This window comes from Phalacrocorax carbo, chromosome 7, assembly GCF_963921805.1.
Source record: "Phalacrocorax carbo chromosome 7, bPhaCar2.1, whole genome shotgun sequence".
NCBI classification, from domain to species: domain Eukaryota; kingdom Metazoa; phylum Chordata; class Aves; order Suliformes; family Phalacrocoracidae; genus Phalacrocorax; species Phalacrocorax carbo.
In genome coordinates, this window is record NC_087519.1 from 20,235,348 (window position 1) to 20,371,812 (window position 136,465).

General features: G+C 37.8%; 1 protein-coding gene across 10 annotated transcripts; it reads right to left on the minus strand.

Moving 5' to 3' along the window:
• Positions 1 to 786: 786 nt before the first annotated feature.
• On the minus strand, positions 787 to 119,056 carry HERC1 (HECT and RLD domain containing E3 ubiquitin protein ligase family member 1). Of its 10 annotated transcripts, none has more exons than XM_064456679.1 (78): positions 118,980 to 119,056; positions 90,424 to 91,379; positions 89,070 to 89,165; positions 88,562 to 88,756; positions 86,661 to 86,972; positions 85,875 to 85,971; positions 84,136 to 84,279; positions 82,550 to 82,677; positions 81,546 to 81,690; positions 81,284 to 81,455; positions 80,025 to 80,159; positions 78,099 to 78,264; positions 77,418 to 77,543; positions 75,805 to 76,026; positions 74,424 to 74,576; positions 74,112 to 74,244; positions 73,505 to 73,696; positions 72,086 to 72,307; positions 71,038 to 71,211; positions 69,060 to 69,174; positions 68,845 to 68,965; positions 66,871 to 67,042; positions 63,163 to 63,469; positions 61,682 to 61,802; positions 61,348 to 61,399; positions 54,480 to 54,751; positions 53,925 to 54,140; positions 53,717 to 53,837; positions 52,507 to 52,744; positions 51,306 to 51,499; positions 48,824 to 48,979; positions 48,491 to 48,597; positions 48,142 to 48,252; positions 47,884 to 48,060; positions 46,664 to 46,903; positions 46,371 to 46,454; positions 44,769 to 45,289; positions 41,880 to 42,655; positions 40,653 to 40,851; positions 38,853 to 39,013; positions 37,147 to 37,263; positions 36,738 to 36,969; positions 35,461 to 35,585; positions 34,995 to 35,215; positions 33,531 to 33,799; positions 32,965 to 33,017; positions 31,523 to 31,723; positions 30,751 to 30,925; positions 29,823 to 30,093; positions 28,799 to 29,012; positions 27,779 to 28,035; positions 27,103 to 27,230; positions 25,203 to 25,330; positions 23,800 to 24,000; positions 22,820 to 22,950; positions 21,624 to 21,823; positions 21,025 to 21,139; positions 20,370 to 20,516; positions 19,742 to 19,843; positions 18,537 to 18,710; positions 17,927 to 18,220; positions 17,091 to 17,156; positions 16,844 to 16,969; positions 12,743 to 12,881; positions 12,106 to 12,287; positions 11,201 to 11,356; positions 10,567 to 10,689; positions 9,887 to 9,989; positions 9,026 to 9,195; positions 7,504 to 7,642; positions 7,048 to 7,217; positions 6,463 to 6,632; positions 6,125 to 6,290; positions 4,738 to 4,814; positions 4,058 to 4,310; positions 3,674 to 3,826; positions 2,367 to 2,672; positions 787 to 1,456 (listed from the first exon to the last, which is right to left on the minus strand). In XM_064456679.1, exons 2-78 carry the CDS (start codon positions 91,351 to 91,353, stop codon positions 1,271 to 1,273), a joined length of 14,643 nt encoding a protein of 4,880 aa, XP_064312749.1. In that variant the 5' UTR covers positions 91,354 to 91,379; positions 118,980 to 119,056; the 3' UTR covers positions 787 to 1,270. The 10 variants fall into 10 exon arrangements, with proteins under 10 accessions (XP_064312749.1, XP_064312748.1, XP_064312755.1 ...); XM_064456678.1 differs by lacking the exon at positions 118,980 to 119,056 and adding an exon at positions 118,719 to 118,736; XM_064456685.1 differs by lacking the exon at positions 118,980 to 119,056 and adding an exon at positions 112,370 to 112,496 and having other exon boundaries at positions 63,163 to 63,445.
• Between the last annotated feature and the right edge of the window lie 17,409 nt (positions 119,057 to 136,465).

The window sequence follows — 136,465 nt, forward strand, 5'->3', positions numbered from 1 at the left end:
AAATGTTCTCACTAGCCCTTTGGCCCCACAGCATCCTTACCAAGGAGTTCAGTGAGAATGAAGTTGGGGGAAAAATCAGGGCAGAGTAGCAGTGCCTCACCTAGGGACAGACTCCACCCTTTTCCTCAGCCCAGTTAAATCCTGGTCCTGAACACCAAGCAGTATTTGTGGTTTGACACAAATCATGTTTTGGATAGAGACACTGGGGAATTACCTGTTCTTCAGCACTTCCCTAAGACACAAACCAAAAAATTCTTTCTAGGGTACATTACTGTCCTAACCAAATATGAACATTACAGTGTAAGCCACACCCTGCTGCTCATAATACAGTCACAGCTATAAAATCTATGGCCTTGACTACCACCCTCTCACTTTCATTTTAATTTTTTTTGTACTCTGACCAGGAATCAACTACATCAACCTGTATATGCAAAAGGATTTATTTTTTTAATAAAAGACATAAAGGTTTCTGAGTCAAGGTGGAAGTATATTATTATTGTCAACCACTACTACTCTGGAGAAGAAAAATGTTTAAATAAAAATCAAGAAGGAATGAAGTACAATGTTAACTCGTATTGAAGTACGAGGAATAAGTAGTCATATACCTGAAAAAACAAATACCTCAAAGATATTAAGAATGCAGAGTATAGTACTACACATTAGTTTTGTTGAAGATAAACATTTAAAGATGCTTCAAATGTCTTGTCCTGTCTAAACACTATAATTTCCTGAGACAAAATATAAAAGTATGAAGACTGAGTAAACAAATCACAGTTCACAAATGCATACAAGCAACTGATTCTTGAATTTGCTTTATTTTTCTCTGCATAAGGAACCCTGCACAGGCAATTCAAATTAAAACAAAATAAATATGTGAATATTCATGTAAAACTGTCCTCGCTAATGAACAATTATACACAATGTACAACTCTTCATGTTCACTGGGAGGGCTTACAAATGTACTATTCCCAACAAAAATGCACCAAAATGTCTCCATGCAAACTTATCAAAAGTAACCAAAAAAGGAGAAAAAAAACTTAATGACAATACTTTTTTTGTTTTCTTTTTCCTTTTTTCTTTTTTACAATCACAAAAAAATAAAAACATCTAATTTTTATTACATTTAGAGTAACTAAAATGTGGCCACTGTCTATTAACATCTGGTTTTATGCTCCTAAAACATCTATGGTTACTGTAAAATTATGTCAATGATTAATTGGACTTAGGGCACTATTTGTAGTAAAAGGAAGATGATTTTGTTCACAGAATATTAATAATCTGTGTCTGAGCCCTCTGCATTGTCCACATTCCGTGAGAGCATGTAATTGTCCATATCTATAGACCTGCAATTATTGATTGCATAGCGCAAACGCTCTGCCATGATTAGTTGACTGGAGTAAGGTGGGAGCCTCAGTTGAAAGAAACAAGTCTGTGAGGTAGGCAAGCTGTCGTAAGGCTGTGGAAATGGATAAAAGGTGGGACACTGTTAAGTTGTGAATGAAGGAAAAACCGCAACATATCCATATTTCATTGCTCCCTCTGCTCCTTGCCTCTATCATTCAGCATGTTCACATTCTAGCTCAAAATTCATTTTAAGAAGCAGACTAGCCTCCCTTGTTTACATCACTTGTTTCACCCTTAAGTACGTGCAAAACTGCTGCTGTATCACCTGCTCTGTAAATAATTCGACCCACTAACAAAATTCAACTATGTGAAAAGTTGATTGCACTACTACTTAGCAGCCCGCTGGAAGACACCAAGCAACATCCAAATTACGTATCACAGTCTGCCTTAACATAAGGCAATTTGAGAGACACCTAACTAAAGATGACAGTCAAGCCACTCTTATCTTAGATTTTGCCAACTTTTTGATTCATGTAGTTGACAGAGAATGTGGCTTTCACTGCACAAAAACCAGAAGTAATGCCAAGTGAATGCATTCTGTATGTAAAGTAAGATACCGTAAACTCATTACAGTGGTTTTAAGATGTCTGAGTTCACTGCCGGTCACATGTTGCCACCTTCACAGATTTAAAACTTAAAAGAGTGAAAATTGTCAAATGAAAAAGGGATTGGAACAGAAAATGACTGTGGAAAAGTTACAATATAAGAAGGTTTGCTTCTTGTGCAAGAACTTGTCATGATCCTCAATCATATAACTGTAGTAAATGCACCAAATGAATTAAGATGCAATTCATGCAGTGTATGTACTTCTACACAATTAAAATGTTTGCTTTTAATGGCTCAGAGTGTATCCCATCCCATACTCTCTCTATAAATTTACAATTACAGGAACCTGTCTCCGATAGTCAAGGGACAGATTATAGGAATAAAAAAAAACCCAAAAACTGAAAACAGCATCTTACCCTATCAACCTTCATTATTTGGAATCGCTGAGAGATATCAGCTGTGTTGGCTGGCAATCGAGATCTTCCTGACACAAACCTCATGAAAAGGACTCTCTCTTCATTTGAAAATTCTTCAAGAGTATGCCAGAACCACTGTACTAGCTGATGCTGCTCATCAACTTCTCTGTATCGCACAACTTTCTTCAGAACTTCAACTGATATTTCTGGCATTCCACAGACCATTTGCTCCAACTGCTTGGCAGTCAGAAGGGACAACAAAGGAACTGGAACAATCCAAGACATTCCTTCTCTTACAGCAGCCACCTATCGCACAAAAAAGAGGACACTTGAAGTGCAATTGTCTTACCTCTGCCAGTTACCGTACCATCCAAATGCACGAGTAATATATCAGCTGAGAAATGGGATTAAAAGACAGAATTATAGAACTCATCTGCCAAATACAGCATCCCACACACACACACCCTGTAAAGGCTGTATCCTCTCTCAAAATCCTGGGGAATACCACAGGTATTTTTAATTGTAATTGCATATTAAAGAACATGTTTTGATACAGAACAGAAGAACTTCAGTAATTACAAGTTAGCAGCACAAATGATGATGGCTAAACCAAAAAACTGTGTATATACACTATATCTGAGCTGTAACAAAGTCATATTTGTAAGAAGTCCGTAGTTGTTCTAGAAGACCTAGGATTTGGTACCTCTGATCAGAGAGTTGCTTTTCTAATGCAGGTAATATCATGCATGCATCTGTATCTTGAGATAAAAGAATTCTTCTAGCATGTAATTAGTATACCACTTTCAAAACCTGCACTATACAAATGACAAAATAGACAAAAGTATGCAAATGGGTAAGTTACACTTCTCAAAACATATAATGAAACATTTGTAGCTTCTGTGCTAAAGCAGAAAAGAAATAGTTTTTAAGTTAAAAAACTATCAATAATATTTACTTCAGCTAGTCTCTGTGTTGCTATAATGTCTAATTACAGTACACAGCATGCACAATTGCAGGTTATTTTCTCAAGTGGGGCTGACTGCTGCAGTGGGGCTACTCTAATGAAAGAGAAGTTCTAATTTCTAATGCTCTTTTGCCGACTGAGGAATTACTAAGAAAAATAGGACTAATATAAAATAAAACCCCCAAACAGTTTGTGTGGGTGTGTGGGGGAAGCCACGGGGATCCAGGTGAGATGTAGAAAGCCAAGCTTTTCTTACACCCTAATAAACTGTAATAGAAATTTGTATGAATTAAAACCACTGCTTGCATTAACAACGGGGGTAGGGTCACAACGAGATTCTTACCTGACGGTCCATTTCATGGAGTCTGTACTCAATTGCCCTCTCCACATATTCTTTCCTGTTTGAAAAGGTAAGTGGGATACTGTTCCCTCCTGGGATTATGGGAACCATTTTACCATCAGCACTTTGGCCAACAAAAGAATCTAAAGGAATCATCTGTTATGCAAAACAGAAAAAGAATGTTCAGAGTAAATAACTCTCATGATTTAATATTTTACTATCACTCACCTAGAACCGTAATAAGATCACAAACTATTCCAAATGCATATGAAGTGCTTGCTACCCAATAATGGAGACACTCAGTTATATAAATACTGAAGTTAAGGTCAATCAGATTAAGTAACTGCTTCCCAAATAAACCTAAAAGCTTCACCTTTTATACCTTACCTCATGGAAATTTTCTTCAGTAATCCCACTGTCTTCAATGTGAAGAATGCTGTTGAGGGTCTGCACATAGAGCAGATCTACCTCCTCCAAATCCTCCAAGATGAGTGGGATACAACAAAGTTGCTTCCAGACCATTGGAGCCAAATGAAGATCTAATGGCTTTTTTGTACGAATAGCTACACCCATGAGAATGCCCAAGAACTTAAACTGCATCAGATGTTCATCTAAACATGCTGAAGGGTTAAAGAGAAACCTGAAAGAACAAAGACTCAGTGAAAATACTCTAGTATCGTTTCTATGCTACTTCATTAGAAGTAAAATACAAAACAGTTCTAATCACAGCACAGTAACTGCCAACACAATTGTCAGCAAGGGGAGTCCAAATGAGAAGACTACTGTTATCTTTAGCTGTTAAAATAATGGAGGCCAAGATAGGCAGAACTAATCCTGACCTAAAAGGTGGGCACTCTTGATATTGCTCAGAATTCTGCAATAAGCAATCCAGGCAGTTCATGTTAAAACCATGCCCTCTCCTCCACAATAAAGTAACATCACAACCTGATGGAAACAATGTACTAGAGACAATTATGAAGTCTCCTCATTGGTATAAAACAGTTAATAGAAAATTTTACTTTTCACCCACTAACATCTGCAATAAAAGCAAATCCTGGATAACTTACCTATCCCTATTGTATCCTACTTCCGCTGTAGCATTTGGGGAAGGAATAAGCAGGTCTACTATTCCAGTTTCCAGTTCCTTAAAAATCAACAATGAAAAAGCCTTCTTAGACACAGGGATAAGACACCTATTACTGAAATCTTATGACATTATAGCATTACAAGACAGAATATTCCATTATAGTGATGATTACTTCTTACAAATTAATGGATAGCATTCAAGAGAAAGTAAACATGGTAGGGATGATTTTTAGTAATAAAAACACGTTCATTTCAAGACCTGCCCTTATGTCAGACTGTAATTGTTTTTTTTACTGTGACTGCTCTGTGATACATTCCCCGTACCTGTTTCAGAAATACTCAGAAGCCATAAGCTAAACACCCTACTGCTGCAGCTTTTTCAAGAACTGAAAATGAAGTAATTATTTCTGTTCTGTACCCTCATCACACCTCATATTTAATGTAAACTGTCTAGGAAAGAACCCAAAAATTACTCCTGAAGTCCTTACCTGAAATCAACCCTTCTCTAGTCTTACAGACTTCAGAAACTCCAATAATAAATGGAGTTCTTCAGTTTCTTCCATCCTGTATCCTAACTCTAACTCCAATGCCAGCTCCAGCACTATCCATAGCTGTTGCCCTGCCCCAGACTAAGCAGATACACTACTTATCCTTACTGATCCTCATTCTTTGGGTTTTGAGGCTCCTGGAAGATTAGGAAACAACCAAACTTCTCCAGCCAGCATTGTCTTGAATTCTTCTCCTGGCTACAATCATAGTTGTATCACAGGGCTGAGACACACCTTTAAAATTGTAAGCAGTACACATTAGCATTGCCCAGCTTTATCTTAGTCCTGGGAGCCTGAAGCCTTCACTTTCCAAGTGAATTTGAAAAGACAGCTATGTTGACAATACCAACAATATCCTGGTTACAGACAGGCAAAAACGTGCACTATATCCTACTGATCTCCTTTCCAGCACTGAACCTGAGTATGTATGTATGAGAAACACCTGCCTGAGGTGTTTCTGTATTGTATGCACAGAATGCACTGTAACCACGGAATACAGTACAACTTCTTTTATAGAAGGTATTGGCTGGACAGAATGGGGGGCTGCAAAATGTTCTCATAATGTGTAGAGGCCATCTCAGAATTCCAAGGGGCCTACTGTAATACTAGTTATAGTGCGGCCTTATGGCATCTCCTTGTCCCTGAGGATAAAGAAGTCTTGCTAGATTGCACCATCCCTAAGTAGGCAGCAATAGTGAGTGGCTCATGACTGAAGAACAAGTATTTGCTAAGCTGCAAAAAGGAAATTTGAAAGATAATAAAAGACACCAGAGAGAACAAAAGCTCTACTTGGACATTTTGAACTAACAGAATTTCATACCTGACACATTTCTGTAATAGTGTCATCAAACACTCCACCTGCATCATCAGCTCCTTCTCCAACCAGTTTCACTTTCCAGGCACGGGAAGGTAGGCGAAGGTCTGATGCATTCAGCTTTACCACTTGTCTTGCTATCTGTACAAAAATGGGCTTGCATTTCCTACCTCTTTTTAAAAAAAAAAAAAAAAAAAAGCCAATGTAACTTATAAACACGTAAAGGCTACTGAAGTTACTAACAAAGTTGTACAGAGAGCTCAGTTTGCCAAAATATATGGAAAATGTGTGAATGTCAGTATTTGTTTAAGGTCTAATACAATGCCTGTGAAAACAATACTGACCTGGTTGATATTCTCTTCACAGTAATCTGTGGCCCATAGTTTTTTCCCTGAACCATAGTTTTTCCTATAGATCGTACCATGGGGAGCGTGTATACTCGTGGTGCTAGCAGGGGCCTTAGCTGTCCTTGAACTATTCCCCATGTTCCAGCATTGTAATGAGATGTACTGTTCTGCAGTAAAGCGGTATGAGAATAAACGTATTAATAAAAGATGTTAATTCCATTCTTTACAGAATAAAAGCCTTCATAATAATCACTAGCATTTCAATGTTTCAGGAAATAGACAGGTTAGTTTTTAGCTTTGAGGCTAGTAAGCTTTTGGAAACTGAAACACAGACATGTCAATGTTAGCATAGGCAAAGATATAGATATCTTAGCATATATATCTTAGCATAGGCAAAGATATATAACAATACTTTGACAAAGTTTGGTTTAATCCAGAGTTATATATTTTTAAAAAATTTATTATAAAAAAACCCTATAGAACCTATTACTAAGTTCCATATTGATCTGGTCAGAAACTCTCTAGTGACACGGCATAACACAACATAGCTAAGCTAGTTTTTTTTTTAAAATGGAATTTTACCTGGTTATTGGGACTGAGGTTAAGTAATCTCCATGAAGAATACATGAGGTCAGAAAAATGGTACAGCAGTCTGAGCCTTGCTCGTACTGTATGAATGCTCACTTCTTTCAGTGCCCCATACTGTGGTGGAATGGCATCAGGTAAACCAAGCTGTAAAGGCACTGAAACACCTACCAGAGAAAAAGAAAAAAAAGCATTCTTTCATAAAGGGTATCTGTACTGCTTTGGCTGGGAGGGAGTTAATTTTCTTTGCAGCAGCTTATGCGGTGCTTAGCTGCCTACTGGAGTTAAACCATGACAGTGGCAAAATTAAGAGACGAAGAGCATTTGAAAACCTGCATCGATATAAAACAAAACATGTTTTGTCCCAAATGTTCAAAAGTTCTTGTTGCACTCATCCCCCAGGAAACACAAAGACTAAATCAAACGTCTGTACAAACTATCTCAGGTCTTTACCTGGAGCTCTTGGTGGAACAGGGGGAGCTGTCCAGGCAGCACTGTGGCAACGTCCTGCTGAAATCTGTCGAACATTCTTTCCTTGCAGGACTGTTATTAGGGTTGGTTCTCTGACATGGTTGGTATGGCCCAGTCCAAGCTGACAATTTGTAACAGATGTGAAAGGGACAAATAAGAATCAACAACTGATGATACTTCTAGAACTCTCTAAGCAAAAACTCAGAGTGAATGGTAAAAAATGGTATTAATCTACAGCTTATACTGGGATAAAAAGTATTTACAGTATGTATCTTTTATTATGTTAGCATTTACCTTTTATTTTCAATAGAATATTGCATCCATATTTAATGGGAGTAGCAGATCTAGGTGTCAAAATGACCTTAAAATATTTAGAAATTTTTTGCCAGCTCTTTTGCAGATGGAGGAACTAATCTATGCTGCTAAATCATCTATGTCGCACAGTCTCTCTCATGCATAATCAACATAGCTCATATGTCTCTTCTGTGCCATTTAAATACCATTTTTCTTCTTACACGCAAATTCCTACAATATTTTATGAAAACACAATTTGTGTAAAGAGAAAGTTTACTGAAGCTGTTCTGACTTTTTACTGACAGTTTCATGTCCTATTCTAAAAGTGAAAATTTCATATTATAAGAGTATAAATTTTTTTTATCACTTCATATAAAATGAAGTTTTTCCACGGCAAGGAAAATCATATAAAACAGGCCATCGGAATGAAGTTTCTCTGAATTTTTTCCCCTGACAACTTTTTCTCCTTGAGAAACACAAAGCAAGTACCCTATTTAAAAAACCCAAAAAACCAAAGAGGTTTCTCTCAGAAATTATTCTAAACAGCTTGCTCAACAGCCCTTCTCAAAAACTTAATTCTGAAATACCAGAGGACTAACTTTGCCCAAACTTCCTGAAACATCAACAGCCAATATCAAGAGGCTCTTATACTTGTAGCATGCGAAATTGTCAAAGCTGGAGTCCTTTCAAAAATTTGAGTTATACATGGGGTGAGGGAGAAAATGGACTTTTAAGGGCAGGGATAAGTAAGATTAGGGTGCCAAAGAAAAGGGAGAATTTATAATTTACTAATTTTTTTCCTGACTTAAAAAAATTACTCTAAAAAAATCAATTTATATTTTCTTTATGAGAAGCACCTAAATGGGTTCACAAATCTGATTAATATCAACCATAAATGTTGTGCTGTTGATAAAATTGATGAATGCTCAAGAATTAGGTAAAAATTTGTAATTTTTTTAAAAACAAAAGCTTCAATGAGAATATTTTGGGTAGAATGTTTTCAGTGCTTTCCCAAACTACTACCATATAAACGCATAGGAAATAAAAAAAGAAAATAATGGAAATGCTTAAAATGTTATTATGGCTGAGGGGCAGAAGGAGAACAAAAAGAAAAGCTTCTTTCCCACCAAAATAAAGATATTCCAACCACATCTATAAAGGGCTATTGTAGCCTTATAAAGGTTAGACATAAACAGGGAATAGTACATACCTGCCCTTCAGAGTTGCTACCCCAAGCATATACGTCCCCTGTAGATGACAAAGCTAGTGTATGCTCTGCTCCTACAGCTATGTCTTCGATGAAGATTCCTGACAGGACTGGAACTTGTTGGGGTCTGTTGTGATTTCGAGCTCGACCTTCTGGCAAACCTATCAGGCGATCTAAAATTGCAAATACATGTCAATGTAAAGAACATTAAAAAGTTAATTTTACTTGCAGGCAGAAGTCAGGGAGGGACAAAAAGCAATTCTACATACTTTTGGAACTGGGACACAAGTGCAGCTGGTTAGAGAGAAATCTAGTGTACATTTCCTACAAAACAGTGCTTCCTACAGTGCTCATTAATATTACTAAAGCTGTTATTTTCACTTTAAGTCAGAAACAAGATCAAATTCTATTAAAACAAGACTTCTAGATCTATCATTTTGTAATACATATGAATTAATTGACTTGGTAAGTTTAAACACATTTAATTCAGAGCACTTGGAAGTTCTCCTGTCCAGATTTTTAAACAACTTGTGTAGGCATTTGCTTTATTGGACAAAGTAAACTTTTAAGTAACCCCATGTTTTCGGATACGTGAAATTCAATTAAATTTTAGGAAAACACTCTTCAAAAAGTAGATTAGTAAACTGAAAGGCTATCCTGAGATCAAACTAAATAGAGCTACAAATCTGGATTTTAGGCCTATGTTAAAATTGCATTGTTGATATTCCAAAATTCAGATTTGGTTAGCACAAAACTAAAAGTCAGCATTAGGTCAACCTTACAAATGTGTCTGAATAGTCTTCCTTTCACTTGCAATACACACAAACCTATAGATGGAAAGGTCCAAACAGAAGATTGTCATACCTTGTCCAAAAGTATACACATGACCATCTTTTGTCAGTGCAACAGAGAATTGGGTTCCACAGGCAACTTTTTTAATTCCAATTCCACAAAGAATATCCACTTTCTAAGGGGTAAGTGAAAGGAAAAAGAGCTATGGTATTATGATGATATAAATAGAAAGCAAACATTACTTCAATCTGTAACTCCTGCTTCCAAAAAGAAATCTTATAATTCCCACTATGCAATGCATACATTGTAGAATTACTCTAATTAATGCTTGTAAATCAACACAGGAAACTGAGACACAGTTTTTAATGGAACTAACAACTTATTCTACGTACGAGGATTCTAAATACCTTTTATTTACTAGGAGTGAGTGGGGAGTGGTATGGGAAGCAGGTGAGTGTGTGAACAACCCTCCCCCCAGATTCCAATATAAGAAAGTTATATTCTTTAAGTTAATCCTAAGATTTTCACTATTAGTATCGCCACTGAGATGAAGTCACTATTATTTACGTGAAATCCTTCAAAGTATCAGGCCCAGCATAAGGTATCATCAGAATTATTTATGGTAGATGGTATTAAAAGAGGATAGTGGGTGGAATTAATCTAACTTCTGCAAATCACATTCTGAACACAGTTTAACACGTTTAATACCACTGAAAATTTATGCAAAGAACAATTTCTCTATGAATTCTAACCTGCGGTGAGGATTTTGCAGTAGAATTTCCCAAACCAAGTTTACCATAATCTCCATCTCCAAAAGCCCAAACCATTGAGCCATCTGTTGACACAGCTACAGTATGATTGAGTCCACAGGCCACCTGGTTGAGAGAAGTATGTTCATACTACAGTTTTTACTAACTCACTACTAACTCACTAACCCCAACTACCTTTAAGAAAAAAAAATGTTTTAAAAAATAAGTATCTTTTTAAAACCATTAAAACCTCCATTGCTTAGCATAGTGCTTTAAAGACATTTAGGACCACAGCAGTATTTTTTAGGTATTTGCTTCCTCTCAGCTCCTAGAACCAAAGGATAGTATTATGCTACACATGCTCATTGTTTAAGAATACAAAATAGCTCATGAATTCATGCTTTAAAAAGCCCAAATCTCGAAATGTTAAAATGTTAAAAAACATGGGTAGTTTTGCAGAAAGAGGATCAAGAGAGTCAGGAAAGTAATTATTTAAAAAATTATGCACAGTCAAATTCTGACATCAGCTATCATAATAAAAATAAAAGCCAAGGTTAAAAAAACCCCAGAACACTCAAATATGTTGAAAATATCAGCTTTAAACAAAGATATGTTGCTAGTTTTAGATAAACCATGCCTGTCCAATCTGGTAACCTTCCAGCGCCGTCACTCTTTCTGGAAGTTTCTTATTGGAAGTATTTCCAAGTCCTAATCGACCGTAATCACCATTGCCAAATGTAAAAAGTTTGCCATCTGCTGTCACGACAGCTGAGTGTTTGAAGCCACATGACATCTGGAAGCAAAACAAATGTAATTGTTACATACATTTTAAATTTTCGGGGAAAATATGTATTAGCTATTACACATAAATATGTGACAACTTTGCCTCCCCTAAACTATATTCATTTCTTAAAGAGCTACAATACAGGTATTTTAGTATTAATGATTTCTCCAACAATCAATCTCTTATTCTTCTCATCATAATACTGAGGAGGAGGACGGGCAGGTATTTGCATAAAGAAAGCTTTCAGGTGCTTTATTTATTTATTTTTACCGACTACTGTTTTCTGCAAACAGATTGCTTTTGTTGTATGAATATTCTACATTTTTATAAAGAAACCTCCAGTCAAAGCCAAGTATGTTTTTATATATTGTTATCATGCACACTTAGTACTTAGGAGGAGGTCTCGGTGACTAGTTTTGTAGGTCATAGACACCTGACAAGGACCAATGGAAACTTCTAAATTGTGTCTGTATTTTGACAATCTTTTGATCATCCCTCTCTTCCATGGTCTTTCTAATTTTTAGTCTTCTCCATTAACAACTGTCAATTAACATCACACACCAACAATGTGCTCTGTTATAATAATATCCTTCAACTGGAAATAAACAACTTGGTTCATAAGCTCAGAGAAGTAAAAAGTTGCCTGTTTTCATTCCATATATGATTTCAAACTGTCAGGACTGACAACAGTTGTGGAACATTCCTAGCACTAGGTTACCATGCCTGCAGTTTGTAGGAGACAAAAAGTATTTTGGAACCTGCACTACTTCTTCTCCTTGCAGAGCCTCTATTTGTCTAGGCCTGCGCTGTCTGTCACTGTTCCCATGTCCCAGTTTGCCATAATCTCCATCTCCCCAGCTGAAGACTTCCCCACTTTCTGTTAAAGCCATGGAATGTCCATCAGAACCACAAGAGGTCACCAGTTGTGTTACAACAAAACCTGTTGAAGAAAAATGAGAAAACAGAATTCAGAATAAATTATAATAAACCCTTAATATACATTTATCCAAGTGCCCGTAGTGGTAGTCAATTAAGTCTGGGGAACAGAACCAACCACAGTGGCAGTCTTCTTGTTATAGCAATTTATTTATTTTTATTTTGAACAAAACCTTTGTCTTCTCATGTAAAACCTATGCTTCTGGCCTGCCAATAGTTTTGAAATTAAATGTTCTTATCTTGAGCAAACACTTTTTCGTGAAGCCTTCTTAAAATTAAGGAATTGTAACGTATTACTAATTAGAAATAAACATCTAATTTATTTGTTCAATTTTTTAATGAAAGACTATGATATTTTAAGGTGTAAATCTGCAAAAATACCATCAAGACAAATCATTAACTACCAAAATGCTTACGTGTGCTTTATCAATTGACTTATTACAAATGCAACAATCTTACCTTGCAGTGCTGAAATGACCGTTAATACATGTAGATCATCAGAATTTCCTTGTCCCAGTCGTCCATAGCTCCCTTCTCCGCAAGCCAAAACTGTGCCATTAGCTTGAATGACGAAAGTACAATTCTGACCACAAACAACCTAGTTTAGAAAGACATAAAGGAGTTTTAATTATTTTTGTGTTAGATGCAGCAATGCTGTAATATCTGTATTACAATGTACAATCTTCCTTTTAAATTTTTCTTTGTAATTATATCAAGAAAACAGACCCTTTTGTCACACTGCAAATCCCTGTGTGACAACCCACATCAGACTTCACTCATCCCATGTCTGACAAAGTTTTGTTACCCAATCACATCATAATAAAGATTACTTCACTGAAACTTGCTACTAGTTTTGGCAAACCTTTTTCCAGTGAGAGAAATCACAATATACTCCTACCTGAGATTTAGTTTTGATGTTTCCATACTGAGTATCAGTTATTTTGGAAAACAAAATTGGCACATGTATTACATTAAACTGTGCAGGTATTTTCAAATCATGCTCATATCAACCAATTTTTTTGGTCAGATTTCAGTGGCTTCTTGGCTTGAATTTGTCAAGTCATTAAAGACTTCCTCTTTAGTAAAAATACTTGGTTTTGGGGTACTTTATAGTAAATTCAAACAACAAACTGAAAAGTCATTTAGAGAGAAATTTGGTTTTCTTGGGAAAGCAAGTGAAAAATATTGGTGCCCAAGTTATCTTCTCCTCCATATTACCTATTGGAGAAAAATGGACAACTAGAAATAGGTGAATACTGCAAATCAACTCTTGGTTACGTGGCTGATGCTGAAGCGAGGGTTTTAGCTTTTATGACAATGGGACTTTCTTCAACAACCATAGGCTGCTAGGGAGGGATGGAATCCACCTGTCTGGAAGGGGCAAGGGAATCTTTGGCAGCAGGCTGGCCAACCTGGTGAGGAGGGCTTTAAACTGAAGGACTTGGAGGCAGGGGCCAAAGTGGCAATGCTAATGCTATCACATACAATGGGGGAATAAGACAGGCCAACCAGAGCAATGATAAAGGTGCCTTACCTGCCCCACGAGATGACAATCAGAAAACCAACCACCTCAAGGTTGTGCGTGGCTATAGTGGGTCCATGTGCACCCCTCCGGGAAAACCTGTATGTTCAGTTACCTCTCCAAAATGCCTGTACACGAACGCATACAGCATGGGGAATAAACAGGAGGAACCAGATATCTGTGTGCGGTCACAGGGCCATCATCTCATTGCAATCACAGAGATGGTGGGATAGCTCACATGGCTGGAATGCTGTCATGGATGACTACAGGCTTTTCAGGAAAGACAGACCAGCAAGGCGAGGTGGGGGAGTTGCTCTTCATGTGAGGGAGCAACTGGAATGCGTCAAGCTCTGCCTAGGGGTAGAGGAAGAATGAGCTGAGAGCTTATGGGTAAAAATTAAGGGACAGCCAAATATAGGTGACATTGTTGTGGGCATTTGTTACAGGGCATCTGATCAGGAAGAGGAAGTCAACAAGGCCTCCTACAGACAGCTGGAAGTAGCCTCACAATCACAGCCCCTGGTCCTCATGGGGGACTTCAACCACCCTGATATTTGCTGGAAAAGCAACACGGCAAGGTGTGCACAATCCAAGAGGTTCCTGTAGAGCATCGAGGACAACTTTATGATGCAAGTGGTGGAGGAGCCAACAAGGCGAGATGTGCTGCTGGACCTTATATTAACAAGCAAAAAAGGTCTGTGTGAGAATGCGAGGGTTGGGGGTAGCCTTGGCTGCAGTGACCATGAGACAGTGGAGTTCAGGATCCTGCATGGTAGAAGCAGTGTGACAAACAGGATTACAACCCTGAACTTCAGGAGAGCTAACTTCGGCCTCTTCAAAGACCTGCTTGGAGGAAACCCATGGGTTAGGGCTCTAGAAGGCAGCGGGATCCAAGAGAGTTTGAGTGGTATTCAAGGACCACTTCCTCCAAGCTCAAGATCGGTGCATCCCTGTGAGGAAGAAGTCAAGCAAAGGAGCCAGGAGACCCATGCGGATGAGCAAAGAGCTTCTAGAAAAACTCAAATGGAAGAAGGAGGTTCACAGTATGTGGCAAAAGGGACTGGCCACTTGGGACAAATATAGGGATGCTGTCAGGGTATGCAGTGATGCAACAAGGGAGGCGGAGGCCTGCTTGGAATTAAATCTGGCAAGAGATGTCAAAGATAACAAGAAGGGCTTCTTCAAATACGCCAGCAGTAAAAGAAAGACTGGGGATACAGTGGACCCACTGCTGAATGAGATGGGTGCCCTGGTGATGCAGGATGGAGAGAAGGCAGAGTTACTGAATGCATTCTTTGCTTCAGTCTTTACTGCTAAGGCTGGCCCTCAGACACCTCAGTCCCCAGAGGTGAGACAGAAAATCTGGAAAAAAGAAAACTTGCCCTTGGTTGAAGAGGATTGGGACAGAGATCTCCTATGCAAACTGCATCCTCACAAATCCACGGGCCCTGATGGGATGCACCCATGAGTGCTGAAGAAGCTGGTGGATGTTCTTGCTGAGCCACTCTCCATCATCTTTGAGAGGTCATAGAGGAGAGGAGAGGTGCCCAAGGGCTGGAGGGTAGCCAGTGTCGCTCCAGTCTTAAAAAGGGCAAGAAGGAGGACCTGGGAAACTATAGGACAGTCAGCCTTACCTCCATCCCCAGAAAGGTGATGGAGCAGTTCATCCTGGAGGTCATCTCTAGGCATGTACAGGAAAAGAAGGCTGTCAGAAGTAGGCAACATGGATTCACCAAGGGGAGATCATGCTTGACCAACCTGATAGCATTCTACGATGGCATGACTGGCTGGGTAGGTGAAGGGAGAGCAGTGGACATTGTTTACTTCAACTTCAGCAAGGCTTTTGACACTGTCTCCCATAACATCCTCATAGGAAGTTTAGAAAGTGTGGGCTGCATGAGTGGACAGTGAGGTGCACAGAAAACTGGCTGAAGTGCAGAGCTTAGTGGGTCGTGATCAACAGCACAGGGTCTGGTTACAGACCTGTAACGAGTGCTGCTCCCCAGGGGTCTGTGCTGGGTCCAGTCCTGTTCAGTATATTCATCAATGACCCAGACAATGGGAAGGAGTGTAACCGCAGCAAGTTCACTGACAATACCAAGCTGGGAGGAGTGGCTGATATGCCGGAAGCCTGTGCTGCCATCCAACGACACCTGGACAGGCTGGAAAGCTGGGCTGAGGGGAACATCATGAAATTCAACAAGAGCAAGCGCAAGGTCCTGCACCTGGGGAGGAGCGACCCCACTCACCAGTACAGGTTGGGGCCTGACCTGCTGGAAAGTGGCTCTGTTGAGAAGGACGTGGGAGTGCTGGTGGACAGCAAGGTGACCATAAGCCAGCAATGGGCCCTTGTGGCCAAAAAAGGCCAACGGTATTCTGGGCTGTATTAAAAGGAGTGTGGCCCGCACGTCGAGGAAGGTTATCCTCCCCCTCTGCTCTGCCCTAAATGTGGTCTCACTAGAGTATTGTGTCCAGTTTTGGGCCCCCCAGTTTAAGAAGGACAGGGAACTGCTTGAACAAGTCCAGCAGAGAGCTACCAAGATGATCAAGGGACTGGAGAGCATCTCCCTTATGAGGAAAGGCTGAGAGACTTGGGTTTGCTCAGCCTGGAGAAGAGGAGACTGAGGGGGGGTCTCATCAATACCTGTAAATATCTAAAGGGTGGGTGTCAGGATGATGTGACTGGACTCTTTTCAGTGGCGTCCAATGACAGGAGAAGGGGCAATGGGCACAAGTTGGAACACAGGAAGTTCCACCTCAATATGAGCAGAAACTTCTTTACTGTGAGGGTGACAGAGCAGTGGAACGGGCTGCCCAGGGAGGTTGTGGAGTCTCCTTCCCTGGAAACATTCACAATCCACCTGGAGATGGTCCTGTGCCCTCTGCTCTACGTGTCCCTGCACAAGCTGAGGGGTTGGATGAGATGATCTCTAGAGGTCCCTTCCAACCCCTACCATTCTGTAAATCTGACAAACTGTATAAACAATACATGCTAAATTGTTAAAAACAGAAGCACATGACTGTTTTTGTATGTTCACCTGCTGAGCCTGAGAGAATGAAGGTGCTGCTACTGGTATCATGACATTTCTACCAGCTTCTGCTAACTGTCCATGTCTTCCTGCTCCCCACAGATACACGTCACATTTGCCTCCCAAGTGCCAATCCTATTGAATAGCATGAAAGAAAGCTTCAGAACAAGAATACTTCCAATAGCTTACAATGTTTTAAAAAAAAGATTAAAAATTTTAAAAAACCACAAACCACCAAACCATCAAGTTTACTAACCTCTGGCCTTGACGTTGCCCAAGACATTATCTGCTCATCCATACCATTGATCCATTTACTGTTATCCTACAGAACAAAAGCCAGTCACCACATTCAGTTCAAGACATGCACATTATTTTGCTGTTACATATATATATTTTCCTTTCTAAGAACAATATTGACATTCAAATTATTCTAAACAGTATAGCAGCAGCAATGAATGTGTGCAGACTCAAATACTTTATTGTCATCCATAGGCCAAGTTTATTTCGTTACTACAACTATCTACCAATGGCACTGCTATCCATGGCCTGCAATGAAAATAAAAAAAAACACCAAACAAAATTAATGATGAAATAATCTTTTCCTGTTTACTGATGCTTAAGGCTTTTTGAAGTTTTAATTGCAAACATTGGCTTAAAATGTTATAAGCTTGCTGATAAGGAAATCTCAATCTGAAATTTCTATTTTGGTTTAAGCATCATAACAAGTCATAAAGACAACTGACACTAGCAAAATAATACGGTGTAGAAATGTGCCAAAATGTTACTCTAAAAATAGCACTGTAAAGCTCTACATTTCTTGCTTCTATCCCATATGAAAATTACTGTCATAGTTTTGGGTTGTTTTTTGTTTTGTTTTGTTTTTTAATAGGCAACTGACTTGTGCTCAGGAGTACACACACAGGAGCAATCTTTAGAGTGTATTCCAACAGTTAATTAAAAAATAACCTTACGTTTATTGCTGGTGCTTATGTTCATGCATATAATTTTTCATAGTTCAGAGATGTTAACTGCATCATACCATATGCTCAATAACAACATGCTTCACTGTTGACACAGTATAGCACATTTTACCATTAGGAGAGTAAGCTCATCCTCTGGAACAGGCTCCAGGTCTGGAACAGTAAAGGATTCTGGGAACTGTGCTCCCTTGGCCAGGGCTTCAGCAGCTTTTATGGTAGCAGAGAAACACTCCAGCCAGGCCCATTCAGTGGGATTCCAGGCTGAAGGATCAGGGAGGCAGTTCTGGTGATGAGGTGGTACTGGTGGATTGCACAAGAGCTGATCTAGGTGAAGACCCACAGCGAGCGATGCCAAGCACTGCATATAAGGACTATGAACAAGCTGGTCTCCACAAACAACATGGGGCTAAAGGTGAGGGGAGTGGGAGAAAGAAATTGAATATGCAAAGTTAGAAATCTATATTAATCAACTCAGAAATGCCTTCCTTCAAAGCTAGTCCTGTAGAAAAACACCTTCCTCCATGCTTAATCAAAGTTTTTCCGATATTTTAAATATTCTCAAATTAGAAGACTACTAGCTTTGATAATACTGAAAGACAGTCACAAACAGGATGTAGGAAAGTCCTCTGGGTCTGTGTGGTGAAAGGCTGGAACCAGCTGAGATTCAAACAGCGACCTCACGTCAGACATTGATTTTAAATGTTTGCATTAGCTCTTCTTACCTTTTCGTAAGCATACTGTTCCTGAAGCATTATTGGCAAACGTTCCAAGAAAGCTCGCATGCAAGGAGCCATATTTAATCCCAGAACTCCTTGCTGTTTCAATGCAGTCCTACATGTTGCAAGGACGTGATTGGAAGATATCCATTCTGATGTACAGTTCACTACCAACACATCCTGTTTAATAGCAGTCACAAGACACATTAAAAATTAAAAATTCATAAAGCAGGATTATTCAGCTCCATTGATTTATCACCAATTATCTTAGTTTCCATAGGGGCCAGAAAACACACAAGCTTGAACATTTTTGTCTCTGTTGGTGAATAACCTGCTGACAATCCTATGGAGTAGCCATCTCCTTTTGCCACTTCCTCACATTTCCGCAGCAATACTGCAATTATCACTCCAGGAAAGAATACAAATACAACAATAAGCAGAGTTCATTTCAGTGAATGCTGTAACCTTAGCTTAGTATTTAGTGTAAGATTAACCTTAGTTAAGGATTTGCCTTGTAATATAACCTTTGATATTAGGTCTGAATTCAGAAGAGACTTTCAAAGAATCACAGACTACTTAGAACCACATGCAGCATGACTCCACTAACAGGAGTCATTACTTGCGCCACATGTATCTTCATTCACAAAAAATACCATCTTTTGGAATAATCAACTGTTACGAAACTTCTGTTCAGATGCCAGCAGTTCCTGGCTGGAAACATCGAAATAAATTCTGCTGCTCCTTAAAAATTTCTGAGGTTGAGGCTGCTTTAGATTAAGTTATATCACTGAAGTATCTTCTTTGCTGAGGGAAATGAAACATTTCTTTATGCTGCATAATGGGAAAAAAAAAAATCTGTCTTCTGCCTATTTTTGTTGTCCATTTATGGCTGCTGCCATTAAACATGTAAGCTGATGTAACTAGTGTGCAGCATCCTTTATAACCACCAGCTCAGAAGGATTTCACCCTCCCCCTGCAAATTAAACATGGGATACTATTAAAAAAACCTAGTCTTTTTAGGGTCAAGTGATAGTTGAAAGCCAAAACAATGTGTCTTGAAAATATAACACAGTTAGATAGAATTTTCTATCTGCGTATTTCTAAAAAAAATTGAAATAAATTAAAAAAAAAAAAGAAAAACAAAGACAGACAAGTGGCATTTTCTTTTAGTAAAAAATTTGAAAGAATATTACTTTAGCACATAGTGTCACCTTTGATCTGTTAGAGCAAGCAGCTACTCCAACTTCAGGTATCCATACTGCAGTCTGAATAGCTCCAGAACCTATCACAACACTCTGTAACACTGAGCCATCCTAAGGAAAGAAGTGTTTTGAGTCAGTGTGTATACAAAGCTACTTTTCTGTTTAAATGCATACAATCACATTCCTAAGGGACAATATTCTCCCAAACTGTTCAATAACTATATAAAAACTGAAATGTTCATACTAAAAGCAAGAAAACATCTAGCGTTTTTATCATACTAAGGAGATAACTAAGGAGATAATCCACATAATCTGATTCTTGGAAAAGGTCTCAAAGTAAAAGAATCTTGCTCCCAACTATGAAGATAGAGTGGCTAGTCTGCAAAGCCTAACTAACATGACCAAGCTGACAGCATTAATCAATAGAACCATAAAATATAAAATACTTCCATGTTAAGTACAATTGCATTTTATATTTTATTATTTATAATTTTATTCTGTTATTTTACACGATGCTTTCTCTAATGTTTCTAACATACTGGGAGGGGGGGGAAGAAAGCTAGTTCGATGCCTTGTCCATTTTAGATACTCATACTAAAAAAAAAAAACAAACATGCCACATCAGAGATGATCTTACCCGTAAAGACCAAATATTCATGAGACCACCAAGTCCACCAGACACTAATGCGAGTCCATCAGGACTGAATGCAACAGTCCGAACAGGAGTAATATGTCCTCTTAGTTGAAATACATACTTGACTTCTACTGCTTTTCTGTATCCATCCTGCAAATTATTTCATGATGGAACATTGTGAACTATTTTCAGAAAACAGAATAGCATAATGGCTTCTATATTCTGCAATAAATACTGATCATCTGCAGAGACGGGGTAATTTCCATAAGATATGGAAAAAGACCAATACTGTGATCATATTTTGTAAATATCTTTATCACATTATCTCTTCTCCTGTTACAAAATGCCACCAACATTAAAGGCCACATTACGATTTACGTAGGTGAAATGAATCTTAATTTTATCTACAAACAGTTTTAAAGTCTTATTAAATTCTAGTAGAAATTTAACGCCAAATAGAATTCATCTAAACCTGTGGTTTTTCATTTCCTGTTCTGAAAATTCCTACACATATACAAACACAGTATAAACTTTTTAGCAAATGTCTTCTCTCAGGAAATATTGAGATTCAAGTAACTTGCTCACACTCTCCTCCTCCCTCTATTTCGGAACGAGCAAAGAGAATTAATTTCTTAGACACCAAGTTTACTCCTTTTACCTTAGCACTTGCTTCTTGGTCCCACCATCCTTCTGAGCAAGTTGAGGTGGACTGCAGTGTGACTACTACGTCCTGGGGAACAGTCCAGACACACACCAAACCATTGTGGCATCCTCTAAAGGAAGGCAGGATAAATCAGAAAAACAAAGTAAAGGTATTAACTAACAAAGTATCAGTGGCCTGGTATTAAAATATCAGTAGTCTTCACCACCTTCCCATAAAACTATATTGTATCAATTAATCTGAAGTGGAAAGGCAAGTTCCCAATGGATAAATGCATTTTTTCCCTATTCCCCTACCCCTTAGCTTTTCAATTTCTACTAACATCATATTGTCAGCAAAAAAAAATTTGGATGCAACAAAAACATTTCAAGCAAGACCACCACACACAGGTGTCATGGCATCGAAAACACAGCTGGTATCATGACTAGAGCCACTCTTTCCATTTGAATTCTGAAGCCTTATGGATCTCATGACAACTGGCTTACTGAATTTATGTTATTTAAAATAAGGACAAAACTCATCTTTGCTCTGGACACTGAAGACTGGTAGAAAAGACTGCAAAAGAGCTATAAAAACATTTTAAAAATATTACATACGTAGCTAGTAAGAGCTGCAACTTGGGTCCTTTCCCCGGAAGAGCACACCAGGCAATGGCATTCACGAGAGCTGGATGGGACAGTGAATGCAGATGTCTCCAACATCCTCCCATATATCCCCAGAGTTTCACTGTTTCTTCTTTGGCACACGTGAGGAGAATCTTACCAGTTGGATCCCACTTCATACTAATAATCATATCCTATTGGTTTAAAAAAATTAAAAGTTGGTATGAAGTAACACAGTAAGAATAGAGAAAATTTAATTCTCAGAGCTAATGTAATGTTTAATTATTAGTAACAAAGAACATTTTGTTCTCAAATAAATCATTACAGAGATAGTTGCAATTACGAAATCATAACAAATACTTTTCAGAACTGTCAAATTAAAATAAAATCCTGAGAGGAACTAAAGGGAAAGCATAGAGAAAAAAATGTTCTCCTCTCATTGCACACCTTTCTTGATTCCCTCCCCCCAAGATGATGATTATTTTTCCTTCTTTTTTATATTATGAAATTGTAGTATGAATTACCTTAATGGTACGTGGTTCATAAACATATCAGGCAATGAGCCAGGTGTACGATTGAGTCTAACTGAGGTAGGAAAGGAGAACAGCCCATAGTGGAAAAGGCAAGTATAGTTTTATTGTCACAGCACGCTCACTGCTGTGACTACCACGCTTTAAATACCAAGACCAGTTCGTGGAAGCACTCAAGATGCTTTTACTACACCTACACTTGAGGAATTCTCCTCTTAGCCTAACAAACCATTTATGGACTATTAGTGACTTACATTTGCGGATGCATATTTAGAAAAACATCCTCTACTTTGCACAGGAACTTCAGCTTCACACAAACATGTGACATAACCAAAATTAAAATTTATTATAAGCACTTTTACAAAATAAAAGAACTACAGTCTTTTAAATCTAGACATTCATACCTGTGTCCTTACTACACTTCTGTCACTATATGTACATACATTTCACAATCTCTCATAGCAAAAAAAAAATCTATACTTTTTTTTTAATTTGGTAGACTGTTCCTTTAAAATATATTGTGTTTATTATGCGTATCAGAAATAGGTATGTGTTCTTAGAATAATCTGCTCTTGACTTTATAAATAGCTTTCAAATACAGAAAACAGCTTAAACAGATCATCACCTACAAAAATTATACATTAGTTTTAAAAAGACTACCTTATGTGCATCAACTAGAACGATGCCTCCTTTTTCAAGTGGTTCCTTTGTTCCTATTAGCAATTTTCCATCTGAATAGCCTACTGCAAATGGTCTGTCTTCGCTGAACCAGGCAAGGCATGTGACATACACTATGTAAACAGACAACACAAAAATTGATTAAACTAAACTGAACTTCACTCCTGCCAATGAGGTTTCTGCAGTGCAATTGGCTAAAATATGAAGAGCATAACAACTTTCCCCCCACACCTTTGGTCTGAAATTTTTCCCGAATTTGTACGGTAAAGTTAAAACTGAGTACAACTGCTGTTGAGATTATTTTTTAATAGTTTTTTAATTCTTCTTTTTCTTAGAATAACTGAATTTATATTCCTGACATGGTAAAAAGAACTATGCTAGGGCAAAGAAAAAAAGCTGACTGAATCCTATACACGTATCTGAAATAGGGACGCCTCTAGGAAAAGCACTGAAAACAACCGAAGCCTTTCTTAGTACACAGATATTGCCTCACTTGATTCTACCAAAAAATCTGCAAATTTCCTGAAGAAGTAATATGTAAAACCACACATTGCTACCAAAGATGTGCTTATGTCCCCATGGACTAGAACTACAAAGGAAAAATGGCAACAATTCAGAAACTCAAATGACACTGACTACATGCTATAGACAGAGCAGACACTGCAGAGAATCTATATTGATTTTATATGATGGTAAGGAATGTCAGGATTTGACTAGGGTGCAACAAACTGTTTGCCTCTGCTGTAGGGAAATCAGGGTGCAGATGGAGATCCCACAGACTTTTTTCCTCCCATGAATGCAAGTGAATTATGCCTGCAGTTAAAGTACCAGAAGTCATATCCCGTGAACAATACTACTACTACTACTACTAAAAAAGAGATTATATACTTGCTTAATAAAAAAAAAGGGGGGTATGTGTTAATTATTTTAATTCCTACTTAAATACTGATACAGTCACCTACCATCCTTTCTGTAGCAGTGTTCCAGTTCTAGCCGGTGCATGGTTGAAACATCTACAACTTCAATAAGACCAAGAGATCCATCCATACGACCAATTAACAACAACTCTGGAGCATCTCCTGTCCATACTGCAGCTGGCCCTTCTTCTGGCCAAGCTAGAGCAGATACCCAGTGAGGCTGAAGATCTAATAATCCTTTTCCTCCTAGGAGCCCAAAAAGTCTTTTAAAACTTTGTCTTCATAAAGAAAACAACAAAAATACTTCCCATGGGAAAATATCAAGAGATTCTATTCAGAGCTAAGATATACTACAAATTCATATAAGTCACAAGCCTACGAAGCAATGGTCCACTAATCTATGCAGACACAAAACCTAGCTAACAAATCTCAATTATCAGTCAAGTTACATCTTTTTGTTGAGGAAGGAAGCTAAATTCTTCAGTACTCAGTAAATTTATACTTTTCCTGTGGACTGTCGGTTAACATGGGCAGAGTAACTGGTGATTTTCATGAGTGCAAAACAACAGAACAAAGTTTCGGAGATTACAAATGACAAAGGGATAAATAGTTTTCCTCTCATAGAAGTGCCAAAGGTGTTACGCTAGATTAGTCAATTACAGCTCAAACGACAGCAAAAATGTAAAAGAATCCACTTAGATGCTCACAAACTGAACCAAGGAATTGCAAAGTGCCTTCCCTGGATCAGGTTCAGTCCTCTCTGTCATAATGCAATCTCATAAAGTTAGCTAATTCATTTTACAGTATTTCTTCCCCAGGTGTCATACTTCCTTATAAAATATGAGATCACAATCCTTTGAACATTAGAAAGTTTGGGAAGTTATTCATGGCCAATTTATTTACATTTCTTCTTGTGCCAACACTATCCATTTGCTTACATAGCTGCTTTTTCTCCCTGGGCTTCTCCCAGAGTTTATCCTTCTAATGTATTTATTTATAAGCTTCCTCCTCCAAGACTCTTTTGTTCAAATAAATAAACCAAGCTCACTCATTCTACTCTTGTTAGAAGACAATTGCCTAGCAATCCTTCCCTCAGTCAATTTTCACATTCCCCCTGTTGCATGTAGAAAGGTAATTCTTGCAGACTATAAGAAGATAGTATTTACAGACAAAAATTGCTAAGAGTGATCAAGACTCACACCTAAACGCTTCTGACAAAATAAGGACTCATGCTGCTGAGTTTGCCACTGAATTAATTGTAAATCATAGGTCCACTTATGGTTAGTGCCTTCCTCTAAATAGGTTTACAAGATACTATGGAAGATGGTAGGCATTTAAAATGGAGAGCACACACAGTTAAGTACTTGGGTAAACAAATATTCAATAACTTAGCAGCTTCCCTAGAAATTTGTTGTATCATAAAGTGTCACTGGAAGCTAAGAGCATACCATTGACTTGCCATATGTTCACCATCTTTTCTGTAGCTCCAGCCAGATACTTGCCACTGATGCTCCAACAGACAAGAGACAAACTGAGGTCACTGGGTGATCCCAGACTTTCTTCAGAATCACCTTCCCTAGAAGAGAATAAAATAATGCAATTAAAAGAGGGCATTTTCTTTAAGCAGGCAGGAAAACATGAAATTTTTAATTATTATAGTACATTTCATTATCTGAGTTAAAATATACCATCACTGCAGATCTACATAATAAATTTATTTAAAACCACTTCAAATTACAGAATGAGACACCAGTTATATCCACAGTAAGACATCTGAAGTTACATTTCAACTAGAAAAGTAAGTTTAATTATCTTTAACTGTACCTATTCTTATCTCAAATTTAATATCTTTGGTGAGGGAAAAACTTTCTAGGAAGTCATGAAATGAAACAGAATAGCTTGGACAAAAGAAATTAAAGAGGTACATCTTGCTCTTAATTCTAGCTTAAACTCTTCCTCTTGTTACAATCTTGTTAAACTGTTCTAAAATTCTATTTTAAAGGTTTTTTTGCTAAGTATACCAGGACCAGTGGTATGTTTTATTGCCCTTAAAGTCACGCGCTTCAGAGTTTTTACTGATTTTAGTAACAGGAAAACGAAGGCTATAATATTGCCAGGATGCATATTGTAGGCCAAATATTGTATCACCCCTGTATTTTTGACGATTCAGCAGGCATACCTTTGGTGTGTTCTTATCTAAGCAGGAGACGTTTGTGAATACAGCAGCTAATGGGATGTTGTAACTATTATTAACAACATTAACTAACATAACACATATAATAATATTAACATAAAAAGCTAACATAACAGGTAGTAATACTGTATCAGGGAACAGTAATCTGGTAGTATTTAAATAATGTTCTTCTGAACTCAGAAAAACAAAAAGTATTCTCTCAGAAAGAGGAGATAAGTCTATCAGAAAGAAGGGATAATGCATTTTCACCTGCTCATCTCTAAGGGTTAAAAAAATTAATTCTACCTTTAAAGATGAATTGGCACTTACCCACAGCAATAAAGAATACAAATAGAATTGTGTTGCATTTTTATTTGAAGTCATTATTGAGATTGTTATCAATGAAGCCTATTATAGTGCTGAATTCTGAATCTACTGTACAGGAAGCACACTCTTCTGCCACATGAAAAATACGTCTCTGTTAAAGTATGATGCTGCTCATTCACAACCCACCTGGAGATGGTCCTGTGCCCTCTGCTCTACATGTACCTGCTCAAGCGGGGGGTGGATGAGATCATCTCCAGACCTCTCTTCCAACCCCTATCAGTCTGTGATTCTTCATTCTCCTGAGTTAAACTCACCTAAGCTGTACTAAAGATTTTTTTCTTTATTAGATTTTATTCTTTTCTTTTTCTTTTTTGGACACATCCAAACGATACAAAAGTACTTCCCAGACACTCTCATGGAGGATAATTACACTCAGTGCCTGAATCCCAGAAGGTACAATTTCTTTTTTCACACTTGACTTAAACCACCACACTTGTAATTACCATGTTAGACGTTAGAACTGTCCACTGGAACCCACTGAAGGGATATTCACATTTTTTTTCACATGACAGTCCCTTACAGTTTTTATTTTACCCATTTCTTGTTATATGAATCTTTAAACAGCTGTAACACAGTCTCTTTGTATTGACTATTACCAGCTTGATACTTAAGTTCTGTTTTCAGTTTTAAGCTATTTAATTTACTCTGCATGCATAAAGACAGCAACAGTCCCAGAGAAAAAATGAGAGGAAGTCTGGGCAGGAGATATTGCAGGGCTGCCTCTTCTAATTACGTTGCACAGTTACAGCTTAAATTCAATATCTGACTATCATAAAGAATCAACTTACAGCTTGTTGAGCACACACGTTTGCTGCAATGAATACTGCTTCTTTGTAACATTCCACACTCTTATGGTGCCATCATTTCCACTAGTTGCCAAAAGTCCCTTTTTATTGCACCAAACACATGTCATGACCTACAAATACCAAAGTAATCATGACAAAACTGAAATTTAGATCTGCATCTTAGATATGTTTGTTCACTAACATTAAGCAAACTTTAACCAATGGAACAGAGCATTAGCTAAAATATTGAAATACACTATAACAATCAAACAAGATATAATTTTCTACCTTTACGGTATTGCATACTGTAATTAAGCATGTTTATAAGGATGCTACACAAGCCACTATTACACAGAATATTTGACAAAGGCATTAACTACCATGATAGAAAAATTTATGCAAATTAAGATCTAGTCTAAGAAAAGATTTACAGTGTCTCTGCTGACTTCATGTACTGTGAGAACACTTCATGTCCCCTCTACTTGAAGCTGCAAAGAAGCTAAGCGTTTTTCTGCATCAGAGGTACCCTCAAGCAATACCTTACTTTATCACCAAAAGATTACTTCTTGTGGGAAACCATTTCAGTTAGTGTATTTGTAAAACAATAGTATTTTACTTTTTCTGTATTCTACAAAAGAGAGTATTAAAATTCATTCCATCTGGGAGAAATCATGCTTACCCTGTTTTGATGAGCTTCTAATTTTATGGAAGAACATTTTCGTAAGTCTCCCCCCATGTCAGCGAGGGTCTGAGGAATAGTTTGATTATCTCGATCATGTGCTGCAAGAGTTCGCACCAGCTGCTGAGCAGCCCACTGCCTATGTTGTGAAGATAACCTTGAAGAGAGGCAGCAAGCTGCTAGTGCATTAGCCAGCTCCAGAGGGCCTACAGCAGAAGGATCATAGGAAGGATGGGCATACAAATGGGCAATTAAACCTGCTTAAACAAAACAATGAGATGATGCCTATATGAGTACCAAACAGAATTACACAAATGGACACAGCATTAGCCATAATTTCCAGAAGAAAGAGATTAACAAACATAAGAACGTTGCAATCGTGTTAACTATTAGGAAAAAACCCACTCTTCTGATAATAAGCGAAAAATTATCCCCTTTAAAATTTCACAAAAAACCCTGAAGAATGTAATTACGAATAGTCTTATTCCCACCATATGGAAAATGGTTGTTCAAAGAGCTAGTGCTTTCTCAAGAGGAAAATGCCTCCTCTGACAGAGACAAGCTGCTGTCACTGCTATGTCCTTCCCTCCCTTTAACACAGCAATAGCCTGCTGCTGAGGCACAGCAGTTGCTTTTTGGCTCTCTGACCTCTCACAGCAGAGACAGCACAGCTTTTTGCATCAGAGGCAGAACAGTACTTCAGTGGCAGTAGTCAACTGTTACTCCCCTTAATTTCATTAGGTGGCACATCTGAAGCTGACTGTCTTAGCTGTATGGCTTTGAATACACACGCACATATTCAGATTTTTTTTCAAGTGGCAAAAGATACAACTATGTAATAAGATCATATTTCTAAGTAAAATTTGTTTAGTAAACTATAAGATTACTTCGATTAAAACAAGTTTTGCACATTTTTGAGATTATATTTATTTATACATTATTCTAGGAAGTCCCTCCTTAAATATAGATGAGGAATTGAAGATTTAATTATTAACATTTAAAACCAAAGCTACATCATACCTTTCTTTTCAATTTCTGCTTTATCATAATTTGGCCTCAGTTTGGCCCCTTTGTCTGCCAGCAATGCCACAAGTGCTTGAGTAACCACAAAATTCGGAGATGTGACAAGTTTGTTTTCTTCTGCAATTCCTCTTAAAAAGCTTGGCAAAAATTTTCGCTGAATTGGATCATCAACTGTTGTCAAGTTTACACCAGTTGCTGCAGAAATCAAATTCTAAAAATGAATAATTAAAGACAGTAAATAACCAGCACAAACAGAAAAATCCATTTTGGAACACATTTTTAGTTGAACAAATCATGCAGAGTTTTAAAGATCATGATTTTTTTTTTTTCCCCAGAAATTCTCAGTTCCCAACCACTTTTGTTTTAACAGGCAAAAATCATGTACAATATGGAATTTAAGTTTTCTGCCCTGGGTAATACCTGGGATTAAAGAAAAAAAAAAGTATCAAGTAACCAAGAATACCAGCAAGAAGTAAGGTGCTTATAGATCTCTTTATGAAGTTATTCACCTGATGATAGGATAAAAAGCAGTAACACATAATAAAATACATCATCCCATCCAACACTTATACTTCTCCACCGTTATATTTTCAGCTCAGAAGAACAAAAGAATTACTGATTGCTTAGAAGTCTCCTGATGCATATGAAATCCTGCTGCACGTCCACAGCTGTAGATCATCTCTCTCTAAATACAAACTATCTGTGCTCCACACAGATTCGTCTCAGTTAAAAAACCCAAAACTTTAACAGAAAAACCCCATCAATACAAAAAGCGCATCCATTTTTCTCCACTTGAAAACAGTAATCAGCAAAAAAATGTAAAGTTAGTTGATTTTTACCAACAATAAAAACACACCCTTGTGCAAAGACATAAACAAGAACTGTAAGGAGATCCTCAAACTGAGGGCAGTCTCATCACAGTTCAGATCATAAAAGCACAAATTATCAAGATGTACAAAATGGATTGCTTCATCTTGTAAGTAGTTTAATACAATAAATTAAGTTGAAATAACAGTCCTACCTGTGTACATAACTGTACCAGCAGTTTTGCAGCACTAGGAGTGTTTGATGCCAAACAGCCTACTGCTGTACTCAGATAGGCAAGACAAGATATAGGCTTGCTTGTTTTGCTGTGTATTCCTCTAGATCGCTCTGTTGAACTTGACACAGTGGATGGACTTGTGGACAGGCCTGCTCTCCCTGCTGCAGCGAGGCACATTAAACGAACCAAAGTTCTGATATCTGTTAATCCCAATGATTCAAGACCAGCTGCCAGGCTACAACTGGAACCACTGTCAAAAATTAATATAAATGCTCTTGGTTTTGTTAGGACATTTTAAAAGAAAGTTATGTTTAGATAAATCTGTGAACCATTAGTGAACACTGCCTGTTTGATTAGCTGGACATTGTTACCAGGGGGTGGGGCGGAGAAAGAGAACTAACTGAAGGTTCAGCCCTGAGTTTACCTGGAATCACTCATAAACAAAGTTACATACATAATTCATGTTTAGAGTTATGCTACAACAATATGCACATGTACATGTCATATCTCTGCGATGTCTTGATAGTTGCGTGGGTATCTTGTACAAAGCCAGTTTTTAAATCCTCATATCCCATCCACTCCTTCACTTCATCTTCTTTCCTCTGTTGCTTACCTCCACACTCTAATACTTGCCTTGAACAAAAACTCACTAACAAACACAGCATATTTATGTTCTGAATGGCTGATACTACTGAAGTCCACTTCCCATAAAAGATCTAGAAGTTTCTTTCATAAAGTTTGAAGATAGAGTTCAAAAGAACGAAGTCAACCAAACTTTTTCTCTTAATGTAAGTACACAAAATGAGAATCACTTTCCCAAATAGCTTAAAACTGCATCGCTATCAAAAATAGCTTGACAACTGGTTCCAAATGGAAAGGTGGAATTGTTGCCAAGGGTGCCACAAACCTGACAGACAAAAGCGAGAGTGCTCTCATAACCATAGTTCTTGCAAGGAGGACTTGGGCTGCCGCTGTCACTCTTCTTAGAGCCATAACACGGTCATGTGGATTTATTAGGGCAGCTGCTTGTTCTCCTAAGGTTATCCTGCCAGAAGAACTTTTTTCTATAGAGCCGTGGCAGCCTTGGAAATAATGATGATTTGTGTTAGTGTTTAAAGAAAAACAAAATATTAACACAGAAGATGCACAGAAGCAAATTTGGCCTAAGTTTACAAATTACTTATTAATTTTTCAACATTTCACACATACAGAACTATATGGATAACAACCGAGAGGAAAATACACTCCATAATTTAATTATTCTTATTTTCAAAGATAGATGAGCAGAACTCGACAATACTCAAATTGATGTTAATTCCTCTGTTTCCCTTTTCCATTAGAGGGGCCTACAAACTTACATATTGATCCTGCATTTCAGTAAGTCCCAACTGAAATCCATGAATCCATCTCTGAGTTCTGTAAAACATGCTACTGCCTCCCACTGTAGGACTACAGTCAGAGTTTTATTAGTAAATCAAAGTTTCAAGCCTCCTGCCAACATAAATGCCTCACACTCCTCTCCCTAACTCCCCTATAACAAAAGGACAATTTAGAACCCTGTCTTCACTTCCTTATGGTGGGAGGCAGGAAAGACTGTCAAAATATTTCTGCTTTGCACCTATAAAATCACACCAAAGGGGAGGTATTTGTTCTTAGAATGAAACTCATTTCAAATCTACCTATTTGCATCAATGTTTCTTCCATACTGTTGGTGGCTGTCACCATTGCAACTGAAGCACCCAGAGGGTCACTGTCAGGGAACTGTACGGGTTCAGGTACAATACGTCGATCGTTTAACCCAAGAGGTCCAGCCAGTAATTCAAACTCCTCTTCTCCTGTCAGCTTTTCATCTTCATCTACATCTAACATATCCCAGTCTTCTAGAATTGGAGAAATATAATTAGACTTGATTACAAAAGCTAAAATATTAAATAATTTCAATTAATTTAAAAACCAATGCAGGGTATAAAATGTAGATTGTAATCTGCAACATAGTAGTCTTTAAAACTCATCTTCTAATGTTGACATAGATACAACATAGTAAATCAGAAAAACAAAACCCTGCTCTTGCCCCTCTCTCCATTAAATTTATTTTTATTTCTACTGCAGAGACATTTCATGGAAGATTCTCTGAAGCATCAAACTAGCTGTTTTTTTTTTTAAACACAGTGATGAGAGATCATCACATCTAGCATAAGACAACTTGAAAACCCAGAATATAATGAAAAGTGTAGATACAGTTGTGCTGTAAGCCATGATAACAGGTGCACATTCTAAAGGACTCAATAGTAAAGAAAGATACTAGCAATTTCTGGTCTTGCTATTTATCAAAAAAGTATGTATGAGTTCTTAGATCATAATTGTACACCCAGGCCTTTGTTTTTGCTTCCCAGGGCCAGGGCAGGGGCGGGAGAAGCACCATAATTGCAATTCACTTCCCAACCATTTACACAGAAGTCAACTTACATTTACCAATCCTTCCCACTCTATCTCACTCCCCATACAGTATAATCTGAACACCACTTATCTACTGGAAGATGGATTTGCTGTTAAGATCTAGAGCACTCATTTACTCTTAAAATAGACAAATGTGGTAGATCTTACAATTGTGATCATACAAGCTACAGAAAGGCCCAGAATCAAAGAATCATCTGTGAAAGGTTTTCTACAATCACTAAAAATAACCTGTTCAGAGTGAAAGCCATCCTCAGGACACTCTCAGCTAGTACAAAGGTGGAAAAAGGAAGAATAAGCCTAGTGGCAGACTTTTGCGACTCTAACTTATGCTAATTAACTTCACACCTGAAGAAATGTATGTGAACATAAGGCTCTATGTGTGCTGTTCTGGATATAACATCTACCCACAGTATCTTATCCCCCGAAGTTAAATATTTGCCCTTTCAGCTACTTAGATGAAAGACACAGGAAAAAATGCCACTGATTTTTTTTCCCATTTGAACTAAAAAAAATATTAAAATACTACATCTAGTCTGAAGATTTTAAAATATACCTTCATGTACAGTTTCATGACAAGTTTATTTGCGTGTAAGTACCTTTATGAAAAAATAAAACACTGTGCAAGTGTAAAGTATTTAATGTATTCAGCAACTTAAAAACATACCTTCATAGACACTGTCTTGTTTACCTATTAAATCAGGAGCCTGGCCTTTGTACCTGTTTGAAAAAAAAAAAAAGAAAATAACTAAACAAATCTAATAATTTTCATATATGCATAATAATTTTAAACTTGTTTACTATTAAGTTACTTTACTGCTAGGTCAATGTATATATGATTTCTGGAAATGGCTCATAACAGAGAGATAAATAAAGGGGCTTCTGAAAGTGTCTGTGGAGGGGGGAAGCATTTTACAATAATGATACAAGAAAGGCCCATAAAAAAACCCACTGGAATTGTGAGACAAAACTGAAAATGGAAGTTTTCAAACGTCAACAACACCCCTAGAAATAATTATTTGTTTTTAATTTAAAAAATAGAAATATCAAGACCTTTTTTCTAAATATGCATTTGTTGAATACAGAGAATGATTTTTAAGCCTCAGTTAAAATAAAGACAAATTCTGCTGGGAATTTTAAATTCTTCATTCAAATTCTTAAAATGCTGATGCTAGTGAACATTTTAAAGTTCTTTCTTTACACAGAGTATTCCAACAACTTGCACTTCTGTACCTTTCAGAAGTTGACATTTTAGATTTACTCTTCAGGGCTAAGTATTTCTCTCTGCAGATGCCGCACAATAAATAGTAAGGATTTCCACTTCCACATTCGCCACCAAACCATCCATCTACATAAGAACCATTGCTACGATAGCCCTGGCGATTTGCACTACGACCACAGCCTGGGTGGTTTCTTTTCATGTGTTGATTGAAGCTGACAACACTGGATTCACACAGTTCACAAACCACTACTTCTTCTCTGTCTTCAGATTCACAAACATGCTGCACAGTAAGATTTTCATATGTTATTTGTACAGAATAAATATCTTCATATTAAGAAAACAAATAGGCAATATTCTTAGGTGGATGTTCCTGCCCATTTCTGTTACTCACACAGAGTAATATTTATATGGTTAACTTTCACAAAAGCAAAGCAGAAATAGACAATTTATGACATAACGAAAAGCAGAGCATCTCAGAACAGGAAAAATATTTGGAAGTAAGGTTTCAGAGGATAAGATTTTCCTATTTCATTCCACACCTGACTCAAAATTATTGACAGTATAACTTTTCACATATAACTCTGCTACTTCACATTCAGTGCTGTTTTAAGCTATCTGGTTCTCCTCAGAACTTCACTAGACTAGATCCAACAAAGAAAAAAGAATCCTTGTTTTTTTCAGACAATTGGACATTACATTTACTGAGCAACAATAATTATAATTTGTATCAATAAATTCCAAGGTTTTATCTGAATATAAAGTTCATTTTTCTATCATTACATTTCTGTCCTAAGTAAATTCATTGTGATGTTCCAGTGAAACAAGCTCACTGAGAAATTCAATATGTATTGAAACTTGCTTCCATATCAGAGTCAGTAACATTGTAATTAGGAGACAAAAGCTTAGCCTTGTGGGTTCATTGCCTAATTTGAAATGGATAATCCAAAGATTAACAAGCTGCTGTTATTATGCTTCTTTTCCACCTCAAATGTCTTTTTAGTAGGTTATACGATAATTTAGTGAGGACTGTCACCATATCAATTCTCAGAAAATGAAATGCATGACAGAGGAAAAACTGATTTAAGGGCAAATAATGTTGCTACAGATCAGAATTTTTTTTTTTTTAATAGAACAAACATTTACAACTGTGTTTGCTATCCCACATAGCTAAGCACCCCGGAACATCTGCCTGATTTCTAAGTGATATAATCAAAACAACAACTATACTAGTTCTGTTCTCACTTTTCAGGGAAGGGAGAAGAAAAACTATGTACACGTAGAAGTGCAGAGCAAGAAACACGAGAATGCACTATTCTTAATCTAAAAGTGAAGCTACAAGAAGATTTTAAGCATTGCTGGCATTTAGTGAGATACTTTCAAACAGGCTATAAGCATATGCATGTTACTTGAAATTTAAAAATATGAACATGCAAAAAGCAGTAAGTTAAAGCAGCCCCCGCTGCAGTCACACACACCCAGGTAGGCCAATCCAATACCTCTGGGATCCACATTCCCAGAATATCATTATCACTAGCCAGGTCTTGCCCAAACATAGCTTCCATTGCTTCATCATCAAGGTCAATTTCCAACTCCTCATCCAAGTTGAAGTCATAAAGTGCCCCTGGATCTTGCTGCAAAGATATCCCTTCTCTTCGACTCTGATTCCTGTGGGCTTGTACAGAGCGGTATAATCCCGCTCAAGTAAAGAAAAAAAAAAAAGAAAAAAAAAAGAAGAAAAAGGAAAAAAAAATTAGTACTTTTATTTTGCATGTAATAAAGATGACTGTACTTTCAACTTCTTTTTAACTCTTCTGTTAAACATAACCTACATATTACCACATAAAACATGTTCAATGTACACTGATACACATATGTGAAGACGACCTTTGTAACTTTCATGCTAGAGTACCAATCACCTTGGAAGCCTTTCAGTATACTTACCAGCACGTGCTAGCAGAGTTCGGGCAGCTAAATCAAATTTGTGTCTTCTCGTAACAGCTGACCGACTTCTAGAAGGAGGTCCACTTGCAGAAGCTGCATTATCCACATGATCCATATTATCAGGGCTACAAGAATTTGTAATTTACAGGTAAATCAAACCAAGTTTTAAACAGCCACATACAGTAAGTAAGGGAAAATACTACCATCATATTATTGGCATTTCTTTATTTCTTTCATGGAAGGGAAAAAAGGGAATTCAGAACTCAAGAATTTTCAGCTCCACTGCGGTACTGTGTTGTTGACTGTGATATTTACCTCAAATTAGATGCAGCAATGTCAACACCTATTCAATGCTTCCATAGTGTCTAAACATTGCAGAAATTTTCAGAGCGTGCTCATTTTACGCTGTCAATGTTAACTACAGCTCAAACTAGGTTTCTTCTCCTTTTTAGAAGAAACAAAAATAAACATTTCTGTTGTTGCTGCCTCAGTCATTCCCTCTTTTGCACAAAATCTTTTGCAAAACATGAATTTAAGTTACTTAGTAACACTTGTTGCTTAGTTAACTTCTCCCAACTGAAATCTCCCAGTTCTCCATGAAATGACAGTTAAGGTGGGACAAAGTAACTGAGGAGACTTAAAAACGCGTATCTCAGTAGGATCAAGGAATCTGAACAAAAGTGTTTTCAAAATACATCTTGTAATTGTCATCCTCCCTATTAACAAAAAAGCTGCTATGATTCCTAATAGGTGTCACAAAAATATAACCACTACTTTTGGGATTAAAGGCAAAAGAAGAACAACCACCCTTCCCCCTTGTTTAATAGATAGCTTAGATATAAGGTTGTGAAGGTGACTGTGACTGTAAACATCAATTCAGTTTCATCATCTCTGGACAAAGCAAGATTTCATTCAAAAAGAAAAAGGTAGAAAAATACCTCTTCATGAATACACTGAAGGAAAAAAAATTACTCCAATGAAATTTTGCTTTATTACTAGGCCTTTTAGGTAAAATGTAAATTATATAAACTTTTTTTTTTTTTTTTTTACTCCACCTTCCTGAAGGATGATCAGGTACATTCTTCCCCAGTTCTGTGCAGAAACAGTACTGGAAAAATAAATGCACCATGTACACCTAATTTAATTGCATCTTTGCTTTTACTTGTGTTGTAACAAAATTTAAAATACAGACTAATGTTGTGTCAGCAACAATGAACTGGTGAGATTTTCAGTTTCAGCAACAGATTACATGCAGTTAGAAGAAAACTACATTTTACCTTTCACTAAAGCCTTCCTCCATTTCAGTGGCATCAGCAGAAGGGATATCACCTGGTGACTGCAAATAACAATGATCACTAGATTTTCCACCACTTCCAGAGACTATTGTCCCATGTCGTGAATCTGCAGTCCCTTCTGACTGGGGCTCTTCATCATCTTCATTTCCAGGGTGCTCTATCATCCACATGGCCAGCACTGTGATATTCTGTGCATCTGCTTCTCCTCTGGCACCTGAAAGCAGGGAAATCACACTTTAGAATTTTATTATATCATTGACGGTGAAAAAAAAAAAATCTATTTTTTCCCATAAATGGTTACCAAACTTAAAAATTAAGTATTCCATTGGAAAAAAGTGTTTCGTACTGGTCTAATTTTTCAGTTTAAACTGGTGTTATAATTATATATTACCTGTAGCTTCCATAGCTTTTGCAATTTGCCTGAGGGAGAACCCCATTTCTAACAATGGAACAGCAATGGCAGGAGGAGGAGGTGATGTTGAAAGTCGGCTGCTTGGATCAGACAAAGCTTAGAAGACAGAAAATGTTAAATGTAAAATGCATAAATCTTTCTTTATTGTTACTTTACTAGACCTTACTTTGATATATTAGCTTCAAATAAGGGAATAATTGTCCTTAACAACTTTCCTCTCTATTAATTTCCACAAAGATAGATACTTTCTGTAATGAAACCAGATGGTGTTCATTCTTTCTCGCAACACATATATTATGTTAGTTTCTGTTTAATCTGGTATGATACTGATGATACGCAAAGAACTACTACTTTTAAGATATTTCTAAGAAGTTTACTTCCATTTAAAACTGTATCAAATTATTTATTTGATTTATATTTTGGTAGACTAGATAAAGTTATCCAATGTTATGAGATCACACCAATACATATTGCTCTTACAGTACAGAAAGAGACCTCAATTAAGCTGGGGACATATCTGAAAAATCTCTTTGCAGATGATGGCTATATTTCTGTGCAAAGACTCTTTCAAGGGACTATAAAAAGGTCAGTTACTCCCCAAAACGCAGAGCTTCCTTATCATTTGCCACAAAAGTGAGGTCTGATCAACAAAGGCATCAATAACGTACTAACAAACACTGTTGTAAAAACAGTACATGACTAAAAGCAAGTCATCCAGTGGGAGGAGGGCAGGGGTGACAGAGATGTGAAACTGAGCAGACAAGTTGCTATACCACAAATTAAATAGCTAAAAGACCCAAATGGTAACATGGGTGTAAGAGCAAGAATAAAAAGTTGTATCAGTCAGGAATTTTAAGGCATGGACTTTGTTTCTCAGCACTGAGTATGAAATCTGGATAATATACTTTAACTCCGTCTCTTAATTTAATACAAAACACGTACATAGGGACTTGTATTTTTCTTTTTAGTATTATCTCCTTTGCATCACAATACTCATTTGTTCTCTTTAGAAGTTCAAAATTCTCATGCTACGTTTTTCTCAGCCTCCTAGCTATTCCATTCTGTACATACACTGGAACAGAGCAAGTTTCTGTTTTCAGTAGTACAGCGCAGGCAGTAATAAAACCTCTATGAACAGAAGCCTCCCATTACCTTCACATATGTTGTGGTTTAGCCAGTGAAACATTTCCAGACAGCAGGATGAGGAGCCCATGAAGGCTGGACAGCCTTTTCTATCTCATTAAACAAGATTATTTGGAAGGAGCTACACTGGTATATGTATCATAAAATACACCAACACCTGTTTTCTGCATGGTATATGACCTAATAAAAGCTAGAAAATCAGTGCACTAAACAGTGGCATACAACCAAGGACACAAATCCAGATCAGGATTAACATTTTGAAGTAATTACCAATTATACTGCATTCTAGTTTTATACATGTACTTTGTAATCCATTCCAGAGCTTTTAAAAACTAATTTCATTTGCTTGATAAAATCTACAGCTAGACAATCTAGAGCTTTTTGTCCTAAGACAGTTGTTAAAAGGTTTTCAACAATGCTTTGCATGTTAGGTTGCATTAAAAGGAATCCCTCTTGGTTTTCAATGTCTTAGAAAACTACACTGAACTTCTGAGAATTTACTAACTTGTCCACGTTTCTATCTATATTGACTACAAGTTTACCTGTTCGATTGGCAGGCCTCGCAGACTGGGAATCAGGAGATGTCAAACTTTGTCTCCTTCCAACTTCATCTGAAGGAGATGTTGGTAAAGAAGATATTGGAGGAGTCTGAGCACGTCGTGCTGGAAGAACAGTTGTAGTAGGGTAACTGGAGAACATTTGCCTTTAAAAAAGAACAATATACATTTATATTAAAAACAGCTATGCTAAAAAAGGTCTGACACAAGAAAAACACCAAATTAGAATACACTTGACAAGTCATACTTTACAATAATTCAGTTTTGTATGGGTAAGGTGCAATACATACATTGAGGCAGGCAGAAGAACCTTGTTGGAACAGCTGATTCCCACTACCTTTGCCTGCAGAGTTAAATTCTAAGTATGCATCTAAAATAATCCCTCATAGACCAAGAGCTGCCCTAGAAGACAAGAGAGAAGTAAACACTCTTCCCATTTCTCCGTTTTGTTCAGAACTCAGCCTGACTAATAAATCAGGTGAGTATTTTACTTTCACTGTCCTGGTAATAGGACATTGTTCTGGCTTTTGTCAAATTATATCTGCAAAACCTCTAAGAACAGAGGTCAGATACATCAACAGAATTAATAAACTTAGAACAGGACTCTATTAAATTCAAAGCAGATTTCCTTCTACATCACAAATAGTCTTTGCAGATTAACTATCTTTACCTTATTTCCATTTCAGTGTGTGAGGGTAGCATCATAGAATCATAGAATCATTAAGGTTGGAAAAGACCTCTAGGATTGTCAAGTCCAAATGTCAAACCAACACTACCTTGACTCCTAAACCATGCCCTGAAGTGCTGCGTCTACACATCTTTTAAATACTTCCAAGGATGGTGACTACACCACCTCTCTGGGCAGCCTGTTCCAATGCCTCACCACTCTTTCAGTGAAGAAATTTTTCCTAATACCCAATCAAAATCTCCCCTGATGCAACTTGAGGCCATTTCTTCTCATCTTATCACTTGTCACCTGGGAGAAGAGACCAACACCCACCTCACTACAACCTCCTTTCAGGTAGTTGTAGGGAGTGATAAGGTCTCCCCTCAGCCTCCTCTTCTCCAGACTAAACAACTCCAGTTCCCTCAACCTCTCCTTATAAGACCTGCTCTCCAGACCCTTCACCAGATTCATTGCCCTTCTCTGGACATGCTCCAGCAACTCATGTCCCTCTTGAGTGAGAGGCCCAAAACTGAACACAATATTCAAAGTGTGGCTTCATCCACTAGGCGGGTCACTTGGTCATAGAAAGAAATCAGATTGGTCAGACAGGACCTGCCTTTCATGAACCCATGCTGGCTGGGCCTGATCCCCTTGTTGTCCTGCACTTGCCTAGTGAGCTCACTCAAGATGTACCGAGGATGAAACGAGGTCTTAGCTTCCAGGATGTTACCTACAAACTAAAATCTAGTGTAGTTTGAGAATTAGCAACTATTCATTAAAAATAAAGAATTTCAGAGATTTTTAATTTAAACTGTACCAAATAAACATGAGAACTGAAGGACGGTAAGGAAGGTATTTTCTCCTGTCTTGAAGAAGTCAGCTGTTACATATATATACAGTGTATATTAAAATCTTAACAGCTTTTTATTTCTAATAACACCCATCCTGCAAGGCAAATGAATTAAACTCTGTCCTCTGCAGGAGCAGTTCTTGACAGTAAATACAAACATTAACATTTTCAAATGCTCAGACAGATAAAGACATATATTGCATATAAACTGCACAGCTGGTTCTCTATATCCACGAAGTCTTATAAGCTGAAAATAAAGATATTATACCTAAGAAGACTGAGAGGCATAACACCAGGTGATTCTGAAGCTGGAACTGTTTCAGTATCAGTTACTGGAGTAGTCGCAGTGGTAGTATCCTCCAGAGAGCTGCTCATAAAAGATGTTGTGCTAGAAGCAGAAGGGCTGGTTGTAACTGGTGTTTGGGCTTGCTGAGATGGATCACCTTCTTCTACTTGTTGATCTACTTCTGCAACAGATAAAAGGACGTTAGAGGAAGATTTGTTGATATAACTGTGAAGAGCCCAACAATAACTGTGGCTAAACTTTCCAAAATAACTATCATTATTTAAAATTCCCCCAAAAGAAAAGGGTGTGCAGAAATGCACAGCATACAAACACTTCTGCCAATAACTCATGGACTTATGTAAAGGAATCAGTCTATTTGCTCTTGCTATTGTCATACCAATACAAGGTAAATAGCAAACAAGTCTTTCCAGATGATAACAGAAGCCATTTATTTGGTTAGATGTTCTGTTACCGAGATTTAGATTTAGGATTGTAACAGCTAAGATTATTCTCTTAGGCAAAGGGGAAAGAGGTAGACTAGAGCTGATTAACTATAAAGCTATTCTTAACTCAGCTGTGTAAGTCACAATTTTGAAGGGGCTTTTTGGTTCGTTTAGAAGAGGTCCTTAAGACAACAAAGAACCAGATAGTGCAGTAATTAGCTTTAATATTTTAGATTTTTTCTTCTCTTCAGCTTCTGCTAGTGCAGCGCCAAATATCTCGGGGAAAAAAAACAACTCAGAAAATAAAACCCCAAAACCCCACAACTGATTTAGGGATTTTCACAGACAGAAACACAGGTGAACATACACGTGTTCAACATCATCTGTTAACATGACTGCATACAATCACATTTAACAACAGTGAACTTCATTATATTTATGTCACATACAAATCCTTCTGACAAGTATATGCAGAACTGCTAATCTTTTAAAAGTATTAAAGACAAATTAGAAAGTCTTATATTTCTGGTTGACTGATATGCATTCACTTTTTATTAAAATAAGGAATTAGGGAAAAGGCCAAAAAGTCAGTATTGTATCTACAAAAGAGTAAAACATCTGTAAAATTTCTCTGTCCAATTAAGACTCCTCTGAAGTATAGCCACTACAAAATTACAATATTATGTTATTTGTATTATCATTACTATTAAATTTAATAGAAATAAAAAAAAATTAGCACTATCTGGCCATAATTTTGAAAATGTACCTTGTTTAAGTCTGCCACCAAACTGATCCTCCAGCAGTCCATGAACCACTAGCTTGTAGATCATGGCTTGTGCTCGTTCCAAATCTGCCAGTCCTAGAGCTCTTTTAATCGGTGAACGCATGACTGCCCGTTTCACCATGTGTCGCATCAGGAACTGCAAGGCAGCACGCATTTCAACATCTTCATGAACAACTGGAGAACTAGCACAATCAGAGTTGTGACCATTTTCTGCCAGGACTTTTGGTATTAACAGTAGTTCAGCATATTTACTACAACTAAGAAGAACACTAAGTGACTTCATCGCACCAAGATAAAGATAAGATAGCTGTACTGCTCTGGTTTCTGACTGCACTATATCGTGATTTCTTGGAGTATGCTCATGATTCTTTTTTCTTCCTTCAGCAGGTTGGTGTTGGGATTCCATACCTAGTGTTGATGCTTCTAAAGAAAAGGAAGCAATTTCATTTTCTGACTTAGAGCTTGTAGTACTATGTCCTTTGTTATCATCAGCACTTTGTCCTAATCGTGTATCTGATCCAACATCACCCTCCGTCTTCTGGTCCATTTCTCCTTTATCTTCAGATTCATGCCTATGTTTTTTCTCATGTCTCTTGGTGCTTTGCTTTCCCGTATCTTCATGAATACCAGTCAGATAGGTAAGGTCCAGCAACACAGTAGCTGTCAGCCCACGAAATCTTGCAACATCAAAAGGCAGTGGTTCGCAGGGCTCCAGATTATACAATGGAGTATCACTAGGCGACCAAAAAGTTGGGAAGCTTTAATAAAGATCAGAATGACACAGGAAAAAGCAAGTGAGGGAGAGACAGGAGGAAAGTACAGGAAATAATGTAGGCAAAGTAAGATGTAAAATGTATTTAATAAAATAAACCAATTCTAAAAATTAAATGTAAACAGGAAAATGAGGTTATGATCAGCAGAAAACAGGGAAATATGGTATCAGAGCAAAGTCAACAAAGCATGCACAGGTTTTCAACAATAAGCATTAAAACGCAGAAGCATCGCAGAAGCTATCAGTTCTGTGCTGACAGAGGTTTCTGCTATATTGTTTAGAAATATGTAACAGATTTCTACTAAGAAAAACCATCTTAGGCCAAATTTTATCATTTGTGAATAGATGTGTAAAAGCTTACAAACAAACACTCCTAAACCTTTTTCACATTAAGGAAAAGCTTTGATTGACCTCACATTCCCGTTCAACTATTCATCACAAGCACACTACTAACAGCTTATGATAATTCTGTCTCTGGTTATGTCAGGACAGATTGCCTAGAAAGGAGAGTTACTTCTTAAAACCACACGTCTGAAAACTCATCAGACACACATAATATATGTCTGTCTATCTGTCCATCTATATTCAGTGGTTTGGGTTTTTTTGGTAATATTTAGGACTACTACGCTTGATCAATTTTCACTCTAAGCAGGACAAAAATTCACCAGCCTGTATTTCCATACATCTAGTATTTTCCATACATCCAGCAGACAAAGGTCTTTTAAGTCTTCCTTTTATTATCCCAAAATGTTTTCCCATCTTATACTGTAAACTTCTACCTAAAAATGAAAGCAAGCTTTAGGCTGGTTTTAATTAAGAAGGTACATTCTAAACGTAATTCAATGCGTTACCAAGAGCTTGCCTATTTTCAAGCACTGTTCCACTTCACTCAAATAATGTTTCAAATTATTTTAAGGGCATGCTTACTTTAAGCTATACTGTCATATGGCCATACTTGAAAGAATTTATATCTGGAACGAAATTTGACAATCAATTGCACTTCAGTATATTTAGTTAAAGTCACAACAGCCTTTGCATTAAAGACAAAATAGGCTTAATGTTGCAACAGTTCCAAGAGGTGAACTGACCTCGGTTGTTTCAGAATGTAATTGTAACTGGTGGCAAAAAATAATAATTACTGCTCATTTTTTCCAGAAGATTATGGTTCAACTATAGCCAGAAGGAGTTTACGGAATTTAGTGAATCAAATCTTTTCCACACAAAAACACAGGCAATTCCTGTGAGAGCACCAGAGACCCCAGGGAAGCCACTAGCTTTGTTTCAGAGTTTCCTTCCAAGTGCCTTCCCTTTGACGGCATGTCTACAAGATAGGTGGAATCTACCTCCTTTCAGCCTCCTCCCTAGTTCTCACCATCATCTGCAGAACAGCAACTCTGGAGCATTAACATCTAATACAAGGGCCTTCCTTTAGCTCTCTAAGGCAGGTAGAGAATGAACAAACACAACTTTGAGGCAGCATGAACTTGAATGCCATCATCCAACCCACCATTAACAAGAGAGAATCCTCCCACCTCCTGACCTTAACCACCCCTCAAACCCCACAGAGCAGATTCCAGTCCCCTAAGAAGGGAATGACAATGCAGCAAAAACACCTGTTCCCAACTCTGATAAACTGAATCAGGTCTCTCTTCAGAACCAGGTTCATCATTTACAACAAAACTGTGCACTAACCCCCCGTAAAAATCTGTGTTCTTTACAGACATAACCAAGAAGCTGTAGTAAATTAAGACAGGAGTAACATTTTAGTTGGCCAATACATACAGATTCTAAAACAAGCAATGCTCATTTCCACTCTAGGAAAACTGGCAAGCCAACTCTGAAACCTAGAGACCAAATCTAAGAAGTCTAATGATGGTCATCAATTAAAAATTATCAAACTTGTCTTTGATATACAAGGCATTTTATTACTAGATAGCATAAAAAGTTAATTCATAATATTTGTTTTAAAAAGCCAAATTTTGAAGTCCAAGCTTAAAATAACTGATCAGCATGACTCTAATGTAAAATGTATGTTACTTCTGAAGATTTCCAAGTACAAAACACCACTAGACTGTGAAAAGTGCAGGAAATGAGCATACCTGATAGTAATCTCTGCTTCATCCCATTGGACTTTAGCAGATGTACTGCCTTCTTTCACTACTCCAAGCAAGGTGGCATGACGTCCCGTTTGCTTGTGTACACATCGACCTCCAACCCTAAGACCAGCATCAACTCCACCAATTACTGCTAGAACAGGCCACACTTCCACACAGAGCATCTTCAACTGCAGTTCTGAAAGGTCAGCCAGACCATGCCTACTATGTTTATTTTTCTCCTCCTCTTTATTTTCTTTCTCCTCTTTCATGTCATTCTCTTCTCGACTTTGAATTGAGCGACTTTTCTTCAGCTTTTGGCCTGCTTCTTTAAGACATGTTTTGATTTTATTCAGTCTTTCCACCATTTTTTTATTGATGCAGTGTGTCCAACGGTCTGTGCGATGAAGGATTCGAATGAGTTGGATAGTGGCTTCTGCCAGCACTGCAGCAACAGGACTACAGATGGGGTCACCAGGTAGCAAATCTCTTGGTGTACCACGCATCTGCATATCACAGATTTTCACCTAAGTGTTTAAAGAGAACAGTTTAAAAGTTATCTTCTCAACATACCTAACAAAGCTCATTTTATAAATACAGCAGTCTCCTGCTGAATAGGAAAAATTATTAGCACTGTCTTTTTTTTTCTTCGGAGATCCACCTTAACAGTGATCAAAACCTCCATCCCTTCAAAATCAAGGATGCTGAAATTACAACAGTTCATGGTTTCTTACAAAAGACTATCTGGAATTCCTAATACTATACTCTCCCTGGTTTCTGGGCAATGCAATTTTGTGTGTAGAACATTAAGTCTGTAAATCAATTCTAAGTACTAAAATACATTTTAAATTTACAATAGATTGCACAATATAGGAATTTACAAAGTCTAGCTACTGTGCAAGTAATGTATGTCATAAACCAAAACGAATAATCAGTGACATTCTCAGCACTTGCTAGCTACCACCCCCACCCCCCAATAAAACAACATCCATAACACTGACACAGAGGAGAACAGAAGGGGAAGGATAAACTTATGACCTGTTGTTGAGGGCTAACCCCAGTAAGGCAGCTAAGCCCCACCCAGCCACTCAATCACTCCCCCAGCAGGACAGGGAAGAGAATCAGAAGGGCAAAAGTGAGAAAATATAAGGAAAGTTTCATAAATGAAAGAGAAAGGAAAAAAAAAACCCACAATAAAACAATACAAAATGCCCTAAGTGATGCAAAATGCAATTGCTTCACCACCAGCTGGCCAATGCCCAGACAGTCCCTGAGCAACAGAAACCCCTGGCAAACTTCCCTGCAGTTTTATTGCTGCACATGATGTATCATACAGAATATCCGTTTAGCCACTTTAAGCGAGCTGACTGGCTGCACTCCTCCCCAGCCTCTTGCCTGCCCCAACACACTTGCTGTGAGGGACAGAGTGAGAAACCGAGAAAGCCTTGATGCTGTCTAAACACTGTTCAGCAATAGCTAAAACACTGCATTATCAACACTGTTTTGTTCATAAATCAAAACACATAGCACCATACGGGCTGTTATGAAGAATATTGACTTTATCGCAGCCAAAACCAGTACACCTATGCAGATGAACGTTTAAGTTACCTTTTCTCCTGGATTACTGCTATAGAACATAACACAAGGGTATAACTCTGCTGCATCGACATCTTCAAAAGCTAGTTTTGGCTCCTAGTTAAAAAACAAAAACAAAAACCCCAAACTTAGAACACCTTAACAAGCAAAAATATGAAATGTGACAAGGTTATACATGTATTACAATCCTTGTAAGTGTTGAAAGTGTCAAGCGTCTTAACTGTCATGCTTAGCTTTATATAAAATATCCATGCCAAATTACTGTTGCAAAAAAAACCACCAAAAAACCAACTAATGTTAAATACCTCTCCATTTTTACCAAAGGAAATAGTTCTTGCTTCCATGTCTAATACACATGTGATGAAATCTCCTTGGGTAAAGCTGGACAGGGTCAAAGTTTGTTCTCCATTGTGATAAAGGTTACCACTATAGGCTCTATAAAGCCACATATCTGAGGTAGTGCGATGGTTAAAGTCATGTACTGGCCAGCGAGAAACTCCTACACATGTGCCTTCATTGCCTCGGTTCTCCTTCACAATGTAGAACTAGCAGGCAAAACAAAACAAAACAAGACAAAATAGGGGAGAAAAAGTCAGGAACATACATTTTGACACAATAAAGCAAGGAAAATTTACCTTCTACATATATGCGCATACTTTTAACTGTTTTGCTCAGAACCTTTCAATAAATAAAAAATAATAAGCTAATAAGCTAAAATCATGCTCTACCTCTAAAATGACATGTTGGTGTATAAGGTCAGTCATTAACAAGTCATTTAAACGTAAGCTACTAGTAATTAAGAAAACTGTATGTAAATACAGAAAGAAGTTGGGTTTTTTTCCCAGACTTAAGACATACACCCAAAAGCCATGTTACAAGTGCTAAAAATAATATTACAGAAATAAATAAGCTTTACTATTCACGTTCACTGCAAGTGATTTACAGAGATTCAAGTAAAAAAAAGAAGTAGAGGTGTTGTCCTGAAGATGGTACTAACAAGGACCACAACTGTGTATGTATCTATATTCCTAAAAAAAATCACTCCAGATTAAATATTAAAATCTGGTCTTGCCAGTCAGACAGGCTGATGTGTCTTTTTGCAAGAAATCAAAATGTTTTGTGAAGTGTTTTTCTAAAGGAAAAATTCAACATCTACATAGTTCAGTACATAACTTTTGCAAGACAACGGATATTTGTGCTGACTATGGCTCTTGGGGACAAGCACCATCACCTCTACAAATACACAAAAGATTCACAGTCTTCAATCTGTGTACTGAAATATCCAAATGGCAGTGCTCAAAAGCATCCACAAACTCTTCACTTTGGATTGAAAATCACAGAATCATTTAGGTTGGAAAAGACCCTTAAGGTCATCAACTCAGACTGTAAACCTAACAGTGCCAAAATGTCATTTACTCAAGAACATTGTCATAAGGGGAAAAAACCATAGGTAGCTGTTGTTTATAAATCACAGTATATTTCCAAAACAAAGAGAATTTAAGAAATACATGTTTATGCAACCTACCTTCCACTGGTAACACCCAGAAGTAACTCCAGTGGATGCTAAACCATATCCTTTACCTCCACTTCCATGAGTTAGAACCTGCCCATTCTCCACTATGCAGCATTGAGCTTTCTCAGGGTCAAAGGACACTTCCTGTATGGGAAGATTCTCATCTTCATCTTCAGACTCTCCTTGCTTCTATCAGAAACAGGACAAAATATTTGTGGTTAATGTAACTCAGTTACATTCAGCCGAAGGAGAAAGTAACAGTGTCATTACCTGTAGCTTCATTTCTTGTTCTTTCTCCTTTATTTGAATTGCATGTTTAGCCTGAGCTATCGGACTCTCCCACATGCAGTCAGACAGAAGTGAGAATAATCGTTCAACAACCTGGTGTATTAGAATATATTTCAGATCATTTTATATCCAAGATGAGGGAAACAAAGAATATATATTGTTTATTTGCTTTGTAGGTATCAATGTCAAACTATTTAGTGCTCTTAGATAAGAAAATATCTACACAGAGCCCCACCTGATCTGGATTCTGAACAAACCTATGAAACATTTAAAAGTTAAATGAGACTTTTTGAAGAAACAGGTGTAAAAGCTTATAGCAAAATATAAAGACCTGAGCCATTTGATCATCTTCAACGCCAGATTCACAAGCAGGTAATACAGCTTCTAGTACATGAAGTGCAAGAAGTCTAGTCCTCAAATTGCCAACCAAGGGAACTCCTACAGACGGAACAATATGTTAATAATCTGAAAGTGACTTTGGCATCAGGCATGCACCTATGATGCCAGCTGCTTGCCACCAGTGGACAATTTTCTAGTGTAACTTGTGCACACCTACTGAACTTAGTTTTAGTTGTTCGCTACATAACACATGTTCTAACAGGACCTATTTTTAGGAACTGCACTCCAGAAATCCAAGTGACCATTGAGTACATTTTGACCATACCTGAGCAACACTTCTGAGAAGCAATGTTAAGAAGTACTTCTGTCCACTTTGGAGATGCCATTTTTGACTGAATTGCTTTTGAAGACACAACTCTACGTAGGAAAACAAGAAAGTCTCCCAAGTGCAATTCTGCTGCATGTTGCTTTCGGAGGGCAGCTAGGAAGTTAAATTAAAAGTTTTCATTTACAACCTTACTTCTACAGTATCTGCAAATAATATTTTTTTAAAGTCAAGGTCAAAGTAGAAAAAAAAATTAAGACATTCACAGTTGAGTTTTGGATGTTTCTGTTTTTGACACTAGTGTGTCCAGAACAGAATACAGCCAGTTGACATGGCTGGGCTACACTATGCGGACTATCATGCATCTGGAAAAACATGGCTACTCAACACACAGTGCATTATACACCACAGGTACTTCGGTATGCTAAGATCTATAAACAACTGTGCAGGAAATTACTGTATATATCTTACCAGAAGTGTGGCTATAGAATCACACTAGCGTTTGCAAGCTCTATGTATTTAATATAAATTATAGCCAAGCAACTCAGAAGTAACCATTTGAAGTCTATCATAGATTTGAATAGAAAATGACAGAAAATGTTAGCAGTCCTTGTTACTGGCAACAAGCTGTTCTGGAAGCAAAAATACAATGATCAGTTATTACATGATGGCTGGCTGACAGGTGCCCACCAAGCTGCTCTCTCATTCTGCTCCTCAGCAGGACAGGGAAAAAATAAGAGGAAAAACTCATGGGTCAAGATAAGGGCAGTGAGTTCACTCACCAATTACCATCGTGTGCAAACCAGACTCAGCTTGGGGAAGATTAATTTAATTTATTGCCCATGAAAAATAGATTACGATAGTGAGAAATAAAGACAAAATGAAACACCTTCCCCCCAACCACCCCTTCTTCCTAGGCTCAACTTCACTCCTAACTCTTCCACCTCCCACCCCAAGCAGAGCAGAGGGATCAGGAATGTGAGGCAGTTGTGGTCACTTCGTAACAGGTCTCTATCACTCTTGCTCCATAATGGGTCCTTCCCATGGGCTGCAGTTCTTCAAGAACTGTTCCACTGTGGATCCTTTTCCACATGATACAGTACTTCAGGAAGAGACTGGTTCAGCGTGGGCCCCCGCAAGCCAGTTTCTGCCAGAATCGTGCTCCTGTGTGGGCCCTCCACAAGCTGCAGCTTCCTTCAAGGCACATGCACTGGCTCTGGCAGGGGTCCTCAATGGGCTGCAGATGGACAACCTAACCTGCTTCACCGCAGACTTCACAGGCTGCAGGGGAACCCCTGCTGCATCGCCTATAGCACCTCCTCCTTGTCCCTTTCCTTCTTCACTGACCTTGGTGTTTACCAAAGTCATTTCTGTCACATTTTTCCCCTCTCGTCTCTCACACAGCTGCTGTGCAGCGTTTTTTACCCTTTCTTAAATATGTTATCACAGAGGTACCACCAGTGTTGCTGACTAGCTGAGCTTTGGACAGCGGTGGGTCTGTTTTGGAACTGGCTGAAATTGGTTCCATCTGACATGGGGGCAAGCTCCAGATTTCTTCTTACAGAGGCCACCCCTGCAGTCCCCTCTCACTACCAAAACCTTGCCACCTAAATCCAATATGTGTGATTATTTATAAACATCCCTGTAAAATGTATATCCTATCTAAAACGTCCCTATAAAATGTAACAATTGGTTTCTACGTATGGTTTTGTTTTATGGGATTTTTTCATGCAAAACACTATACTTCCTCACACCCCTGATTCCAAGGCAGTTTTAGCAACAAAATGTTTGTGGAAAAAGACAACCTTAAATCCTAATTTCTAATTAATTAATGATCTTATTAATTCATCAGCCATTGCATTATTTATAAGCTAAGAACAACTAAAAATATGTACACCTAAAACCAAGCTACGATTAAAAATGTCTTTAAACACACAATTTCCACAGAAATTCATAATGCTCATTAAGGGACTGCAAATTATGTGAAAACATTAATATTTCAGAAAATCGTTTGCTGCAGTTTTTTTAATATGACAGGGTAGGGTCAACCTCTTCCCATCCACTCAGACTGCAAAACTGCACAATACAAAGCAAATGCAACAATTTCCTGAATCAAGCTTTATTTATTTGCATTTTGAAACTTAGATAATTAAATTCCTATGATAGCATTTATGAAAAATACTACTACTAATAACTAATTTTTTAAGGAAAACAGTATCGTCCTCCTAATTCCAAACCAGATGGAGTAATTCTTATTCTCAACCTGCTCCTACCTTTAAATTGATTTATGTATCAAGTCTATATAAATCTAAACTGAACACAAAATTATTTCACTGCTTTATTTAATCTAATTCACAGAGTTAAGAATGACCCAACAATAATCAATACAGTAAAGTAGGTGAGGGCCTCAGCATTCAGTGGTTTGTTTTATTACAGTCTCTGATATCTCAAAATTGTAGCAGAAATAATACAAGATAATTACCTCTGAAATCTCTCTTCTCATTATCCCCATTTGAATCCGCCTTTTTTGACTCTACTTCATCTTCTTCACCTTCCCCTTCTCCAAAAGAAGCCATAAGCATCACACCAGCTTGTGATAACAAGTTCTTCAGCTGACTGCATAGTAAGTCCAGCAAAGATTGGACCACCTTTGGGCTCAGTTTGTCAGCATAGGTTCTATATGCACGCAAAAACAAGTAAATATAAGAGTATTTCAGAGCTGATCCAAGGAACAGTAACATAAAGATACAAATATAAACTCAGTGCAAGTGAAAACCGGGCCTAACAGAGCACAATTTCTAACTCATTCTATTGCAGCAGGTTACTTTTCCTTATCCTCCACCATATGCTTGGCAGATTATTCTTATTTGAATCCTATTTTTAAGATACTCTAAAACTGTCCAATCTGTGGAATCAAAGGCTACATTTCCAGTACTTCCTAGGGGAACAAGAACAACTTAGTCAATTGAACATAATCCTACTGCAACTTCAAAAGATGGGTATTCTTGTGGGTTGGGGTTGGCTTTTTTTTGTTGCTTTTGTTATTGTGGGGTTATTGTTGTTTTTTTTTTCCTACAAAATGGATTCGGCAGCTAAATGCAATGTGTTGTATGAACACTGAAATGAAGATACATGTACTGAATATTAAATATTGTTCTTGCTCTAAATAGAGAATACTTTCTCCATTGCTTTTTTCTTGAGTTAATTTATGTGTTGACAGAATTTTGGATGCTGTCCCCGGTCTAGCAGAGGCCAGTATTCCTCAAAAAATTGCTTTCTATTCTGAAATAAAGCACAATGTACTGCTCTGAAGAACCCCTACCCATTATTGGTATCACTTTTACACACGACTTTTACACAACAGAAAGCCTCATCATATCAACTGAACAGATCGAGATACAAAGCCAAACTAGAAAAATGGGGAGTAGTAGAATGGATTGTTTATAGACTATACAGTTCTAACTATTCTGGTCCAAACTCCTCAATTATATGTATCAGTCTCAAGTACATCTTTCTTATGAATAATGTGACTACTCTTTTCTTTCCCTCCCCTTCACTTATATGCTTCTGAATGACATTTCTTGTCCTAAAGAAAGCTCACACAAAAGAAAAGTTATTTTTAAAGGGTGCTGAAAAGCTTCACAATGAAGTTTGCTTAATGCAAGGGAGCATTCCATACGTACCCTGTGGTGATAGCGAGGATCTGAAGTAGTCTTGTACTGGCTACTTTCAAAGCTGTGCTGAGCTGAGAAATACCAGTTTTGGGCAGCAACTGCAGTGGTTGTCCTAACATGGTGTCTGTGCCACACAACTGTGATAGCACATTTAGCAGACCAGTGGAAATGGCCAAGGAGACATCAACAGGCTGATAGTGTACACTTAGAGCAAAGACTGTTACCAACAGAAGACGCTGTTGTGCTTCTACAATTAAAATGAAGTTGTTTTCAATTAATAAGCTGTTTAGAGTAAGAATACTAAGACAGAAGAACAGCAGATTATTTTTAAAATATAATGAATTAAGTTATCAAGTAAAGAGTAGAGCCTTCTTTGTCAGACACGTTGAGGTAGTCTTTCTGATGTACCATCGTAGCCCCCTTTAACTCAATGCAACCTCTATATCAAGGTTGTCAAAGGAAGAATATCATGTTTGTGATCTAGTTTGTGATGTAGATGTTCTGAGGCTAAATCTCAAACCAGAATCTTCTCTCTTGATAAGGATAACTGAGTGAAATACTTAATTTTCTACTGGTACTTCAAGTCAATTCTCAAGAAATGTCTTTCAATTCCATTTTAATTGTAAGTGAACAACAAAACAATTCAGGTAAGAATGCCCATCAGGCTCTACCAACAAACTAAATTATAGAACTCTCTTCTGTACTGAAGCTCTCAGTCAGTGCATGTACGAAGGCACAAGGAGGTGCAGAGTTCCAGCTGTCCCTTAAGGATAGAAGCACACAGCAATATCTGGGTATAGAAGGCCAGGAGAAAGGGCTTCCAAAACAGACACGATGCCCTGTTCTTTGGTTTTGGGTTTAAAGAAAGTTCATTTGAATGAAAGAAAAAAAGATTGGAAACTTTTCATCTCTTCAGAAAATTGCTTATCCCTGAAAAATCTGAAAACCACTTTGAAGCACAAAACACATGGGTGACTGTGGAAGATTGTGGTATGTGGAATAGAAAGGTTGACAATACCTAAAAGTCTTAAAATAAAAAGGGCTAACATTTGAAGAAAATTAAGACAGAAAAAGTTAAAAAGCTTCTCTCTCTCAGGAAAAGAAGTCAGACAGATACTTCAGTGAATTCTGGTCACTAATATCGAAGCCTGCTTTGTTAAACATATGAGCTATTGTATTGTTTACTAGAGGACATTTTGCAAATCTGGTTTTCACTTACCTATGTGATGCTTATTAGCTTGCAGAGCTCTTTCTAATGTAGCAGATAACTGCTGGTAAATTTTGTGCACAGCCACTTGGATTTCAATTTGAATACTTCTCTTGGCTGCTCTGATACCATCCTGGGTCAAATAAATAAATATTTTAAGGACTGATACATTTTTATCACCCAGTTATTGAAACGGCAGAAACCACTGAAGTACATATACCTGGTAGTGATGCAATCTTACACTCTCTCCCTTGGTCCCTGCATGTCCCACAGTGCCCAAACCAAAGCAGCCAGCAAGAAATTGTAGTCTAACAGAAGTAAGCAATGAAGATGATTGAAATCCTGGTACTTGACGACTTCCCATTAACGGCATGCTGCCTTTTTCCTCCATCCCTGATAGAAGCACTAAAATCTGATGAAGTGCTTCCAGACGAAGCTAAAAATAAAGGCAGACAAAAGACAGTATTAAGTAAGGAGCAAGTATCCTTAGAAATTAGAATTAGATCATCTTCAGCCGTAAGCGAGAAGAAATGAGGTAGCTGTTTTCTCACAGACACTTTTTTTTTTTTAAAAAAAAGGGGGAATTCTTTAAGTTTCGTTTCAGAGTTTATTTGCATAAAGTTCCCAGTTCCAGTTAAGATATTTTAACAGAAAAGAGAAGAAAAATGTCCTTCATAAACAGAATTTGGACAATGTTTTTAAAAATAAAAAAATCCACAAAATTACCAACCACAGTGTACAAAGAATAATAAAACTGAATAAAACTGAAACCTACCTCAGCCCTCAACTGCTGCTGCTCCATTGCTATTATTGACGCTTGTGGACTGGTGGACATACTTTCCTCTGGTTCTTTAAATCCTGGCGAGTTTCCCACATCTCCACTTACAAAGCTGACAACATTTTCAATCAAAGTATGAACTCCAAGGGATCTTGAGAGATCAAAATTGGACTCAACAAATGAGTAGGAGGAAGTGTATAGCCAATCTCTGCTGTGCTTTAGTCGAGCCCATGAGTCACTTAAAGGTTCCACTTGACTGTGTATTGCTCCTAAAGATATACAAAATGAAGTCTCATAAATTCCAATTCACCAGGTAACACATTTTGACAGTAGGTAAAGACTGAACTGCTGCTATTCATACAGGTGGAAAATGGATATTAATGTTAATTATACCATGCATTAAGCAACTTCAAGCAAAATTCTTGACTTAAATTTACAGCGATTTCCCTAAAGGAAAGGCTGTATTTCTTTTACTTATGTTAAGCAGTATTGCAACACGCTGCCAAGTGAAAAAACAAAAAAGATAGAAGCCACTCAAACTGCTCAGCTTTAAGCTAGAACACTGAATAAAAATGCTTTGCAGCTAAATGACAAAATAGTAAAGAAAAAATCTGCTACAACAGAAATTGTGCACTTTGGATATTTATTTTAAGGTCTAACCATAAGCCAAGAGTGTATTTTGGTTTTAATCAAGCCACTATGTATTTTATCATTTTGAAAAAGCACAATGTTATTTTGGATGAAATATTTACAGAATTGCAAAAGGGAACAGAAAATTTTTATTTTAGAACTAACAGAGATAATTTATTTTGTTATGATTCAAGACCAATAGACACCTGTATATTAAATACTATCTACAGCATGTATTAGATCTGTATGTTTATCACCTGGCAATTTCACAAGTCTATTTCCTATTACATCAGCATGTCATTGCACTACCTGAAACTTTACCATCAGTAACAAATGTACTCCTTCAAATGAGCATCAGTCATCAATCTGCAGTACTGGCACTTATGTATCACCATACATTTGATCTCATTTCCAGGAGAGTTTCATTAGACTCTATCCCTGGCACAAATGAGTGCAATGTCACTGGATTTATACCTTCATCAGCAGTTAACTGATACGCATCAGTTAAATATACATATCAACACAGAAGTTGGTATTTTATTGTTTTTGTAAATGCTGTTAGTTGACTTGGAGCTATGCAAGGTATTACAAGAAGGCAGACTCTGCACAAAAGAACTTCCCATCTGTATAGATAGGTAATGTCTGGAGACCTATGTGGAAACCTAACGTATGTTTAAATTCACTTTGAAATTCTAGTTTGAATTACCTTAAATAATCTACATAGACTTTTTAAATATTAATGTATGTTGTTCACCATGAGCTACATATATAATTTGGAGAATCACAACCCATTCACAGTACTTGTACAAATCTACATTAACATCTCATTTTTTCAAATCTGTCTGCAGGGTATTGGCTTCAAACATTATTAAGCATAGCCATTTTCAGGAAGAAGTCACACAAAATCATAGAAATTCACCTGTTGAAAACTTTCTTTCATCAGTGAGAGTGGGTTCCAATGGTAACAGCTGGATACTAGTTACCTTACCCTAATTTTAGTATTAATTCTTATAATACTTATTTTAAAGCTCTCTATTAAAAACTAAGTTATATGCTGAAGTGGCAGATGAGAAAGATAAGATAAATAGGACAGAGTAGAATAAAAGGGTGCTAAAATACTCAGTTTCATGTAGGAAGGAGTTTCCTAGTATATGCATGGTGAACAGAGCTCAAGGGAGAGGATAAATGAAGTCTCAGATTTCCTACAGGAACCGTAGCTGAACGACTACCAAGACCACAAAATGTTGCCAACATAGCGACAACTATTTCAAAAGCCTCCTTAATCCCTACAGTCTTTCAACAGCAGGAGAGCTTAAAGCATACCAAAGTGACATTAGTTTCCTATCCTCTACCTGTCCTACGCTACACTATGCCACTATGAAGCACAGCACAGAATCAAAGGATTTGTAAAGAAACAAAAAGCAATTCCAATGTCTTACATCATAAGCATTAGGAGACCTTTCAAGAATTAACAGAACATCAGATGAAAATTTAGTTTTGATAGTCAATAAATCTTATAAGAAAAGATGAGGTCTTAGCTAATCATTTTAGTATTAAATGCAGAAACATTTAAATGTAAGAACAATTTAAAATTTTTTCAAATTAGGAGAAAAGTCCAACAATTATGAGATACAGATTAAATGTAAAACAACAGAAGTTATAATTAGAAGTATAGAGCTTAAAAATAAAGATGTCGGAGGTCAAAGTAGTATACTTCAAAAGTAAACACGTTTAAGAATTAGGCCACACAAATCTGAAACAAAATAAATTTTTTTTTCCTTGAAGATGTTAAACATCAATAGAAGAATCAAAAGTATGATTGTATATTAGAGCTTAGCTTGATTCTGTGTAATATTAATTACACAGAATTGATTGCAGCTTAGCACTTCCATAAGCCTCTACAATCACATGAATAGAGTTGCACATAAGAATTAAGCTTACAGTGGGAAAAAAAAAGTTTACTTGTCCTTACAAGCCAGCTTGTAATAATGAGTTTTCTAAATGAATGTGGCACAGCTGCAATACATACTTGGTAAAACATAAAATATGTAGGGAAGCTATAGAGACAAAAAAAAATAAACATGCCATCAGTTACTTGCTTGAAGCTCTTCTTTTTTCTGGGGCTCAACTGGCCAAAAAGGAGTAAATACACTACACCACACAAGAATCAGAAGACAAAAGCAGACATTTGAAACAGAAGGTAACATATTCATAACATCTCTTCCTCATATTATTCTGACTTAGACTTAAATGACCAGTCTCATGTCAATCAATACAATAACATATCAAGCAGCAAAGTTTGGGGAAAAAAATACTTACTCTTGTTTTGAATTAGTATAGCCTAGGTAACAGACTTTCTAAATTCTCCACATTCTTTTCAGGGGAAAAAAATAATATACCCACTGTAACACAGTTACATGTATACACCAAGACACATTTACATCCCTTACTCAAACACGTTCTTTCAACTTCAAAATGCAGAACTCATAGTATTACAGGTACACAAAATTATTTCAATTTAATTTGGATTTCATTTAACTTGCTGCTTTTTTCAGTTGCTCAATTGCATTAGTAAAGTACTACAGAACAGACAAGCACACTGAAATTAATGGAATTAATATTTATGTAAAGTAAGAAAACCCAAGACTGAAGGGACACTCATTTACCTGTCTGCAACTATGTTTGTGATGGCACTGATAAATGCACATTCTTTACTGTTAAGTATTTCATGCAGTGTACAGCATCCCACAGGTACTGTACAGAATAGGTACGATATTTTGAGGCACACCCTCCAGATCTGCAAAATTGAAAATCTAAGCAACAACAAAATCCCAAAGAGCTCAGATATGAGAGGAAAAGAATCATATGCTCATCAACCCTTATGGCAAAAGTATTGAAAAAGACTTTTTCTGCAGGAATGGAAGGAAAAGTTTACTAATTAAGAAACAATTAAATAATACCAAGGAACAAGATACTCAGAGGATCCTCAGGCTGAAGTAGAAATACAACAGTCATATTTCTGAACCGATAAAATAAACGAAGGAAGAAGGCAATTAGATTAAAGATTGGACTGAGTGGCTAAGATGTTGAGTAAGGAGAGGATGCTTTCCTCCCGTACTCATCTGCAAGCCTGTAGGAACAACTTATAGTATTAGTAGTTTTTCTACTGCTAGTTTTCGATATTGCAGTTTATGAATAGGAACAGCTTTCATACCATAAAAATCAGATCATAACCAACAGTGAGATTCAATTATTACAGAAATGTGACCTGAATTTTCAATAATGAGTTGGTGCATTCAATAAAGAAAAGTTCTAAAAGAAGCCAGTCCACTCCAGAGGGAATTACCTTCTTGTCTATTACAAAAGAACCACTCACCGATGCCTTATACACACTACGTTATTTTGACAACTTTGCAAGGATCTAACACTCTGCATATAGTTGAGGATAAATTAACCCTACAAAACCTCAGCTGGAAATAACATATGTGGCCGTGGCCCTGTAACAAGTAGTATGGGTAAATTCTAGTAAACTTGTTAAAAAGAGATGGGAGGAACCTCATGCCCATATATTAAGGCAATTTTTTTAGTGAAAATTCCCTTTTAAGTCTCCAAAATTGCATAGCCTGCAGGGAAAAAACAACAGTAATAGAAGGAAATCTCTTCAGGAAATTGCAATTTGAGAAGTGTTTCCCATGTACACTTCTGTTGTAATGCATGATCATGCTCTGTACTCAAAATAGAGATCTTCCCTAGCATCTATAAAGTATACATGTTTCCTTCCTCTCCTCCTCGCTCAGAGGGACATAAAATCTTCCACATCTTCCACTCAAAAGCAGATCATATGTGGAAGGAGCACAAGGTACAAACACAAATTTGGAAAGAACATCTCAAAAAAACCCTAACAAATAAAAATACGCTGCTTGTTTCTCACTAAAATGTCTAATGGTTGCTTCAGGGGAATCTGACCTTGGTGGCACTTCAAAATCCAGCTGAAGAATATCTTGAGGAACAATGCTGGAGTCTTCTGTAGGTCATCTCTTCTACAGTGGTTTCCTTGCCATGAACAGGAAACCAGGCTTTTTCTAATGCTTCCATTTTAACAAATGTAGCCAATTCAAATGTAGATAGCTTATTCTGATGGAACTCCTTGATCTCTTTTGCCAGCCACTCAGGATGGAGCACAGCATAACACAAATATGCTGTAAGAATTCAGATTTCTCCTACGTTCAAGCTGAGGTAACAGTGAACATAAATGTTCCCCTTATTACTCACAGCATACCGCAAGAACAAAGATTAAACTGAAGGGCTTTTACCAGTCAAAACATCATTGATAGGTACTGCAATATTTCTAGCACTTCAGTGTGCTGGTTATGTTACAGGGGGTGGACAATCCAAAACGGCTGCAAGTTACATCTTCACCAAACACTGAGGCATGCTTCAGTTCTAGAAGATAACTAGGATTCACAAAACCAGGTATTTCATAAGAAATGAAAGCCCTTAAATAGCATGGAGCTGAACAGCTCATCCACTTGATCACACAGACCTTTGTAGATCTTTTCCTGACCTAGATCTAAGTATCAGGAATGTTTCCCTCTAAATGCACCCTGCATTCACTGGATGAGTCTAGTATTGGGTATCAACCAAAACTGTCATAAATATAATTCAGCACAAGTACAAAAGTTTTAATTATTGTATGCTAACTGACTTCCAGTTCTCAAAACCAGACAAAATAAGTACCTTGGGACAGCAAAATAAGTTCTCCAGTACCAGAAAACAGGTATCAGTACATGCTGTCAGTGTTCAATTTGCAAATGAGCTATTTGAGCTTCTTTAGGTTCTGGCTAAATTAACTGCATTTACCCCTGTTTCTCCTCAGTGTTACACACCTGGTGCAGAACATTCTTCTGTAATAAAAAGCTTCTATAGACTGGTTCGTTGATAAAGTCTGTTATTGCATTATTCCTTATTACCTGGAGCCCGTGACCAAAACCACCTCATCAGTATAACCAACAGTTCAAGAACCGTAATCCATAAGATACACTGTATCTCAGATCTAACCCAAGATGATTTCATGGATTACTTTTAGGCTATAAAGGAAAGTGAGTGCAGAGTTCAGTGTCAGATTCATGGCAAAGCTAAAAATGGTGGCTTCAAAGAATACGCTGCAGATAAGAATGCCGACAGAGGCTATCAGATCTTCTAACACTGAGAATGCCAACAAACATCCTGCTGTCACAGTATGAACAGCTCTAGTAAACTTCTTTACTTGCTCAACTGTTTCAATTGATTATCCATCTGCAGCTAATTCTTTTCCACCTTGTTTACAAATTGAAGTGTAATGAGCATTGCCACTGATAGTTTGCTTTATAATTCCAAAAGACTTCAAATCGCAAGCAACCTCCCAATTCTCTGCTTAATAACAAAGGCTATTGAAGTAGAAAACTCTTACATTACTTAACAATATTAAGGCTTCTGTAATTAAAGCATATCATAACCCAAGCTAATTCCTGTTAACCCTCTTCCCAAGGTTTTTACAGATACAACAGACATAGGTCATGATTCTAGCAGACACTCTGCATCATCCAGAGTGGTGGGATTTTTGGTCTCTCTATAAACAAACATTCTTCGCTCCCTCCGCTACCTTCTGTGAAGAAGCTCATTGAGGTTCCCCTGAATGAAGCAGCAAGAAAATGCAGTAAAAAGCTAAAAATCTGATTTATATTGGACTAACAAAAGAAGTGGTTGCTTGGTTCTGTAGGTGTGCTGGCATTGAAAGGATGCAAATATTGAAGCAGTATTTTCTGGATACGAGTTCTCCATGTTCAAGCACATTTTATGTTAAAAGTTCATTGTTAGTACATGAGTAATGTATTCCACTTAATACTGAACTTCTCTGCCAATTTTTCCTTCCTGAAGTTACTCGAGTGAAAACAGAAAGTTCCTAATTCACTTGACCTCTCAGAAATCCTCACTTGCTTCATAAGAACATTGCAATTCTAGAAACTAGAATAGTTATAACCTAGGAAATACTACAACCAAGCCACAAAGCAACAGAACTTAGCACAACAAACAACAGGTAAGAATTATTGTATATGTATTTAAACTCAGTATTTATACTCAGTTTTAACATCCTGATTTCCGTTATGTACTGTATTTAATTGCAAACACATTTTAACTTAAGAAAAACTAACATATTTTTCAGGTCAATATTCAGTAGGTAAACAATAAAACTTACCCCTCTTTCTGTGTGATGATGCCAAATCCAAATCAACATTTCGTCTTCCACTCTAGATTAAAAGATCAGTAAAAGCCTCATTTCTTTAGGTGAACTTGAACTTAGGTGGTGCATAATATTTGAGTATTTAAACTGCAGGCTTCACCCACAAAAGTTAGAAAATTAACAGCTATAATAATTTCAATTGATTTTGTACCACCATTACTTTCTCTTAACAATGGTGGTTATTAGAAGAGATCTCTACACTAAAACATAGTGCTAAACAAATGTTTAAGATGTACTTCCCACCTAAATATTTTTACAATTTCTAAATATATAATGCTAGTTTACTTACCAGTGAATAACCTTCCTCGTCTGATTCCGGCTGAGATAAATCAGATTCACTTCTTGACTTAATCAGTCTGTAGTTTGAGTTTGCATGGGTTGAGCGACTTTCTGCAGTAAGACTTTCACTCCTGCTTCAGGTGTACACACATGCATGCATGGACACACACAGAGAGTGAGAGAGAGAAACAAAATACTGGTATTAGGCAAAAGTAAGATTTGATAGTAAAATTTAGCAGGTACCACAGTTTTATTTGGGAGCAAACTCCCACAGAACATCACAAGACCACACCAAAGAGCAGAAAAGTAATCTGATGGCTTCAATTATTATGCTTACAAAGGGTATTAGTAAACTTTGCTACTTCTTAACACCCTTACTCATCAACTGAACAAATGGCAACCTCAAATGACTGATCATTCAAGTGCCTTGGTAAGTATTACATAAAGTATATAGAAATTCTGCTGAGCTAAGAGGACAAGAAAACAGAGACAGAGTAAGTAGGTGAAAAAGCACTGAACTTATTAAAAACCCACCCATAAAATGCATCCTAAAGTTGATATGCTAGAGATGAAAGCCACTTTGATAATGACAGAGGCAGCCACCCATGCTTTAGGGACTAGATTTCCAAAAAGAGGCAAAAAGAATAAAAGGGTACTGAATATATATAATCTCCTTTTGAACTCTCCATCAATATCTTCATTTAAAATATCAGGGCAGAGTTTCTGCACACTAGAAGCTTAAAGTAGACTCAGGAGTTCACTGGTAGCACCAGCTACCCAATTCCTGTGTTATATACTAATACACACACACACAAAGACCTCTAGAATAAAAGTTTAAATGGGTCAAGTTTAGAATAAAACTGTGTTACCAAGAACACCTCAGGTTATGAAAATTAAAATACATTATGTAGTACTTATACTATTTAAGTTACACACTTCTCCAATTCAGTGAGCTGTCTGGCTTTATTTTGTTATCCTATACCTAACAAAATAGTCTTACACATGCCAATAAAAATCAATCATGAATGACACCTTTTTCATAACAGGCTTTGAAACTTTTGCTTTTAAACATATCCTACAGACTTTTTTCGGACACTACTGTATAGGACATTGGAAAAGTTCAAGAAAATACAAACATGGTTATAAAACAATCCAAGCACATAAAGACATCTCAGGAAAAAGAATTAATTTTTCCAATTACCTCAGATTATTTGTACACCTGATGATCTGCGCTTCATTACTATCTATCACTAAGCCCAACTTTGGAAAGTAAATATGGTCCACATAGAATAAAATTCTTGTTACAGCTTAATTAATGTGGACAAGGAAAATTGAGAAAAATCACTATTCTCAACAAAAACATAACACTGCTCTGGGCAAAATCTTCTTCAAAATAAATTCTAAGAATCCTCAGAGGAAAACTGAGGTTATTTTATCAATTATCAAGGAAGAAGAGATGAGTTAACTATAGTAAGAGTCAGCAAACCCCACCTTGTCATGAGTCCAATCCCCTCAGGAGTAGTAGAGGGAAGTTGCTGTAACTGTCCATCCTCCCTTCGTTTCTGGAGCTCCTCGATAACAGGGCTTACTCCTAAGATCAACAAGGCACATCTGTGGATCACAGAGTTGCATGCAGCAGTATACACATCTTGACCTTCCGTAAGATCAGTACTGATTCTTCGTTCCTGCTGAGACTGAGGAGGTGGATCATCAAGTCTAGTCCCTGTCCCAGTGTTCATCCTATCTCGATCCCGACTGCGAGCTACTTCACGGGCTGATAGGAAACATTGAAATATTTCTGTAACGTGCAACACAAAAAGAAGGTCTTAACTCCTAGACAAAGCTACACATAATGAAATATTCATCTACATCTTGGGCCAAAAACTGCCCGCTACAAAGAACAATGAATATTTTTCCAACAGTAAAAGAATACATTAGTAATACAAAGCTATAAAAGAAGTAATGCAAACAGGTTAAACAAAGCATTTACACATTTCAAGTTTAAAATAAAGACGACAATACTAGTTGACAGAACACTACACATTCTTTCGATGTCTTACTGCAACCTAACTCCTGTTTGGATAGCATCGAAGAGAAAGAGATGATTTCATGTTTGCCTTTTAGCAGATATATATAAAGTAATGCTTCTATAAATCTGTATTCCAGACACCAGCATATCTGTAATTCAATACCAAAACAGTTTGAGGCTTTTATTAGCTTTGGTCAGTACAATAAAGATCCTATCAAAATTCTTCACCTTCACTTTGCTTAATTCTGATGTTGTCTTAGGTGCCAGATCCTTCTAAAGAAGCTGTGTGAGAGACCACATCATCTGTCCAAAGACCTAAAGCTCTCGACTTAATCATTTTAGTTTTAAAGATGCAGATCCCCTTTGGAACGGCAAAGGTAAACCCAAACACTTCCTTCATTGATAGTTAGAAGCAGCAAGGCATCAAGGATGCAAACTGAACTCTGCATGTCAGGATCAGCTTCCCTTAGGATCTCCAGTAAAAGAGTCATCATCTTCCTATATATTCACGCATGTAACACTACTGTCTGTCTGGATATTTCTGGATACATTTCCTTTATTGTACCTAGAATCCATGTCCAGGTAGAACTTGAGAACACTGGGCATTTGTCCAGAATAACTGCATATCAAGCAGTAAAAGTATATTCCACCTACTGAACAGGTAACACATGTACACCTTCTAGTATATAAATTACTACAGGAGCTTGACCCCTACAAATCAACGGGCCCTGACGACATCCACCCAAGGGTGATGAGAGAGCTGGCTGACATCATTGCAAGGCCACTCTCCATAAGCTTCGAGAAGTCATGGAGAACAGGGGATGTCCCAGAGGACTGGAGGAAGGCAAATGTTATCCCTATCTACAAGAAAGGCTCGAGGGAGGATCTGGGTAAATATAGGCCCATTAGCCTTACTTCAATCCCTGGGAAAGTTATGGAACGAATCCTCCTGGGGGCCCTCACAAGTCAAATGAAGCACGTGATTGGGAAAAGCCAGCATGGATTCACTAAAGGCAGATTGTGCTTGACAAACCTCGTGGCCTTCTACGACAAAGTGACTTGCCTGGTTGACATGGGGCGGGCAGTGGACGTTGTTTACCTGGACTTCTCCAAGGCCTTTGATACGGTCCCCCACAGCCTCCTCCTGGAGAAATTTATGTGTTATGGCCTGGACAAGTGGTCTGTGCAGTGGGTGGGGAACTGGCTGACAGGCCGCACCCAAAGGGTGGTGATAAATAGCTCCTTCTCCAAGTGGCAACCTGTCACTAGTGGAGTCCCCAGGGATCAATATTGGGCCCAATGTTATTCAGTGTCTTTATAAGTGATCTGGGTAACAGGATCAAGTGTAGCCTGATGAAGTGTGCTGATGACACCAAGTTGAGTGGGGAAGTAGACACTCCAGAAGGGAGAGCTGATCTGCAGGGAGATCTGGATAGGCTGGAGGAGTAGGCCAGCAAGAATGTTATGAGGTTTAGCAAGGAGACGTGTACAGTCATGCACCTGGGAAAACATAATCCGGGAGTGCAGCACAGACTGGGATCCACCTGGCTGGACAGCAGCTCTGTGGAAAGGCACCTGGTGGTCCTGGTGGACAGAAAGCTCAACATGAGCGAACAGTGTGCTGCTGCAGCCAAGACGGCCAACAGGATGCTGGCTTGCATCGAAAAGGGCATCACCAGCAGAGACAAAGAAGTCATTATCCCACTCTACTCGGTGCTTGCCAGGCCACACCTGGAGTACTGTGCACAGTTCTGGTCCCCGCTATACAAAAAGGATGTGGACAGGCTGGAAGGGGTCCAGAGAAGGGCCACCAAGATGATCAAAGGATTGAAAAGCCTGCCATATGAGGATAGGCTGGGAGAAATGGGTTTGTTCAGCCTTGAGAAAAGGAGGCTTAGAGGGAATCTCATCACCATGTACCAGTACTTAAGGGGTAGCTACAAAGAAGATGGAGACTCCCTTTTTACGCAGAGTCACATGGAGAGGACAAGGGGGAATGGGCACAAATTGCTCCTGGGGAGATTCCAATTGGACACGAGAGGAAAATTTTTCACAGTGAGGACAGTCAACCACTGGAAAAATCTCCCCAGGGGAGTGGTTGACTCGGCCACATTGCAGATCTTCAAGAGTCGTCTGGACAGGGTGCTGGGCCATCTTGTCTAGACTGTGCTGTTCCTAGAAAGGTTGGAGTAGTTGATCCCTGAGGTCCCTTCCAATCTGTCATTTTGTGATATAAACAACTGTGAGAAAAACAGTGATGACAGCAGAGGCTGGAAAAAGTTAAGCCTTCTAACAGTATCTGGAGGAACAATATTTGGAAAAGAAAAAAAACCATTATGTATCTATGAAAAATATTTCAAGTGAGCCAATTTCATTTTTAAAGCTACATACATTCTACAGTAACTTTCTATTATATTGTTAGGCTAATGACAGAAAAAAACAACTGAGTGTTGACTGTACGTTGCTTCACTAAAATGGGAAAAATTAAGTATCAGCTACCCCATTGAGCCTGATTACAGGACCAAGTCAATATATCAAGTCTTTGAAGTATACCTTTTTCAAGCTATCTTCTGAAGAAACAGGTTTTTTAGAAAACCTGTGACAAAGATTGCAAATAGTGTTACTAATGACAAACTTTGACTAAAACCTCCACATTTTCAATAGATTCAAGATGAAATATTAAAAGATAAAGTGAATTCCAACTCAGTCAGCCCACTGTTACAACAGCAGGTTTGTATCCAAACTTCAGAATAACATTACCCTTCAAAGCTTATTACATACAAGAAGAACACATACAAACACAGCAAAAATTCTATATATAAATACTGATGAAAACTCAGAGATCTATTGAACAGAAGTTTAGAGAAAACAATATGAAACCTATTAGTCTCGTAGACAGCACATATAAGACGTGTTGGTATATGCCAGATGCCCTGAGAATTGCCCATAAAGGCAGGCCACTTGCCCAGTATTCACACTCCCTTGTGTCAAAAGACTTTTCTGACCCAATAAAAACACTACACAATTTTATAAAAATACACTCCTCACAGTGTTTATCCAGGCAAATATTTCATAATCTTCTAAATATTTTCACCATTTTCTCTTCGAGAGAAAAATATATTGTCCTTCCAAAGCACATTACATTATTGACACATGTAACTAGTACTTACTACCAGCTGTCATAACTTCATGTTCTCTTTCCTCCTCTTCATCTTCTTGTTCTGGGTGTCCTTCTTCTCTGTCACGTTCTGCCTGCTCCTCCATTTCCGCTTCTTCATCAATCGTACGAGTAAAAGAATGTTCTTGAGTATCAACATCAGCAGATTCTTGGTTATCTAACATCTTGATTAAAAAAAACATATATACAGTTAAATTAATCCTCACTAAAATGAAAGATGAACATAAAGGACATAGGTATTTAATAAGTTATCTTCCTATCAAGAAGATACTTTTGATACTCTGTGAAATAAACAACAAAGACAGCTGTTTACATTCAAGGCTTTAAATACATAAGTTAGAAAATTTAATTTCCCTTTAATAACTATTACTCAGATTATTTGCAGAAAAACGTCTCCTTGTAATGCTTGCATAGACTCTACACTCAGGCTTTGACATTTTGGCATCAAAGCCTTTAGCAACCACATGCTATTGTCTCATAAAATTTTCTCCCTTTAAAAAGGACATGAATATGATAAAACATACTTGGCTGGATATGATTTTGTTAAAGTGACACCAAATATGCTCCCATTTTTATTATTAATGGTCCTGAATTTGCAGTTCTTTTCCTCCCTTTTATTTTGATGAAATTAAACAGATGCACACCCCAAGGTTAGCGTATGATATGCACAAGAATAGTAATAGTTTTAGGCTTTGAATTTAAAAAATTATTTTGATTGAGTTGATGTATTTGGGTTTATGCTTTCCTTCAATTTGAGGATAAAAGTGCTGATCACCACAGTACTTACAACCTAACAGACAATTTTTAATGTAGGAAACAGATGTAGACAATCTGAAGACAGCAAAGCTTTAAATATAAAACATACAGTTACATTAGTGGTTTTGGAATACATTAGAAGGTAATTAATCCTACAATTCTTAGGACATACACATCCCACTGGCACAAGTCATCTGCCCTCTCATGGCAGTCTTCCTTTCTGAAAAAACAGAAGGTCTTGGTAGCAGCAGACCACAGTCACCATTTTTCTGATGCCTCTTATTTGCTCTCCTCATTCTATCATTAAGCCTGTGCACACTATGCAAATGCAAACCAGCTATTTTTTTCCCCAAGAGTATTAAATCTGAGATCTCCCTGAAGCAACAAATCTACTGCATACATTTAATTTGCTGTATTGCATCTGCACAATAAGCTTGAGGATTTCTGGGAGTAGTTGAACTTACTGCACACACACAGTACACAGCACCTGATTGTGAGCATACACAACAGCTATAACATGAAGCAACACATTTATTATGCGTATGCTCAGTAAGCCAGAGAACCACCAAGATTAAGGTATGCATACTGTCCTGTGTACACACACCACATCCAATGCTTTCAGAAGCACTGAATCTCTTGTAAATATGTTAGGGCATGAGAAAGGAAGGGGCAAAGACACATATCCCCTTAATATTAATTAAAAGGAGGAAACAGTAGCTGTAAAATGATGTTAAGAGTGAAATGAGAATCTGGCCAGGGAAGAAGGAAAAAGGGTGGAGTAAGGCAGGGAAGGGGAAGAGAGACGTACAGAGAGGGACAGAGATCAGAGGCCCAGATAACCAAGTTGGTTTCAGGAATGGCAGCCAGACTAAGCTGTGGCCTATTCAACATAGCTAAGCAATCTGCAGCTAAGTTGAAAGCTTCTGTGGTATATCAAACTAGTGCTATGTTTACAGTTAAAAGCCGGCTTCAGGCTATGCTTGAGTCAAATATTGTCAATCACTCATTTGTTTCAATTGATTTAATACCGCATGTACTACAGTTTTATGGACTCCTAATTATACATTGCCCATTTTCATTTGAAAATTCCTGGAAGTTCTTCAACAAGGTAGAACAAAAATACAAGCAACATATATGAAACTAACATTATGTAATATTTTCTTAATACACAGTAAAGCCTGAAGAACTGAAGAGAGATTTACAATCTTACCCATCTGTCTCTTGAGGATGATCTAGTCTGAATAAGCTCCATGTTCTTGCAGGCAAGCAAGCGACTCCGAACTTTATATACACAACGGTACACTTCTGCCAAGGCTTTGCCAGGCTGGTACCTACAAAAAAAGAGACCCAAAAGAGAAAAACATCATACAAACTTTCTTTTAAAAACTGAAGTTGAACTTTTAAAAGCATCTTTAAGTTACTTGCCTGCTCTCACCACAAGCTTGACTAAGTAAACTTGTATGTTTCAGAAGAGCTGCCAGAACAAATCTGGACACAGCATCTAGGAGTGATTCATTACTTAAAGTTGCAGTATCCCAATCTGAAAATAGAAAGGATTCATCAAAATTGGCTGCTGTTTCCAACAAATATATTTTCAATGACATCATGAAAAAAAAATCTTCACCCATTTAAATCTTTCAATCTAGAAATAGTTTTAATGCTTAATAAGTTTAGCATCAATAACTTACAAATACATTGCTTCAGACAAATGTGTTTTGATCTGCTCAAGGTACTTGAGTCTAACAATTGGCCAAGGGCAAGCACACAAACTGCCACCAGAGACTCAAAGAGCTGTACTTTGGGTGCAACTCTCTTGCAATCAAGGATACTGAACTGAAGCTCTTCTCTTTACTGAGCCACTGATTTACATGGAACTTATTTAGAAACACACCATATTTGAGACTTTCTGCTCTTTTACATGTGATTGAGTCCACATTCAAGAATTATTTCACTTATGATTAAAAACCCTTATGTCCAGTCGGAAATCCAACTATTAACACAAGCACAAGCTTCACTGCTAATACTACCAAGAGACATTTTCAGGTCTCAAAATTAAGGTTCATCCAGCATTGTCAGAAACTGACTTTTTAATTTTGAAATTATTTTTCCCCACCTTAAAAAGAACCATTACGAAAATAACATTGTTCTACTATTTGAACAGGCTGCCCAGGGAAGTGGTTGAGTCACCATCCCTGGAGGTAGCTAAAAGATGTGTAGATGTGGTGTTTAGGGACATGGTCTAGTGGTGGACTTGGCAGTGCTAGGTTAACGGTTAGACTTCATGATCTTAAAAGGTCTTTTCCAACCTAAATGATTCCGTGATTCTGTGATTCCACTGTAAAATAACCTAACTGCCAAGCAAACCTCCACAAGGCACCATAATTTTTTATGGGGGTAAAAAATATTAGTGTCCCACTTTGTTACAGGTATCTTCATAGCTTTTTTCAATGAAATATTATCTATGAATACTTGCAAGCTGCTGGAGAAATCAGAAAAACTTACCTGGCCACATAAAGATTAGTCTAACATGCCTGCTCCTCAGCAAGTTCCGTTACACTGCATCTGACACTATGCTAACTGTCACCATACAACTTTTAGTCAGCTTGCATTGTGAACAGAGCAGAACAACATCAATTCCTAACACACCCAATTCCATAACCAAAATAATACATATTAGCCCATTGATCTCGGATTTTGCAAACAGACAACCAACATTTTTTAATGGAATTCCGCAACAGAATTCCCTATGTTGATCTCAACAGGCACACAGTACCATGTCCTGTCTTCCTCATCTGGCCTAGCTTGGCCAGAGCTACCAAAAATTATCTCTGGATCCAATAGAGAGTTACAGTACAGCCTCACTGTTTAGTGGATCTCATTAAAAGGAGACCTGGGGAAGAAGCCTGAGCAGGAACCCAGATTTTAGGCAGTAACCATGAAAAACCATTAATACTATAAGGCCAACCTCCCAAAGACTTGAAAAACAAGATATTTAGTCCCATTCCTAGCATATTTTGCAAGTTACTTTGCCTTCCCTGATCTCATCCCCATCATTTTTCTTTTTAACTCCGAGTTTCACCCTGCTCTAATAGGAAAACAGAAACACCAACCACTGAGTAAGCAAACAAGAGTCTCTTTTTTCCAGTTTGGAGGGAAAGAGAGTATTGAGCTACATGTTTGCCAAACACTGGAATCGATGTCAAAAATATGTAACAGAAAAAGCAAAAGACAGACCATGGAACATGGCAATGAATTAAGTTTATCATGTTGCTGAAAGAAAATATCCAAAATGTTGCCAAAGAAAATATCAGATTCTGCTAGGCATGTGAGTTGAAGCATGTGGTATGCTTTTAACACACACAAACGCACACACACATGTACACATATATTTTCAACATCTTACCTTTACTAACAGCATAGTCTTGCATACTGATCCAGAGGCTTCTTGCTGGCTCTTTTGTACAACCCAAGGCCAAATCAACATAGACAGAAATCTCAGGTCTCAGTTTATAATCAAATGGCTTCTGTTCCTCATTTCCAGATAGGGCCACTTCTAATAAGGAGCTCATGCATTTGTCTAATAGAAGGGAAATACTTAAGAAGTTAAACTCCACAAATTTTGAGGTTTACATGCATCTATCTAAAAGCATATAAAACAGCTTTCGCTCTCTACTTCATTAAAAAAAAAAAATTAAGACACCTCATTGCCCGACTACAAACTCACATTAGATAAGGAATAAAGTGACAATGTTACAATTTACGTAAAACATGAAGATTTAGAAGCAGTATCGAACTCTGCTTCAACCGCATAGTTCTGTATCATTAATTCTGCCTGAATTATATGGCCATACGCTTGCAACTGTTGTATCTTCAACGGACCCATTTCAAAATAATCCCTCTTGTAAATAAGTCAGTAGAAGGAGATGTGAACTAAGAGGAACAGTCCACAGAAAAGCAGAATCAAGTGCATTACTCAGATAGGAATCAGTGACTAGAGATACTAATGTTTAGTCCTGTTAACACTTCTGGTAGATCAGAAGGATTGAAGTTTGTTGTTAATAGTATTATTTCTAATTAATAAAAATTCCACTTTGTAAGTAGAATACAATTTAAGATAATCTTTTCCAGCAATAAATATGAACAATGAAGCCCCTGGTGTGTCTGTTAAAAGCTGAGCACCTAGAAGTAAAACATTTTAAATCAACTCAGTGAAGCCTGTGTTACTTCTTTCACCGAGAAAGTGGCAGATATTTTTCTTCTGTATGCATTTACAAAACACTTTGTAAACAACAGCGATTAAGTACCCATTTTCCAACTTTTTGTATTACTAAGTAAATAGCCAAAAATGCTGAAAGACAAATCCTAAGTACAAAGACTTATTCAAACATCATAAGAAATTTCAAAACTGAACACAAATATTTACAATTAGACACTTGCATTTAACAGCTTACCTAAATGAGGAATATCCATTTCCACTCCATCACTGAAAAGTGGAGTTTTCAACCAATAGGCTGTATCTTGTTCCTCAGGGGACACTGGAGGTCCTTGAAGCATGCCACCAAGACACCGCCCAATAAGCAAAGCTACAGTTCTCTCTAGATCAACAAGCCATACCCAAGACTGGGCAGGCTGTGGTAAGGGCACTCCAGCAGGATCAATTAATTCAGGTCCACCTAAACACATTAGCAATGAATTGTCAAGTTAGTCACTGTTGCCTAGATGCTAAGAACAATTCCAAAATTAGTAAAATTAATGGCAGATCTTGTTAATATTTCCCAGTTAACAGCAGATTTGCCCCTTAATCAACAACCTGCAAACGGACGAAACAGCCGTTCATGCAAATAGATAGCTTAACATTATATCTTCAGCAGCAGGAGAGGCTATCACCATTCACGGTACAACTGTTCATTCTTAATGAAGTAAAGGCCCTTTTAAACTCTGCCCAAGCACCTATTTTGTCCAATACATATTTCTTTGCATTCTGATAAATACATATAGATAAATGATACACTTACGAACTGGAACAGCCCTTAATAAAAACAGAAAACTTTGCCAAAAATATTAATAAAAAATTCAATGGATGGCAAACAAGTATAGCACCTCCTACCACAAATTTTGATTGCTTTACCTCTATTTTTATATTTCTATTTCATTGTCACCAAGACTATCTGGTGGCACTTGTTCAGGAATTTAGCAGGTAATTCACGATTCTACGTTAAAATACTATTACACCATGAAATGGAAAGCAAAAGTAAAATTTGGGCATGAAAGTAAACAGATCATGACAAAATTATCTATTAGCTGTGTCAGGGGAATCACAGGTTGGACATTAGGAAAAGCTTCTTCATTGAGAGGGTGGTCAGTCACTGGAACGGGCTTGCCAGGAATGTGGTCATGGCACCAAGCCTGCCAGAGTTCAAGGAGCGTCTGGACAATGCTCTTAGTGATATCGTTTTGTTTTAGGCAGTCCTGCGAGGTGCGGGGAGTTGGGACTCAACGATCCTTATGGGTTCCTTCCAACTTGAAGTTCTATGATTCTAAAATCAGTGTTTCTTTTACAAGTAAAGAATGGTATTTTAATGTATTACAAGCTTAGTATTTTCAGTTCAATATATATTTCCCATACTGCTCTTGGATTCCCACCCAAATCAGTATATATTCCTGGTTGACAGAATAAAGAAGTTTGCCTGCAGCTCAAAATATTCACAGCAAGGATGTTAATATATTTAAGAATTTGAAAAGGAGATATAGCAAGACACTTAGCTTAAAAAAAGCACACCATCTTTAAAGGGAAAGTTAAACTTCCACTACAAAAAGGTGACATGCCATTCTTTATTTTTCAGATTAAAAGTGTTATTTATTACACCTACCATGAAGTGGCCACTGTAATTCTTGATCTTCTAAAAGGGCTGCAGCAGGCAACAGTCTATTAAGACAATCTAAAGGTGGCAACAGATCCAGCAGGTAACTCAACAAAGGCCGAGCTACTGATACAGGCAGTAACAATAATGAGTTGACAATCTGAGAAAGCATACTACCGGCAGCCGATACATAAATTACATCTACAGAGGAAAAAAACAAAAAAACAAACAAAAAAAAACAAACCACCAAACTATAATTCAGAATACAATTATATTCCAAGCACAATTTAACAAGTCAGAAAGAACTGCGTATAAGTATCTCAGCTGTCTCAAAATGTTTCAACTGTACATGTTGAACTGGGGGGTTTGTTTAATAATTATTAATCCATTCATTATTTTACTTCTACACTTTCCTGTATACAAAATGTTATATCAAAAACATGAAACAGATGTTGTCCTGGGGTGGACTCTCAATCTCCTCCATTGGGGGAGACTTGGAATGTCTACTTTATGCAGATATAGGGAAAATAAGGTATTTTATTATTCAGATCTAAACAAACAAGAACTGCCTTAAGCTTATGGTGCGACCATTACTGATTTTTCAAGGAACATTTACCTCTCAGTTTTTCCCCAACACTACCATTCCAAGAGCTTTCCTTAAGCAGTGTCGCAGAACGGGAATAGATATCTGTAGCATGAGGCAATAAAAGCTGAAGGTGTTTGTGAAGCAGTGCCACACTGCTGGAATTCTAGAAGGAAACAAACAACGAAAAAGAAGAATAATTCTGTAAATGTATTTAAGGTGTTCATTATTTAAATCTCTCTAGCTTTCACCTACACAGAAGATCTCCTCAGCAATCTTACAACATTCTGGCGCTCATGCATACTGAATTAATTCCCCCCCAATGATAAAAATATGGACACGCACCTCACTAACACTGTTGATATGACAGTAAGCCAGCAACTGTTTCTGCAGTGAACATAAAAGCTCATGAAGATGAGCAGGCTGGCTGTTTTCTGATGATGATGTACCCAGTAAAAATTTATCACTGTTTTTTTCCAGTTCTCCAAAGGCTTGGTCCTAGTAAGACAAAAAGGGGGAAAAAAAGAGCAATTAACTCTGTCTTCAAATGCTATAACACTTCATTATCACCTTAAAAATAAGCTCTTTTACCTTTACCTTGCGCACCTGAGATTATCAGAGGAATTGGGTAATGTCAAGTGGATCACGGGATAACCAAACTTGAAACTACAATCGTTTAGAATGTCACTACAGCAATTGTGTTAGCTGTCAGGCGAACATTTCTATTATAAAAAGTGTATTTTCAGATGCAGAAATATTTTTCATTCAACTCACCAAGGATAACTGGATGAAAAAGCTCACTCCCCACCCTGACCCACAAATCACAACACGTTAAAGTAAGTAATAACCCTTCAGAATTTATTGCAGGCTGATACATAAAATGTTTCAGATTAGAATCCTTCGTTGCATTATCTAGCATGGCAATAAAAGGAGCAAATGGTAGATTGCTGCTTGACTTTCTTCTGAATTCTACCGAAAAAACTGAGTTAGTTTCAGGTAGAAAATTCAAAGTAGATAGCTCAATCTAGATGGCTGGTGGAGGTTTAGAGAAAAGAACAAAAAACTACCAGCCCTCACCCTCAGGAGACCGGGATACTATGCCAGAGAAGTAAAAGCATCTGATTTCTTTCCACTGTTACAATTAGGCTAGTTGAATAAAAAGGTGAGGGTATTACTTGCTTTTACATTCCCCTAAACTTTTCATCAGCCTCTACTGCTATGCAGCTAAGAACAACAATCTGTTTGACACACTATGTAGAGTAAGATGGCTGACCTGTACTTGCTGAACTATTATAAAGTAGTTATCCTAGTGAAGTTAATTAAACAGATTGACATTTCTGGTGTCTGCCTATGTTCCTCTGGTGGCTGAAATTATACCGACAAAAAGGGTTCTACACAATCTACTTACTTAATGTGTTACATTCTTCCAAAATATTTTGAAACCAAAGTAAGAGCAATAAAATACTTTAGTCTGATATGAAACCATCTACATTTACATAAGCCAAGTTAAACAATAAATACCACTATAACAACATTAGATCCATAATGTTAGAGATGATTTAACTTATTTTAGTCCACTTCAGGACAAATACAAAGGGCAATGGTACTTTAGATAAACAAAAAGCACCATTTTATGAAAGTGGGGAAAAACAACTAACCCTTCTATAGTATTCAAAAGTCATTACCATTTTGAAAATAAATAAATAAATCCAAGGCCTATACATACTGTATAAAATCCCAAATTTCTTAGAAGAGTCTTCATTAAGATTTCAGCTAGATGAGTATCCGGATGACTGCTCTGGACAGCATACGTTTGATCAGAGATATTTCCATAGCTGATACATAATGAGGAAGTTTCTGTGGCATCAGATGGTGAGCTATAGCCAAGCAGGGAAGCTACATGGGTGTGATCCTGCAAGCTTGTCAGAATAATATCCAGTTGCATTCTCTACGGAAAAATGTTTAGACATAAGGAACACTCTTTGTTAACGAAGATAAAATAATAAGCTAACAAGAAAAAAAAAGCATCAGGCATAGTTACACGATAAAAATACTCTAATGAAACGTGAAAATAAGCTGGAGGACTTTACCAAAAAAATCCATTTTTTTCTAAAGATTTGTAGAATTGGAGAACAGATAAATATACTGAATTATATGATCATACCTAGTAAAAGTCTGAGATTAAGAGAGAGATTAGACATTGGACCAAATCCTTTCTCCAGTTTGTTCTAGTTATCTGATTTTTTTTTGGGGGGTGTGGGGGGGTGTGGTTGGGGGCAAGAGCAATTATTCTAATCTACACATAGGAAAAAGGAATAGGGTAAAAAGCAGGGCAAGAATACGTTAGACCAAGGGAGGTGGCAGCCAGGGTAAAAAGCAGGGCAAACATATGTTAGACCAAGGGAGGTGGCAGATGCAGAGTAATGCCATCAGTTTCAGTATTGTTTCCCAGTGTTGCCTGTTAGGATTCCTGAAAATCCTAAACTTGCTCCACAGTAGCAATTGTCAGTGGTTTTAGTTTGAACTGATACTAGTGTTCAGAAATCTTTAGAAAATTAGAATCAGAAGATTCTTCTTCATAGTTTCAGTCAGTGTAAACCAGTCTATTCCACAGTTTATAAAAAGGATTTGACCAGGATCCTACATGTACAGAACTGAATAATAGTTTCTCTCATTTTTTAACCTAGGACTACTGCTGAAGCCTCAGTTCCTACTTCCCTCAAGGAGAGGAACAGATGTTCCTTGAACTTCTTTCCTTCCATTTGTAGGATACTGGGCAAGTGTCTTAACCTGCATTAATTCCTGTTCTTTACATCCAGGAAAGAAAAAGGCAAAAAGGAATATTCCAGTCATCTTTGCAAAGTAGGATAAAATGAGGAAAAGCATTATACAAGTATTCTTCCCAGAAAACAGTTAATCTTGTGTTACCAAGACTTGTTAAATCAGGCTAGTATTCAAAAATATCTAACTTTCAAACTTGTCTAGTTACTCTAACACAATTACTAACCTTTCTGTCATCAAGCTTCACTTGAGAAAACATGTAGTGCTCCTTACTTCACTAGATTCTCATTTAGCCAGGCTACCAGTTTTTTTTAAGTTGGGTTTTGCACTGGATCTCACCAATAACATGCCTACACTCCGCAAACGAGGCTCACCTTACTGTGCCAAATGTTCTAGCAAATAAAAAAAACAACCGGCCCACAAAAACAAAACAAACAAAACAAAAAAAACCCCACAAAAACAGAAACAAAAAAAAACAAACATAAAAACACAAACAAAATCAAACAAACCCAGCCTACAACTGCTTTCAAAGCACATCATATTTTTACTTGCCCTTACCTGTCCTTTTGATAAACTTTCCCATCTATCAGGACCTTGGGGTAGAAGAGAATGTAGCAACTCCATTCTCTCTCGCAATGGAGGAAGTAGCATAGTTGCTCCTACTGACAGAGTTTCGATTACGACCTAAAATTAGAGTACAGAAAATACTTTTTTCAGTGGCAGGGGGAAGCACATGATAGATCCAAAACATCCACTTAATTTTATTTAACATCAGAATTCTATCACACAATAGCACATTAATCTTTTATCCTGTGATTCAAAGATATGCTGTCCACTGAAGGAGTGAAACGAGACCAACATATTGCCAAAATAACAAAAAAATTTTTTTAAGTTGTTATTTCCTGTAAGACTGCCATCTTAGGAGAAGTTACTCAAGTAAGTTAGTTACTCAATCACCACCATTTCAGGCTCATTATTACAAGCAATAATAATTAAAACGTCACAAAATAAAAGCAGCTTTTTGAAATTCTCATGCAAACACCCTCTCCCTGTTTCACACTGTAAAACAGCGATGGTGATTAAATATTTTAACTTTAATAAGTAAAACTGGTAAATCAGAATCATGTTCATCAGATTGCCAAGTTCAGGAAGTCAGAGAAATCTCTAACTACAACATCACAGAAGGAAAGAAGAGAGGGTAGTAGAATTTTCACATGTAAACAAAAAAGCATTACTTACTTCCTGAATTTCGTCAGGGACAGAAGAGTCCATCAGTCTAAACAACAAATTTCGAAGAGGACCAGCTTGCTGGCCAAGAATACTAGTAGCTACACCTCCAGCCAGTGCAAGTGCCAGATGATTAGAAAGCAGCTTCAAACACAATTTGAGAAAATTGTGGTGCTCCCTGTAAAAAAAAAAATCCCTGTTAGTCTCTCCGATTATTAGCCTTACTCCCTTTCAACTTATTTGTGCACAAGGCTTTTAACTCTCATTTGATTTTGTATACAAGAAAGATAAGTAAATTAACTGGCACTTTAAAGAAACTCCTCTTAAAACCTACTGCCAATCTGCTTCAAAGAACAAACACCAAAATCAGAACAGAGAAAAGTGTCTATGTGGGCAATGGTTCCAAGAGGCATTTAGCCTAGAAAATTAGTCCCATGAACTAGGAGGCAAAATCATCCCAAAATACACTAATAGACAGACAAATATATTCCTCAAGTAAAGGAAAAAATAAACCTTTTGAGAAGTAATAAATGTAATCTTCTCTTACAAGATTTAGCAGTACAACAATCAGATTAAAAATGAAAGGTCAGGATGTTAATTTCTAGTCTGAAAAAAAAAACTTTTGAAAAACTTTGTAGCAAGGAAAAAAGATTCATAAGGATCTTTGATATTTATAGTGGTTTTCGCAAATGTCAGTGAGGAAACATTCATGCTTTCTTATTTTATAGCAATACATTTAAAACATCACCTTTGGTGAAAAGACTCATATCTGGAAGCTGTAATAACAATTACTTATTATTGATTATTTGTCAAGAGGCTGTTTTAGTCAACGCGGCACTATCAAGATAGGCTTAGTTTTGTTGCATTTCATTTTCTGAAGCACCTTCCAGAAAAGACAAATTTGTGGAAGTGCATAAAGGCTCCCCAAATCTGAAGCAACGAAAATGCTTCTTGAACACATATTTCAAACCTAAGTGACATTTCATACCTATGAATCTCACGTTTGTGAGACACAGCTTGCATTTTCAAAACTAATGGAATATCCTTAAATAAATAAATACATACATACATAAATAAAACAACCCACATGGAACTGATCATTAAATACCCCAAATTGCCTACTACTAACCTCTGTCTATATCACAAGCAACCTGATGTAACTGTAATGCTACACCTCATTATGAAGTCTCATAAACAAATCGTTTCCTAAAAAATTAAACTGCCTTTCTCCATTTTTTTCACTCAGATGGAAAACAGTTGTACTACTTGACATAACCTGAACAATAGAGTCATACAAGACCTTTAAAGAAGTTTTTCATGCACTCTGAATGATTTCTATTTCCCCAGAGGCGATCAGAGACCTTGAGCTGCCATAGCCCACACTGACATGCTAAAAACACTTGTAGAAAAATAACCTGTTTCCTTAGATAGAAACAGGGTTTTATCAGAGCACTGATCCCAACACAAAATACAATGGCAACTATACCTCTCCTGGTCTGAGCATCATACATGTGTTAGTCAATAACTGAAAGTATGGATTGATGGATTATCACTCAAAGAGGGTTTTTTGCCTAAGTTTATCAGCAGATTAGAGTCAGTAAGCATCCACTCAAACTGGTTACAGGAGGAAGAACTTGCAAAGCAGAACTAACATACAGAAATAGTAAATGCATTTCAACTATATAGAAAAATGTGTTTTAAAGGATAACACTGAAAATATTTAATTCAGTGCATTATTAAAATAAATTCCAGACAAAATATCCTGCTACATTTGAGGCACTGAAAAGCTCATGTGTTATACAAACAAATGGCACCTGAAAGAGTAAACAAACCAGACTTATGCTTGTTAAAGAAAAGACTAAGCAGGACTAAGCCATGTATCACTGCTATAAAGAAAAATATTTATAAAAACCTAAAACATGCATATGTTGTATATACCTTGATGAAGGAAAAGGAAGAGGGGGAATTTCACTGTTAATTTTGTCACAGTAGTGCTCAAGAAAACAACGAAGATGCGAAAAGGTACTTTCTTCAAGATCTACGCAATAGGGTCTGTGCCATGCCACAACTTGCCTGGAATCAAACATCAAAATAAGTTAACTACTGAAAATATTCCAACTGCTTTAATAAATTAACAGTGTAAGTAGGCTGAGTAGACACTTGACCAAACCAATTTTTTTGTTTGTTTGTTTTTACAACAAACTAATATACTAACAAACTAACTTCCTGAACCTTAAAGGTATTTTCTGCTCTCTTTTCTGTAAACGTCTTTATAAATGAAACACTCTTCATTTATGAACACAAATACCTACAATGCTATAAAGCCATATGTATTTAAACTTATTCATACAAAAGTAGTACTCACAAAGCTGGTTGTAGTACAAATGCCAGATTATAAAGAGACTTTGGTACAACAAAGGCAGAATTCAAAAGGGGTAGTACCACTTAGTACTATTAGAGTCTCACTATTTTCTTAATTAATTTTTCTAAGATAGCTCCCTTAAAAACAGGGCATTTGAAACTCTTCCTGAATTATTTTCCAAATATTAAATTTTTCTACTCCTTTGTGTTAGTCCACATATAAATCCAAAGTTTACCAGTTCACTTCAATCACTTGCTCATGTCTTTGGTGTAACAACTTATTATTTCTGTTATTGAATATTAATAACCAAGCCATTCACTTAGGTACCTGTTTTTACTTTAGGTTAACATGAAATTTGCTAAGATGTTTAATCCAAGCCAGTAATTTGTCTGAACTTTCCCATTTCCCAAAGTCTTATGCTTAGTGTACTCCTTGTTATACTAATGGAAACTGCCTAACCCAAAAAGAAGCACAAAATAAAAAATAATGAGTTGTTCCTCCTCCACTGCCTAACTCTTCAATTTTTAGTGAACAGAGGTAGTTTTGTCTAGCAGCAGGAAAGAAATCTTCATATACAAAGAACTAATATCCAAATCCTTGGTGCTGGTGTATTTTCACTTGTAATCCTTAACAGTTTAAAAAGAAGAAAGAAGAGGAAGAAAGAGATTAAGAGAGAAAGAGGGAGAAAAAAAAAACCCAACTCTCCAGTCCAAAACATTACAAACAGAACACCTGAAACACATGACGTGGGTACCACCTTCAGGAAAGAGTTACACGTATCCTAAAGTGGATTTGCGTAAAAAGAATTGATACCTGACCCCAATGTCATTGTTACCTGTCCCTTGGAAGAGCTGTCCAGGCAAGGCTATGAGACGTTCCTGCTGAAATTTGTTGAATTGCAACTCCATCTAAACCACTTACTTTCTTCGGTTTAGTAATGGGACCAGTAGAGTTTCCCTGACCACACTGTCCCATTGAATTGTTACCCCAAGCATAAACTTCATTATCTATAAACATAAATAAAGTAGAAAACAAAACCTGAGATACATAATACTCTTGACCAAAGCAACTGTATTTTTACACCTTTTTCTTTTTACCATGAGAAAGTGCCAAACAGTGACTGTCACCAATCGAAATATCAACTATTCTTGTAGCAGCCAGTTCTTCAATAAGCTTGGGTCTGAGAGCAGTTGCCTCTGAAGAGCCACAACCAAGGCATGCACCGCAGCCCCATGCATAAACCTAGAGCAAACAACCAAAACATCAGTATGTCAAATCTGTATTATTAGTGACCACAAACAAACAAAATACCAGATAACCACTTGCACAATAACTGTAATTACACATTCGACAAAACATGCGCAGTACTTTCATGACTCTAACATACATTTCATATCATCTATATTTCTTCCCCCCAGCTGCTCTGATCACTGGCCACAGAGCACATCAATGGAGAGGCTGTTGCAAGAAAGGAACGGCTACAGGAAACTTCAACACTCCTAATCCATGCTTTAAAAACCCCACTGCCTTTGGATCACAGGGCAGGGGTGGTCAGTTAGGTTACATGTGTAGAAATGCTTTGTGTTACGTGTATATATATCATGCCAGTAAGGGCCCTCATTTACCACCAAAATACTTATCTCCAAGCTCTCCTGAGTTTTTTTGGATTAGAAATAAAACTTTCAGGTAATACCTATATTCTAAAATACACATATATTTGAAAAAAAAAAAATCCTAACTACCTGAGTTGGTTAATGCATTAAAAATTGCAAGCATTTAACTGCTTTTTTCTTCCAGAACCCACTTTGCTTCCCAAATCCCATTTTGTTTTGTGCTCGTTACGTTTATTAACCTAAATATAACTTATTTGCTGTGGCTAAGCAAGACTCTTGAAAAGTGTGCTTTTACATGACTCTTCAGCACTTTTTGAATTACTCTAGCGCATTAAGATCTCAGTACTTCAGTCTAATTAAGAACTTTACTAATATTTAAGTACTAGTTGAATATTTTCTCAACAGTCAAAATAAAGAATGCTGGAATAATGAACTCACACCATCTTCACTAATTTTCATCACTTGAGTAAAAACTTGGTTTTGCCTACCTGCCCTGTTGACGTCAAGGCAAGTGAAGACTGGCTCCCAGCACAAACTTTTCGAATAAACATTCCTTGCAAGGCTTCTATAACTTTAGGTTTATATACTCTATTTGTATCACCATGACCAAGTTTGCCTACAAAAGGAAGAAACACAAGTGGAAGGTATTTTAAATACATAAACTACAACAATTAGAAGTACCCAAAAAGAATGCTTTTTCGATTTCCAGAAGTGTCAGAGTATCTTTTTAAAATTAAAACTTATCACAGTTTTTATGAAACCTATTCTCTTTCAATTGCAGTAATTACAGACTTCAGGAAATATGTGTTTATTATAGTGTATTTAAAAATTGAAATATTAGTTCCATATATCTACACTAATCATTGCATGCTGTTTAATTAGTAAAGCCTTCCAAAGCACTAAACCTTTTCATATTTGGCAAAAAAAAAAAGATTAAAAAATTTATCTCCTGGTTTATAAAGTGACTTGAAAAAACCCCAACTTTTCTGCTTTTAATTAACAGCTGTATGCATTTGTGTAAACATTGATTTTATTCCCTATTCCTCCCAAAAATTTCTCTTGAAAACAGCTATTTATCTCCACAACTTTACCATTTTCAATCAATGCCCTCAAAAACTGTCACTAGACCATGTCAGTGCGCTGACAGGAAAATATTGCTCAAAATGAAGGAGAAAAAACAAAATCAAATGTGAAATATATTACAGAGACTGATAATTTCTACAAAGGTTATGCTTTGATTCATGTTTTAGCTCTCCAACAATATTTTAGTACCACATTATTAATGTCCAAAAGCCAAGTTCTTTATAATTTACTGAAACAGAAGTGCAAACTCCAATACTTTGTGACGGTTAAGATGTCTGTCCTGTTACAAACTCAGTTTTCAACTGACATTACAGAAAGTGGGAGAAAGAGGACTGGGAACAGTTCTATATCCACAAGTCAGAGCTGGCTTTCAAATGCAATTCAAATTCCTACCCAGTTCTATTAACCACCACTTTAATTATGACATTTCTGTAGCCCGCATTTTCCTCTCTTCTCACACGAGGCTAGGAAGCAATAATACAGCAATTTTAATCTGAGTTTTAAATTTTATCTAGTAGCATAACCAAATTTAGCTAAATATGGTAATAGTAGAAAATTAATTATTCTGTCTTTGACAAAGCATCTACTGGCAATGAAGCTCAGAAGCCCTTCATTTCTGAGATGGGAGATGCTTCTTCAAGAGTCAGTTTAGATGCAACAGCTTTTAGACATGAATACAGTTATTGCCATATCAAGTAAGTGAGTTTATTTGAAAGTTATCAGCAAAGCATTTTTTCTAGAATTGTTTATGCGTTCATTCAGCTTTCTGCTCTGCGAAACCTCTCTTCCTTTGGATAATCTGTTTTTAAAGTCTATAATCTTGCCGTTAAAATTTGAATATTGTATCTAGATATAATAAAATCTTTTTCTTGAACAGATACCAAATGACAAAAAAAAAACAACCCACACCCAAACTGCAGAGAGTACTGAGGCTATGAGGTAGATGGAATAAGACGAAAATTACTATAAAAAAATGTTAGGTTTAACCTACCATTATCTCCTCCTCCAAATGACCATACTGTTCTCCCATCTTTGGACAGAGCTATTGTGTGTGAACTGCCACAGGAAACCTCTCCTACATTGCTAATATCTTTTACTAAAGTTGGAATGTTGCGGCTGTTGCTGTCACCATGACCTAAGGAAAAAAGAAAAATATATTTTCTTTTTGTGAAGATTTAAGTGCTATTTATGGTTTGTAAATTCAGTAAGATTTTGCAAAACTAATATATTTTGTAGTTATCACAAATTATAATATCTGCCCTTTTGGAAAGAGTTGTAGTAAGGTATGGAAGAGATCTGTAGAGTAAGTTTAACAAACATTTCATTTTTTGTAAGTCATACTCCAGAATGGTTGTTCGTACCCTTCTGCCACTAAATCATAGGACTATTTTCTACCTAGTTTAAAAGAAATAAAAAGAATTACTAGTACAACTGCCTTTAATACTAGCTGATTAGGTAGATATACTACCTAATACTGGGCAGCAGGTAGCCTGAACAGCATGAGGAAGGTAAAATAAGGGCACTCTCGTACTACTGTCAATACAACATACATAATGCACAGACAAATAGAACCAGCAATCTAGTTAATTTTTAGACAATCACAATCCTAGCTGGTCCTTTCTGCAGAAACCCAATACATTACAGTATCACCTACTTCACAATAAGCATGAGTTATGTGTCTAAAAAACTAAAGAAATTCTGCAGATACAGAAGAAAAATGGGGAACAGAGGGAAAAGATACTACGTGGTATCCATAACTGATTAAATGTGAACAAGTTACTATGACCTAATTAAATGCTACCTTTTAGCTGCACACTGGAACTCACCACTGCACACTCCAAGCTCCCCAAAGCCCATAAAAACCCCACGTTAACCTAAAACTCAACAAGAACATTTCCACAATTCCCCCCAAAATTGTAGGTTAAACCTTTAACCCAGAGTTCTTTTCTTAACAGCAAGGATAGGCTTTCACTTCTACTGATTACCTTGAACACCCATGACAGTTTAAGCTGTAAAACACTGTCCTCACCTTCTGCCAGTTACTTGCTTTCACTTCTCTACTTCGCGATCATGACATTCAAAGCAGAGACAGCAGAAAGGAGCTAAAGCCCAGTTTGAAGCAATTTTCTATGCAAAAATCTGTTGGTTCAACTGAACCTGCTTGAGAAGGGCGGTTTTATACTAGGCATACCAGCTGCACAGCAAAGTTGATGAAATAGACAGGGGAACTTTTAGCAAGTAGAAATACTGTGGTTTTTGTTTCAGTTAAATTTAACTTTTTAGATGTATTAAAGTGACATTAAGCCATTCTGGCAAACATAGTTTCAAGTATCCTTATTAATATCACATTAGAATCAGATCCTTGATATTATTAGCCAGTTATTCATGACTATCCAAAGAACCATCCTAGCGTCACTAGATCATGCTTGTCTAGACTTCCAGTTTATTTTAAATGTCTACTGTTTACATTTAAGTGGCAGTGGCAATCATATATAGACTTATGAATAAAGGCAACTGTTTAAAAAATAGAACTTTTGTAAAATTAACGGCATTAAAATCTTTAAATAGTCTCTGCGCTAGTTTTAATAGTCATCTATATAGATACAACACCTGTGTGCATGTTTATGTGTATTTAGAGGGGACCATAAGAGAACAAGGCATACACATGTATAGTATCATTTCCAGACACATGAATTCTTCCAAAAGCATCTCATGACATTTTAAAATTACCTAATCTTCCAAAATCTCCTTCTCCCCATGTATATAGCTCTCCATCTTCTGTAACAGCAGCACTATGTCTGTATCCAGCTGATACACATACAACAACCTACATTACATGCAAAAATAAAAGCCAAGTTTTTATAAAAATTGAATAGGAAGTCAAAGCTTACAAAAGTCAAGTTTCAGAAGCAGTCTATGTAAATCAATTTGTTCACTCACATCGAGCAAGTACATAAATTAATCTTTGCAATCTTTTCTATTTAGTATTTGATAAGTGGAAATCAGTACACAAAGAGACAAGTTTATATATAAACTGGTCATGATTTATTTATCAAGGAAATTTAACATAATCATATCCTAGTCTTGCAGCAGCAAAAAGAAGCATCAGCAGCTGTTTAAAACACTGGCCAAAACAGACAGTTAGGGAAGAGAAGGCTTTGCAGGACAATACAAAGCCACTTTTCAAATGAAGCCACTAAGAAGTTGCATATGAAAAGTCCTAACGTTAACCTAATAAAAGCAACCATCTCCTGGAATGTTCACTGCACTTCAGCAAAAACACACGAGCAAGTTTTACTCTTACAACTATGAGAAGGTTTACTGACAATACCATTGTCCAAATAACATGCCTAAAGGCAACCATAAGTTTTAGTGCTTTGCTGAAAGCAGACCCAGCTTCAAAGAGAAGTTTAGATAAAACACAGAACTTTTTCTGAAGATTTTATATTTTTCAAATTTTACATAATGTCACAACTGACCAGAACAAACACAGGTGTTCTACTATACAAAACATACCTTTCCTTGCAGAGGACCCTGAATAAGTTTGGGATATTTCTGAGTTGAACTATTTCCATGTCCCAGTTTTCCATAGTCACCGTCACCCCAGCTGAAGACTTCCCCTTCTGTTGTAAATGCTAAAGTGTGACCATCAGATCCTTTTGAAGATGACACTTTTTTAATAGACCTATGAGGCTCAAAAGTCAATTTTTTCAATGTGGACTGATTATTGGAGTCACCCAGTCCTAGTCTCCCATAGCTGCCTTTACCACAGGCTCTAACAGAACCATCCGTAGAAATAACAAAAGTACAGTATTGCCCAGCTTCAATCTATAAACAAAAAGGTTAAAACAGTAAAAAAGAAAGATTAGATAAATGTAAAATCAACATGTAGGTCTAGAAGTCTATATCTTTAAGAATAATGTCAGGTTGCTTTACATAACCTTTTCATATAATGTAAAAATTACGGAGAATTTGGACTTCAGCAGTAAAATCAAATTCATGAAAATTTTTTTATTAGTAAATCTACTTTATTGAGGTAAAGGATATAAATAATGATTAATCTATTTTATTTATTTGCACCTCTTCTACAGACTAAAGAACTCAGGCTGCCTTCAGATCTCCAACATTCACGGATAGAAATGAACAGTCTTTGCAGGTATCTTAGTTTCCGAAGATTAAAAAGATAAAGTAACAGCTTGGTATAGCACTGTAGGTTTTGCTTAATTTTAACCAGCACCAAGTGGCAACATTACAGAAGTATGAAAAATACTAAAAATCCACTACTGTTTCAGACTATGCATTTTAATTCCATAAAAACCAAAGAAATAAGAACAAATGTTTTTAAGAAATAGGAACTTGCCTCTATTGGAAAGTCAGTGCACAGCTGAAGAATAACCTAATAGCAAACCAACTAACCCTGCAATAATTTCCTATAAGAATCTTAATACACCAGAAGTGCCAAGCAGTTTAAAATCTGAAGCATAAAGTCACTGAGTGTCCACATCATAAAACAGCACAGCGACACCCATTTACTGAGAAGTAACTCCTTCATATAGACAAATCCTACAAAATCGTCAATGAAGGTGGAAGAAAAAATTCTTTATCCCAGTAGGAAATCACATAAATATGTTGTATGGATGTATACAGTACTATTTGGAGAGTAACTCATTCATTCAGATCACTCATTCCACTCTTGTGTATTAGTGTTTTGTTTAAACAAAGTTTTTTGAATGCATAAACTATCTTTACAATGCCTGGTCCTGAAGTCCTCTATATTATAAAATATATCAGTGACATCAACAATTTCAGAAAACATACCTAAATTGTCTAGTGACCAAAAAACTGCTTTTACTTAAATCAACAATGCAAAGCCAATATAGTAACAGAAAAGCAAACTATTCTATTGTGTCACGCACCAATAGAAGTGCTAAGTTGCAACTGCAGAATCTGTGACTGAGAGCAGAAAAAGCATACTGTATACTGATTTTCAGAAAGCTAATCAGGATAGCTGTGCCAGCGGTTAGTGTGGTTTAGACTTTTATACTAGGGGACCTTGGTGTGAAAACCACCAATGGAAAAGAAGATTGAATAGTTAAGATACCTTTTAAACAACGGTTTAAAAAATAACTACAAACAATCTCTGCAAATGCATTTCATAGAAAGTTAGAAAATTCAGTTATTCTTATTACATGGATATTGATCTGTACGTGTCATTAAAAAAGGAACAATGTTTTTTCCAGGCATCAATAAAAATAGTAAGATACTTGCAGTTAAGTAACTTGTGTGCTTAGTTCTTGAGCATCATACCTTCATTACAACTGACACTCAGAAATAAAGTACTATTTTCCAATTTCATACTGTAACTATGAAGCTGTTAACCACTACATACATAATGTACCACTATAAATGTCACTCACCGTCTGTGCATCAGAAAAACTTGGAGCAAGCTTGGGTTGAAGTATTTTCTCTTGAGTTCCTTCTACCAGTTGATGGCTGCTGTTGCTACCCCAAACATACACTTCACAGGTCTCAGAAACAATGGGAGCATCACCTGTTTGGATGTTGTCAGGGCTGGCACACGTTCTTGAGTAGTCTGATGCCATTCGACAAACCTATTAAAATGAGAGATTTATTACTCAGTAGCATTTTCATTTACTTTCATGTAGTCACAATGTTAATGCAATTTTAATTTCCCCTTAATATATTTATCTGCCTAAACCACAAATCATCCATCACCATATCATCTGCTTGCCCAAATTACTTTGTTTCTCTACAACTTCGTTTTTCACTTCTTTTTTTTCTTCCTCTTCTACTTCAGAGTAACTCAGTAGAGACTAGACCATACCCACAAACATGCACCGATCAGATGTGTGAGGGGGAGTAAACTACAGTTACCTTTAAGGCAAAGTTCATTTCAAGACATACCTCTTCAAATAAACACAGAGCTGCCTCGTAAAGAGAACATAAGCCATCAGACGTTCTAGTTGGCTCTCTCCATTGACTTCGATCAACAGATGATCCCTACAATTTTTAAATGTTATTATGAGAAAAATAATTCCATACAGCAACAGTGCACCTGCACAAAATACATTAGGGATTTGTTGTTATAGTTAAGAAAAATTAGAAGCTCTTTCTATAAGCACAACCCAACTCCCTTCTCCCCTGAGCTGTGATATCTGCATATGCCTCAGGATAACAAAAATGTGACAAATGCTAAACATTCTCATTTATTCACTTTTGTGAAAATATTTGAGTCTGGAGTTAATTTCTAATACTGTTTGGTTCTTAAATGCATGTCACTTGTGTTTAATTTAAGGTGATTATTATTTAATTTTAAAATTACTAATCACAATTATTTTTGTGTTTACATATCTTCCACATTTTGGTCTCTAATTTTATATCTAGTCCAAAACCAACAACAAATAAAGTTGCCCATCAGGACATTCAATATAACTCAGATCCTGCCACTATCATGCTCTACTCATACTCCCCATTCTTTAAATTTTTTAGTTTTTAAAATGTATGCTTATTAGCAAGCATTACAAGCCTGGGAGGGGAGAAAAGAATGACCACTTCAGGGTAAAAGTCCTTCCCTGTTTCAGTCTGAGCATACAAGGCAAAAGCTTGCCACAGCTTCTGACTGCATATTGTGCAATAATTTAATAGCTTTAAAAAAGAATAGTCATCTAGGAACAGAAGTCAGCACTCAACATACAAAGCAGTGTGCCATACTCCCAAACAATTTAGCTTATTTTCTTATCACATTAATTTCTGAGCAGTAGCAGAAACACTAAACATCTCAAATCTCACTGATTTTCCAAAGATGTATTAGCTGAGGTCCAGGTTAAGTGGATCACAGGAATGTCCAATATAAATAACTTTGAACAGGAACAAGGCATGTTGCAAAACTTTGCATTCTAAGCAAATTCAGCAAAGCAAGCCTTAAAAACAGTTCCATACTTTCTAACTTTTAAATGTAAAGTGCAAGTGGATCAAGTACATCCTTGATTCTTTCCCTGTAGTTAGAGCATAATGCCAAAAGTGACAACACAGGGATTCCTTTGCTATTTCAAATCCTTTACCTATGAGGAAACAGGTGGGCAGGGAGGAAGAGAGAGTGGGTAACAAAGGAAATACTGAAAAAAACACTCCACAAAAAAACCACCCTGTTTTAATATATTAAGCAAACTATTCAGCACACTGGTATTCAGTGTTGAGAACTAAATTTAAGAATACAACTACATTTGTAATGTAGAAAAATCAAAGCTGGTATACCTACCAAAGATCGTCGCATCTGTGTCAATATACTCATAAAGCAATCAAAGCTTATCATCCCTTCTGGACTTGGCAGCAACTTGGTTTTCTCCATGGTGTTTACTACAGCTGAAGCACCTAAAGCCATTTCTATCCATTCAAGAAGATATCGCAAGGAACCTCGTTGGGCAGCCAAACCAAGAAGCAATTCAGAGGCTAATCTACGACCTAAAGTGTCTGCCCCAGAGTTTGGAATTGTTACTCCTTTAAGAAATGTTGTTACTTGTGATAAACAGTCCAAACCCATTGGCGGAATCTTGCTTTCATTTGCTAAAGATAAAGGTGGTAAAGAGCTCACAACTTCTATTGCAGTATGGATAACATCATTGCAAAGACTGAGGCCAGGTCCTGATGCAGGCATCATCCAACTTTGTCTTAGCAGTGCAAATAACAAACTTAATCCAGTCCGAACCCCCATTTCTATGAGTGCATCTGTACTTGACCTAGGACGGTCACTGACAGAATGCACATCTGTTGAGCCAGAACTGCTTTCTGCTGAATGCTGCTGTTGTTTCACCTTACCCTTATCATGATATTTATTAGAAAGTGCATAGAAGACACGCTGTAACACAAGGAGACGTTTTCGAAGCGCTCCAGCAAATGGAGAGTCTGAGCATACCATCTTCGCCAGTGCCAGCTGGCTGCTAAGAAGAGCATCCAAGTAGTGGTCCTGTTCATCACTAGATAGAGATTCCCGTTCAAAATCTGGTAACTGAGGTCCTTTGAGGCACAGAACCTGCTGGGGCAATGGCACTACTTCTTTATTGCCGACTAACTTAGCGTATAAGATAGAAACTCCCTCCCTTGTTGCAATAGATTCACTGTCTTCTGTGATCCAGGAGCTGTTTAGATGTTCAAGCCATTTCAGCTTCACAGGTGGGACCATAGCTGCCATGTTGGTTTACTCCTCTGCCATTAGTCCTGAGGAGGAAAAAAAAACTGTGAAGAGGTGTGCAATATTATCTACAGAACTTACTGCTCACAGTAGGACAAATCTTAATAATACTTTACAAAAAGCAATTAGCAAAAGGTTAATCACCAAGAATTACCAAAGTTCCACCATTTTACCCATGTAAGTCCTGCAAGCTGGAATTCAGATCAAATACTAGCACAATAGTTCAGGAGTAGTATAAAGACAGACATTTTGCAGATTAGTTTTCATCTTCATTTTAAACAAATAAGTAAATGTCTATGTGCAACTTCCTTAATATGACATAAGAATTTTAGTATAAGTCTGCATTTTCTAAATCCATATGCACAAAAATTTGCACAAAGCAGATTTAATTCTATGTTTCAATGAAAATTCACTTTTAATATTCTCTAGAAATAAAAAATATTCTCTTTACAGACAGCAAAACTGAGGACAAAGCTTCAAAAAATGTGCAAGATCACACACAACTGAGTACAAGTGAATGGAGTACCAGTGTAAACCTTCATTTTGCAGTAAATGAGAGAACTAATTCTGTGCTCTTCCTAGAAAGGTTGGACTAGATGATCCCTGAGGTCCCTTCCAACCTGTGATTCTGTAATTCAGGCCATAACTAAGGGCTCAAGCTGTCAAACACATTTTTAAGTCCTGCTGTCATAAGCCACCCTTTCCTGTTTCTAAGGTAAGCTAGAGATTGCCTTAAAATCCATGTCAGAATGTTAAACAGACACCAGGACAGATGGTTTGACTGCTAGAGTGGCACATTATATAGATTCTATTAATTCAGTGAATAGACTTTTCAGAGCCTAATACATATTACAACTATTCCAAGTAAATTTACAGTATCCAAAATTATGTATTACATTATATTCAGGTATCATATAATGTACATCTTTGAAAATATTCAAAGCTTTTAGGACAGCTTTTTAAGGAAGGGATCACTAATGATATTGGGGTAAAGAGAAAACAATAATGCCACAATGCTGCTTTACCAGGAAGGCTCAAATTGGTTGCCAAACCAACCTGACAGCTTACAACATTCTTTCAAATCAAAGCATTCAATTAAATTGAGAGATCATTTTTTGCTGACAATTCTAGGAAAAAAAAACCCCACACATTATGAATTGTGACACTTTTACGTGGATTCAAACTCACTGATACATTATGATGGAATTGCTACAATATACCTGGGAATCCTACCGTTAAAATGGGATTCTTCAACCACATACCACAAAGGTTTTTTTGGCTAGCACTAGCCCCTGGAATACCTCTCCTTTCTGACTTTCACACTACCTGAACTCAAGTCAACTTACTTAGCTGAACGGAAAGATCCCTTGCTATTCCCCCTGCAGAGATGCAGCAGGGTCAGAGTTCCACACAGGTGGCCTAAAACCTCAGTTACAAAATCCATGTGTGAAACTTTGAATGCTTTGATATTAAACCATTTATATGTTGGCTTAAGTGAAAAGTGTGTTTCAAGGTTTACAATTAATTCAACAGGAATGCATTTGTTGTTCACTGTTTTAAAATTCAAAATCTAAAATAAATCAACAGGTGGAAAAGTTACACTGAAATTACAGAATACCAGACCCTTTTGAAATTTAATCTGAGTGCATCAACTTTCAAACTGAACATAGCAACAAGTCCTCTTTGATGACTTTCAGAAGGGAGAATATAGTGTTAGAAAAGCAGTATCTTCTTTACGCAGTCCTCCTTTTGGGATGATGCACTATAGGTGTATGGCATGGACAGTATGGCAAATGTGCCTATGGCTTTGTAGCTCCCCAATGCTCAGTCACTGCAAACCTCTTAACCATACTACTCAAAATGAAAGTGTAAGCTATTTTAAAAAAAAAAATCAGAACTATAATCTTGTCTCTTCAAAAGCATACAGTATTATTTAGACAGATGATGCTGTGATAAACTACTCCCAAAAATTAAGGTGGTAGAAGTTCATAGAACTATATGACAGGAAGACAAAATTTGGAAGTAAAACGGGAAAAAAATCAAGTTAGCTTTTAGTTAAGCTTTTAGAGATCTTCTCTATCTTGAAACAAATAGTGTAATATTTTGATTAATGAGTTGGTAAAAGAATGACAACACAAAGTGCAGAAGCACCTCTATCACTGTAGATAAGTGTGTCACAGGGGAAGAACCATATGTAGGTGAAAAGTAGTAAGATGAATAGCTTGAAATTTAATAGTAAAACATGCAAGCTTATACAATTACAGAGTAAAAAAATCTCCCATATAGTAGAAAATCTATTATTTGGAGATTCAAAAGTAGAACCACAGTGAGTCACAGAAGGATCATGAGTCATCATGAAAGAAAATATAATCCTGAGTAGCATTAACAAGCACTTCAGAATAGTTAGGGAAGGTTAGGTAAGGGAAGCATTTTTACACAATTTTATAAAATGCTGATCAATTGGATTAGCCAGCTGGACTTCTGTCACCTATATCCTGAACTCATTAAAGATTGACACTGGATCATGCAGAGAAAGATTATTCCTCTAATCTACCCTAACAGAGAATCTAGCCTGAAGGTACAACTAGGAGTGTGGCTTTTCGGCAGAGCAAATCAAAATAAACAAATACAAAATGAAAATCAAATAAAATTAAATCTGGTCTATGAACACAGCAGAGAAAAACGGGGGTGACAGTGGCTAAGTAAGCAAAAGAAGAATATGTGCATAAGAATATGGGCGTGAAAAAGTCACAAATTAATTTAAACCGAATGACTCAAGTTTTTTCCCTGTTAAATTCTGTAGCGAGTTTCTAATAGAAATATCAAACTCTCTTGAAACAGAGTATAATAAATTCTTATATGTAACACAGAGAATTTTTCTAGTCTCATGTTGTCATTCTACTGGGAACACATTCATTTCAGGCTAACAAAAATATATTCCCTGAAGAGATTTCTGTCACGAAAAGAAATCCTAAGTAGAATCATAGCATGCTTAGGGCTGGAAGGGACTTTTAAAGGCCATCTAGTCCAACCCCCCCCTGCAGTGAGCAGGGACATCTTCAACTAGATCAGGTCGCTCAGAGCCCCGTCCAACCTGACCTTGAATGTTTCCAGGGATGGGGCATCTACCAGCTCTCTGGGAAACCTGTTCCAGTGTTTCACCACCCTCATTGTAAAAAATGTCTTCCTTATATCCAGTCTAAATCTACCCTCCTTTAGTTTAAAACCATTGCCCCTTGTCCTGTCACAAGAGGCCTTGCTAAAGAGATTGCCCCCATCCTTCCCATGGTCCCCCTTTAAGTGCTGGAAGGCCGCAATAAGGTCTCCCCTCAGCCTTCTCTTCTCCAGGCTGAACAACCCCAACTCTCCCAGCCTTTCTTCATAGAAGAGGTGCTCCAGCCCTCGGAGCACTTTTATGGCCCTACTCTGGACCCGCTCTGACAGTTCCATGTCCTTTTTGTGCTGAGGAGTCCAGAGCTGGACACAGTACTCCAGGTGGGGTCTCACCAGAGTGGAGTAAAGGGGCAGAATCACCTCCCTCGACCTGCTGGCCACACTCCTTTTGACGCAGCCCAGGATATGGTTGGCCTCCTGAGCTACAAGCGCACATTGTTGGCTCATGTCCACCTTTTCATCCACCAACTCCTTTTCTGCAGGGCTGATCTCAATCTCTTCATCCCCCAGCCTGTATTGATGCTTGGGGTTGCACTGACCCAGGTGCAGGACCTTGCACTTGGCCTTGCTGAACCTCATGAGGTTCTCACAGGCCCACCTCTCCAGCTTTTCTAGGTCTCTCTAGATGACATTCCGTCCTTCTGGCATGTCAGCTGTACCGCTCAGCTTGGCATCATCTGCAAACTTGCTGAGAGTGCACTCAATCCCACTGTCTATGTCATTGATTAAGATATTAAACAGTACCGGTCCCAGTACAGACCCCTGGGGGACACCCACTTGTCACTGGTCTCCATCTGGACATTAAGCCATTGACCACCACCCTCTGGATGCAACCATCCAGCCAGTTCCTTATCCACCAAACAGTCCACCCATCAAATCCACATCTCTCCAGTTTATGGAGAAGGATGTTGTGGGGGACCGTTTCAAAGGCGTTACAGAAATCCAGATAGATGACATCCATCGCTCTTCCCTTGTCCACTGATGTAGTCACTCCATCACAGAAGGCCACTAGGTTGGTCATGCAGGATATGCCCTTAGTGAAGCCACACTGGCTGCCTCAGATCACCTCCCTGTCCTCCATGTGCCTTAGCATAGCTTCTAGGAGGATCTGTTCCATGATCTTGCCTGGCACAGAGGTGAGGCTGACAGGACAGTTGTTTCCCAGGTCCTCCTTTCTACCCTTGATGGGCACAATGTTTCCCTTTCTCCAGTCCCCAGGGACTTCACCCAACTGCCATGACTTCTCAAATATCATGGAGAGTGGCTTAGAGACTCCAATTCCCTCAGGACTCTGAGTTGCACCTCATCAGGTCCCATAGACTTGTGTATATCCAGGTTTCTCAGGCTGTCACAAACCTGATCTTCCCTTACAGTGGGAGGGGCTTTATCCCCCTAAGTACTCTGCAGCAAGAACACAAACCTAAATTTGTTCCAATTTTGCAATCTTTGGAGTCATAAAGTAAATTAATTGGGGTTTTTTTAATTTATTAAGCGCCTAACGCTGTCGTAGTGACCACTTTCTCACAGACAGATGAGGATGTATGGGGGAAGAACGGTCCATATAGATGCAATAATGCACAGCATTTCTTTGTCATAGTAACATCCTACCATAGTTCACTTCTTCCAAGTACTATAGAATTGTATTTTAATGTTAGTAACCACAGTTTTAGTTTACCTAGTTATTATTTTTAAAGTACACGTGAGCAGCATTTATTTAACAGGCAAGGTAATTCAAGATTTAGGTCTGAAGAACTAAAAAACAGCAGAATTGATAAGCATATCCCAGCATTATGATGATTTATGTCTGCATTGAATTATACAATGGATGACCTTGCTCTCATGTTCTGGTATTTTATAAGGATAAAGGAGATTAACCTATTGGAGTAACTTTTCTGACAAAAATGCAAACTGCTTTAGAGTCCACATCTCTCACATAACAAGAAATTTCACAGACCAAAAAGAAAGGAAATACAACTGATTACTCTCCCAAGAATAAAGCAATGACTAGAACTCCTATACTCTACATATTGTTTAGAGCTTAGAAGCGGAAGATGTTAGTATTCTTCAAAAATATTATTCTAACCAAAACCATTAATATATGCCACTGATACCCAAAGGCAAGCTGCTGCCGAGACCAGTGTTTGCATGGTCTAGAAGTGTTGGCGTATGTGAGACTCAGCTGAGATACAAGCAAAGCTTGTATCAGGGTAGTTTCTTAGCAGAGTGTATTATATCAAGTACCATGTTGATGCAGTCATACTGTTTACAGGATCCAAGCTAGTTCACATATCTTGCTGCAGCATGTGTCATAAAACTTTTCAGTCCATTTCTTCTCATTTTTTCCTTTCATCTTGCAATTTCAGGCTGTTCTGTCAACACTTAAGAATAATTTTAAAAAAAGGAATGCAATATGGTTTTGGAATAATTATGTTTTGGTATTTCCAACTACTTAAAAATGAAGTGAGGGCTTCATTGCCAGATCCTATACATAGTCCTGGATCAGAACCATGGCGTGAGTAGGAGAAATCTATAGAAGAGCGTAAGAGCAATGTGCATTGAGCATTTCATTGTTATATGTGCTCCACAGATTTCAAAGACTGTCTACTTTGTTGTCCTATTTTTATTGTTCACTTGCAATGTAGCAACATTTTAGTATTTCTGTACTTTGCAACTGGATTTAAGATCCTTTTTACTGCCTTCAATTTCTGTATTCAATAAAATGAATTTTTTTAATTCTTGTTTTCCTTGCTTAATATTTTAACCCTCATAAACAGTATTTTCAGTAGACAGCTTTTGAACTCAACAGTGAAAACATAAACCACAAGAACTACATGTATGTGAAGTAACAATGAAGTCACTAAAATAAACATTTCTTAGTTACCATTTATACAAAGATCAAGTACTGCAAAAGTAAAAGCATTGATAACGTGACCAAAAACGCCTAATTTAAAAAAAACACCCACTGAGCTTGAAAAACCTCTCACATACAAGAACACAGACTGATCACAACTAGTTGAGTCCAGGGTTCGTCTAAGTCTGAGAAAATTTTTTAAAATTAATAAATAAAATGAACGCTCTGCTCCCAAAGAGACACTTCAGTTATTAATTTTAATGCTGGTAGCAGTTATAACTTCAGTTTTTTCAAGAGGATTCTTGCTGTTAAGTGTAAATTTTGTCAAGCTAACTTACAGCTTAATATGCAAAGAGGCTTTTTCAAAGCAAAACAGTGTTTTTAAAAGAAGTGCTGTTTAAAGTAACCCACAAATGCTTTACGTCCTATTGTACAAAACAAATTTGTTTGACTGCTGTTTTATAATCATTAATCATGGACTACATGGGTTCTGAAAGATCAGTTTCTGTTCTTTGACCCTTCAAGTTCTAACGCATTACAATTTCACTGAAAAGTAATATAATATTCTGAAGGAGAGGTTGGTGTTCTTTGGCAGTTTGACCCCTACTTGATCTAATTCAAAACTAAATCTTGGGGTGGGGGTGTGTGGAGGGATTCCCTCTGCCATCTAGTAAGAGGATGTGCTTGTCACAGCTGTAATGACTGTAGTGCTACAGGTAACATATAATGCAATTTTGCTCTCCCTCAGACTTGACATTTCACACTTTTAAAAAACAATTTTAAAAAAAATCAGAACTATACTACAGCTCTTCTGCCAATATACCTGCCAAAATATACCAGCATACCCTGTGCTGCTTAACACCTGCTTTTATTCCAGCCAAATTTTCTCAAAAATAGATTAGCCCCTTCACCAAAAGCTTTATTTGAGCTTCAGTGAGCCTTGCCCAAGTAACTTCAGTTGTATTACAGGGGACGAAATCCTTACACCTCTAACACATGAAAACTGGAGCCACAACTGTTAACTAGCATTCAGAGGCAGTGAGCATTCTTTGCATTTCATACTAGACACACCTTCTGTTTACTCACACTACAAAACACACAAACAGCTCAGCCTCCAAGTGACACAGATAGGTATTACTACATCCAGGACCTTGTTCTCATTTGTCAGGAAAAAAGGATTTGCTAACTACTGTTTGATCTGAATTGCAACTGTAACAGCCAATTAATGCAAGTTTCCAAATTCTGGTCTTCAGTGACTAAGTGCCTTCTCAAGAGGCAATACCGGGGGATCTAGCTACATTAAGAAGTTCTCTGAATACCGACTCATTCATTTGCTTTATGTTATACTTACACCAGCTATTCTTCATTCAGAAATTTCAAAACTTGCTCATGTGCCTCAAAGGTGTAAATACTGCTTGTTTTCCTGAAAACTGATAGATTTTCTTTCTGTTCCCCTTCTACGTACCTCTAAAAATAGAGGCTGAAGCTTGAATCTGAGCTCTTAGTAGGGACCTACTGCAGCTTTCTAAAGAAATACATTGGTCCATCTTGAAAATAACATTCTGTTTGATGTGACCAGCAGCAATCTTTAACTGGACACACCGATGGCAACGAGCTGATTTGATATAATCCTAAAAATGCTCTATGAATACAAATGCAAATTATCTCTATCTCTGTGTGGAGTACAAGCTTGGTTTATAATTGCTTTAGAGCATGGGCAAGGACATCTTATTTCTTTTTAAGTGCAGGCAAAAAGAAAATACATTTGATTTTGAACGACCACGTGAACGTATTCACTGATGTTTTACTGTATCTAACCACTACAAGGTCAGCTGACAATGTAGAAGGTACCAATTCCACAGCATGGGCCAGTGTGTGGTCCCACCAACTTTCTGAACAAGCTGATTGTATGGCAGATCATATGGCCAAGCACAAAGGGAGAAGGCAGAAACATGTGACAAGAAGTGGAGAAAGCAAGTATTTTTCTTTCAGTAGCAGCAGCGCAAAACTAGAACAGCCTAAAAGTACAGCAACAGCTTTATAAAAGTATTTCAACACTGGAGCACTGAAACCACTTGGAATTACAAGTTCCAAATTCAAAGTTCCCAGAACTTTCTGGGCTTTCCAGTTTAAAAAAAAAAAAAAAAAAAACCCAAAAAAAAACACCCCACACCAACGAAACCACAAAACACCAACAAAACCGCCCCCACCAAAAAAACAAACCCAAAACCCAAACCAAACCAAAAACCAGCAAACCCAACAACAACAAAAAAGATCTTTTTGAAATTGCAACAACTGTTCCAAAAGAGCCCTACTACATTTTGTTATGTGCTTATATTTCATATTTTAGGACTCCAAATAGAGAAAATATTCCTTTCAGCAATCTGAAAATAACTTATCCTACCATCAAATCACCAGCCAGCATTTTAGTGTAGTAAACCTCCAGGCTCTCACTGGTTCAAAAAAGCGAGGATTTAACGAAGACGATGTCTTGAACATTACCCATTGTGTAATTTCCAGATACATAACAAAGTTTTAAAATTAGAATTATTAGAGAAATTTTTTATATTTTATTTTATATAAAAATTTCTCTGTCCAGCACCAGGTGGAGAAAAATCTGCTCATAATGACCAAACACTAACAACAAAATTACTCCCTTATTCCTTGTTCTCTCTTCCCCCTCAGAAAATAAAAACATGACAGTGAGAATTTGCAACACAACCCATTTGTCATATCTTTTAGAACCACAGTTCCTGTTAGGCAAAAAGCCATTTTGCTCGAGTAAATGCCCACATATATTTTACTGTTACTGATCAGTAAATCAACTAAAATGGACTTAAAACTCATAGCTGAACAAGAATTACAAGACAGTCTGACCAAATTTAACATCTATTTCAACAGCTTAGTCTATGGAACATTTAGGACAAAATGAAAATATCAAACCCTAAAAAACAAGTTCTATGTATCCCAGGTGTAGATTGTTTTTCAAAATAGCAGTGGCAGCAACTTGAGCTGCAGTAGAACAAATCTGAAGGTAACTAAGACTGCCTTCAGAGCTTGTTTCCTAACTCTGAACTCCAAGCTCTTTGTTATAAAGTTAGAAACGAATCTGGAAAACCTCCACCTAAGAGTTGACTCTGAGAAAAAAATAATAATTCAGGAACACATTTAAGTAAATGGAAACACTAAGGAAGTGTAGCTGACAAAACTTTCTTACACCAGGAGTAAAGAAGAAACATGAAAGAAAGTAAAGCAAAGATACAAGCATGAGACTACCTTCAGCAAAACCCAGGGCAAGGTCAAAGGTCAACTGCATTCCTTACAAACACTATTTGGACAAAAGAATCTGGATAACTCTTATCCAACTTCGTGCCTGCCAATAAAGTTTTTTCATTAACAACTGCTAGGAGGAAGATGCAGAAACCTAGTGATACTACTGGCAGTTCCAAAAAAGAAAGAACTGCTGCTGAAGAGAAGATGAAGGAAAAGGCATTTGTCCACCACCCCCTCAGAAACTACTGTTAAAGCTGGGGGGAAAATGATGCTTAATAGCTCTGTGAGTCACAGACAGTGCTGCAGACTCTACAACTGAACTGAAGAAAAGGCTCAGAGTCATCAAATGCTCTACTGGAATATTTGCAAAGCTGCAGAACAAAGTGGTTATCCTTCAGTTTAATTGGGACACTAACTGCTGGTTTTTTCTCTTACCTATACATGAAAGGGAATGAGAAGAACTTAAAAATCAAACCTATGAAAACAAAAAGAACATAATCAAGGATTTGTGTTTTTTCCTGAACTAAGAGAGTAGAATATTTAAACAACAAACAAACAAAAATGCTTTAGAGAGCCTTTTAATGTTATAAGAAACATGGAACAAGGTTCTTTTTCCTTTCATCAGTCCGCCATTTAAAATTCACCCAAAGATGAACCTACATCCTCCAAAGCCACACCTCACTACATAATGAGTGATCACCCCTCTATGTTCCAGGTTCTGTGTTTTTATGCAATAAACAGCTACCTCTTCTGGTCTATTCATGGTTCTCCCCATTGTGTAAACAAACTAACACCAAATATACAAATTACCTCATGCTACTAACACTCAAATTCTAAGCTCAGGATGAAGTCTTCACATCTTGCAATAATTAGTAGTCATAAAAAGAAGATAACAGGCTGCATTTAAAAGTCAAATAAATCAACTTACTGGCAATTCTAAGCATTATGAAATTATAATAATTAAATGGTTGGCATGCATTTCCACATGGCCAAGAACTCAGAGAGAATGAGAGTTTAAAACAAAATTAATTTCCCCTTTTCCATATATTTCAGTTTACCTATTTACTTACACGGTGATTTTAAAGAGACAGTGTTTGCTGCATCTAGGAAAAAAACAAGCACAAACCTAAAAGCCTGCAAGTTTTGACAGCAAGACAGAGTAAGCGTTAATAATAATTAATACATTTAAGATTTTTCCTTTTGAATTAAAATATAGAGAAAAAGAGGAAAGTTGTCATATTTCAGGGAAGAATGCAGTCTTTAGTGGCCTAGCACATATTTTTAAAAATTTTAAATTATTCGGTGTTATTAAAGAGTTTGGTTTTCTTAAATAGAAACTAAGTTCAGCCTGAAACCACCATCTACCTCTTACAGATCACTTAAAATATTCATTTTTTACACATAAGCTTTCCTAAAATAGCTAATAAATCACACATATTAAAACATGAAAGGCCTGTTACAAGTAATCATTAAATATAAGAGAATATTGAACGAATGAGCTTTCAATTAAGATTAAGTTTATATCACTAAAGAAATAGGGCAAACAGTAAGTGCTTTTACTGAGGAACACTGCATATTTTCTTAGAAAATAAGAAAGAACTATCCCTATATCTTAAATAAGAATAAAATAAAAGACTGGAGATGCATATAAATAAATTTACAAGTTATTTCCACGAAACAAATAAATTATGAAGCAATAAAAATATAAATACTACTACTTCTCTTTGTCACCACAGGAATTTAAACACTCAGAAACAGAAAGAGGAACTTGATCTTGCAATTAATCCCAGCTTGTTTATTTTATATATACAGAACACCAAGCCACTGACTGCATGAATGCATCAGCAATACCCTAACATAAAACTGACTAGAAGATATAACAAAATAGCTATTCCACTATGTTTCAGTATTTTTATATATTTTATATATATGTATATCTATTTTATATATTTATATATTTCATTATTTATAGTATATACTACAAATATTTCAGTATTTCATGTATATGTGCCTGAAGCACAAGTAACTTCTGTGTAACAATTATTTCTTTTCAAAAGTGCAGTAATTCTTTCAAAATGTCACAGTTAACATCAAAGTGAAATTATTGGGAAAATTATGTTAAATGTATTTTTGTGTTTGTATAATGTGCCATACAAAAGTTAAAATGGGACTGGAAAGTAACTAAGCTTTCCAGCCACTTACCACCACATTACATTATCTACAGAAAATGTAGATTTTTTTCTAGAAGGGGAACAAAGCAAACACTAAAGAGTTCTCATAAATCCACTTGGATGCTCAGATATGAAGGCTGCTAAATCTCTAAGAACAAGTGTTTTTTCGGTTTTTTACTACAGCTTCTGGAAACCAAGTTTTTAGCTCCTCTCACTTTGAAGTAAGTGGGACAGCTTTGATCAACTTCAAATACAAGTATAAGAACAACTCACTAGAGGGGAAAAAACATTTAAAAACAGTAAGAGAAGGTCTCACCTTCAGCACAGTCAAAGGACTTTGGAAAGTGCAGCAAATATTCCTATATTCCAATGTCGGGAATAATAATTAAAAACGGACTTCAGTTTGGGGTTGAAGGTCAAAGCTTGTAAGGTTATAAAGATCCCTTTTCTGAGCTGAGCAGGAAAGATTGGCCCTGGATAGAATGTATACACAACTTCCCGGAAGGAATTTCCGTAATATTCCCTTTCCATGTCAGTTTGGAAATAATGGGAGATATTTGAATTTGTCACACAAGATCTGCCTCCACGCAGGTGACAAATTTATCCTAATATAAGCGAACAGGAAGCTCCCTTCTAGGGTTCAGATTTAGGGAATACAAAAGAAAAGATTACTGAGAAGGTGCTGAGTATAGATCTAGGAGAAAGACTGCTGTGATAAATTAAAGGAAGGTGGAGATGGGACAGAAGCTATATACAGTGATTACAGCATAAACTGTAGCTTATTTTTGAGGGAAGAACAAGAAGTTAAGGAACAGCTCTGGGCAACTCTAAATAGAAAACTCTAAATTCCTGTAAGAAGATATTTAAGTATGAGAGTCAAGGCAAGAAAATGTAGAAGGCATTTTTGTTTTGTTTAAAAGAAGGCTGTACAAAGGATCATTAAAAAGTGGAAGACAGGAATATTATCTTACTATTTTAAAAAGTAGAGGGTGTAACAGCACTATTTCCCAAAAAAACATGTTTTGTTTTTTCACTCCTTAGCACACACATTCAGCTTATCAACAGACAGAAACCACCTAAATGTATGGAAGGGAGGTTCTACCTCATTGCTAAATGCAGTAATCATTGGTATTCCATCAAGAATTTCAATAATAATAAAAGCCCACAAATAAGAAGGAAGAAGTTACAACTGCTGCCCAGACTGCTAAAAGGAAAAAATGAACAATCAACTCAGAAATGTAGCTAAATCTTCAAGTATATACCTGAATCTTCCTGCTCAGTTCTTATTTTACAACTTCGCACTTTCCTTCCTGTGTACAAGGTCCAAACAAGTAAACATTGTCATCCAGGGATGAAAAGCAAAACTGGTCTTACATAAAGTGTTGTCAAATGGACACAGTGAACAAGGGGAATATATTTTAACCTAATCTTCAGGCATCACTTGTCACACTCCACGGAGATTTTCAAATCTACAAAAATCATTCTTCAGCTAACACAATTATAAGTTTAAAAGTTTCCTATGGCTCATGAAAGTATTTCTCTACTACTTTTCTCTTAAATAGTAATAACACTTCCTGCTAAGCATACCTGATTGCATTTTTGCAGTCTGCTGCTCAAACAGAAAGCAGGGTACAAATCTTCCATTTACTTTTTTTTTTTAATTGTTTCAAAATAAAAAACAGATTTTTAAGAGATTTTGCAAACATTTATTTACAGCAATCAAAAATACGGGAAACACTGTGTCTTGTAAAAGGTCCATCTCTGTAACACAAGTATCTCACCATGAGTTATACAACTGAGAAAGATTCAACTACCAGGTCATCATTACAAACTACTACAATTATAAACGTATACAAAACACCAAAGCCTCTTACCTGAAAATTTAGAAAATGCTGTCGTCATCACCTCCTCAGAAAAAGCATGGCATGTCAGCCAGAGAAATAAGAGGAGAGACTCATGTGTTGTAGGAAGCAATATTATGACTCAACAGTAAGTTAGTACAACGTTTTGGGAAAGAAAAAGCATAGATATTTTCACTTGTAATTACAAAAAAATTTGAGCAACTCATTTTAGAATAGTAGAAGAATGAAATTTAACATTCTATCCAAATTCTACTTCAGCTAATTTTATTTCTCCCTACAGCGTCAACTGAATAGAACGTAGGATTATTCACTCGCTGTACAAATAATGTACTAGGTATAATGCAATTAAAAACAGCTTCAACAGCCTACCCCAAAGCTAGAAGATATGTGGGAAGACCCAGAAAATTACTTTAGTACTTATAAAGCGTTAAGTTATAATATCCTGTAACAAAACCAGGATTAGTTTCTGGAAAAGTTAAAATATATATTAGGAAGGTAATGAATAAAACATCTAAGTATGATCCAGAAGCTTCTGAATTCTGGAAACGTGAAGACAGCACCACTTGATTAACCACAATCTGCGAATCAATATGCATAAAATGTGATGCAGTATCTTCAGTCACTATGAAGAAAATACATTTTCTTAAATCAGTGACTATATACCTAGGAGATTTAGAAAGGTCAGAATTTAACAAAGCTGCATATTACCACATTTTTCTTTAACTTAGTCTGACTACAGCAGAAATCAAGCACAGACAAAAACAATTATTCTGACAGAAGCTAAGTGCGCAGACTCTTAGAACTGCTACAAAAAGCAGCTGAAAGCTTTATCTTCTGCAAAGTTCTTTAAAATCTACACCTATAAAGCTGCAATGATTACATGTCCTAAAAATCAGAAGTTTTCTCAGAGGAAAAATAAACCTCACAAGCAGTCTCTCCTCTCTGCAATGAGCAACTTCAGCAACCTTTGTAAGATGCTGGCTACATTTAACTTTATTTTATGGGAACCCAATTACAAAAGCTTGTAATACAAGAAGCTGGAAGTCTGTACAGTCAAAGGCAGGAAACCTCAAAACTAAAGAACATGCAAAAACTGGCTGTGAAACTTGCACACCTAAATTCCATTTACTGCCTCACCATGATGTTATACCACCTTTCCCCAATGGATAGGTAAAGATATTTTATAAACAGAGTGCAAGAAAGAAAAACTTTAACAAATAAGCAGATTTGTGTATTTCTAAAGGACAGAGTTCTCTGTGCATTCACCAACTATTAACTTTCTCGAGTTCACCGCAGTTTCATTTACTGTTTTCAACTTTACTATCAAGAACATGAAAAACATTAAATTGAAACAAGTAGCTTCAACTGTGCTAGAGGTATTTTTAGCATGTCACCTGGGTGGTTTCTGAAACGGATTAGAAAATTTAATATTTAAACAGATGGCAGCCAGGGCACACTACAGCTCTTAATATTGCTCAGAGTAGTTAAATCTTGGTTTGCAACAGTGAGGAATAATTTCTGCAGATGGACAAGAAAAATCAAGCTTTTTGTGGCTTACACAAAACTTAGGAAAGATTTCACAATGAGAATAATCAGGTAATTCTGCTAACTCATTAAGAACACAATTTATTCACTGCAAGTGAGACTGAACATTCAAAAACTTTCTGGGATGTTATTCTAGATAAGTTAAGAAAGCAGAAGTTCTCCATACATAGCTGATCACAGGACTGGAACAGTTAATTTATTTGAAACATGGCTGAAAATCTGATGCAATATGTTTTTATTTACTGCCTCACTGTGATAATAATACCACAATTCCATACATGTGGAACCCCTTCAAAGTTACAACATTTTAGTTTTGTAGCATAAGCACTTAGAACCCTTATAAATTATTTTGTTAATTCAAATAAATATAACATCCCTACCCGTAAATCAAAGTCTTTATTCTGTATTTAAATCTTCTAAATTATTATCTCAATATTCTGTCCAATTCCTAGTACAAGCATGACGCACAAAAAATGTGGTTATTTTATTTCTCCTCTGCAGTATCAACCGAAACCAAAGACTTTCTCTTTCCATGGAAGCACTGCATTCCTCTAATCATCCATACTATATTCTTTTGCCTTATTCCTAGTTCCTTTATTGTTATATGATCATCTATATAGATTTAATGACCTACCTGTAGCATCAGTATATATACCTGTATGGTCATCTGTATGACTCCAGAATTGAATGTGGAATTGAAGATACAGACGTACCTTGAATTTGTGCAACAGAAGGACTGATTTCTGGTTTTGCTGGGTTCCAGTCCTAACAGTTCCTAATAATATATAAACCAACATATTACCTGAACTTTTTACCATTCCAGTTTTTCATGCTTCTTACAAAACAGGCACAAAGTCCCAGTAAGAATCATGCTTCACATGCTACCAACTGTTAGAATGCAGCAATTTTTTGCAATCCTTTTTGAAGTTTTACAATCTGAAAGTACAAATGAAAAAAAAGAGCAAACTGATTTGCTTTCCTTTTTTCCTGAATATATATATGATTTTTCATATATATATATATATATATGTATGATTTAGGAGCAGATATCAGGGCTCCAAACAACATTTACAGCCTCTTTCTTGAAAGGTTAATTTAGAAACCAGGAATATAAAAAATTAATTAAAATCCTGCCTTGTCATAAGCCAACAACATAGAACTTGCAAGACGTTCCATATTACTAATGGCCAGGGCAAACTATGACAGTTAAAACCAACAGTAACAGGACATAATGTTGCCTAAAAGAGTTACTTGTTCAATATTTTACTCATGCCAAAAAAGCATTGGAGATCACTGTGCAAAGTAATGGACCTCAAATGTTCTCTTTGACCAGCACATTTACTCTATACACAGTTTTATGACAGACGTGAGGTGAATGGGAATCTACAAAAAACAGTCATGGGAAAGAAAAAAAGAAAATGATGGATTAGAAAATACTGACGCTGCAGAGGAATTACTACAAATTAACAGAGAATTGGAACTAAAGAGACAAAGAGAGACATTAGAAGCAGAAAAAAAGGAAAAATAGAGAGGTGCTAGGTAACAGGAGATGGACAGTAAAACAACACAGAAGAAATAAGCCATAGTCTCCTACAAATCTGGAGCAGCAAGATGACGAGCAAAAGGAACTAAACCAGAAAGAGCAAGCAAGAACAGCAGCTAGAGCAGATCACTCTTCACTCGAAACAGTGAATTGATTTATGTGAATTTCCGTCTCTATTGGTCACAATGTCTACTATCCCTCCTCCTTATATCAGTCTTCTGCTCCGCATATGGAAACCAAATTAGTGATATCATAATTCCGATTAATTCTGCAACCAACCATCAACTTTTCTTTCCAAACATTAAATTCTACCTAGCTTCAGAATATTTGTCTGGTAAACCATCCTGAAATTCTACTGATACTCTTCCAGATTTAGTATTCCTTCATGATTTTGGCCTCCTTTAGGATTATTTATTCATTATCAGGCCTACTACTGAAACCAGTATAACCCTATGCTTTCAGCTGGCCATAACTGGTCACTCCAGAAATCTTTTGGGAAACACACAAAAGGAGTACAAAGTTATTTTTAAGTTAATAAGAAATGAAATATATTTGCCCTTTTGCCCTTATGTTTATAAAGAAAATAATACAAAAACCTAATCATGGTTTGTGAATGTAAACCCTTATACCCGTGGGTGCTGTACAAAACCTACCCAAGCAGAAGAGAAATAAAAGTTTATTTTTACTATTCAGCAGAGAAATTTACAAAAATCAAATTAATCCATTACTTCTTCACATGCATAAAACTATACTGAAACAAAAGCTGAGACTGTCCACATATACATCATGAAAAGCAGTTACTAAGTAAAAAGAGGAACTGGGAAGCAGACACCCCCATGCATCAAATATGGATGTAAAAAAAAAAAAAAAAAAAAGAGGTAGGTTTAGATTGGATATTAGGAAAACATTTTTTATAATGACGGTTGTAAGGCACTGGAAGTGTTCAAGGCCAGGCTGGATGGGGCTGTGAGCAACCTGGTCTAGTGAGAGATGTCCCTGCCCACAGCAGTGGGGCTGAACTAGATGATCTTTGAAGGTCCCTTCCAACCCAAACCATTCTATGATGACCTCCAGGGGTGACTTAAACCTAATTATTTGATGGTCCGCTTAGCAAGTTCTTTAATCACTTCTTCCTCTAGAATACAGTGAATATGGTGTAGGTAATTCTACATTAAAATACAGTTGAGCCCTTTTTTGCTTTAATAGGCAATTTCTTATTTCAGAGAATTAAAAAAAAAACACCAAAGGCACTCAAGAGCTAGACTGCAACTTAAATGCAAAATAAGCAAAGTACATATTTTGCATTCACATTTCCATTTCTTGATTTAGAGTACTCCCAGTATAACTAAGTGAAAAAGAAACTTTTGTTCTATAAATTTGTGCATTTGCAAGGAAATGTTTGAGGATTAAATTTCTGTATTATGCAGTGCTGACAGCAAAAAAAAAAAAAAGTATTACTAGTAAGGAGGACTCGAACTGTAGGCTCTTCTTTAAACAGTAAATGAATTTCAGTTTCCAGCCGAGAACATGATTGCTTCAGCCACCTGAACATACTCCCAACTAGCTTGATGACATCAATCAATCGCAACAGGCAGTCAAGGCCAGTGAATATACCTGGCCACTTCCCAGGCCACAATTACACTTGCTGTTGACTGGCAAATTCCGTAGCCACTGGCTTCCAGGTTTGGTTTTTTTTAATCTTCAGAAATTACAAGGATTACTATGAAGTTACTATAACGCACAGTAAGCAGCTGCAGCACACTGCCAGTTACTTCAGCAGCCCTAGGAAAGTAAAGCTTCATTTTCTAAGGGCTACTTTAGATGTTTTTAAAGAGAAAACACCTACTAGATTTGAATGCTCCGTACGACTGTCAACCACTACAGGCAGACAGAAGGAAAGAAAACCTGCCAGCAACTTCAGAGTTTGAGTACTTCTGAGAATCAATCACAAGAAAGAAACATAACCAACACAGTACTCACCTTTCACTACGATGACACCAGGAAGTCAAATCAGCCATAGACAAATGCACCTTACATTTAATTAAAACATACTAGTGCAAGATAAAAATCTTGCAAGTTATACAAACAAAGGAAGATTGAGTATCTGTACAGTATGTAAATGAAGACTGTTGTATTGAAAGGATAATTACTTCGTAACAACCTATGACCAGAAGCCAAATGCCCCCTCCACCAAGTCTTCCTGAAATACACACAATTTTTGCTTCAATTACTTATTTATAAAATGAGGATAAAAGTCCTCTCTACCCCATGATAATTACAAGAATAATTGTATTAAAAACAGAAAGAAAGACTGGAATACCAAAAGTGAGTCTTAAAGTATTTAAAGCTATACTTTCTAATTTTACTACCAAAATACAAAGATTAATTTCATGTGTAGTTTTTCCTATCTGTAAAATAGTCCCACTCCAGTCATCACTGATACTTTAAAACATGCAGAGCACCCCTGCACGGTTTTCTTAAAAAAAAAAAATTATTATGGCTATCTGAAATTGGTATATTAAAGACAAAAAACAACTGAGATTTTTAGTCAGGACACTTAAATAATTTCCTAATCAACTAATATCCATTTAATTCAGTTCTGAAATAACAGAAGAAAAAGCTTTCACTGTAAACTATCTTTCAATTAGTTCAAGAATCACATTAATAAAAAAATCCTGTGTTATATTCCTACTATGCCAAGCAGTCCTTCAGCAAAAATAAGATTTTATATCCCTATTACTCTTAATTAACAATTAGATATCAATACCTCCTTTACACAGCTTACAGAAAAAAAATTTCAACACCCTCGCTCCCCCTTCAGCTTATGTACTTCCAGCCACAAAAACATGGTTATCCTTAACGTTAAAACACAGTGAACACCACATACACCATACACTTAAATAAGAACTTAAGAGCAGAGAAGAATGCATGAAATGTATACAGGTTCGTTTATACTCGGAGACAAGGAGCCCTAAGATGTTTCATTCTGAGAGGCAACTACTACATATAAATCCACCTAAAATTCCTTGTAAGTGAAAGGATACAGGACACTGGCGATGCCCTTCTGTTCTATAGCACATTAACACTGTACAGCTTTTAATCTTTCATACAAAATAGATTCCTCTTCGAATATCGAGAAGCAGTAGCAGGTATACAATCTACCTTTCCAGATTAAATGTTTATTATTTTTTTTCCCCATAACTATGTCAGACTCAATCCTGAGATCCAAGTCGTCCACAATGCCACACTCCTATGCAATGGAGAAGATGCAGTTTTAATGGGGCCTCTAACAAGAAGCATTAAATTCACTATGTATTAATTGATAGCTTTGAGTCTCTGTTATGAAGTAACAGCATAGAACACTATGCTAACCTACAAATCTGATGAAGCTCATGACATTGTATGTATACATGCATATATACGTGTACATATATGTACATAATATGTATGCATATATAGAGAGCACATGGTCCCACCTACAGCAAATTAAACAGTCCATGAAGCAACGGTTTAGATACATGACATGAAGAACAGATCTAAAACAACAAAAAATGAAGATGTTCCACCAACTTCACATAAACCTCTCCTATGTACACTGTGAAAGAAAGGGCACATAATAATAAGGTTCTGTCCCTAAAAGACATGAAAAGCATATACTTGCATATAGTAACTTGTATAAAGTAACTACTAAAATAAATTAACCGTATGCAGTTAAAAAACAGAAAACAACCCAACAAAAAAAAAAAACGAAAAAAAACACCAAAACCCTACTCACACCTGCTAGGACATCACTTCAGAATGCAAAATAAATAATCTCTAAAGTAAAAGCATACATATAATTTTTCAGTACTGCAAATAAGAACCAGCAAATAAGCCATGGGGAGACGATGCAATTCAGATGACAGATCTGGAGATACACGGAACACCTACAGTTACACATCCATGCACGCAATTAATAAAGGCCAACACGACAAATTTCAGACCAAATTTTGTGCCACCAGCCAGATCCACCTAGGATGCACGCAGCCAAAGATGCATTTAACACTTAGGGGAAGAATGCACGGCCACGATACGACCGCATTGATGAGGCTCAAAGGGAAAAAGCAGAGCCTCAGAGAACCTCAGCCGAAGCACAACCAGGATTTTGTATAGTTTACACTGCTCTAAATAGGCACAGAAAGCCCCCTCTCCTCCCGTCCCTACAAAGGAAGAGCTGCTGGACGCCCCTCGTTCTCTCCGAGTGCCCTCAACAACAGAGCACTGACATCTAAGATCTGGCCCACCTGCCTCCCCCTTTCCTCCATCTCCGCCTGCACCTTCCCCCCTTCCCAGGCGGCCGTGGCTATCGCTGCAGCCTCGCCTCCCTGCGCCCCCCACACCCCTCGTCAGCACAGGTGGTGCAGCCACCCCCTCTTGACAAGGGGGGGGCTGCAGGGCCACCCTCCGCGGCCGCGCCCCGCCCGCCGGCGATTTGTTTCGGTGGGGAGCGGCGCTGAGGAGAAGCCCCCCCCACCCCCGCCGGGCTGGCTCAGGCCTCCCACCCCCGACCCCGCGGGGGGGGGCCCGGCTCCTCAGCCCGCCGCAGCCCAGCGCTCACCAGGCAGCGACGGGAAGGCGGCGGACACTAGCCCGGCTCTTCCGCGAGGCTGGGGCAAGCGGCGAGTCCCCGCCGGGAGCCGCGTCCTTTCCTGCGGCGGCTTGTCAAAGAGAAAACATGACGCGGGAGCAGGGGGCGGGAAGGGGGGGGGAAGGGAGGCGGCCAGATCTCGCGGGGTTTCCGCGTGCGTCTCGCGAGGCGTGGCGCCGGCCGCTCCCCGCCCCCACGCGCAGGGCCGCGAGCGCCGGCGGGGGAGGCAGGCGGTGCGGACTCTCGCTCCGCGCGCGCCGGGCCTGCGGGGTGCGCACCGCGCGCCCATCGCGCCCGGGGGAGGCAGCGGTATCGCGCCCGGGGCTCGGGCCGGGGGGCAGGGGTGCGCATCGGCCGGCAGCCCAACCCCCGCCCGCCCGAGCAGGAAGGTTTCCCTGCCGAGGGGAGGCCGCAGGGTTTCCCCGCCCCGCTGGACAAGTTGCAAAGCAGCCCCCGAAGGGAGTGACGGTGGGCAGGGACAGAGAACACAGCACCTCATCCAGTGAGTGACGGGCACGGGCGTTGGCTGCCCATAGTGCCTGTGGTGCAGGTGTGTGTGCAGCACCAAGGCACCGCGGCTGCATATCAGGAGCTCCGTGAGGCGAAGAGGCTCCCCACAGGGCCATGAGGGACACTGTGGCAAGAGCCATGGCGAAACCAGGAAACAATAAGCGTGCAGAAGAAGGAGGGGCCCAGACCCATCACCCAGGGCAAGGCTAGAGCAGGGGCAGCACATGCTGCAGGAATGGCTTTTCCTCAGTCGAAATGGAAGTAGGCTGCTGACATTAGGAATGAAAACATTTGTTTTCTCAAAGTGGCAGGAATAGCGGGCAACCGTTTTTGCATAAAAGCAATCTATAAAACAGGTATGGAGAATGAAATATCTAAATGAGGTGAGGATATTGATTGGATAGATGTGTTGGAAAGTCAGTGAAAGGAAGAGAAACGGATGCTGTATGTGGGGATGGAAAGTGCAGAAAAGGCAAAACATCACATCGGTGGAGGATTAGAAGTATATTGAAAAGGCAAGCTTTGGTTTGAACAGGATAAAAACAACAAGAAATGTCACTGGGTATTGAAATTCTGGGTCTAAAATAAAGTGTACTATTGAGAATGAATTACAGACTACGATGCTGGCAGCAACAGTGACATGGCAAGTAAGACCAGTGAGAGTACACTGGCAAGAAATAAAACAATGAGAAATTTCAGTTATATCCATGTTGATTGGTTATGGTCCATACAACGGGGTAGGGATGTCATGACTGAATTAGTATACATTGTTAATGACTGTCATTAAACAAACAGGAAAAGTGACAAGAAAGAAGCAAGAAAAAAACTTCTGTGCAAGGAACAATTGCATAAGTGTGGATACATCAGCCTAAGGTAGGAATATAATGGAAGTTTACAAAGATTGGTGACATGAAATAGATGAAAAGGGAACAGTTGTTTACTGTCTCTTCCAGTAGAAGAGCTAGAGGCTAGCAAGTGGAACTGGTAGATGTCAAATTCAGAACAAGCAAAAGAGCAATTATTTCTTCATACACACGTAATGAGGCCGTAGAACACCTTGCTGCAGGACACTGTGTAGCAAGAGTTTACCTGGATTCAAAAAAAGGACTGGAAAAACACAAGGAAGGAAAAAGCAATCCATCACAGATTACCAAAGACATCTCTGGTTGAAAAATGCCCCAACCCACAGAGCACTGAAGGCCAGAGTATTTGGGGACACATTACTGCATACTTGCTCTTGCCTTTTCTTCCCTAGATATCTGCTGACGACTCTCCCCAGACGTATCGTACTGACGGACCAGTGTTCCCATCCTTACATCCTTGTCTTACAGCCCATCTTTACTGCATCTCTCCTCAGTGTAAGTCCCCCTCTCATCCCAAAGCACATGTCCTTTACAGTTTATTCTGAGGTATGACGTGGGTAGGGGATTTACTAAGGGTAGAGCTCAGGCTCCCTGGAGGGACTGTTGCACTTCTTGACACAGGTTCCAACCAAAATTAGATCGAATGACACTGACAGTTTTGGAGGCAGATCCCAGCTACTCAGAGCTCTTTATTTCACCCCCCTAAAAGGCTACCCATTGATTCATAATTCCTTGCAGCAGGATAAAACTCAAATGCTTGCTTTGAAAATAGTCTTTGACCAAACCAAGCTAAAAAACACAGACCAGAAAAAGTCTCTGTTAGCAACTTACCCAGGTAACATAAACCCACAGAACGCTTAAGACAGCCCATTTTTCTTGAAGTCTTAAGTTTTTCTTTTTAGTTTTGTACCCCTAACTGCACCAGCTAATCTTTTGTTTAAAGCCATAGTCAAATTCTGCTGTGAATCAGCAGTTTCTTTGTTGATGAGACCATCTGTGCAAACAAACATCTCCAAAAATGGGTAAATTATAAAACATTTTAAAGCATTATTTAAGTATTTAAAATATGCCTGCTAAAGAATGCTGTGGAAGAAATAAACTTTAAAAGTGAAACACACAGATCAGAATACATTAAATTCAGATCTGCCATTCCACAGAACAGAAAGCAGAATAAACAGACACTATGCAGTACTCTTCAACACGCTAACATGCCCCACACCCACATACTTATGTTAACCGCAGCATGAAGACAAACCTTATCATTAACTGCAGCTTTTTATGGCTTGCAGGCTCCACCAGCAACAAAGTATCACATCAATCCTCTTGCAATCATACCGATCCACTTGTAATACTGAGAGTCTAGGACTTTCACCTTACATCTGTGTATAGCCAAATCGCATCTGTCTGCTTCCACAGAGGCTCACTGATTTCAGAGTCTAAGTTACACTGGAGATATTATGCAGCCACTCTCCATACTGGGACTTGAGGTACCAAGAACATGAGAAGGAATCAAGGAAGCAAATTAACAGTGGTGTTCTAAATTTAAAATCTTCCTATCATTTTAGAATTTATATCTTTTTAAACATACAAGTTGACTATAATATAGACCGTTGTAATCAAAGCACCTAATTCTCTAAAATGCCTTGAAAATCTTTGCCGTGTAATTTCTGATCATTAGTGTTGGCAGTTAAAGGCGGGAGTAAGAGGGACAATTAAAAAAAAGGAAAACCCAGTTTGGTGTATCCAACCTTCATAAGGTTTTCAGCCCATAGAATGCTGCCACTGTCCCAAAGGACCACTGCAATTTATCTTTCTGAATTCTCACATGAAGCTTGTTTATTAGAAAGCAACCATTAATATTTGATAATAACCACAATCTTTGATAAGTCTCAAACATCATCTAGAAGTCAAGTGACTTCCCCAGTTTCTCTGGAAGTCCAGGAGAGCTCTTTTAGAGCTGGAGCCCCCACTGATTGGGGGCTACGCTTCCTGAGCTACTGTCTGCACTTTGAGCCAGCTGGCACTAGGGACCTCCCTGACTCAAAGAAAACCCAGGATGCCAAGTGATGGAGGATGAGGCGTGTCCCATCTCCCTGTACTAAGAGGTAAGTAACGTCAAAATTCCCAAGAACCCAAACGAAGCCAACAGCATCCTAGTCTATAGCAGTATAAGTATGTCTAAAAATAAGGATATAAATAAGAGGAACAAGATCTGCATTTGCTCTGATGTCACCTATGGCTGTCACTAGAAATCAGCCACCTCATTTGAGAGTCAAACTATCATTAAATGAAAACATAGCACTTCCATCCTTTGGAAATTGGAAAGGCTCCTGAAACTCTTTAGGGCACCCTGATGGCACACCAGAGGAAAGACCAGCCCTCCAGCCATCTACAACTAAGTATTATTAACAAGGCTGAAAATGACAAGTTGAGAAGGGTTTTATGGGAGAACCCCAGATATAGGCCAGGAAAATGTGAATCACAGTTTCTCAGTGGACAACATCATTCATCCTCTCCCCTTCCTTCACAGCAAGCATAAGCAGAAGTCTTCAAAACGTACAGATTTATAGAGTTCAGCAGGTAATGCCCCTGACTGCAGGATATTCATGCTCAATTTCTATTTCCAAGACAGTCTCCATCTTTGCTTCAAAGCATAGAGGGAGGCCAGGAGAAAGCCCATACGATTGTGCAGATTTCAAGGGAAAGGAGGCTGCAGATACTGCCTCCATTAGCTCTGTGCTCCCACCTCTTTTTAAAAACAGAAATAATCCCTCCTGATGACTGCAGATCTCTCAAGTCCCACCCCACTGGCTTTCCTCCTTCCCTTGTACCAAGGCAGATTTCTTCTAGCATTCAGCTGTACAAGACCTGTTTTACATCAATGATTTCCTATTATTCTGTGAGTTGCTGCATTATTTATTCGTTTAAAATGTATTGTTATGTAATCCCATCAAACGTACTGTTAATCTTAGGCAATGATAAGAAAGGTATGATAATGAAAGAACAGTGCATACTTTAACATCAAGTCTTCCTTTTTCTAAAACTCTTAGAAATTATCCTTTATTTTTAGTAAACACTATCCTCTTCTGATCTAGACATTATACTACGACCAATTCCACTCTCACTATTTTTGTAAGATCTTTTTGTTGTAATGCAGTGCCTAGGACAGGCCCCAACATTCAGCATCAGACTATGCTTGTTCTTAACTACTTCTCCACAATGGAGGGTAGTTTTTGATCATTACAGAAAATTGGATTTATATATGAAATCTCAATTCACTGTGTTTTGCTTTTACTGACATTTTTTTCCAGCAGACATTGCTAACACTGGCATGCCTTGCTGTTGTCATAGCAATGAAAGGAGCCTATATGTTTTTGGATGTGACTCAGAAATCATTTTATACAGAAATGGGACAATAATAGGATAATGGACGTTGAATGTTTCTGTGCCACTAGTTAATAAATAGTCAATGGGGAAAAAAGAGCCCAAACCAGCAACAAAAGACATTGAATGTAAGCACTGTGATTGGATACAAGACACCAAATTGCTACTTGTGACCCCATCTTGCAGTTAGGGCTGTGTGGGTAAATCTTCGTTACTCTTGAGCATTATTAAAATCACAGTGATCTGCCTGTACAGTTACTTTACTAGACCGGGACTCAAATAAATGCTGCTCTTAATGTTCAGAAATACATGAGAGGAGTCTTGTCCTGTGCACCATCCCAATAAAGAAAGTCTTGAAACCACCATTTCTCTGTGAGGGCTAATTCAAAGACAAGACACTTCTCTTGGCCAATGAGTTCACAATTTACATGAGGCAAAAGAAAAGTATTTTTGAGAGGCAAGTTTACCAATTAAAAGATGAGGAAAGGAGCTGTGTCAGTCACTGATCAGGTGTGGAAGAAGCAGTTGCGAACACTAAGAAAGATGACTAAAGGCAGCCTACACCAATCTATGAAGTGTCTGGAAAAATGTATTGCTAGGCTAAAAATACCATTCATCGATGTCTTCTATATGTTGCTCATCACAACGCTAGCTCTTTTCCTGTGGATCCAAGGGGAGCTGTTATTAGAACATTTTGCCTGTGCAGGGATGCCAAGTTTGGAGGCATTGAGATATATGCATCTGTGTCAGTCACTAATTTAATCTTCTGACTCATGTTCTGGAGTGACAGTTCTTCCTCATGGCACTTCCCATTCGTGCCAAGCTGAGCCATACTAACTGTTATTTATTAGAAAGCAATCTAAAGCCACATCCACCTGGCCAGCTGGCTCTTACCCCAGTACAAATCATCACTGCCACATAACCAGCACTTTCAGAGCTCAGGATTGCAGGTGGCTGTGTCACTCCCCTTCTTCTACTGTTGGATCCCAACACACTGCGAAATGCAGAGTAGGAGCCAGTCTGAAGTAACCTCAAATTTAAGATATGATTCAATCCATCACCATCTCTCCCTTTCTTTAGCTAGCTGGTAACTTTTTCAAACTCTTACAAGCCAGCGCGGTGAAGCAGTGTTCTGCACCTCAGAAATGCCCTTGGCCAAGCCAAAACAGGAAGCATGCCAGAGAACAAATGAGAAAAACACATGGGAAACAGGAGGGATTTGCAGTGGAAGACAATGAATGAGACTATAAAGAGAAAAATAAAAGGATTTTACATGAACAACTAAGTAACAACTAAATTCATAAACAAGGCTAATTCCAAGCTAATCTATGCATGAATACAAAACATCTTGAGCATATGTAGCAAGAAGGTTATTAGAACTTCAAAAGGATTAGTAATTCACATGAGCTCAATATGATAGCATCCAGCACACAGCCGAAGTGCAGCTTAACTTTTGTGTCATAATAATAATTTTATGCATAAAAGATACTAGAAAGAGTTAACAAATGTCCAATGGTCAAAGGACCATTCATAGGATTGCCTCTCCCCATCTGTACTCTTACCAGTTGTTCACAATACCTTTAAGGCCTTATGAGTGAGTTTTGGTCCTCTGCTTCTCTTAAGAACCACTGTTGTGCAGTCCTGCAGTTGTGTCCCCACTTCAAATCTCTTTAGCAATACAATTAGGAAGAGAAAAGTACTAGTCACAATTGCTTGTCCACCCCCCCACCCCCATCTTTCCTACTTAGTGAGCAAGGCGCAAGGCAAACCGAGACCTCTAGATGGAAACATGGAAAAGAGACAACACGGAGCTCTGTCATTACCTTTATGCTTACTACTGGAGCATGCAGATGCAAATAGACTGAGACTAGTTGTCCCTTTGCATTTAAAGCAAAGAGGTTATCCAGCTATCACAGCCCTGGAGCAACAGGAGCAAACAGACTGGTTAGTCTTGGCAGGACATAGGGGGATGTACTGGAGGACTGTCAAATATCGTACGCAAGAGATGAGTGCCTGTACACATTAACTTAATGCACAGTGAACTCACTGCTGTTCCAAAAAGGAATGGCCACAGTATTTGACAAGTTAATATTTACAAAGAGTTGCATCATATGAGACTGGTCTTGGTAGCAAAATAACGGTTGAGCTGTTTCTAGCAAGCACTAGTATTCTGTTTTACTTCAAGGAAATTCTAGAGAGGAGAAAAATTCAAGAAATAAGGATTAAAATTAAAGTTTATGCAGTCCTAAACACAGCACTGATCCAGTTTCCATTTTCATAAGGAGAATAAAAAAGTAATATTTAGTTAGTTTATCTAGAGGGCTTCAGCTGAGCAGAAAGCTTCCATCTTTTTCCACTGTGACCACATGACCTTGAGTAAGTCCCCTTCCTATTTATTCTTCTCTGAAATGGGCATAATGCCACTAGTTAGATGTATAACTTGCTTTCAAATTACTCTAGTCTTTTTGCATAAATGCAAAATATTACTACACTGTACCATAATTGCTCCCTGCAAGACCCTGTGCATGATTTCTTTCAGCAAGAGGCATTTAGTTTTGTAAGTCATAATTTAGCATTAATTTTATAGAGGTCATTAATAAATATTAAGCCTAGGAAAAGAAGCACTTCTTTATAGTGGTGATTGGTTTATTTTTCTTTGCAGAACACATAAAAAATGCATAAAAATGGCAAAGCTATCCTCAAAACTAACAACATTCAAACACCACGGTTACACACAATACTCAGGTAATCACGCCACATGAAGCCTGAAGGATATTGTAAAACACCCTGTTTATACAGCATATTCTAATGCATTGTTTAATGTTCTTAGAAATAATGGCTTCTTCCATTTTCTCTAGGAGATCGTTCCTCAGATAAAAAAGATTTTCTAAAAAAAAAATATTTTTGTAGAAAAAAAAACCCTCACCTCTATTTTCATCCCAGAATTCCTCTTTCTGAACCTGAGCTACAAAGGCAATTTATTTTTCTCTGAATTTATAGTCTTTGCCAACTATGACATCTATGTCACTTCCTTGCTCATACTCCATGCCACCAATTCATTGAACTATGCTTTTTCCCCCCTCTTTTTCTATTATTCCCACAGTCCCCTAATTTTTTTTTAGTGACTTATCTTTGGCTTCTGTCAGTTCATTCATATTTTTCTAGTCTTCAACTGGAAGTGAATATTCTAACTGTTGTCTGAAAGCTGTACAATGAGTAATTATCATTCTGCTTTCATGAATCAATGCCTACTTTGTAAGGCTAAAAGCAGTTTTTCTTTTCCCATTGTTTTCACATTTCCTCTCAATCCATTTGCTGTTGCATTCAATTTTTTCCAGCAAGTAGCACAATGCAAATAATACCCTCCAACACCTTTCACTTTGAGATCTCAAAATGTTTTTCAAAAGGAATAATCTTTCCCTTAGATAGGAAAACACAAGGTATAAATAGGATAATTATCTCATCCCAGTATGTGTAGCACAGGTTGTGTTCTAAGCATGCTACTTTTACAAGAAAACCCCTGCTCATACTGGTCTTTTTAGAAGAAGACTGGTAAAGTTCAAGCATTGCTTTTTTCTGTCCCACATAGCTTCTTGGGCTGCTACTGCTACAATACCTCACTACTGCTGGGGAAAGAAAGTGCCCACTCAACAAGAGAGATGTGGAAATATAAAGGTCACTTTCAAAATGAATACTGGAAAGAAATCTTTCACATAGAGCACTATCAACATCTTCATTTCAGAGAGGTAAAAAATTAAGCAACTTTTCCAAGGCTGATCTGGAGTTTCACGGTATAAGTTGGAACAGAGCCAGGAATACAGCTCTGGTCTTCATGACCCAATACTAGAGTTTAACCCAAAAGCCCAGAGGTCCTGCCCAGAGTCATCTGGATTTCTTTGTGCCCTGAAGTCCTGGACTTGACAGACAGAGTCACAGAGCAACCAACAGACATTTCCTCTTTGCTGTAGCTAATTCAGCCCTATATCATCCAGAAAAGAGACGAGCTAAAACATTTGTATTGTGAAACACTAATAAACACTTCAGCCAACTAACAAGGCCGTCAATACAGCCATGGCAATTAGGGTGTAATCTTGTCTGTCCCAGCCTACTTATGCTGGTCATTTGACCAGGATTGATGCCATCGGTATCAATACAGAGTTATGTATTTCCATCCTCTGTTCTTGCACTATTGGTTAAAGGCACATGTCTCTCTCTGTAACTGCACTTACTAACAACACTCCCCAAAAAAACCCAACCAAACCTCTGCCCAGCCCTAGAATCACACAGGCAACAATTTGAAGTCAAGACAAGCCTTAGCATGCACCACTTGAAGATATTAGCTCACTTCTTAAATATTAAAGGAAAAAATCCTGGGTTTCTGGAACCAGTCACATAGCTATCTGCAGCTATTTCTAATTTGTCCTGAATTATCTGAATTAAAGAGTTAACTCAAGCCTGAATAATCATCCAGCTGAGAATAATATTGGAAATCGAGCTGGAAACCGGTTTATTGCTTCTCAAAAATGAGTTGAGGCACATTTTGAGATTTGGGGCATGGCTCTGGTATTTTGTGTGTTATGGATGTACAGCAAATGCACGTTTGGGTGGTTCATAATAATGGGTTTGGGACAGGAAAAGCCAAAGCGACAATTTTTTGTGATGTGCCTTGGAAAAGAAGAACACATGATCTTAAAGACATTCTGTCCACTTACCTGAGGATGCTAAATGGCAATACCTGCTCACGATGGGTAGTACTTTTTGAGTATGACTAGAGAGCACAAGTGTTCTGCCAGGCTGTGAGAGAAGAATAAGTAGCAAGGAGGAGGAGGCAAGACGACAGTCAATACACTGTGGCAACCTCCTGCAAACAGGTTACTTGATGGCTGAGACTTTTTTTTTCTAATTTTGCTAGAAGTGAAAAAACCTATTAAATCCTACCATAATCATTTTTAAGTAGGTATAACAAGCAAATGGTGAAACTTTATTATTTCTTTAGTTAAATCTTCTCTTGTAAGGACAAGTGTTTGCTTGGTCACACATTCAGGATTTTGTATAATCAATCCCCATGCCCAAATGCGCTGCGAAGGGGCAAACACATACAGCTGGCTACACTCCATTTGATCCTCCTCCTCACCCCTCCCTCAGCATTCAGCTGATTACAGAAACAAGTTTTTCATGCTGTTATTTTTAATTCCTTCAAGATGCTTATTTTTCCTCCTTGCCAAACAGCAGGAGTACTCAGCTCCTGAAAGGCCCTGAGTAGCTGCTGGATTCTGCTGGCTGGGATGCAGGCCCTGAAGGTGAGAGGGAGGCAAGGTGTACAGCACAGCACCCAGCCACAAGCACCAGAGTAGTTCGGCTGGGGCCATGCAGCAAGTGGTGAGCAGGCAGGCCAGAGGGCCCAGCCGTCCCACACAGCCTACACAATGCCTGCTCCGACAGCCTTACATGCCATTTTAGGGGTGATCTGCATACTGGCCCACTTGCCCCCATACTTACCCATCCATCCCACTTCCAGGCAGATTTCAGAGAGATTTTTCTGAACAATACAGAGGGTCCAGTGGGAACTACTTCTCATGACAGTTTTTCCTTCAATTCACGGGGACAAGCTGCTCATTTCAGGGGGCTTCAGCCACTTTCAAATTTCCCCTCTTCATTTCAGAGTGAAATCTGAGAGAAAGTACCGACCAGACGCAGTGTGCTAAAACCAGAGCCACAGTCTATCTTCAGAGCCAGTCCCCCCCCCTTATCAGACCTTACCAGCAGCTGCAGCAATGTGCACTTGATCAATGCAGGTCAGCAGCTTCCATTGGAAGAGTACAGTTATGGTGAAAGGTCTGATCTAATACAAGCTGAACATGACTAGAGAAGGTTCTTAATATTGTGTGAGGTTTGATTTTAAGTGTTGCTATAAACATAGACATAATGATAATTAAAAAAGAATGTAAAGATTCCATAAGGAAAATTATGAAAACAGATAGGAGCCAGTAAAACTATATTAAAAAAAGGCAAAGTAAAAAAAGAATAAGATAAATGCACAACAACAAATTCAGTTAAATCCTACCCTACATTTACTTTTGAATTTTCTCCAAATGTATTATCATAACTTCTAGGTAGATAAAGATAAATCAATTTAATTCGCAATTAAAAGCAGTTCCATTTTATAGAAATGTTTGGCTAGATGAATACAAAGCTCTGCCCATTGCACAGAAAGGGCTAAAAAGGGCATTCTATTTAACTAAGCTGGTGACCTGAGGAACAGTCCATGAATACATCCTCTGGGTAATTTGCGCATTTAGGATGGGATACAAGTTATCCCCATCTGAACTTTCTGGAAACCATTTCTATACTTGGAATGTTAACAAAATGCTAATAAATAAAAATTCTGTGCATAAATATAGAACGTGTTTTGGTTTTTTTTGGGTTTGCGGGGGGCAGGGAGGTCGGGGGCGTTGTTTGTTGGGTTTGTGTGGTGGGGTGGGGTTTTTTTGTGTTTTTGTGTTTGTTTGTTTTTTACAATTCCAAGAACTCAGCAAAACCCCAAAACTCTCCCTTCAACCTGTTTTCTTAGAATATTCAGTGTAATTTTTCACAAGGTGACATTTCCCTAGAAAATGTCACTCTCAAAGCTGTGGGCCATCCAGTGTTCCAACAGTTCAACACACCATTTTGAAGTTTCCCTTGAGCTGTATCACCTCAAGAAATGTTTAGGTATTTTCAAGCCCTCACCCTCAAGGAAACTGGTATGACAGTAGTTTTCAGTTAAGTCACCAGATGTACTGCCATTCATATTCAGACTAGAAGAGCCTAATTCTGCAGGCTAAACTTGCAGTTTTGATCAGTGACTGAAAAAAAAAGACTTTTTATAATAAATATAGCATAAATATTCACGAAATGCCAAGTGTGAAGTTCTACCAGAGGAAGACAGTTTGCAGTAAACTCAACAAAACCTTAGATCTACACTACTTATTTCAGGTCCATTAATACCATTATCTTGAGAAACACACACACAGAGAGAACACAAGACACTCCCTAATACCTCATGACATTGTTCAATAAATTCTCATCTTAAACTCTCTGTATACCTTCCAAATTTCTGTCTCTCTCACTCATATTCCTATTTCTGAAATACTTTCATTTAAATGAATACTAGAGAAACCTCATGAATTCTTGATTTCTGGGTGCCAAGCAAAGAGCAGCCTCTAATTCCTGTGAATAGTTTAGTTCAGTGTGTTAAGAATTAAGTACAGAATACATTTTACATGATGCAGAACCTTCCAAACTTCAGTAAGGAGGCTTGATTAAAGACAGAAATTAACCCCTGGAGTTTGAAGAAGGTCCAGCATTGCCCAACTGCTGAAAATATAATTAAATAAGGTCTTAAGGGAGTCATACAATACTGGGTCCCATTCCAAGCTTTTTAGTCCTTAAAAAACAGAATAAAGCTGTACAATCATCTGCAAGAGTTTAATACAGCCTTGAAACATCCTTAGATGTTAACTGATAAATGACCATAACATCTTGTCATTTGTCCCTTAGAAGGTACCAACCAGGAATATGCCTCAGGACAGTGCCACCACCTACACCCCCCTAAACTTTACTCCCCCTGCTATGCAATACAGTGACCCTTCCCCACCTCTCCCACAGCTTCTCCTCAGTGTCAGTCCCCTGCTTCCCTCACCCACAACCCTTTCTCCCTTTTTTAAGTACATTGTCCAATTTCCTTTTACATCCACCAACACCCAAACCAGCCCACCTGCACTGCAAGGCCAGCCAGCCTGCAAATACACTTTATTCCAGCTGGCCCCTGCTTGGTATACACAATATGATCAGTCTGGCAGCCACTGCCTTTCATTTGTGCAGGGACATCTGTTGTTTAGGCCTGGCACAGAGGAAGTCTAGTGGTACACTGTGTGATCCAGCTGCTTCAAAATGCAACATGTCCCAATTTAATGCTAGTTAATGTTAGCCTCAAGCAAAGGAGAGGCTCCAGCATCAACTGGGCACACAAAAGAGAAGATGAGGGAAAGCACAGGAATGGGTTAGCTTGGTATTTTATCTTGCCTGCAGTATTTTCAGCACCTGAAGTATAACCTGCCTGCCATCATTTACTAGCCTTCAGTAGGATATACAGAACAGAGAGCAAACTATTTTAACAGTTGGAGATGGCTCTGCAAGAAATGTCCTTAGCTCTATCTCCTATGTAATGGGTGTCTTAAGAAACATACACCAGGATCAAAGGAATTAAAATCAGAACTTATGCCACCCTTTCATATGTAGCAGCTGAAAAAACCAATACAAATTAGTATTATTGCTCATGTACTTCTGGAAGAATGATTTTTTTAAAGTTCACGACTGAAAAGAACTAAAAGAAAAAAAGTAGTCATTTACCTTTGTCACAGTTTAGAAGGGATGCAACAGTCATGATCCAAATAAACCAAAAGCAGCAAGGCTGTTAAAACAATATGGACAGCACTTTCAGTCATGTTTGCACAGTTCATGTGAGGACGTCCTCCTTAAAACAAAAGCTGAAATGCTACTTTGAAAACTAGGAATCCACACTACAGAAACGTAATTCAGGAGCAATATTTGCAGCATCAGTTTTGCAGGGAGGCAATTTGGAACCAATGGATTGAGAATGCTGTCGCCAACAGAAGAAAATCCTGCTCAGACTATTCTTCTTACATTGCTACTGCTGCTAGATTTGAGAAGCACCATCACTGCAGACATGGCTGCACAGTAACGAATCACAAGCCTGCAGCCACTGCCTCACAAAAATTCATATTTGTGACTTTAAAGCATCAATAAAAAATGAGAAGAATGTATCTCGAAAGAGGTGGTAACCTGAAGAAACACTCCTCTTGCCTCCAGATTTCAAAGGACAAAGTCCAAAGAGGAAACGTGTAAATCATGATACTGTAACACCTACCAATTTTTATAAATACATCTCATAAACAGTGAAAAAAATAGTGATCACCTACGCCATGCCTGTCTAAAAGCAGAAATATAGTCACAGTAGGCAAAGAGGAAGCTCCCTGACATAATACATACTTCAACCCAGTGTATTGTCTGGTTACTGTTTTTCCATTACTGGTAACTCTAGCAGCAGAAACACCATGATGCAGTGGGGACTGCTAGTGACGCTCTCTAGCACCCCTCTGCCAGGACATGCCCTTGCACTCACCCAGCCCTTTGGGTTTATTTTATGGTCCCATCCCCTAACTAGGGAATTATTGGGATAAAGCAGTGCCAGAGCTAAGCACTGGTGAACAGATTAGGCCGTCATGCACATGGAACAGTGTGACGACAAGCTAAAACAATAGTGAAATAACAGGGAGGGTGGTTATGAAGGTACCATTTTTCCAGGCACTGATGTGGGACATTTGAGACTTCAAACCAGCGCTCATTCCATTCCTGGCTGCTCTAACATGCCCCAGGATCAACAGCCATGCCTAAATTGAGGCAAGACAAATAGAAAGCCTACAGCAATGGAAAGAGCACAGACAGGTGCTCTTCCCTTGAAGCAGGCTGCTGAGAAGGATTTTCAGGCTTTGCAAAGAAGGCCAGGGACGCTTAGATCTAAATGGAGACACAGAGCAGCATAGGTCAAAGGTCCTTTAGAATAGCATCTGGAATAGATGCATGGTCCCATCCTTAGAGAGCTCAAGGTCAGGTTTTTAATTAAATTCTAAATGTTCTTCCCTATCTGAAAATAATGGGTTTTACTGCATGGAGAATCAGGCTGTGCTGCGCAATAGTTTCACATACAAACATGACGTGGGAGCATGACTACAGGACAATATAGGGCAGGAAACGGAAGAGAGACATTGCATCCCATTGAAGCAACAGGGCACATCTCAGGCATGCCAAAAGCAATTACTGAAATGGGAAACTGGCCAGCCTACCACAGCCAACAGCTATCCTTACAAAACAGCTATAGGGCATCTGGACTGCAGCTTTATACTGCTTCAAAGATGGGGCACCTCCAAACACACAATGTCACTTAATATTTTAGGATACTGAATCAACAGAACAAAAATAACACCTAGCGAATTACCAGCAACTTCCCATAGCAGTGAATTCTGTATCTTGGCTACGGACATCAGATGCTTAAATTCTCCTGAAGTTACAGTTCAGTAAGAAGCTAAGAAGATTTTAAGCCTATATTTAAAAATAAGCATGAATGTAAGTCTTTTCATGAACATCAGTGATTTTTCTGAGCAAGAAGCTAGGGGACAATAAAAGTTAAGTTGATCAGTTTCTTGCTAATACTTAGAGGATATTCCACACCACTATGAAAGCTGCCCATGACTAGGTGCTCATATACAATGGTTACAGTCATGGTATGAGAATTGAAATAGAATACTATAACAAATTTGCTAGATTCTTTTATGTTTTAATTTGCTATGACATTGGAATACCAGACAGATTTTTATTATGTTATGTCTCTGTTCCACTGATCTTTAGCATCTGGATCAAGAGAGACCTTGACTAACATTTTGTAGCTGTACACATACTCTGTCTGAAGTAATTGCCCTTAAATTTGCAGTCCTATTTACATCTTTACTGAACAAAAATAAAAAGTAAATGGTGTGCCACTTCCAAGGTACTTAAGAATTAGCAGGTGGTCAGGTGCAAACCACAAACTCTTCTTAGGCACATCACACCAGATGCATAAGTAACAGATTATCTCAACAGAGCATATGAAAGTTCCAGTAGTCATTAGTAAGAAAAACTGGTAAGGCGAGAAAATCTTTACTTCATGCAGTTAGAGTGACACTAAGACACTAATGTGACCTTTCTTGTGGCTGGCAATATTGTACATAGCTACTAAGTACAGGATAAGTCTATTGTACATAAACGTTATTTATGGAAGCTTGATAAAATAGCAGCTGCATATCAAAAATTCATTTGAAAAGCACATAATGTTTTGTAACTTTTCATAATTTTCTAATTTTTACCAATTTGGGGTTTTCATAAACTTTTTTTAGAAAACTTTTATGTAATCTTTTGTTCCCTATTTCTCTAGGGTGTTGATAAGCAAAGCTGCTACAAACACAAAAATGCATAAAATGTGTAGGAGGGGAGGGAACCAAAACCAAAAACTAAACCTGTTTGAAAGAGTATTTCAACATTCTTAGTTTTCCTTTGTTACCAAGTAAAACACCTTAAGTTGATATTAAATGAACATTAATGTTGATTCAATACAGAAAACTGGCTTTTCAACTGATTCTAAGCTTCCCCATAAGAATGCTGGAAGTTCATTTTGCTCAATATCAAAACAGAGTTTCCATTTTTTCTGAGAAGTTTTAGTCTATATTCTGAAAAATTAGAGCAAGTTAAATAGATGTATTGTCCAGAGACCACACAAAGGCATGAATCCAACATCACACTTCAGAAACAGGTAACTTAACATTCACAGTAACAAAATAAGCATGTGTGCATATACAGTATGAGACTCCTAATTGCTCCTAATCTTGATTTTCACTATTTTTTCCTTCAAACAAAGCAATTCACACATTTTGGTTCCCAAGCAGGTAAGAGTCTTAAAATTTTAGAGAAGTTTCTTCTAATGTTAGCAGCAACTACGGTAAAAGTTGTTTTAAGAGTTTAGAAACAAGTATCCTGAAGAAAATCCTTCTCAACTGGACACCCTGAGGAAATTAGAACTCCCGTATGATATGCATGACCAATTCAGAATGAAGACCTTTTCTAATATTGTGCACAATATAAGGAATAACACATACTTTTTTTGTCACACATGACAAATACAGAAGTGTAAACAAGTAGACCACTAAGAAAATATGCATCTTCTTACAAGTGAAGACTATTACTGTATCCAAATACATTGAGTTGTACTAATGTGAAGCCTCTGATAACAAACAACCTTTTAAGTCTGAGTCAGACCATTATTCTTCTTCTATAGGCTGATCTGTAAGAGACTTGATTTCCCACTGACTTAATTCTTATGCAATCCATTAAAAAATGTGTAAAGTACATGCTGCATGGCTATAAAACGCCATCAGCACAGAGAGAATTCTACTCTAGAAGCATTTATTCCCATTTTGCACAATGAAAGCAACTGTGTCAAGGTGTTTGTGGTAGTCAAAAGTTAATTCTCCATTTATTTACTGATATTTGTTGTATGAACCCAAGTGACAGAAAATACTTAGCATCCCCTCATCTCTAAATGATACAAAGCATACTGTAGGTAACGTAGTTTTACCAGACTTCAAGGTGGGGAAAAAAAAATGTCCAAACCTAAAACATAGTAACAACCCCAGCAACATAAAGCTAGGATATTGATTTCAGCTGTACAGTTAACCACCTCAGGATCTTCTGCCTTGTACCCTGCTGTTAATTCCAGCATTATCTGCACTTAGCAGCAAAAAAAAACCCAACAACCCAAACAAACCCATTCCAACAAGTTGAAAGCCCATTCAAATTCAGAAATATTGAAAACATATTCTCATCATGCTGGCTGGCCACCATTCACTTAAAAATTACCTCCAGAGACTTGGCTTGTTGCTTTGCAGTCCTGTTTAGTGTTTCTAAGTACAGAGAAAACAACTGTAAAGAAAGCAGAATCTACCAAGTTTACAATTCTATCACATCAGAAGCCAAGCCTTTTCACTATCAAAGAAACTACTAGAATAGGATTTCTAAAACTGAAATTCATAGTGTATTTCTGTGGAGGTTTTCACAATCACATCTAAATGAACTAGGCCATACTGCATCCCAATATCAAACTAGGTTTGTTGGTTTCTTTATAATCAAAGGCCTAGGGATCCAGTCTTCTAATGAATGACAGACTTTTTTTTGTTGTCACACCAGTATTTTTTTCATTACCACTAATCACTTAGACCATTCCTATATGACCACACCAATGTCTTATAAGACACTGCATTTAAATCAGAACAAATCATTCATCATTCTTGCATATTTGTCAGGTCAGCAATGACTCCATATCTGCAACCAGAATACTGGATATAGTCACAGCAGAATGCCTGCCTTCCCTGGACCTGAGTTTTACTGTAGAGAGGGTATACTGTAGAAAGCAGCTATTTTTGTCAGTCTTAACTTATTTTCATCAGGTGCTCTTCCTCAGCACAGTCCCAGAATGACTACATACCGCATGTCTTCTGTCATTATGGCACCAAGCCTAGATATATTTTCTTAATTACTGCACGCCATCTTGGGTAGGCTTAATTAGTTTCAAAGTAGACTGAAAAAGACACATACTACATGAGGCCAAAAGAACTATTTTAGCTACCTCTTAATAATATTTACTATACAATGGCTTAATTAAACTCCCCAACAAAAATAACAAAATTAAAAATTTGTTAACTGCTTTATCAGTCTTAAATTCAGTTGCTGAGATTCAGTAGGGAAGGTACCTCTTACAATCCACTATCAGGTCTTAGTACAGGTATAACATGTAGCATGACAAGCGTTGCCATGTGAGGCGTATTACTTGAGTTGGTACCATCTGCATTACTCATAAGCAGCAGAGTGAAATGGAATCAGATCAATTTACAGTCATTTAGGGTCATGCGTTCTATCAGCTTTCCAGGAAGGCCTCACTAAGCTCACTTTATGCTCAAGTAGAACACATGAACAAAGATATTAGACTGCCTGTTTTGGGAGGTACTTTTTGGTCCCATATAACACAATTTTTTTCCTGAGGAAAGTCTGTTTGCCACAGCCTTGGTGGAGGGCTTTTCACTGATTCTTCCACTAGGGAGTGGAAGAGAATCTAATTCTTTTCACAGATGTTCCCTGCTATCTAGGCACAGCTTTCCTGGCACTTGCAGAGTCAGGAACATAGCCCAAACCCTGCTGGGGACTGTTGAGCAAGTATCTCCCTTCAGCCATCCTTCTGGAGCCTGAACGATTCCCTCAAAGACAGTCAGTCCTGTTACCTGGTTGAACTGAAAGCCACATAGCTGGAAGCCTCCTGTCAGAGGACAGTCCCATTTGGAGCGATAAGAGTTTCATCACTCTGTGTTTCTTCCAGGCTACGTTTTGCAGAAGTGGTGACAGGAAGGGAAGGAATCATTACATCCACCACAGCCTCAAAGGAGTATCTGTCTGCTGCTTGCAGATATGTAATACCTTGTCACCTGCTTCCCCGTATATGCACTGTCCATTATATATTCTTTTAGGGGGCAAAGCAAGCCACCTTTGTAATGAGCACCACTCCAACCAAAGGCATAAAGTTCCTCCAGCTGTATGCAATGAACTTACCTGAGACACATCTCCTGAGGACCCCTCAGCAACACCCAGAACTCAGCCCTGTGACTCAGCATGTTTTCTAAGAAGCTCCAATGTCAGCAAAAACACTATCAAGGACAGGACAGTCATCTTCCTTTCTAAAATTCACCTGCTGGGGCTGGACTGCCTATCTGTTTCTCCCAAATTAACACTGTTCTGCGCAGGGTCTATAAAAGTTCCTGCAGATCATGCACTGCAAAGTTTATTAAAGATCAGGCATCCCCTTATACATGTGCAGTAACAACAGCAATAAAGGGAGAAAGACACTTCAGATCACAGCAGGTCACAAGTATTTTAATTAATGTTAATTACAGAAATAGCTTGAAGCTGAAGCATGACAGACTGCCAATGTATACATTGCCTGTTCAAAAGACACTGAAAGTCATGTCCCGAACTTGGAGGCAGCATTGCCATTTTTTGTCACATTCAAATTCAGGTACTGTTTTGTTTTTATGTGAGGTTGAAGTGGTCAGATGAGACTTTTATTGCCCTCTTTTGTTATTAGGAGAGTTTTCTAGCAGCAAATAGATTCAGTGGTGTGAGTACACCCTGCTTGGTGTACCTTTAACACAGGACATAAATTATTTGCACAGATAGTTCTAAACCGAGACAAGCAGTCTAGGCATGACATCCAGTGGTGAAACAGTCTGTATTACCCCATGTTTCTTTGGCCCATGTAACTTTCTGTTACCTGAACTTTTCAATGATGGAACCCATCTGAACAGTCTGTTCAGATTTGCTTCAGTCAGTGAAGCCAAAGCCATTAAACAGAATAAGTGTTACATTCATCATCATCATCAAAGGGAAAAAAGTCTCAGTCATGTTTGTAACAGTCTGTAGCCTCTTGGAAGGATTTTCAAAACAAAAAGAACGAACATCTGGAATTCTCCCACTGTAACTTTTTAAAGATATAAACAGCCAGTACTCCCTGAAATGAAAAAATCTGAGTGGACATAAAGTTTGAGGTGGGGAGAACAAGGCAAGAAAGCTGCTGTGGAAAGAAGAGAGCAAGAACTTCAAAAGCGAGACAGTATGGAAGGAACCCACGTGGTCCTGAAAACATACTTCCTGTTTGATAATTTAAAGTGTACTAGCATGTTTATATTCATTCTGTTCCCTAAAATCTTAGTTCAGAGGTCTTCTCCTTCTAGGTATTCTTACAGAAGGTCACTGCTGTTGCTCAAGTGATTCAGGCCCTACCTCCACTGTCCCATCTGTCCTAAACCATCCTGTGGTAATATATGCCTAAGTAGAACGTATCCATTGAACTTACATTTTCTGTCTCCTTGGCACTTATGCTGCAAAAACAAACTTGTCATTTGCATGAAAACTGCATCACTTTTTTTACACACTATTTTATGAAAAGCGTAAGCTGGCAGATTTTCCATACGTTCATATGGATTTCTTCAGTAAAGCTCTCTCTGGCATTTGGTCTGTACTATTGGATGCAGCCTGCCCTCTGAAGTGCATAAAAACCCCATGAAGCAGACACTTAAGAATAATCTTGCTGTCCCTGCAGTGTGGTTCAAGGTGAAAGTGTAGGTTTTGAACTAGAATATTTTAGGTACTAAGTGCCATGACCTACTACACCAGGTTAAGCTAAACAGCTGGAGGTGTAATTCCTGAAAGATACTGAATGCTTTTCAGCAAAATTTATAAAGAAAAAGAGAAAAGCTTTTCAACTGCTTTTCAGCACCTTGTCATAGGTTTCAAATAATTCTAAACAAGATAGAAACGAAAAATTCCATAATTCTTAGTGGGCCCTTGATGACTCGCAGAATAATGATAAATTACTACTACACACCCCCCTGCCTTCAAATGTTGTGACTTGTAAAGAAGGTCACGCTTACTAGCCAACGAGAAAAAGCTAAGACTGAAAGAGGATTCTAGTTGGCAACACTTGCCTGAGAGGGCTCCAGACTGAAATGAGGCTGCCATGGCAGTAGCTGTCAACTGTGGCTCTTGGATCACTTTTACATGAACAGTTTATATCAAGAATCAGCAAGCATGAAGGAAGGCAAACTTCCTCTTCCAATCACTCCCTGCTCTGCTAAAGGGCAAAGTCAATCCCTCCTAGCAACAAAGTTCAGTGGCTAAAAAGAACAGGCTGTAGCATGGCACTTAGACTGGCCACGAGTCTCTGCTTCACCACAATAAGAGAAGAAGCATGATTAGGGCTGGGTAAGCCCTTCAGTCCTTATCAAGTAGGCACTTAGACTCTCATCCTCCAACCTGCAGCTGGTGGAGCTGGCAGAAAGCACCTATACTCTCTCTGTATTACCTGAAGACAAGTCAGGCATTTCAAGAAGCAAAAGGAGGTTACACCAACTGATCCTGAGCATGGAGACCCAGGACATCTGTTTTGCAATGTAGATATTAGCTAACTAGGATGAGAAACTACAGGAAGGAAACAAGCAGTTACTGCTCCAGAGAGCAGAAGCTGAAGGGCAGATTTGGTTTAACCTCATTGTGTGCAACTATAAGGCATCTCTGCATGCAGAAAACACAGATCTCCTTGTAAGCAGCATTATCCAGGGTTAGAGAGCCCAAAACTAGACATCAAAATAATTTTATACAGCTTGTCCTGCCAACTGATCAATCATTTCATTTACCATGATCCCATTTACTATGTAATTAGCATTAAAAACTTCAGAAAATCTTATGTTTTCCTGCATAATATCTCCCTTCCATTTTACATGCATGATATTGGAATAGCTCTATTAATTCAGTCTTTAAGATAAAAAATGAATAATAAATAAATTTAGGCCAGTATTTGCATAACAGCACATCCCTGGGCTCCAGTCACAAGTCTGTTAAATAGCAGGGCTTACTTCTGGACCCTGGCATAACAGACCATTGTTGGTAAATGATCTGCCCCTAGTAACTGGCTTTGGATCTACTCCAATTACACATCTGTCTGCTTTATATCTTTCCATATGTTCTACAGACTCCTATAGGATTTCTTCCCAGCAGAATAATCAAATGCCAAGAAAGGACCTGGAGTCTCCAATTCACTGATTTGCCTTATAGCAGTGTGAATACAGACACAGATACATGCTGTGCAGAGGACACTGTGTATTTAAATATTGACTTCTACTACCACTAGCTTACAGAGTGCTCCTGTGCCAGACTGAGAAGAGCCTTTCTTCTTGCTTTGATCCAGGTGCAGATGTAGGGAAGTGGAGTACTCTAGATGATGGAGTGGCATTACACATTCCCAACTTTCCATGATCATGGGCTTTGAGCCACTTCACATTTCAAAATCAGGCTTGGCTTGTTGCAGACTTTTGAGGACTTAACTTTGTGTGCCCAGCACACAAAGGCCCAGCAGGAGCTGAGACAAGACTAAGCCTCAGCACTAAGACCAAAACTCCACCCTTACATTGTTTTCTGTTACCTGAATTGCATGACTGGGGCTAAACTTAATTTAGCATTTACTATCCTTTGTCAACTGACTTAGAGACTCTAAACTAAATATTAGAAAGGCTTTTGCATGTTTCAGAACAATAAATCTAATGAAATTCAAATTTCATACCAGTACATTGCAACATATTTTAGGTAGATACAGTAAAAAGATTTAAAAGATTTAAAAGCTGAATTACTTAAAAGCTCTTTTTCCAAATAATTGCTACAGTAAGACAATGTACACACACTACTATGGGATAATTCAAATGATAATTTTTAACAAAGCATCTTATGTAACTCATAAGGCTTATCCTTGGGAAAAAATGTATTTTAGGAACTACTGATGTGACACATTTTTTTCTTACCTCATTTTGCTGAGCAGATATCTCCCACCTTAAAAAGGCCTGTGACTGAGTAGATTTCCAAGTAGGATAGGAAAATTTTATACCTCTGAGACTGATGGTCACACATTGTAGCAAACTGCTATAAAAAGCCAACGCTCGGTGACAGTCTTTTCACCTAACCCCCCCAAAAATAATAGCAAATTACACCAACAATGACACAGTGAAGAGAAACCTGAGAAGCTAAGTCTCTGGCATGCAGAGCTGCAGGTAGAGCCAAAGGTCCATGCTATTAAGCCTCTGAATAACCTAAGTCTCACACTTCTGACATGGGGTATGCTGTGCATAGGGCACGTTCACAGGCTTCTAGTGTAAATACCACCCCCAGGCCCACAACCAGGTCAGCCATTCCTTCCCATCCTATTACACAGCCAAAGCCCATTCTCAGGTGGAAAACGGGCTCCCCAAAGCTTTTCCTCAAGCCACCATTCCCTCAGTAAAGTCACCTACTCTGATGAGGGCCATGACTTCTTGCCCATCTGAAACCTTTATGTTCTCAGCTCATCACAAGCTCTGCCTCCAGACAAAACTTCTGCCCCTGAGCCACAGCAACACACCTGGTCACCCCAGCTGGGGCACAGCTCTGGCCATTGCCCATAAGTTCTGCAGTTCTTCCTGCCCCAGCTGGAGGAGGCCTGCTGTAATGCCACTTTGTCAGGCTTGTGATCATCTCAAGGTGATCATGCCCTGCCATCCCTGCAAGGTCTATCTGGTCCACCACTGCTTTCACCTCCTCTCACGAAACATACACACTGAAAATAACATACTACCTACCACTCAAGCGCTTAAGTTGATAAAAGTTTGAGGTTTATGTGAAGACACAGTAGACATTTAAGTGAAAAACACAGATAATGTCAGTCAATTCACAGAGTGACCATATGGAAAAGAAAGAGGTAAAAGAAACAACTCAGTCTTCTTCAATTCTCAACTGAACACTGTCAAATACATAACTCTTTTTTGCCCTGCCACATACAGCTTCCCTGATGTATGTACAAATGTGGATAGGAACAATACTTCTTATTAAAAGAAGAAAAAAAAATTACCAGGTGCACAGTACATGGAGTCAGACAGCACAGACCAGAAGTAACACTAGAAATAACGCACCGAGCTTCTGGGGTCAGAAAGAGCCAGGCTTACCTCACTCCCCTGAGGGCACAGGACACAGGGGAGCGGTGTAGGGACCTCGATCCTGATGAGGAAGCACAGTCCAGCAAGCCTTCCCTCTTGCT

Coding starts and splice junctions, on each gene's coding strand:
- HERC1 (XM_064456679.1), bottom strand. CDS start 91,353: ATGGCAGCTATGGTCCCACCTGTGAAGCTGAAATGGCTTGAACATCTA. Junction 48,061..48,141: donor AACAAGAAATGAAGCTACAG/GTAATGACACTG, acceptor TGTTTCTGATAG/AAGCAAGGAGAGTCTGAAGA. Junction 37,264..38,852: donor GAGGCCTGCCAATCGAACAG/GTAAACTTGTAG, acceptor CTGTCTTCTAAG/CTTTGTCTGATCCAAGCAGC.